Here is a 117,133-nt window from a genome sequence, read left to right on the forward strand (position 1 = left end):
AACTATCAAAGTGCACACAAAGGTTTCACTAGGCATATTTTATATAAAATACCACTAAAACTTGCTGCTCTTCTGTGTTTTATCATATGTACACTGCTCAAAAAAAAAAAAGGGGGGGGACAGTTCTATATCTCCCGTTCTACTGGGCCGATTGACAAAATTCAAATTGCGTTCTTTATGTTTCGAAAGCACGACTTAGGATATATATTATATTTATATATAGCACTATTCTAACATAGGTATTTTGACACAAAATTGGACTTTTTCTGAAATAACACACCAATATTTTTACATATTTCGATTCTACAACTCAAATTACGCCTAAATATGAAATTTTGTAAAATTTGGAGCGAAATTTATGGAGAAACTCACAAATTTATGTTGGCCCTTTTTTTTTCATTTTGCGTCAAGAATAGCGAACTTCTTAATATATGGCAACCTAGTTTCCTTTTCCGTGAGAGGAAAAAAAGTCACAATCATTCCTTTTTTCCAAATAATATTCTTTATATTATATTTTTAATTATAACTGTTATTATTTTAAGTAGTTTTTTCTTTTTCGAATTTCATTTTAATTGTCTAAGTTGCATGGCTTTTTTTCGAATGACTGTTTTAAAAATTTCTATTTACCTATTCGAACTGCATAAATAAAGATGCTGCTTTTATTTTTTTCAAATAATTTTCTTTATATATATTTTTGGTCATAGTTATTATTTTAGGTAATTTTTAAATTTTTATACTTTTATTTTAATTGTTTGTGTTGCATTGTCTCTTCAGATAATTGTTTTAAAACTTTCTATTTATTCCTTCGAACTGAGCATTTTAAATATATTTATTAATATAAATTTTCCAGAATTTGATTTCATTTATTTGAATTGCATTTCTTTCGGAAGAATACTTTGTAACCCAGACTATGATGCATTTGAAAACTGCATATATTAAAAGAGAAAATACAGTAAAGCACTGTTAATACGCCTTTCAATGTTCCGTTCAGAAAAGACATATATAAATAAGAGGGATGTATAACCGACATTTTAACTTAGGATGACTTGCGTACACTGCTTTAAACAGTTTTATCATTGTGCTCATTGCTTTACACAATTTTATCCTACATTTGGTTTGTTAAAATGTTATTCATATTTTAGTCAAATATTTTATTTTTGAAATCGCAAGTATCGGATCGAAGCAGGTCGTTTCGACGCCAACGTTTCGAAGACGGGGCAGTTCGACGCCATATATTTTTCGTATTTTTATTTATTTTTAGAATAAATATGAAGTAATATAAAGAAGTAATATGACTGATTTTTATTTAATGAATTAGCGATTGTTTGCATGCATATTTGAAATAAATATATGTGAAAGTGTTCTAGGTTTTTGTTTGTGTCCCAGATTAGTGAGAAGCCCCCTCGCCAACGTCAAGTCCCCAGGACATGAGGGAGAGTTTTTTTTATTTATTTATTTCACAAAACAGCATCAAAAAGGCAAAATACACAAATGGTAAATAAACATATGGTTACAAAGTAGTTATATTATATTGCAGACAGATATAATTACAGATAAATAAGATTACACGTAAATAAGATTAGAGATAAATAAGATTACATCACAGAACTGTTATTATACTAATCCATTGCAAAATTATGCACCACACCTTTCAGGTATTCCATTATTTCTCGATTTTCAAAATCTTCAACTATTACTTTAATTCTCATATCAGCTCGCAGATACCTATTCCGCTTGTGCGGCGGTTCATCTCCACGTACAAATTGTTCACAACATTGATCAATTGATTTTTGAACATGCCTGAGACCATCTATGAAATCCCATAATGTGGGGTGTGAAATACCAAATGATGATGACACCAAATTTATTTGAATGATGATGCAAACTTATTCTAAAAATAAATAAAAATACAAAAAGTATGCCATCAAACAAAACCAAAAAAAAGTATGGCGTCGAAACGACCTCGTGTCGAATTGACCACGCGTCGAACTGACCTGTACCGAATCAGATATCGTAAGATTAAAAGGTTTTAAATTAAAAAAAAAATACAAATACTAAATTTTATGCAAAAATTTATTTTTTCTTCTCTTTTATTACAGGCATTCTACTTTATTCTTGCTCCTTTTTTTGGCATTCTGCAAGTATATTAAAAAGCATCCAACTTTTTGAAATATCTTGGTATTTCTGACAATCATTTTAAATAAAGTTATCGCCTTCCATTTCATAAAGGCCTAACAAACGGCCAAGCGGTAAAGTCGCTGAACACTGGTAGTTCACTCCGGGGTTCGAATCCCGATAAATGGCCTGGTTGCATGGGCATTTTCGTGGATTTTCTCATGTGTACCGTGTATGCCAACTGGTTTCCCTTAGAAAGTTCTTCTTCACGAAGGCATCCTTTCAGGCAGATAGCCCTGCTTTGTCGTAACTTAATAATCCAATTCAATCCATTTCATCAGTATTTGGTCAGAGCCTTTATCAGTCTTTAGAGGCTAAACATTTTGAAGGTATGAGATGAAAGGAAAGACTGGTTTCATCAAGAGGTTTTGGTTTATTCAATTATGACAAAGCACACTAGGGCTATCTGCTTAAGGGTAGGAATGCCTTCGTGGAGGACTTTCTAAGACAAACTGGCTCGTATACACATTACACATGGGGAAAACCCCGAAAATGCCCATACAGCCAGCCCGTTCTCAGGATTCGAACCTCAGACCGAACTACCAGTGTTCAGCGACTTTACCGCTCGGCCGCTGTTTCATCAGGAGGGAAAAAAACATCTTTAGGTGACATCCACACACATCACTGGATAAACTCCTGAATCTTCAAATAATTCGTCTGAGAAAATCATGGGATTCTCCATTTATGATACGATATGATGTTTTATAACGTAATTTAAATTTATACAACCATATAGTCTAAAACCAGTCTCTTTTCACTTTAATCTGCAATGATATTGTTTTTGTCTTTTCTGTTAACACAAGCTCAATTGATGGCATTTGCTGGTGTACACATCCAATTTTTTTCTCTTTGAACACCTAAATTCTTTGAAGTATCCTGAAAGTATATTCAAATGCGTCCAACTTTTTGAAACATATTGGTATGTCTGACAGCCAAATTTCCCTGCAAATTTTTGCTTTATTTTCTACCTAATTTTCTTGTTTCCTTCTACAGTTATTTTCAGTGCTCACACAAGAAAATTAAGATTTTTAGATTGATAGACTTCCATAAATTTTGCATTCTTCTCGATTTTTTAAAATATCAATTACACGAATTGCGTTTCAGCTGAAGACAGCTTTTCATTTTCTAGTCATTTTAACTATAAATAAAGTTTAAAGCGAAGTCCAAAGGATAAATATTTTAATTAAAAGATTTGTGCTAAATGACAAAGAAATAAAACAGTCCAGCAGGTTTTATTCTGTACCACCGAGTAACCCGATTCTTATATCGGCTGAAACAATCTAAATCATATCAAAGATCATGTTTTTTTATACAATCTATAACGCGAGAGAAAAATTAGCTTCTTAAAACATTCTTTCTAAGAGGATTAATATAAAAGATTATATATATATTTTTAAAGCTGGGACTTGAAAAGTAAATTCCCATGACCTCCTTTACACGATTACCAAGTTTGATAACATTTGATCCACTACTTTTCCTTTTATGACCGTTTCAATGTGGAACTTTAATTATAACCACTCTGTATATCATTAAATTTTAATTTGAAGCTATGTGTTATATGTATATCATGTGCAAAATTTTCACTTTTATGGAAAAATAAACAATCGAAGCAAATATACTTAGGATAATGGACCAAAACTGAAAAAATTTCCCCTCCTTCCGAAAATAAAATATTGAAACTTCGACCTTGAATTTATTGGGTTTTAGAAATATTTAATTTGACTTATCTTCTAAGTCCTAGTTCCGACAAAAATTCCGAATTACTTAAGTAAAAGATTTAGTAAATATTCACTGTATGTTAATAAAGTAATCAGAGTGTAATGAAAATATATTATAGCATTTACGCTGATGCAACTTTTTTGTCTGACTTCACAACATGTAATAGAAGATAAGGCTTGTAGAGATCTGTTTTTGACATGCCTTTAAAAGTAGATGTCATACTCCTTTTGTCTCTTCAATGTCAAAAAACTTTCCTTTGAGAGGCAAATTTAGTTTTTGGAAAGAAAAAAAAAATCACAAGAATACAAATTTGAAGAACATACAGGACGATTGAGTACACATACTTATTTTCGGAACACAAGCGGTTCTCCGACTGGTTATTGAATAATGAGAAGATGCATTGTCATGCAATACAAAAGATTTGGAATACGTTTTCTGACTGAAAACGCAAGATTAAAAGTCATCTGCTTAATTCACAGCCATTTACAAGTCAACTACTCGGGCAATTGCAGAATCATTTTGATCATGAGCTTGTAAGACAAACCTAATATCACTGGATTTAAACACTTCTTTAATCTTCCGAGAATGTTCCTTCTTTAGCTTATATTCGAAGAATATTAAGTGAATACAATTATTGCAAAAGAAATTTAATATTCATTTGCACTACGGCTTGGTAGTTTACTAACGAGTTAACATAACTTAAATTCTGCTTTTTGTGTCTAAGAATACAACAATATTTTAAATATTTACAAATAAAATATTTAATTGGAGCCTCATCAGTTGCCTAGCATTTGAAGATTGTTAAATACTAATTGTTTGTTGCGAAGTCTAACCCAGGCTGCATGTTTGGTTTTCGTAGTTTTCTTTTTACAAAGGTTCTCTATGAAAGCATCTTAATCAAATAGCTCCCATGTTCTTTCTATGATTAAATAACCAACTAACCTAGTTTGAGTGCGATTTCCAAGTGAAGTTACTAGCAAAACCAGAATACTCATTAAAAATCATGCAGCTGCCAATCGGAAGTTACATGAAAGATGCGGCGCCAATAATTGAATTGCTGTTATGGTATGCTGTTTTTAAAGTTAGATGGGCATTCCTTAATTAAATATAATTTATTTGTAACTTCTGCTAGAGCTGATGGTAAGAATTGAAGTGTAAATAAATAATATAGTGTCCAATCTTGATTAATATAAAATTAAAAATATTTGCTTTCAGACAAAAAGTTTTTTGAAATATTTGCAATTACTTTATAAGAAGGATTTTTTAATAACCGTAATAATTACTTATTATATTACTGATGATTAGGATTCAGTTCTTGACAATTACATTCTAAATTAGAATTTTAAGGATATAATGAAAATACGCTATGCACAAAAATACATTTTAGGATAAAAAATGAATTGATTTTTTATGTTTTGAAACTTCTTAAATTCATTTAATAAACATCGTATCCTCGTTGTTAATTGAATCCAGAATGTTGGGTGTCATTTATATAATTATTCTTACTTGTCCACAGAACCTGCTGACTTATCCAGCCATTAAGTAGCTGCAGATCATTTCTACATAACCATTTAACTTCCTTTAATTCAGCCTCTAGAGGGTTGTATGTTTATATCATAATTTGACTTTTATAATAATGATTATTCTAAATCTTATGTTTCTATAAAAATATACTGTGCTTTAAAAATATGGATGATAGTATCAGCCGCTCTTTCAGCCACTTCAAAAGCAACAGTTTGTTTAGAAATAAATTATGCAGTTAATGTCATAAAATTCAAATAAACATCAAACGAAAATTCTCAGTTTTAGACATTTCGATTTAAACGAAGTAAAGTAGCAGACGATAAAACGCCGAAGGTCAAAATTGACTCTTATTTTTTAAAAAAAGGAAGAAAGAGAGAAATTTAAAAAAAAAAAAATAAAAATAGTTAAAAATTTGAATAATATCATCTTTAATTTAAAAAATAGCTTTTTATATAGTATTAATAAATATTTATTACGCATCACTAAGGAAAAAAATTTCATATAATTAATTTTAGGTTAAAAATAGCTGTGGCAATTCACTGTAACAAAAATCCATAAATCTAATTTGGCGTTATTATCACACAAAAAAAAGATGCCAAATTTCAAAACGCGAAAATATGTAAATTTGTGTATATCTTAGAAAATTTTGAATAAAAAAGTCTAATTTTTTGCAGATATGCTTAAAAGTACACCTACTTTAAGATGATGGTAAAAATTTTATAAGTTATAATTCAAATTTTTTTTCGAAAAATTATAAAAATTATTTAAAAATAGAAATTTAAAAAATAAAACACAAAAAATGGGTAACTTTTATTTGGAATGAACCTAAATTTCGAAATTTGAAAGGAAAAGTAATAAAAGTTTAATAAAAAAAGAGATATTAATAAATGTTTACCTAATTCAATTAACATTGAGGAGCTAATATTTAAAAAACTACTCATACGATTTTTACAAAACTTGGTATTCTGACATAATTTGAGTCATAGAATCGAAATATGGGAAAAAATTGATATGTTATTTCAGAAAAAGTCCGATTTTGTGTTAAAATACCTATGTTAGAATAGTGCTATATATAAATCTAATATATATCCTAAGTCAGGCTTTCGAGACATGAAAAACGCAGTTTGAATTTTGTCAATCGGCCCAATAGAACGGGAGATATAGCACTGCCCCCCTTTTTTTTTAAGCAGTGTGCATTTCTCTTAAAGTTACCATTTGCGCATTTTCATATACCTAGACTTTATTAAATTTGAAATAATTTTTTTCAGTCCTTCTAATTGTTCTATATAATAAATAGAAAATCATTGAATATTAAAATTAGAACGGGAGACTTAGAAACTTTCAATGATCAGCAACTAACTTTTTTTTTTTTTTTTCGAACGGCGGGCACTTTTTCAGCAACTAACATGCAGACAAACATATGTAGATTAGAATGTAAACAAAAGCAATCAGAAATCCCCCTTTGGCATCGGCCATAAGTCGTGATGTTTCATGGCTTAATTTTCATTATACAGAACATAAGGGAAAGGCTTACTCCATTAATTTTAACCTTGATTAATACTTATATTTTTAAGTAGTGGTAAGGTATTGTTTTCTTGGATTAAAACAGTTATTGATACACTGTATAAATGAGAAAGTTTTAAATCTGGCCTCTAGAAAAGGACAGTTTTTTTTAATTTGAATAATAAATTCATAGGAGAAATAAGAAATTTAACAATACGAAACACAAAAATGAAAGGTCTGAGATGTTACTATATTTCGTTGCAGTCAGGAATGCTAAAATTATATGATACGTTTTCTTTTCTTTTTTTTTTTCTTTTTTTTTTTTTTTTCTATGTCAATCTAATACTTAGTTTATATTTTAATCAGTTTTTCCAAATGCATAAAAATAAAATTTAATAATATATAAAAAATTTTGTAAATTTTATTCAATAAACTTGAAATATTTAAAATAAATTTTCTTTAGTTTTTTTTTTTTTTTTTAATTCTAAGAAGCCTTTAGTTCATATTCATATGCATCGCAAAATATTTACATATTTTGCAATGCATATGAATATAACTAATGGAAGTAATTCAAGGAATTACATTTACATTAATTTCTTTTTATGGCTAAATATTCAAGTGATGGCTTAACAAGTACACTGCAAAATAGTATCAGTTCTTTTACCTTACTGTATTTTTAGTCTAAATGCTATCAAATGATAAAAATATATTATGTGTGTATGAGATAAAAACAAATTTAGAAGTATTGATGTAGAAATACTAATGATGCAGCACATAGATAGTGTAGAACATAAGCTCAGTAATGCTGTAAAATTATTAAATGTCCAGATGAATAGTTAATCATGTTCACTGTAGGCACCATTAATAACAGTAAACATCTTTGAGCTGCAACTTTGTGCTAAATTTTCTACAGAATTTCAAGCTTTTTTTTTTTTTTTTTTTTTTTTTTTTTTTTTTTTTTTTTTTTTTTGCCTGCATGCATGAAAAATATGGATTTGTAGATTGCTAATCTTTTGAGACAGAATTATAATCTTTTAGAAGAAACGTGGGATCAGAGATTAGTATTTGCAACAAAATTTATATCATTATATTATTTTTTTTTTCCCTTTCAAAAGTTTATGTGCATTATTCTCAGTATCTCATTTTAAAAGTTAATGTTGCCAATTTTATTGTGGTACTGTAAAGGCAGTGAATTCTCTTGTTCTACATGCATGTGGGTAGTTATGCTTCCATGTGGCTTTAGAAAAAAACACACTGTGTTCCTTTCAGCCAAGTCTTAATCTCGCTAGGTCACTTATGGATATGGACATTTCAATATGTACAAACATAAATAAGAGTTTTTTTTTTTTTTTTTTTTTTTTTTTTTTTTTTGTATGTGATTATTAGCTTCATGAAAAGCAAGTTCCTGATGAACTGCATGAGACAACAGTGTGTTAAATATGTTCTTTCGTGAGTTTTGTTTTAAGTATTTTTTAATTTTTATTTTAATTCAGAAATTTCATGCCTTTACAATGCTGATTTTCATGATAATCTGTGATATTACAGATACGTGAAGACAGTGAAGGTCTCACTAACTACCTTAAGATTTATAGAGACTAAAAATTGTATGGAGACTTCTAGGCATATCAGTTCCACGGCTTTGACAGAGCTGCTTGATGAAAAATCCTGTAATTGATGACAGTACGAGTGCTTTGATGTTGAAGCTAGAAGTTTGCCTCTGATTGTGTGAGAATCTGACCACGAAAGAAGGAATTCAATATTGAAGGTATGTTAAGTTATAAGGTATTTCCCACTTTCCTAGCGTGCCTTCGTGGTGTAGTGGTTCTGCTGGGCCGGTATTCCAAAAGTCTGGTTCGATTCCCGGCGAAGACGTTTTCTATTTTTCATCTTGCCTGCTTCCGAAGTAAAACCTAATGACTCTACAAAGTACCAAATGTATTGTACTAAAATGTGATGCTTGTTTTACTGAAGAAGACAGACTATTTGAGTATCACTTAGTAATCTTTATAAGCTTTAATTAAGAGAAAGGAAAAGGTAAATTTCTCTTAAAGAAAGTGAGTTTGAAATTTGTTTTGAAATTTTATTTGAATCAAATTGCAAAATTTCCTTATTCATTATCTATGATAGAGGTTCATTGTTGGTTAAGGGGTAAGGATTTATTAACGGAAATATATGTATGTACCATTTTAGCAAGACAGAGAAAAATGTGTGTTTAAGTGATTTGAGGTCTGATTAAGGGCTAAACACCCAATTTAGAAAAATAAATTCTTTTAATGTATCCAAATACTTACATAGTAATAAAATTACAGGAATCTCAGCGATGAGTTAAATGCGTACATGAACAAGAAAAACAGGAACTCTTTTGCAATCGCGCAGAGATGGGATTCTTATCGTGCATGCACGAGGAGGGAGAACTCGAAGCACTGAAGAAATGGGGGGGAGGAAGTAGCTCCACACCATCTTCCTTCCTGAAAAAAGAAAATCTGAAAAAGGACGGGGGAAAAATTAGTCTTCCGCAAATCGTTTGGGAAAGTGTACGCGACATACTGAACGAGTTTGATAATTTGCTTTCGCAGGAGCAGTTTTTTTAGGTTCATTTACTGGATAGGTTAGTTGCTGCAATGAAGCCTTATCCACATCAGTTAAACTAGGAGGTTCAGATACATCATGTGGGACTAAATAGGGGCTTTACTCTGTCGATAGACACACTGATATCATGTCCTTGTTTAGATATGGGTAAAGTTTTATCACCACGTTGAAGTACTTTCTACGGACCCATGTAAGGTGTACCCAAGGAGGGTTTTACTGTGTTCACACGTAGAAAAACATGAGAACATTTATCTAAGTGTTTATACATAAGTGATTGGTAGTAGCAGTCAGGTAAAGATGTTCTAGATTGTCATTCAATTTTTTTAGGAAGTCACTCCTCGGAATGTTGCTGTCAGGAAGCATAAAGAATTGTCCCGGAAGATGCAAAGTTTGGCCATACACCAGTTCGGCTTGAGAGCAGTTACTTTCCTCTTTGAAAGTGGTCGGAAGTTTCAAAAGAACTGAAGACAATGCGATAGTCAAGTGTACGAATGTGTGACACATTATGGATTGTTTGAGAGATCTGTTCCACCTTTTAATGATGCCGTTGGCTTGTGGGTGATACACGGTGGTGTGAGAAAGGCGAACACTAAAGTTCTTTGCTAGTTCTCGAAAGAGTTCACTGCAAAATTGGCTACCACGAACAGTAGTGATCTGGGCAGACACACCGAATCTTGAGATCCAGCCAGCATAAAGAGCAGTGGCGACGGTCTCTGCCCGTGTATCTTTCATTGGATGCACTTCAAGCCAGCAAGTATACCTGTCGATGCATGTCAGAAAGTAAGACATTCCTTGAGATGAAGGAAGAGGTCCTATCAAATCTATATTGATATGAGAAAAACATTCATCTGGAACTATAAAAGTGGTTAAAGGAGAGTGTACATGATGAGACACTTAAGCTTTTTGACATTGTATACAAGTTTTAGAGAAGTTTGTGACTTCCTTTTTCATTCCGTGCCAGACGAATCGGTCACTAATTAACTTCAGTGTTGCTTTAGGTCCAGGATTATGCAGAGCTAAAAAGACAAGTTTTCTATGACTGTCCTAAAAACAAAAGGACGGATTTTACCATGTGAAATGTCGCAATACAGTTCTACAGAACTCTCAGGCATTTTTAACTTCTTTAATTGCAGAACTGGATTTTCTTTGTCTAAAAAGGTTTAGAGTACAGTGTCACTCTGTTGTGCTTGCAACATAGATTCATACTTAATAGGAATGACATTAGCAACATTTCAATGCGAGAAAGAGCATCGGCTGGTCCATTTTCTGCACCACTCACATGCTGAATATCAGTAGTGAACTGACCGATGAAATTAAGTTGATTAATTTGTTGAGGTGAGAGCTTGTCATACTTTTGGAAAAATGTTTTTGTGGATGTCTTATGATCTGTAAATACTGTAAAGTTCTTACCTTTAAGCAGATATCTGAAGTATTTGATAGTGACAAATATTGCTAACAGCTCTCGGTCATACGTACTGTACTTTTGTTCCGTATCGCTCAATTTTCTGGAGAAAAATCCTAATGGTTTCCATGTTTCAGCTTTGAGTTGTTGGACGCAAGCGCCCATGACTTTGTCTGATGCGTCGCATATGAGAGCAATTTTCTTTTTTGGGTCTGGGTGGACTAAATTTGTAGCCTGTTTCAGAAGCTGTTTACATGACTCAAAGCCTGTTTCAGTGTCTATTGACCAATTTGAAGATATTTTGTCATTTTTCTTACGATGTCCGAACATACCATTTAAAGGAAGTTGAACTTCAACAGCATGATTTAAAAATCTCCTATAGAAATTAAGAATTCCCATAAAACATCTGAGTTCATTAACAGTTTTGTGTTTGGGAAAATCTTGGATAACTTTAATTTTTCTGGTAAAGGAATGATTCCATTTTTGTCGATAATGTGACCTAAAAAGTTTACGCGTTCTGCAGCAAATGTGCATTTAGAAAGGTATGACTTTTATTTAATCTCTTTAAACTTCTTCGATATATGTTCATCGAGGGATGATGAAGCAATCAAAATATCATCTATATAGACGAAACAGAAATTTAAATCTGACAGAATTTGATCGAGTAATCTTTGCATGGTTTGCACAGCATTATGTAAACCAAATGTCATGTAGTTGAACTAAAATAATCCAAAAGGCGTAACTATTGCTGTTTTTGGTATGTCCTCTTTATTCATTGGTACCTGGTAATATGCCTTCTTGAGGTCTAATGTTGAAAAAACAGTTTTATTGCTCAAATTGGATGTAAAATCATGTAGATATCTAATTGGATAGTTATGTGGAACAGTGATTAAATTTAATTTACGGTTGTCCCCGCAAGGCCTCCAAGACCCATCTGGTTTTTTTACCATGTGGAGAGGACTACTCCAGCAGCTTTTAGAAGGGCTACAAATGCCTTTTTGCACTGAATAAGTGAATTCTGCTTTTGCAGCAGCCATTTTGTCAGCTGCTAGGTGCCCAGCCTTAGCTGCTACTGGAGAACCTTTAGTTTCAATTATGTGCATTATTCCAAGAGTATTCTTATCCAAAGCCTGTTTTAGAACATCTTGAAACAGAGAATCATATTTTTTAAGTAAATCATTAAACACATGTAATGGTTGTAAAACTATAATTTTCGGTACAGTATCCCGTGATATCTTGCCATCTGACTCAACGTTAGTCATCCTGTCAATTAATTTTTTGGATTTCAAATTAACAATAATGCCATAATTACTTAAAAGTCTGTGCCCGTAATTGGTCGTGAAACATTAGCAATGGTAAAAGTCCATGGAAAAATTCGGCATAAATCTATGTCTAAATTGACTAAACGTTTTCCATATACATCAATTTTGCTACCATGTGCTGCAATTAAATTGAGCAATGATGTTGGTTTACATCGGTCTTGTGAAGTAGGAGGCAAAACAAACAATTCAACTCCTGTGTCAACCAAAAACTGTGTTCTTAAAGGTTTTTCATATACAAGGAGGCGACAATTATTCTGGCCTATGGTGTTTGTCACCACACACGCTTTGCCTTTTAGTTTTCCCGATTTAAAAGTGTAAGGTTTGTTGCATTTAATGGCTTTTTCGCCAAACTTGGTGTTATACCAACACACGGATGTGTTTTTGGTTTGTTTATTCGTGGGCAAGGATCAGGATCTAGAATTAGAATGATCACGAGAGTGAGATCAAACACGAGAATACAATGTAAGAAGTTTATCTACTTTTTTATTTAAATCAGGTATTTGTTTCTGTAAATTATCTAAAGCATCATTTGTATCAGTAGAATTAGTTACTTTCGATTTCATGACCATTTCATGAAGCTGAGCAGGACCTGTGATGTCAGAGATTTTGTCAGCCATAGCTGCTAATTTTTTAAGTTTGATATCAGAAGAGGTTAATATGGCTTGCATCTGGGCTAGAAGGCATTGAAGCCAAAAAGATTCTAGTAATTCAGTTCCGACGAGCGGTCCCGCCAGTTCTTGCATTTGTCGAAGTAAAACAGATGGGCGTATGTGGCCTAAATCGATGTCTCTCAAAAGTTTTTAAAATTTTTCTTCTTCAGAGTCAGAAAATACTTCAATTAATCTTTTTCAAGAGTGTCATAAGCATCAATAACTGGAGGAGAATCAATGATATCACTTACCTGACTTAGCATGTCAGTCTCGATGTGGCCTACCACTGTATGGTATTTTGGGATTTCAGCAGTTATCCCACTGTTAAAGAATTGGCTTTCAATCTGGTGAAACTAAATACTTGGATTATCTTTCCAAAACGATGGTACATTAACTGAGATTCTGTTGATTTCAGATGCTTGCATTGAAACGATAGTATCGTCGTTAACAGACATGTTCGAACGATTAAAAATGTGTTCTTCTTAATGCCGTAGTCACCAATTTGGTTTGTGATTAAGGGTTAGACACCCAATTTAGAAAAATAAATTCTTTTAATGAATCCAAATACATACATAGTAATAAAATAACAGGAATCTCAGCGATGAGTTGAATGAGTACATGAACTTGTAAAAATAGAAGGTAAAAGTTCTCTTTTTCAGTCGTGCAGAGATACGATTCTTATAGTGTATGCACGAGGAGGAGAACTTGTGGTGATGGCGATAAGGAGCGCGCCTTGCACCCTCCGATAAGTGTGGCAACCCGAGAGGAGAAGTTTCTTACGAGTAGCGAGCAGAGCGAAACAGGCCGGCTGTCGGGGAGTGTGCGCGAAGTTCCGAAATAAAGCTTAATTTTTATTGTGCACTATGTCTTGTTAATATTTATATTAATGCAGTAAGAACATAATCTGCGATATGGAATTCGAGGATTGATGGTAAAACATATAGGAAACCACCATAATGGTAACCCGGACTGTGGCCATATGAACAGTTCTCAAGCACTTTCGGTTTTGACTACAAGCCATCACTCAAGATCTCCAAACCAGAAGTAATTGATTACATCGATTTTCATCCTCCGCATCACAGATGAGTAGTAATTATAGATCATTTTATAATTCTGTTTTCTACTTATCATTTAATTTCATTTTCTTTAGTTACATTTTTGCTTTTATTTTGGCTCAAAAACCTTGCACAATGTCTGATATTCATGCCGTCCAAATTCCGGTTTATAACCGATCAGACCCATCTTTATGGTTTATCATGTGTGAAAGTATCTTTACTCTTGCCACCCCCAAACCTATCACAGAATCCATTACTAAATATAATTATGTAGTTGCTCATCTACCTCCAGATATTGCATCACTAGTGAGGGATTTACTTATGAAACCAGACCCTATTGATCCATATACAAAGCTCAAAACTGAGTTAATAAATCGATCAGGAGAATCTTCTCAGCAAGAAATTCGCCAATTATTATCTGGAGACTAATTAGGCTCTCAAAAACCTTCCGATTTGCTTAGAAGTATGAAACGTCGAGCAGAATCTTTAAATGTTCCTGATAACTTAATGTTAGAATTATTCCTTCAACGTTTGCCTTCAACTGTTCAGTCTATTTTGGCAGGGGTTTCCAATTTAACTGTAGATAAAGCTTCAGAAATTGCCGATAGAATTTTAGAAGTAAATCCAACCCCAGGGACTTGTGCCGTTTCTCGCACAGTCGATCGGTCTCTTGAGGATAAATTATCTAAAGAAATAGAAAAATTAAACAAACGTATTGATTGCATTCCTCTTTCTCGTGGTCGCTCGCCAAATCGCGGAGATCGCAATAAGGAAAGAAGCAATTTGGAAAGGAGAGATTATTCTGTTTGCTGGTATCATAGACGTTTTGGGAAAAAGTGTAGAGAAGACAAATGTACAAAACCTTGTTCATGGCAGGGAAACGAAACCAGCAAAGAATAGAGGCGACTTATTCTTTGCCTCAAGTTTCACGTCGCCTGTTCATTCGTGACCGTAGAACAAACCTTTCATTCTTGGTCGATACCGGCTCTGACGTGTCCTTACTTCCAGCAAATAATTCTCAAAAACGGAATTCGTCCCAACAAACACTTTTCGCTGCTAATTCTTCCACTATTCATGTTTAAGGTCAAAAAATACTTTCTTTGGATTTCAAATTAAGACGACAGTTTACATGGACTTTTCTTATAGCAAATATTAGTACACCCATTCTTGGAGCAGATTTTCTCCATTTCTTTGAATTGGTGCCTGATCTCAGAAACAAATGTCTCAAAGATTTAAAAACGCAGTTTAAAACCGTCAGCTGCATGAAAAATGCAAGCATTTATTCAGTAAAAACTGTATTTAGTGATACACCATATCACAAAATTTTAAAAGAATTTCCTTCAATTACTAGATTACCAGGTCCTAACCAACCTGTTAAACACAACACTGTTCATTATATCATAACTAAAGGTCCTCCTGTGGTTGCAAAACCTCGTCGGTTAGCTCCAGATCGCTTAAAAATAGCAAAACAAGAATTTCAAACTATGATGCAATTAGGGCATTTGAGACCTTCGAGCAGCAATTATGCATCCCCACTTCACATGGTTCCAAAAAAAGGAAGTCTGGAATGGAGACCTGTAAGAGATTATCGAGCATTGAATGCTCAAACAATAAAAGACAAATACCCTATTCCATGCTTAGCCGATTTTACTGCTGCATTGCACGGTACTAAAATTTTTAGTCATGTTGACCTGATTAAGGCATACCATCAAATACCAATTAACCCAGCTGACATCCACAAAACCGCCATATGCACACCATTCGGTTTATTCGAAAGTACCCGTATGCAATTCGGCTTATGCAATGCATCCGCGACTTTTCAACGTTTTATAGATGAAGTCACGGGGGATTTAGAAGGTGTTTATGCTTTCCTCGATGACTTGCTCATAATCTCTAAAGATTCTGAGGAACACTGCAGGCATTTGAAAGATTTATTTTCCAAACTTCAGGAATATGGACTTTGCATAAATGTTTCAAAATGCACCTTTGGTCAAACGTCTATTGATGTGTTAGGTTTTCACCTTAGTGAAAACGGAATTGAACCTCTTCCTGAGAAAGTCAAATGTATTTTAGATTTTCCTCAACCTACCACTCTCACTCAGCTTCGCCGATTTTTAGGCATGTTTAACTTTTACAGATGTTTCATACCTAAAGCAGCACATATTCTTTCTCCTTTAATAAAATTGTTAGAAGGCTATATTAATAAAAAGAAATCTCGTTCTCGTGTTCAGGATTCATCCCCACAATTAAATTGGAATGAGAATGCTGAACAAGCCTTTATTGCTGCCAAAAATGCCATTGCTCAGGCTACCTTTTTGAGACACCCTATTCCCGGAGCCCAGCTAAGCATCTGGGTAGATGCCTCAGACGTCGCAATAGGCGGCACACTTATGCAGTTGTCTCAACAAACATGGGAACCTATAGCATTTTTCTCTATGAAACTCAATAAAAGTCAACAGAAATGGTCCGCATACGATAGGGATTATTTTCAATTTATTCTGCAATTAAGAAATTCCGACACATGTTAGAGGGCAGAAATTTTATAATTTATACGGATCAAAAACCGTTAATATACGCTTTTAAACAGAACCCTCATTAATGTTCAGCTCGACAATTGCGCCATTTAGATTTTATTTCTGAGTACTCTACTGATATTAGGCATGTGCAAGGTCCAAAAGCGACTTTGCAGACGCTCTTTCAAGAATCGAAATTGATTCCATAACAAAATCTCCATTTTTGGATTTTAAAAATTTTTGGAAGCTCAACAGCATGATCCGGAGGTACAAGACCTTCTCAAAAACAACACATCATCTTTAAAACTGGAATTCAAACCATGCCAATATTCTGATGGTAATATTCTTTGTGACATATCAACAGACATTCCTCGTCCATTTGTTCCGAATTCCTTTCGCAGACTCATCTTTAATCATCTGCATAATCTGTCACATCTAGGAATTGCAGCTACTACGAAGCTTATTTGTTCTTGTTATGTATGGCCCGATATGAAACGTCATATCAAAAATTGGGTGAAATCCTGTGAATCTTGCCAAAAGTCGTAAATTACTAGGCATACTAAACCACCACTAGGCTCATTCTCTCTTCCTGATGCTCGTTTTTCAGAAATCGATATGGATATCGTCGGACTGTTACCTCCATCAGAAGGCAACGTGTACCTTTTGACTCTAATAGATAGATTCTCCAGATGGCCTGAAGCCATTCCCATCCCAGATATGAAAACGGAAACCATTTGCAGAGCCATCTTCAACTGTTGGATATCTCGTTTTGGCTGCCCATCAATCATTACAACAGACCAAGGTTCTCAAATGAGATCCGCACTTTTTGCAGAATTTACGCGCATTTTGGGTACGAACAGAATCAGAACAACAGCCTATCATCCAATGTCCAACGGCATTGTTGAACGATTTCATCGACATTTAAAATCTTCTCTCAAGGCTCACAAGACCAATAACTGGACTGAAACACTACCAATTGTTATGCTTGGTATTCGGACAGCCGTAAAGGAGGATCTACAGTCATCTTGTGCTGAACTGGTGTACAGCACAACTCTCAAGCTGCCTAGTGATATGATAACGTTATCTAAGATATCTCCGTATGACACTCAATTTATAACGAATCTTCGGCATAGAATGCAACAATCAAATCCAATAGCAACATCTGCACATTGCCAAGAAAAGTGTTATGTAAGTGCTACCTTAAAGTCGTGTACGCATGTATACTTACATGTCGATCGAGTAAAGCCACCTCTGTGCCAACCATATACAGGTCCGCATAAAGTCCTTTCTAGAACGGACAAAACTTTCACAATTGATATTAACGGTCTGAAATCTACTGTGTCTATAGACCGTGTGAAACCAGCCTATTTGCTTTCGAACTCTAATTTGCCTGAACTGAAAACAAATAAAGACTTAAAGACAGTTCAGCAGAATAAATCTGCAAACGAACTCTCTAAGACACAAACCGTCACCAGATCGGGAAGACACGTTCACTTCCCTAAGAAACTTGCTTCTTACATAACAATTTAAAACTTTTTTGGAAATTCATATCGTAACATGTTTTTTCTTATTTCATGTTTGTTATATGTGTCATTACCTTATTATATATTGAATTGCATTTTGATCTTTTCTAATTTTATATTCTAATTTTGTAATTATGGAAAAAATACCCGACAGTACGGATCCTCTGAGATAATTTCATAACCTGATGTCGTTCCTTTGAATAGCCATCAAAGGAACTGGGAGGGGAATCTGTGGTGATGGCGATAAGGAGCGTGCCTTGCACCCTCCGATAAGTGTGGCAACCTGAGAGGAAAAGTATCTTACGAGTAGCGAGCAGAGCGAAACAGGCTGGCTGTCGGGGAGTGTGCGCGAAGTTCCGAAATAAAGCTTAATTTTTATTGTGCACTATGTCTTGTTAATATTTATATTAATGCAGTAAGAACATAATCTGTGATATGGAATTTGAGGATTGATGGTAAAACATATAGGAAACCACCATAAACTCGAAGTGCTGAAGAAATGTGGAGGGGAGGTAGCCCCACAGTGGCAAGAGAAGGTAGTTCATTGTGAATTATTTGAACGGCATTTCATATTAAAACTCAGTTAGATTCAGTGTCAATAATAATTTAATATTTATTTAAATATAATATTTACAACATAAATATAATCAGTAATATCTCTTATTTATACTATCAGTGCACTATATCTTATTGTGCGAGTTGTTTGAATGTAGGTATAATAGAGGGTTTTTTTTTTTTTTTTTTTGTGTGTGTGTGTGTGTGTGTGTCTGTAGAATTCTGAGTGGTTATGAAGTGTTAATGCAATTAAATGTTATACAATCCTATATTAAGACAGATTCTGTCTATTAGAAATCAATTTAGTAATTGGGATTAAATCTAGAACTTATTTGAAATATTAAAACAGCCCATATAATGAGAGCGACACACGAGGAGGTTTTCAATTAACTGAGGATTTTGGTCTTGATCTGGGGAAACCATAATTAAGTAATATAATTAAGTGATATAATTTTAAGTAGTAAAAGTTATGAAGCAGAAAAGGTTAAGGCTGCTCTTGACTGTTATTGAGAAGGAAAAAGAGGGAGAGAAGAAAGAGGTTAAGAATTACAACTGCAAATAATACTAAGATATCCAATTCCACTCTGTGGGATATTCAGTTTCCAAAAATTCCAAAATTTGATGTTAAGGTATCCGATATTAGCTTATTTTTAGCTTTTTTTAATTGCAAAGCTTATGACTTTATCAAAAACTGAATATTCGACCCCACTGTTTTGCAAATGGAAGAAGGGCAGATAATAATTCAAGAAACAAGAGGAGATAACTCTAAATTCAAATTGGTTTTGTTGGATCATTATCATTTAAGCCCAGAAGCCCTTAAACAAAAATTTGTGTAAGTGTAAAAAAAAGCCAAACTATAGGTGAAAAGATTTTATGTATGAATTGCAGACTTATTTTGATGGTTGGGTTAAAGGGTTAGAAGTTACTGTAATTTCCAGTAGATAAGCCACCCTGGTGAATACGCCGCATTCAGGATAATTTAAAAAAATTAAAAGTTCATCAGATAAATTGCATCGCCGTACATGCCACAGCAAAGCATTCTGAAACATGGCACTTAATATTCAATTATTCAGAAATTCCTTGCCATATTGATGTAATGATCATTGATAACATTTACAGCATAACTATAATCAGTAATATATACATAAATAAACATCTTACCTTTAACTTGTCGAAAGCAAACTCTAATGATTTCTAATAAATACAGCACAAAGTCTGTTGTCTGGAATGATCCAAAATCTGGACCTCAAAACCGCCAACAAAATTTTTCTCTTAGGCTTTACGCATGCACATTTGATTCCCCCTTCCGTGCATAATAAGACATCTGGAAAGTCGCGATTCTTAATTTCACTTTGACACTAAATAAAATAACTTGTTATTGAAGAAACAATCATTTTAGCATAAATTTGTACCATCACTAATTTGGCTCTGTTGCTGCGTATGTGTTTTGTCATATATCTCAAACCGAAACATTCCACATATAGATATATGGTTGACCTGATGCAATCTGGCGAATCATTATTTATTATACTTTTCTTTCATCACCGCATGTTTATCAAAACATGACAACTTGAGTAAAGACTCATGTAGCGATGCCTAAACAATTTTTTTATGTTAGTAATTGAATAATAAAGGAGTATAGTAACCTTTTATGTTGACGATCAGCGCTTTTATAGCTTGATGATGATTACAGATTTAAGTTAAACGTGCTAAAAAATGTTGATGAGGAAAAATTTACCAAAAATTTCTTTCCATATGCTAAAAATAGATTTTGTTGACTCATACATCCAAAGATTACATTTAGGGCTATTTGAATTAAAAATAACTGATTTGTTATTCACCCAGAACTAGCGCCAGGCCTCATATGGCCACACTGAGTTGCAGAATTTAGGACCCACATAGACTGCATTAGGCGGTAAGATATCTAGCGCCAAGCCTTAAGCATGTGCAAGAAATAGACATATGTATAATAAATAACTAAACTAATACAATTCAGGCTTAATTGTCTCAGTGCGCGATAGAAGCAAAATAAAGTTTAACGGAACAACTTGTCGTTAGACGCCAAGCTCATGATGCCTAGCCAAATATGCATGGCGAAGAATAGCTAAATTTGATGATGACAGCCACGAGTTTTAAAGGTTTTCGGATATTGCAAAACAAAGGTGAAATTTTCCAATTAACGGATTTTTTAAAGAAATGTGGAGAAGCGGTAATAAATGAAGATGATATAAAAGAAGTTTTTATAGCATGAATGTCAAAATCTGTGGTATAGTTCTAGATCCAGAAAATACCGCTTCCGATAATGAAGAAAGTGACAAAGAAGTTGCTGAAAACGATAAAATTTCTATTGACAAGTTAGTCAGAATTCTCGAAACAGCAGTTACAGGACTTCAGCAATATAACTAAGCAAGAGATATGTCAGTCTTTAGAATTAAAGAAAAAGTATTAGCACAAAAAAACAAAGCAACTTAAAACAACTTGCATTGAAAGAAAATGTTTAATAAGGTAAATAAATAAATATTAGGCTTTTTTTCTAAATTTTGATACCCTTTAGTTCATAAATACTTCATTTTTCATAAACCACGATTTCATATTTTTAATTTTATAATTTCTACATGCCATCTTACTAGATTTAAACTGATGATCTATTATCTGGAAAAATCCCAAACCCGGAATCGCCGAAGTCCCAATGAGTCCAGATTTCGGACTTTGTACTGTATTATTTTTATTTGTTCGATAAACTTCATTTAACACCACAAATTATCATGTTATGAAAAAGAATACTTAAATTAGATAATCAAACATAATTTTATATTTTATAAAATTATGTTTATCTAATTAAACTCCATTTATTTATATCGAACCTTTAACATCTGACTCATCAAAGTCAGTTCACCATTCTGTTTGTTCTAATTCGCTTCTATCAACATTGCTATCTTCTCTTTGATTTTCTTTTTGAATGATTTCCGATTTGATGAAAGCTGGTATGGTTGTATCAGCTTGGACTGATTTTCATGCTGTATCGATCCATAAGGCTCCGTATATGAAGCTTTTCTCGTTCGTCTCGAGTTTGTGAAGGAAGGGATTCCACTTTGCATCCATTCTTCTCACTGCTTTCATATTTTGTACTTGAAAATTCTATTGATGGTGAGATCCAGCAGCTGTAAAATTTTTGTAAACTCAGCTGTTATCACTGAGACATTGCTGCTCTAAGTTTTTTTTCACTTCAGATTTTACTTTATCTGCTAAATGGAATTGCATTAAATCCAGTACAATGAGTCAAAAATTTTAATGCCCAATTGTTGAGCAATTACTTTTGCTTGAAGGCGAATTCTAACTGTTAACACTGTTAATCCACTTTCTCTCTGCTCTGTTGTTTATTTCTCTAAACTGTCTTTCTATGACACCAGTTCGACAAGGTCTTTTATTCTGAGATATTTTCTCTCATTTGACTTTTTTGAACTTCCACTGCCGAATGCATCGCTTGTCAATTTAAAATTCTTTAGCCTCAGCACAACTTCCAATTTTATCTTTTTCTTTACCACCGAAAACTTAAAAGCAGCTGTATAAGTTTTTGTTTGAATGGGATCCATAATAATAATAAATAATTTTAAAGTTTGAATTGTAAGGTAAGAAATAAGCAAGCTGCAAAGCAGTAAAAATGTATAAGAATGTATGTATAAATACCAGGGCTTTGGAGTCGAGCAGATTTTTGGGTAAAAGGAGTTTTGATTTGGAGTCACTAAAAAACACATCGACTCCTACTCCAGTTTTTGTTGAACAGTTTGAATTTGAAATGAAATTAAAGGGAATTGAAAAAAAAAAAAAAATTAATGACAAACTAAGTTAATATTTTTATTTATGTACTATATACATTAATAAATAGTTATTTTCTATTTTATTGACATATTAGTAAATACATATAAGGGAGCAGGATGGACATGATATTTGCCATTATTGATTAAATGTTGCTCTTACCATTAAAGAAAAAAGATTTGTCATCAGAAAACTCAGGCAAAACCATGGAGTTCAGCAGGAAGTACGTGCATTACATGTCTTTACACAGAGCGCTACCTACTATAGTTAAGCAAGTTTAAACTTATTGCACTCTCTTAGTGCAGTCTGAGCACTTTTATCAGGTTAAAATATTGCAGCGGATTCTACATTAACCATTTCGCTTGTCCATAACTTATGACCTAAACTAGCGAAGTTTTGAAGACAGACAAAAAATCAAATTCCTTTAAATACGAAAATTTTCAACTTTTAAACAGATACTACCGAGCAAGCCCGCTTTTGTTGACCTTTATTCGAAAGTTGGGCTGAACTACCAGTGTTCAGTGATTTTACCGTTCAATTGCTAATGGGCCTTTTTACAAAGTGTAATCGAAAAAATTTTCGGGTATGATATTCAAACAGTAGATTCGTTATTAAAATTCCTTTCGATAAACTTCAACATAATCACACACAAATTTGCTTCATTATATATATTAATGTAATTAATAATTCATAATTATTTATAATAAGAAAACTTTGCATATACCATGTCCAAAGAACACAAATTCAATTTAAAACCCTGAACGAAAAAAAATAAATTAAGTCTGAATTTAAATTAGTATTTTAAATATTTTTATTTTTAGAATTTTTTTAAATTAAAATTTAATTTCATATTACCTTTATCTGAATAGAGAACATTTTAACAGATATAAGCTGTATAAAATATGAAAATAAAGAGATATAAGCTGTGGTTTATCTACCTGAAATTACAATAAAACTTTTGCTGAGCTTATAATAGCTGTGGATTAGATGAAAATGTGTGCAAGGTGCCAATGCAAAAAAAAAATACATAGATGAATGGGGTAAAATTAAATCACAACTAGTGTTAACAGAGAAGCTACATAGCTTGAAACTATGAGGCAGGATTTCAAGCAAAATATATTCACTCCTAAGGAGAAATTTTCAGGATGTGAGACCCAGTAAACCTAGAAAGCATGAAAAGAAAAGGGAAAACTAGTGGTCTCTTAAGACATTATCGTATAATCTGCAAAAACTAGACAACACAACAAGGCGAAAGTATTTGAGAAGTGGAAACTGCTGTGACGTTTCAAATGTGGATCATCTTCACATTTGCAGCCCTCTTGTCAACAGTGGAAAAATAAACAGGAAGAAAAATTGACCTTCTTAGCTTTGCATGTTGTTGCAGAAAACTACTCAGAGCCATGGGTAAGTAAGACGATTATTAACACTCTGAGCAGCACAGAATTTTAGATCTGTATTGAGGACCGGTATTTAAACAGCATTTATTAATTGAGTTGTATAATTACTTATTTTAGCCTGTATTTCCATAAACTTACATTCATTAATATGATATTTACATTATTAAAGAAAGTAAGCAAGCAAAATATTTTAATTAATCAGCATTATCGACGAGTTCACCACATGAATCCATTCTGACTTGCTTGTGTTGCGAACTCTGTTGAAATTTGGTAAAAACTTATGTGTGAAACTGACCAGTGGCAGTCTTGCCAGGGGGAACAAATTCATGATGAATTATTTATCCACTGTCAAGGAAAGTGAAGGACTAATTCATCCTTTGCTTGCCCTGATTTGGAACTTTTGGAATTGAAATTTTTTCGGTCTTGGTGAGCTTGGAGATCGCCATTCGGAGCTGTGTCATTTGCTTTCAGACTCATATTGGTAGCACCAAGAAATGTCTCCCATTACTGTCAAATCAAGGCACACAGAGCCAGTGTCAGCGAGTTTACCACATGAATCCATTCTGAATTACTTCTGTTTCTTTCATAAACACTGAGGAACGAATCCCGAACAAACCTTGCATTTCCTTAGGTCTTGCATGAGAATTTGCTGAACTATCTCTTTAGAAATGTGTAGTTCATTGCCGAGTAGTCGAATAGATAATTGGTGGTCCGAAGTCCCAAGTTCGTAAACTTTCTCAATTGTTTCTATGTGCAGTTGTGAATTTAGTTACATACAGAATGTGGCAGTCCAGTGTGCGTGTCATCTTTAACACTTTTAGGGCTATCCCAAAAATGGCTAAACCGTTCTTAAGTCTGTGAATGGGATAATGCTTCCTCTCTGTACACTTGTTTCAACATGTCATTGGCTTCTGTGGCAGTTTTGCCCAAGTTGAAAGCAGAGTTTAATGTTATATCAACTTTGAGAACAAAAATTTAACAGCTATGTTTTAATACGTGTTTTAAAGATAACCACTTTATTCCGAGTGGTTTCGACTTCATTAGACATGCACAGAAAAAAACCTTAAATACAAGCATTAGTCCGTTCTAAAGAGTCTTGTACACTTACGTCAGCCCTAGAAATTAATGGCTGTACTGTATATTAATTAATTTCCAAATATTTTTATTCAGGTTTCGTACAGTTCATAAAAGTCCTTAAGTTTTTTAGAATCGATTTTTGGTCCTTAAAAGTACTTAATTTTGGCCAAAATCAGTAGAAGGGCCTTAATTTTAATTATCTGAAATTTCTGTCTGTTTTTACGACTGCCATTTTGAGTGTGAATTAGCATTTTGGAGGAATATTTTTGCCGATTCACTGATATGGTTATCTTTTGAATAGGTGACTAAGTTTATGGCTTATAATTTGTCTTATTTCTAATATAAAAATGGTGGGATACTCAAGTTTTTGAACAAGAAATGAAACATAAGCATTTCAAAATTATTTAATTTCTTATTAATGGCTCTAAATTTGAAAATTTATCACCATTTTGGCTATTTTAAGATTAGTTTCTATAGAAAATTTTTAATTCCGAGATCTGGGAATTTTTCAACTTTGTCTATGATATTATGGTACATAATATATTCTTTTATGAGACTAAAATTCTAGCACCAAAAATGTATCTGCTGTATAGCTTTCAAACTTTCAGAGGTTATAAAACCTCTTTATGATCTTTTACAGCAATAATGATTACAAAATATTAATTAAGCAATTTTGTAAAATGTTTTAAAACTAGCAATGAGGTTTTTTTTTTTTTTTTTTTTTTTTTTTTTTTTAAACTTTAGCATGGTGGTTATCACTATGGACATTGCAAGCTCTAATTTTGCACATACACTTATTGTGGATGACAATAACTTGTGGTGTAGTACTTTTTTTTTAAGTTTGATGTATATTTTTTAAAATTTAATGTTGAAACGATTTTCCTCACATATCTTTATTCAATTAACAAACGAAAACTCTCAGAATTGTACTCTTTGTACCGTCAGATATAATTGGAGAAGAAATCTTCTAAATAAAGTTTAAATGAGATTTTAGCCCACCAGCGGCCGAGCGGTAAAATCGCTGAACACTGGTAGTTCGGGCCAAGGTTCGAATCCCGCGAATGGGCTGGCTGCATGGCCGTTTTCGTGGTTTTCCCCATGTGTAACGGATATACGAGCCAGTTTTGCTTAGAAAGTCCTCCACGAAGGCATCCCTCCCCTTAGGCAGATAGCCCTAGTGTGCTTCGCCGTATTCTCAATACACCAATGAATGATATTTTAACATAAATCCTTAGTTTTTGGCTAACCACTGGATCTTTTAGACCATTTGATGTATAGAATTATTGGAAGTGAAAGAATTTTGTAATTAGTTGAGTAATTTGAGTGATAATGTGTCAAGATTAAAAAGATGAAAACTTTAAAAAGTTTTTTATACTGTTGTACTGTCTGATTCAACTTCAGCAATACAGGCCATCTCCTCTTACCAAGAGTATAAGAATACAGTCAAAAGTCTTTAATCCGGACTCGTCGGGACTTCGGCGATTCCGGATTATCGATTTTTCCGGATTATAGATCATCAGTTTAAATCTGGTAAGATGGCATGCAGAAATTATAAAATTAAAAATATGAAACCGTAATTTATAAAATAATGAGCAATTATGATCTAAAGGGTATCCAAATTTACCAAAAAAGAAGCCTAATATTTATTTGTTTACTTTATTAAACATTTCTTTTAACATGCGGATGCGTAAAGCATACCTTACTCATAGCCGAAATTAGAAAATTGCAACCAGAAAACTATGTGATTTGTATTCGTGATATTTATAATGACGAGGAATTTGATTTAAATCATATTAAAGACGGAGTACATCGAAATTAAATACTACATTTAGTAAGGAATTATAAGCCGACTAAAATAAAAACATCTGCCCTGAAGATAACGATAGTGTTGACAGATCAACTTCCAGTTCATTGCGCGCCGCGACGTGCCCCCCCCCGCGCAGAGCAGCGTGAAATTGATAAACAGATTTCGGAACGGTTAGATAAACAAAGGATATGCTTTTATCCATTTTTTGTAGCAATTCGTTTTTTGTTTGATGGACATCGAAACATACTTTCGTTTTCTAGATCCTTTGGGAGCTCCAGCATCGGAAATTCTATTTGACATAATTGAAAGTTCAAGCTTACTTTTAGAAAATTGCTCTTACAGTCTGCAAAAAATAATAAGCCGGATCCACTTTGAAGATTAAGGAACAACGCAATTATCAACATTAACTGAAATAGATAATTAGATAATTTTAGCTTTTACCGTCCGTTATACATTAAACGCGCACGCGAAAACGTATTCTGCACTTGCGCAGATGCATATGCGCAGTCGTAAATGTCTTGCGCGCACGAGTAAAACGCCTATACGCATGCGTTAATGCGGCGCTTGCGCAGAAAGATTTTAGCTTTGAGGTCCGGATTATAGATCATTCCGGATTACGGGTGTCCGAATTAACGACTTTTGACTGTATATGCGTTCAATAGTGTCAGGAAGTCGTAAAAGAACTTTCCCACAAGATATCTTTTCAATGGGTACCTTCACACTGCGCTATTTATGGGAATGAGATGGTTGATATGCTTGTGAAAAAGGGGGCTACGGTTCTCCAAAAGCCAAAAACGAGTGCAAGCCTCCATTCTATTAAGCTTCTTACATCGCTAACATATCAAAAGACTCTTAGAGATTTTGCCACTCGGTTGAGGGCAAGCCTTTGAGTGTTCTCTCAACAAACCCAGCTTTTGTTCTTGGCCACCCACGAACAGTTGCAGTTGCATCTTTTAGACTATTGGCGGGACATGACTGTCTACAGAATCATTTATTTGTAGCTGATTCATCGATGTGTGTTTTATGTAATAGTGGACGGCCAATGATGGCGGAACATTTAGGCGAGTGTGAAGCACGGACAAATTATTCTTGTAGAATTGGCAAGCAATGAGCTTAATGGCCTAACGACCAATGTAACTGGCATTTGAAAAATAAAAAATAAACATATTATTTATAAATGCTATCTTAATAAATCATAAAAATGCTTTTATGTGCCTTTATAAATGCTTTTATATATCTGTTCTGCAGTTACACATTATTTAACAGGGTTCGTACGGTCCTTAAGAGTCCTTAGATTTTTTGGAATCAATTTTTGGTCCTTAAAAGTCCTTAATTTTGGCCAAAATCAGCAGAAAGTCCTTAATTTTAATCATCTGAAATTTCTGTCTCTTTTTACAATTGCCATTTTGAGTGTGAATTAGCATTTTGGAGGAATATTTTCGGCGATTCACTGGCATATATGGTTATCTTTTGAATGGGTTTATGGGTTATAATTTGTTTCTGTTTCTAATATAATTGATGGGATACTCGAGTTTCTAAGCAAGAAGTGACATACAAGCATTTCGAAATTCATTTTTTCTAATAAAGAGTTCTTAAACAACTTTTCACTTTTGGAGATGTGAATTCTTTTATTAAACGGTTGTAAATTTGGCGACTTATCAACATTTTGGTGATTTTAAGATCAGTTTCTATGGAAAATTTTTAATTCCGATTAATAATTTGATTCCGATAATGCGAATTTTGGGACGATTTTTTTTTTTTAAACATCCTAACGTTGATAAATTTCATTAAAATAATGGTAATATATTGAAATTATATTTAAAAAAAAACATTAAAATAAAACATTTTTAAATTTCGCTGTCATGTTATAAAATTTCATTTTGGCAGCGTATTATACAATATTTTGACTCTGAAAAATAAAGAAGGTATAATGCTATGAAGCACAATTTACGAAATGGCTCTTAGCAAAAGCAAAATTAGCTATGTAATTAGTTAAAAATATCTTCCTTTTAATTTTTTCATAGTAAAAGTTTTTCCCATGTAATTGTCTCGGAATATTCAAAATTCTCAGAATATGTATCAGTTTTCTCTATAAAATAAATTTTACACTTTTTCCCTCCTTTTTTCTTCCAAAATATTTCTGGCTTTTTGCTGTCACTGAATTAGTAGTGATAATTTTTCTTTAGTATTTTGGAAAGTTTAGAAGGATTTGAAGGCAAGATTTATAGACCCACAATTCTAGAAGATTCGAGAAATATGTGACAAAATTAAAAATGTCTCCATGGTATCAACACATAATGGATGTATTTTACTGAAAGTTTGCTATGAATTTCTCACTTTTTGGAGAACGTCTGGAAGAACAATGAAAACATAATACAGTCAAAAGTCGTTAATTCGGACACCCATAATCCGGAATGATCTATAATCCGGATCTCTAAGCTAAAAACTTTCTGCGCATGCGCCTCGTTGGCACATGCGCACAGGCGTTTTACGCGTGCGCGTAAGACCTTGACTACTGCGCATATGCGTGTGCGCAAGTGCAGAATGCGTTTTTGCCTGCGCGTTTAATGTATAACAGACGGTGTAAGCTAAAATTATCTAATTATCTATTTCAGTTAATGTTAATGATTGCGTTGTTCCTTAATCTTCGAATTGGATCCCGCTTATTATTTTTTGAAGACTGTAAGAGCAATTTTATAAAAGTAAACTTGAACTTTCGATTATGTCAAATAGAATTTCCGATACTGGAACTTCCAAAGGATCTACAAAACGAAAGTATGTTTCGATGTCCAACAAACAAAAAGTGGAATTGCTGCAAAAAATGGATAAAGACATGAAGAATGTGACAGAAAGGTTAGTGAAAACGAAAAAATTTCGATTGACAAGTTAGTCGGTATTCTCGGCACAGCAATTAACGGGACTTGAACAGTGGAACTTTGTAACTGAACAAAAAATTATGTCTGTTTATAGAATTAAAGAGAAAGTATTATCACATAAAACGAAGCAACTTAAACAACTTACATTGAAAGAAATGTTTAATAAAGTAAACAAATAAATATTAAGCTCCTTTTTTTTTTTTTTTTTTTTTGTAAATTTTGATACCCTTTAGATCATAATTGGTCTTTATTTCCCAAATTACGGCTTCATATTTTTAATTTTAGAATTTCTGCATGCCATCTTACGAGATTTAAACTGATGATCTATAATCCGGAAAAATCGATAATCCGGAATCGACGAAGTCCCGGCGAGTCCGGATTAACGACTTTTGACTGTATTTGAAAGTTTTACTCCTGATATTAAAATCATTTTCTTAACATGTTTATCTTCCTTTTATTTTCTCTACTTTTCACTAGACACAAGCATAGAGAGTATCAAAAATGCTCCTAATCTTGTCACATGGCAGGCATTATAGAAAGGGATTTTTTATTAATAAAGAAATTGAAAACTTACAATTTAAAAGATTCATCTAATATGTTTTAATGCATCATACACAGAGCTGGCACTAGGCATTTTCCCACCTGATGCAATCTCTGTGGAGCCTAAATTCTGCTTCTAATGCCTGCTCTAAATTCTAAAAGTTTTGCCATTTCCAGATTTTATCGTTCGGTGTGTCACTAAATTCTAAAAATTCTGCCACAGTGGCTCTGTAACCGACCTTTACCATATGTATTTCTTCTGAATGTTTATATTACTAAAGAAATAAAATTAGCCATTTTCTATGCATTCTAAATGCATTTCATGTTTTTTAGAATAACGGAAATCTTTAATTAAATCCAAAAATTCTAAAATGAAAAGGAAACGTGTTGAAGAAAGAAAATTATTCTTCAAAGAAAATGTGCAGTTATTATTATGTAAATTACCCAATTGTTTATGTTTTCAGCCTTTACTGTAATTTCCCATTTCTATTTCTTCATATGATAGAGTTACTGAGCCAGATTAAATTAAAATTAAATTTTATAATCTTTGTCCACTAGTCCGCACGTTTAGCTTGAATTTGACTGTTCTTGTTTAATTACGTCACTGTGAGCTCTAAATGATTTTGTTATCATCAGAACATGACGTTATGTTCTTTGTCTGATATTGTAGTTACTTTTCAGAGACAGTGATAATTTGCATCACGTCTATTGGGGGGGGGGGAATCTTTTTTAACTTTTACCAGATCAAGTAAACCCTCATAGGTACATTGTGGAGAGGTTGACAAGTTAGGAGATAAAGCACACAGAAACTAGCGAGAACACTGGTTTGCATATTGAGACAAATTTCTAATTCTTGTCAGAAAAGATCAATAATTAAAGAGAAGAAAATCAATATAAATTAGCCAAAATGTTTGGGAAGGTTTGAAGAGACATTAGGTATTTTTGAAAGCAGGAAAGATAAAAAATTAACAACGCCTTCGCCGGGAATCGAATCGCGGACCTCTGGAATACCGGTTATATAAGTTCTTTTTATATAAGAGGCGTATTTAAACCTTTGTCTGATATTTTAGTTATTTTCAGACATAGCGATAATTTGCTTCACATCAGTTGGGTTTTCGACTATTTAACTTTTATCAGATCAAATAAACCATCATAGTTACATTGTGGAGAGGTTGACAAAATAGGAGAAAAGCAGTTATGTTGATGCAGAAACTAGCGAGAGCATTGGTTTGCATTTTGAGACAAATCTCTAATTGTTAGAAAAGATGCTTAAAGAGAAGAAATTGATATAAACTAGACAAAATGTTTAGGAAGGCTTCAAATTAAAATGATAGATAAATATTTTGTTGAGTGTTGTTGCTACAAAACATAAATGTTTTGTAGCTTTTAATGTGTAATTATCCTAATATCGTTTAAGGATCAATGTTATAAATTATATGTATTTTAAACTGTGAAATTTGATTAGATTGATTTTAATAGGGCTTTTTTAACAAATATGGCAAAAAAAATAAAATTTAATTGTGGCCATGTAAATCCATAATGACTAAGGTTAGCTAATTACCTAATTTAATTATTTATAACTAACTGCTTACCCTTAAAAATTATCTCTACGTATTAAAGCGAGTTATTGCCTTTCATTAATACTCACTGTGGTCACAATATAAAACACAAAAACGTAAAAATTCAAGTAAAACTTATTCTTTGCATCTAGTGAGACTTAGAATAATACAAAACTACTTATCACCTCTGGTTCTTTAATGGCTTATTGGAACCTTAAAGTACATTAACTAGGTTACAACCCCTGAAACTCTACACGAAGCTACGACACTAACTACATCAAACAGAGCCCGACTAACTTTCAACACTTGCGAAACTACATTAAGACATCTGCCTACATCAGGCCGTTCAGGTTTGTTCTAATGAGCAGGTCTCTCTCTAGACAAGCAGCAGCAGTAACAACATTCAGTCTTTTGTTCTGAATCATGCTGAGTATGATCTTACTTCTCATTTTAACCTATGCCGTTTGACATAAAATCTACGTGCTATTTACTCAATCTCTAGACTGACCAAGTACGTGACAAAATGAGACATTTAAAAAGATCAGCATAAAGCTAACTGTCAGTAAAACGTAAATGTCACCTATCTTCTTTCAAATATGTCCATCTGTTGTAAGTGTAAAATATTTAATGCTACTTGATAAATTGCATAAAGTTTATTTTATTCTCAAACTTATTAATAATTATGTTAATTAATTCATGTTTAGTAATAATGCAGACTACTTAGATAACTATTTTAGGTACTTTTCCGTTTCGCCGGCACAAATCTCGCCAAGCAGACTTTATTGGCGACAACGTACAGTATACACATAAAAAATATTTAAAAAATGTCAGTTCTAAGAATTCTTTTTTTGAAGGCATAAACATTTTAATATCGCTTAAAATTTTATAAAAAGCCAATAAATTTGTAAAAAGACATTAATTTAAGAATTTACTATGTTACATGGTTCAACATCCTGATTCGCCGGTTCATATCACGTGACCCCAAGCGATCTCATCTCACGTAAACTACTCTACAAAAATCTAATGCTCTCAGTAATCATCTACATTAATTTCAAGTTAAATCTTAATGTGGAACACAAGTTTAAACGCAAGAAATATTTCAATTCGTACGAATAGCTTACTCAGAAATTATGTAAAACTGCAGTGCTTTACTTCGCTAATCTAATGCATTCTCATTAGAATCGATGAATTTAACCCTTGACTTTACCTTTTCTATATTTTCGGCTTCGGGTAAGCGCTGTGATTGCATTCTAATTGACTTAATTACCGAAAATGGCCTTAGACATAAAACTGAACTATCTGATAAAAATTCTATGTAATTATATACCGTATTGAAAGAAACAATCAATCTGATAAGAAAAAGCTGCGACTTGTTTTGAAAATGAGGCGTAAAAGGTTACCAGCGAGAATATTCCGTTTGGCATCGGTTGTACCATTATTGGCGACTTTATCGCTTGCGCCGGCAAAACGGAAAAGTACCCTATTTTATTTTTAGGATGGTATCACAAAAGGGAAATTCAGGCATAGATAATATTTTTAATTGAATTTATTCAGTTCCCATTTGCTCATAGGTCTTTAAATTGTTCATAAAGTACTTAATTTTCGTGTGCAGAAATGTGTACGAACCCTGTTTAATTAATCTGACATTATTATAGGACTTCAGATGGTCAGAAGCCATTTTTCTCTTTTGAAGTGAATAAAGGATGTCAATAATTCATGCTGTTAATGAAAAAAAAGAGGTATGTATTTGTTATGAGATATAACAAAAAATCATTAAAATGAAATTAAGTGCAGTCTGATTGCATTGTAATAATCATGTAGAAACTGAAAACTCATTCTACATGATTCATATTCAAATCATGTAATAATTATCACGATACAAAATTCATTTATTTCAAAGGGAAGAAAAAAGTAAACTTTTATGGAATGCTCATTGTGTAAAATGTTGCTTGAAAACTGGCCAAAAAATGATTTATCAATATGTAACTCCTGTAAATTAAATTTGTATTTAAATTTTAATTAATTTATTTAATTCAATTCAATTTTTTCTTATGAAACAATTATGTGTATATTTAGATGTTAATGCAAATTAATAAGCGATTTAAGCTTTGTTTGCTAAAAGTCCAAATTAGGAATTTGTTAGCAAAAATGGGTTAAGTAAAATACTTTTTATTTGATCATATAAATGTAATCTTTTATTTTTTCCTTTTGTGAAATAAATTCATTTTATGTTGTCTTCAGTAGCATCCCATTTAAGTTAATGTAAAATATTCCCTTGCATTTCTTCTACAAAGAAATTTGATGTCATTCTAGCTGCAAATGCATCTTTTATTAGTAATATGTTCATCATATATGTCTTCAGGGAAATAATCACCAACTCTTGATTTTTTGAGGATTTAAATTTTGGATTATTGTAGGATAGATTGTTAGACAGATTTTAAAATACAAGATGATTATTGTTAAAGTTTTGATTTCAAAATGCTCTAAAGCAGTGATTCTTAGCCAGTGGTATGCATAAGGAAAAAATAAGTGGTTCGCAAAGTGACAAAGTATTTTTAATTTTAAATTCAAAAATTAAATGCCCTAACAACCAGTTACAGATTTTTCTCTAACACTCGTAAATTTATGCGATGTGAGCTTTGTTCAAGGTCAATAGACGCTCATAGGCTTTACCAAAATAATCCATTCTTATTTTCACAAATGTTTTTCTAGCCATGGACATAACAAAATTTGTAATAGAAATGGATTTTATATTTAATAAAACATAAATTCCTATAAAAAGAAAATAGTATCTCATTAATTCTTTTAGAGGTGATCGATTTATTAGCATATCTACACTTCATGTTGCCACCATTTCCAGGTCACATTGCTCTATTTTCAATTACAGTCAAAAGTCGTTAATTCGGACACCCATAATCCGGAATGATCTATAATCCGGACCTCAAAGCTAAAACCTTTCTGCGCATGCGCCTCGTTGACACATGCACATAGGCGTTTATGCGTGCGCATAAGACCTCTCACGACTGCGCATTTGCGTGTGCGCAAGTGCAGAATATGTTTTCGCGTACGCGTTTTATGTATAACGAACGGTATAAGCTAAAATTATCTAATTATCTATTTCAGTTAATGTTGATGATTGCGTTGTTCCTTAATTTTCGAATTGGATCCGGCTTATTATTTTTTGCAGACTGTAAGAGCAATACTATAAATGTAAACTTGAACTTTCGATTATGTCAAATAGAATTTCTGAATCTGGAGCTCCCAAAGGATCGTACAAAACGAAAGTATGTTTCGATGTCCATCAAACAAAAAGTGGAATTGCTGCAAAAAATGGATAAAGACATGAAGAATGTGACAGAGAGGTTAGTGAAAACGAAAAAATTTCGATTGACAAGTTAGTCGGTATTCTCGCCACAGCAATTAATGGGACTTGAACAGTGGAACTTTGTAACTGAACAAAAAATTATGTCTGTTTATAGAATTAAAGAGAAAGTATTATCACATAAAATGAAGCAACTTAAACAACTTACATTGAAAGAAATGTTTAATAACGTAAACAAATAAATATTAAGCTTTTTTTTTTGTAAATTTTGATACCCTTTAGATCATAATTGTTCTTTATTTCATAAATTACGGTTTCATATTTTTAATTTTAGAATTTCTGCATGCCGTCTTATGCGATTTAAACTGATGATCTATAATTCGGAAAAATCGGTAATCCGGAATCGCCGAAGTCCCGACGAGTCCGGATTAAAGACTTTTGACTGTAGAATCTCTCTCTTTTTTTTTTTTTACGTCGATTTACTGTTTCTAACAGCAGGTATTTTTTCTTCTTGTTACTTTGTATTCTTTACTTTTGTATGTGATTTGAGAATATCGTCCATTGTTTTTGAATAACTCGGAATATATTGTGATATAAATATTTAACTTCTATCCGAAATTCAAATTTTTCTCTGTGATTCAAAACTTGAATTGCAAAAATGTTTGTTTATTTAGCAAATTATCATTATGCGTTTAGCATATTTAGCTGATATTTTTGGAAAGTTAAAGGAATTAAATTTAGGATTACAAGCACAAAGTGTTAATTTGTTTACTATCAGAGATAAAGTAAAGCAATGATAAAAAAATTCGAGCTAATAATCAAAGAATTGGATAATACTATTCTAAGCTTTTTACCACTTTTTAAAGTTTTCTAACCGAGAATAATTTGAAAATAAAAGAAGGTTTAGCATCCAACATTAAAAATTATTGTTTTTCATTAATGAATACTTTCAGTGTGTATTTTCCTGAGAATATGAAAAAGAAAATTGGATCAGAAATCCATTTTATTAAAATTTATCTGAAATTTTATCTCGTGAAGAAAAAGAACAATTGATAAAAATTTCATGTGATCGAACGAAAGCATTCTGGACGGATTTTAATGAAATTTGTTATGAATATACATTTATAACAGAGAAAGAGATGTACTATTGAAAAGTCATTTTATGTGTGCATGATTATCAGTAAAGCTCCTAGTGCAGGGATGTCCAAAATCCACGTGATATCGAACTTAAAATAACTTTAATGTGGGGTATGGATTTCCCTGACAGTCATACAGGTCACACAGCAGGACGGCATTGGAGGCAGTTGATCCCACACATGCTGCAAGGCAGTTTTCAACTCCGACATAGTTCTTGGGAGGGGGATGGCAAGATGAAATTGCCCTCCCAAGACCATTCCAGACATGCTTAATGGGATTAAGGTCAGGGAATCTAACTGGCCAATATATGCAGTGAATATCCTCATTTTCCTGGTAATCATTGACCACCTGGATGCTTTGTGGATGAGCATTGTCGTCCATTAACAGGAAACCAAGATCACCTGCACCCTCTGAAAATACTATCACTTTCATCTCAACTTCAATTAATTGGAAATTTTGCTTTTTGTTTGCAATATTTGAAAAACCTTCAAATCTGCAGTTATCATCAGAAAGCTTCACTAGTTTCCGCTATCCAGTGCTGCTGATGTATCATGTGATTGGCAACTAAGACATGTTGTTCTCCTAATTTTTGTCTTCTGTAGAAAAGAGGGAGGAACCTTTTTACCATTACAGGCCACATTTTTAACGAGGTAGTAATAAAGGAGGCTGCAAAGTTGACGTGCCTATAAAGGGGATTTCTGTGAAGTTATAAATTTTGTATAGTGTTATGAGTTTATTTCATTATGTAGAAATTACGAAAAAAAAAAATTAAGTCATTTGTTCATTATATAGCATAAAAAGTTGCAATATAATATGTTTTTGTATTCACTTAAGGGTAGTAACTTGTTATAGCATTAATTTTTAACTATTTTTTTAATTAACAGCTACATATATTTAAATACCACTTCAAATAAAAATAATGAAGTAGAAGTATTTCTAAATAGTTTATTATATTGTAAAGAAATACAGTAGAGAAATAATAATATAAAGTAGCAGCAATACATAAAATAATTTTAAAATCCGTTGGAAAATTTAATTTTTATGGGATATTTGAATTTGTTTCTTACTTGAAAGTAATTTAATATTTGGGTCAAGCTTCGAAATGCACAACCCTAATTGATCCTGTAAATGATATATGTAATTCGTATTCTTAAAGTAGTTTTAGTTCTCATCATTAGAGAAAATGTTGACTTGCAGCAGTAAGTACTTCCAAAACAGCAAAGTAAACAGCATGCATGTTCTTGTTGGCATGGAATTTCAACAACATTTTTTCTGATTTCTATAGGATCTAGATTTTTTAGAATAACATCAAAATAGGGTGTGAAGATACTATCTTCCCAACTCAAATAACTCCATTTGTAATTCTGTAGGGGCCTTCCATATATCTACTAGATGAAATTCAAGTACCATTTCATAGCAGAAGCATGCTTCTCAAAAGCTGAAAATTTTTCAGTATATTCTTACATTAAAAGTTCCAAGGTACTTTCTTATTCATCAAATATTTTATTTTAAGATTTCTACTGAAATTCAGATTCAAAATTTTTCGTAACTCAGGGAAGTGTTCTGCTTATATATTTAAGAGAGAGCAATGTTTTGAAAAATGTTTATTTATTTATTTTTCTAAAATGCTTAGATCGTTCGCCACATCTCATATAGGTGCTTTATTTTACCTTCCAGTCAAATATTTAATTTGTTTTATTTTATCATGACATCAGACAAAAATGGAATATTTCTAAAAAAGGGATAACCTGATAGATCACATAGTTTTCCTTGTTCCTTGTTCACATAGTTTTCCTTGTTAGAAATTTAAAATTTCTTATCATAAAGCTAAAACTTTTATCTGACCTTTTCTATTGATAGCCAGCAAACATTGCAATAGTACAGTAGGCTAACACTGTATGTTTCCTTGTCTAAAACCTTAACTCATAAACTGTACCACCAATACTGGAAAACCGGTAAAACTAAGAAACAAGCAAAGAACCGAATAAACTGATTAACTAAATTAAAATACTGGGCAGCTCGCCCTAAACTCGTCCTCTGGCCTTGCCAGCAAGACTCATCTAAACCTTCTTTCACCCACCTTCTGAATAAATTCAACATAATAGTTGGAATAAAATTTGATACCATTAAATAATTTCTTTTAAAAATTTGTGAATCGAGATTTTCCATCTTTCTAAAACACTGAATTACTTATTCATTTAAATTAATAAATTTTACATAACTTACATCATAAATTCACAATTATAAAACTCATTATTGCCTATTACATGCTTTTTCTAACTAAATTACATAAGTAATCACAAATATACAATTTAACATAGTTACAATTTTATAAATTTACAACATGATCAGTCTACTTCAAAATATTCATATCCAATTAGATTATTTACAATTATTATAATTTATTATTACAATTTTTATAATTTTTCCTTGTCTAAATTTAGCATATGTTGAAATTCATCATTACACGTTGCGTTTATGCGAATATACTTAACAGTGGCAATAATTCCATCCAGAGTGTCTTGCGAAATGGTGGATTTTGCTCATGCGAAATGCAGTGAAATGATATCAGTTTTTTTAAGTTTTCTTCTTAATAAAGCAATGATTCCTTCTTTTGTAACTTGCATGGAAAGTGTGCCATCAGTGCAGACGCCGACTAAAGTACTGACATTGTAACTGATGACATAATTCTCTGAATTTTTCAAAATGCCAACTCTGCGAGTTCTTTCAGTTAGTGTACCCACACAAGAATTTTTTCGTAGCAGTGGACATTTTTAGTTACAGCTCGAATAAACTATAAAGCATGCACCAAATCGATTTCGTCAGTACTTTTGTGTAAAGCAATTGAAAAATAAACATCATTTTGCTATATTTTACGAAACTGCTCTATAACATTTCGAGCTAATTTGTGCTATCAATCTGTTATTGTTCTTCTGGAAAGAAGCAATTCCTTGTATTTGTCAAATGTTTCTGGATCTAACATACCCACTGCTTCAACAATACATTCTTTAATTATTTCTGCATCTCTAAATGTTTTTGCCTTTCTCCAAGAATATGTGCTATTTTGTATAAGTAACATAAACTGGAGTGATTTTTTTGTCTTTACTAAAGCACTAAAAGACACCTGTTGATAATGCCTTTCATTTTTGAATTCTTGAATTGCTTCTTTTCAAGATTTACCTTCTGAAATGAAATATTTATGTTCTTTATGAATCAAGTATTCTTTATTTGTGTTTGCCTTTTTCAAAGTAGTTAAAACTATATTGCACAATAAACACCATGTTGATCATTTTGGCTGATGCGAGCAGTGTGTGATTGGGTGTTATCCCACTGATAAAGGGCATTGGGCACTCCATGAAAGTAGGGAAGTGCCACCGGCTGCAGCACATCCACCACATATTTTTGGACTGTCATAGTGCCCTGAATACGAACTAGAAGTGACCTGGAATCATATGCAATTGTGCCCCACACCATGATGCTACGCTGTCGCACGATGGTGAGTTCCACAGTTGCTGCCAGACTGGGCCTGTCTCCACATCGATGCCACACTCGTGCGTGGCGACTTTCACTGGAGAAACAGAAGTGTGACTCATCTGAAACACGACCCTGTGCCATTCCGTTGTCTGCATCGCTTGAGCCAGGCACCATTGCAGGCATTGGCATTTATGAGTAGGGTTAATGGCAGTCTTCTTAACGTTTGCCAAGAGTACAAGTCGCTAGCCCTCAATCAATGGCAAATGGTTCTGGTCTATGTGGGAGCATTCAGGGTGTCTTGAATATGCTGCAGAATGGAGGTAGAAGTGGCTTGTTGGTGTGCCACCGCCTGTTGTTGGATGCAGCTATCCACTTGTGCTGATATCCCTCTGGCTTCACCTGCACTCCTTGAACTTGCCACATTTGCAGGTCCAGAATTCTGGAAAGAAATTTTTACTAAATAACATTACAAAATCTGAAAATTCAGTGTTGGTCGAATTACATGTATAACAAAATTCTTAATTTGAACAGTATTATGGAATTTATGGATCTGAAGCACGACGTCATTCAGCCTGTTAAGGACTGTGTATGGACTATCCCAAGGTCTCCATCGAGTTGGAGTCCACAACCACACATTGTCTGCTTCGTTGAATGGGTGTCCAGTAGCTCTCGTATTGTATCGGGTCTTTATCTTCTCCTTTGGCTGGTTGACTGGCTCACGTGCAAAATTATGAGTCACTTCAAACCAGGTCTGGAGATCTTGGACATATTCTTCAAGTGATAAAGGTGCATTTGAAGGGTGACAAAACAAGAGATCACAAGGCAGGCGAAGGTCACATCCGAAGAGCATCTGGGATGGAGAATAGCCGGTGGTCTGGTGTTTTTCTTTAACCCTAGTATCATTTTGACAACATTCTTAGCAGTGTCTTTCTGACAAGACAGCAGAGTTTCCAGGTGAGGATCCCTTCTGATGATGGATAGCTGTGGCCTCTGATGCTGAGAGCAATTTGTTGTTTTTGAAGTCAAAGGGAAAATTGTATTTCCTTAAAAATTCCTATCCAAGTTTGTAAGGATCTGTAAAATGTGCGACATATGCCACGTGATAGTAGGCAACACTTTCAAACGTGATTTTCGCATTTAACTTCTCATCTACGTCAATTTTATCACCAGATGCAGTCTGGAGGGTAACACAGGATGGCATCCAAATGGGTTTATATTTAAATTGTTGAGCTAAGTCTTTTCGAAAGGTGGTAACATTAGCTCATGTGTCAACGATCATATTGCAATGAACTCCATTGATATGCCCATTGATGGATAGTACATTACTGTTGTCACTTGCTTCAGAAATCCTGAGCGCTCTAAAATGGGGTTTTTCACTGTCGTTCAAACTCTGTTCCACGATATGGCCATTAATTTGTTTCCTGCATTGTTACTGGGAAATGTTCTTAATTTCTGTGTCCTGAGGTGTTCTGCAGTTCCTTTGCACATGGCCTTCAGCTCCGCAGTTTCGGCACTTTGGTTTCTTGTCACTCCTTTTCCATCTCATGGCATTTAACTGTCTGTTAAAATTGACCAGCTTCCATTTCCTCTTTAAGAGATTTCTGAACAACTTCTTCTTTAACAAATTTCTGAACAGATTTTATATCTTCTTTAAGGTATACTTGACCAGCTTCCATCTTTTCTTGAAATGCTTACATCACTTCCTTGACGGATTCTTCACCAGCATTCATCTCTGCTTTAATTGAAGAAAAGGCTGCAATCAGCTGTCTTAACTGCTCCTCCATCGCTCTTGTTATTTACATTCATATCTCACTTCTGACACCAATAAGTGTTGCGTGCGTATGGGTTCATAGTAGATTGAACGCACAAGTCCGATAAAAAAAATTAATACAGTACAAAGTCCGAAATCCGGACTCGGCGATACTTCGGCTATTCCGGATTTGAGATTTTTCTGGATATTAGATCTTCAATTTAAATCTGTTAAGATGGTATGCAGAAATTATACAATTAAAAATATGCAATCGTAATTTATGAAATAAAGAGCAATTACGATCTAAAGAGTATCAAAATTTAGAAAAGAAAGCTTAGTATTTATTTGTTTGCTTTATTAAACATTTCTTTCAATATAAATTGTTTAAGTTGCTTTATTTTTTATGCTAATACTTTTTCTTTAATTCTATAAACAGACATAATTTCTTGTTCAGTTACAAAGTTCCACTGTTCAGGTCCTGTAATTGCTGTGTGGAGAAAACCGACTAACTTGTCAATCTAAATTTTATCGTTTTTAATAACTTATCTGTCACTTTCTTCACTATCGGTACTGGTATTTTCTGATCTAGAACCATACTACAGATTTCACCGTCTGTTAATTGATTGATGATTGGGGCATTGTCATCGCAATGAAAAACTTAACTGCATTATCATCTTCATTTATTACCCCATCTCCACATTTCTTTACAAATTCCGTTAATTGGAAAATTTCGTTTTTAGTTTGCGATATCGGAAAAACTTCAAATTTGCAGCTATCATCTTCATCGTCCTCACCATCAAATATGGTAGCTGGCCATAAATTATGCCAAGCGTTTTGTAATGTATCTGGAGACACATCCTCCCACGATCTTGCAGTGCGCCGCACAGCAGATTTCATGCTACAAAATTTCAAAAAGTCTTGAAAAGTCTTGTCATTGCCCAAGAAATTTAACATAGATTTTAAAAATGCTACTCTATATTTGCATTTCAGCACTTGCACTATTCCCATATTCATAGGCTGAATGATAGACGTACAGTTTGGAGGGAAGAATAATACGGATACATTATCTGTCACTAAAACTTTAAGTATGAGCCAAACAGTTGTCTACAATCAGGACTATTTTTGAGTCAGTATGTAAACCAACGAATTCAAATGTTGCCGAGCCTCGGGTATAAAATGACTTTCAAACCAGTCATTCATCAACACTTGTATCATTCATGCTGATATATTCATTGCACGATATATAACAGGGAAAATCGTTACTCCTTTAAAGGCTGAAGGTCATACATATTTTCCGATTACGTAAAGTTTGCACTTGTGCGTTTCTGCAGCATTTGCACACACTAAAATTGTTAGTCTCGCTTTGGAATCATTGACACCAGTTGCAGCCATTTCTGTAGAGGTTGCCAAGGTATTTCGCGGTACACTGCTCAAAAAAAAAAAAAAAAAAAAAAAAAAACAAAAAAAAAAAGGGACATTGCTATATCTCCCGTTCTACTGGGGCGATTCACGAAATTTAAATTGCGTTCTTCATGTCTCGAAAGCGCGACTTAGGATATATATTAGATTTATATATAGCACTATTTTAACATAGGTATTTTGACACAAAATCAGGCTTTTTCTGAAATAACATACCAATGTTTTTTACATATTTCGATTCTACTCAAATTATGCCAGAATACCAAATTTTGTAAAAATTGTACGAGTATTTTTTAAAATACAGTCAAAAGTCGTTAATTCGGACACCCATAATTCGGAATGATCTATAATCCGGACATCAAAACTAAAAACTTTCTGCGCATGCGCCGCGTTGACACATGCGCAGAGGCGTTCACGCGTGCGCGTAAGACCTTTTACGACTGCGCATATGAGTGTGCGCAAGTGCAGAATACGTTTTCGCGTGCGCATTTTATGTATAATGGACGTATAAGCTAAAATTATCTAATTATCTATTGCAGTTAATGTTGATGATTGCGTTGTTCCTTAATTTTCGAATTGCATCCGGCTTATTATTTTTTGCAGACTGTAAGAGCAATTTTATAAAAGTAAGCTTAAACTTTCGATTATATCAAATAGAATTTCCGATATATATTTGTTAATATGTAAAGGATCTAAAGCGAAAGTATGTTTTGAAATCCGAAATCTGTTTATCAATTTCACGCGGCGGATTGGAAGTTAATCTGTCAGCACTATCCTTATCTTCAGGGCAGATGTTTTTATTTTATTTAGTTTATAATTCCGTACTAAGTGTAGTATTTCATTTCGATATGCTCCGTCTTTGATATGATTTAAAACAAGTTCCTCGTCATTAATTCGCTTCCGATAGCGAAGAAAAGTGACAGAGGTTATTGAAAACAAAAAAATTTCGATTGACAAATTAGTCGGTGTTCTTGACACAGCAATTATAGGACTTGAGCGGCGGAACTTTGTAACTGAACAAGAAATTGTCTGTTTAATAGAATTAAAGAGAAAGTATTATCACATGAAACGAAGCAAAACTTAAACAACTTACATTGAAAGAAATGTTTAATAAAGTAAACAAATAAATATTAAGCTTTTTCTTTTTGCAAATTTTGATACCCTTTAGATCATAATTGTTCTTTATTTCATAAATTACGGTTTCATATTTTTAATTTTAGAATTTCTGCATGCCATCTTACGAGATTTAAACTGATGATCTATAATCCGGAAAAATCGATAATCCGGAATCGCCGAAGTCCCGACGAGTCCGGATTAACGACTTTTGACTGTATTAGCTCTCAAAATTTTAGCTCCTCAATGTTAATTGAATTTGGCAAATATTTATTAATATATCTTTTTTTATTAAACTTTTTTTATTTTTCCTTTCACATTTCGAAATTTAGGTTCATTCCAAATAAAATTTACCTATTTTTTTGTGTTCTATTTTTTAAATTTCTATTTTTAAATAATTTTTATAAATTTTTCGAAAAAAATTTTGAATTATAACCTATAAAATTTTTACCATCTTCTTAAAGTAGGTGTATTTCTAAGCATACCTGCAAAAAATTAGACGTTTTATTCAAAATTTTCTATGATATACACAAATTTACCTATTTTCGCGTTTTGAAATTTGGCATCTTTTTCTTTTGAGCGATAATAACGCCAAATGTGGTTTAACACAGTGAATTGCCACAGCTATTTTTAACCTTAAATTTCAAAATTTCACAGAGAATTAATTATATGACATTTTTTCCCTCAATGATGCGTAATAAATATTTATTAATACTATATGAAAAGCTATTTTTTTTTAAATTATAGATGATATTATTCAAATTTTTAACTATTTTTTTAAATTTCTCACTTTTTTTTTTAATAAGAGTAAATTTTTGTAAGAGTCAATTTTGACCTTCGGCGTTTTATCGTCTGCTACTTCATTACTTTGCCTAAAACTGAGAATTTTCTTTTGATGTTTATTTGAATTTTATGACATTAATTGCATAATTTATTTCTAAACAAACTGTTGCTTTTGAAGTGGCTGAAAGAGCGGCTGATTCTATCATCCATATTTTTAAAGCACAGTATATTTTTATAGAAACATAAGATTTAGAATAATCATTTTTATAAAAGTCAAATTATGATATAAACATACAACCCTCTAGAGACTGAATTAATGGAAGTTCAATGGTTATGTAGAAATGATCTGCAGCTACTTAATGGCTGAATAAGTCAGCAGATTCTGTAGACAAGTAAGAATAATTATATAAACGACACCTAACATTCTGGATTCAATTAACAACGAGGATACAATGTTTATTAAATGAATTTAAGAAGTTTTAAAACATGAAAAATCAACTCATTTTTTATCCTAAAATGTATTTTTGTGCGTAGCGTATTTTCATTATATCCTTAAAATTCTAATTCAGAACGTAATTTTCAAGAACTGAATCCTAATCATTAGTAATATAATAAGTGATTATTACGGTTATTAATAAATCCTTCTTATAAAGTAATTGCAAATATTTCAAAAAACTTTCTGCCTGAATGCAAATAGTTTTTATTTTATATTAATCAAGATTGTACACGATATTATTTATTTGCACTTCAATTCTTACCGTCAGTTCTAGTAGAAGTTACAAATCAATTATAATAAATTAAGGATTGGATGGATTGGATTATTTAAAGCACACGAGCTGGCACACGGCAAAGCATACGAGGGCTATCTGCCTAAAGGGAGGGATGCCTTCGTGGAGGACTTTCTAAGGGAAACTGGCTCTTATACATGTTACACATGGGGAAAACCACGAAAACACCCATGCGGTCACCCCGTTTGCGTTATTTCGAACCTCGGACCGAAATACCTGTGTTCAGCGTCTTTACCGGTCGGCCGTTGGTGGGCTATTTAATTAAGGAATGACCATCTAAGTTTAGAAACAGCGTACCGTAATAGCAATTTAAATATTGGTGCCTTATCTTTTATGTTACTCCCGATTGGCAAGCTACAGGATTTTTAATGAGTATTCGGGTTTTGCTAGTAACTTCCCTTGGAAATCGCGCTTAAACTAGGTTAATTAGTTATTTGAACATAGAAAGAACATGGGAGCTATTTGATTAAGATGCTTTCATAGAGAACCTTTGTAAAGAGAGCCTAGAAAACTACGAAAACCGACCATGCAAGCTTGAGTTAGACTTCGCAGCAAACAATTAGTATTTAACAATCTTCAAATGCTAGGCAACTGGTGAGGCTCCAATTAAATCTCCAATTTAATATTTTATTTGTAAATATTTAAAATATTGTTGTATTCTTAGACACAAAAAGCAGAATTTTAAGTTTTGTTAACTCGTTAGTAAACTACCAAGCCGTAGTGCAAATGAATATTAAATTTCTTTTGCAATAATTGTATTCTCTTAATGTTCTTGGAATGTGAGCTAAAGAAGGAACGTTCTCGGAAGATTAAAGAAATGTTTAAATCCAGTGATATTAGGTTTGTCTTACAAGCTCAGGATCAAAACGTTTCTGCAATTGCCCAAGTAGTTGACTTGTAAATGGCTGTGAATTAAGCAGATAACTTTTAAGCAGATGACGTTTTCAGGCAGAAAACGTATTCCAAATGTTTTGTATTGCATGACAATGCATCTTTTCATTATTCAATAACCAGTCGGAGAACTGCTTGTGTTCCGAAAATAAGTATGTGTACTCTCGTCGTGCATGTTCTTCAAATTTGTCTTCTTGTGATTTTTTTTCTTTCCCAAAAACTAAAGTTGCCTCTCAAAGGAAAGTTTTTTGACATTGAAGAGACAAAAGGAATATGACATCTACTTTTAGAGGCATGTCAAAAACAGATCTCTACAAACCTTCTCTTCCAGAACATGTTGTGCAGTCAGACAAAAAGTTGCATCAGCGTAAATTCCATAATCTATTTTTATTACACTCTGATTACTTTATTAACATACAGTGAATATATACTAAATCGTTTACTTCAGCTTAAGTAATTCGAAATTTTTGACGGAATTGTTGTCGGAACTAGGACTTAGAAGATAAGTTAAATTATATATTTCGATAACCCAATAAATTCAAAGTCGAAGTTTCAATATTTTATTTTCGGAGGGAGGGGAAATTCTTTCAGTTTTGGTCCATTATCCTAAGTATATTTGCTTCGATTCTTTATTTTTCCATGAAAGCCAAAAATTTACGCATGGTATACATATAACGTGTAGCTATAAATGAAAATTTAATAATATACAGAGTGGTTATGATTAAAGTTCCACATTGAAACAGTCATAAAAGGAAAACTACTGGATTAAATGTTATCAAACTTGGTAATCGTGTAAAAGAGGTAATGGGAATTTATTTTCCGTGAAGAAAAGGAAGTTTAAAACCTCACCACCAGGGGGGGAAATGGCACTGTATGCAATATTGTTAAACGAAATATGGGTCGGAATCTAACTTAACCTTTTGTTACACGGGTTTAATGTGTTGTATACTCTTAAGAAACTTTGAAGTAGGCAAATTACCATTTAAAAGCGTTAAATTCGATAAAAGTCGAGTGCGCCATCCGTGTAAGTGAGAAATTCGTCCGTGAAAACCATGATTTAGCGATTAGAAAATGTGAGATCGTAAATCACTCGCACAAGTGCTTGCAATCTGGAAATCGTTTTCTTACAGATCGCTAATTTGTAATTTTTGAAGCCTGAAATCCACCCTAAAACATGAAGATACTGATTCAAAATGCTTTCAATCGATTTGGGCCAAAGATATCCCTTACGTTATCTACCTTGTTCCATTGTGTTCTCCTATTGCACACAGCTTATTTCATAACTGAACCATTTTTCTCTGAAGAGCATTCGACAGCTGGACCACTGTGATTGCAGCTCACTTAGAGTCAATGTTAAAATGTTTCGTGATACATGAACTGCAGTAACGTGGCATTTTAGATACTACGATTTTTATGCAGGGCTGAGCCCCACCTCACAAGTGTCGCACAGTTACTTAGCCAACATTTCACGAATGAACGTCTTATAACCCAACACTTTCCCTCTTCCCACCAGACCTCAACCTCTGTGACTTTGGGCTATGGAGTTATCTCTAAAGCACTCTTTATGGTGAGTGATAATCTAAACAATTTGGCAGAAATGAAAAATGTGATACACCGACATGTCCATAACATTCCTCTTGATATGCTAAGAGCTGCTGTTGTGAATGCAGTAACAGGATTTAACTTGCTTTCGGAAAATGCTGGACGCTACATTGAACGTGGTTTGTAACACGTTTCGGAAACTATTAAACACATTTTAAACAGATGTTTTCATGTCTTATATCATTTAACAATATTGCATACAGCGCCATTTTCCCCCTGGTGGTGAGTTTTTGAACTCTTTCTTTTCCGCGGAAAATAAATTCCCATAACCTCCTTTACATGATTCCCAAGTTTGATAAGATTTGCTCCGGTAGTTTTCCTTTTATGGCCATTTCAAATTAAAACTTTAATTATAAACATGTAAAAAACCCATGTAAATTAAACTTTAAAAGTTTGACAGTTTGGTTCAAGTCCCAGCTTTAAAAATGTATACAAATATAATCTTTTATATTAATCCTCTTAGAAAGAATGTTTTAAGAAGATAATTTTTCTCTCGGGTTATAGATTGTATAAAAAAACATGATCTTTAATATGATTTAGATTGTTTCAGCCGAAATAAGAATCAGGTCACTCAGTGGTACAGAATAAACCCTGCTGGACTGTTTTATTTCTTTGTCATTTAGCAAAAATCTTTTAATTAAAATAGTTATCCTTTGGACTTCGCTTTAAACTTTATTTATAGTTAAAATGACTAGAAAATGAGAAGTTGTCTTCAGCTGAAACGCAATTCATGTAACTGATATATTAAAAAATTGACAAGAATGCAAAATTTATGGAAGTCTAGCAATCGAAAAATCTTAATTTTCTTGTGTGTGCACTGAAAATAACTGTAGAAGGAAAGAAGAAAATCAGGGAGAAAAGTAAGCAAAAATTTGCAGGGAAATTTGGCTGTCTGACATACCAAGATGTTTAAAAAAGTTGGACGGTTTTGAATATACTTTCAGGATACTTCAAAGAATTTAGGTGTTCAAAGAAAAACTACTTGGACGTGTACACCAGCAAATACCGTCAATTGAGCTTGTGATTAACAGAAAATACAAAAACGATATCGTTGCAGATTAAAGTGAAGAGCGACTGGTTTTAGACTATATGGTTGTATAAATTTAAATTACGTTATAAAACATCATATCGTATCATAAATGGAGAATCCCATGATTTTCTCAGTCGAGTTATTTGAAGGTTCAGGAGTTTATCCAGTGATGTATGTGGATGTCACCTAAAGATGTTCTTTTTTTCCTCCTGATGAAACAGCGGCCGAGCGGTAAAGTCGCTGAACACTGGTAGTTCGGTCTGAGGTTCGAATCCTGAGAACGGGCTGGCTGTATGGGCATTTTCGGGGTTTTCCCCATGTGTAATGTGTATACGAGCCAGTTTGTCTTAGAAAGTCCTCCACGAAGGCATTCCTACCCTTAAGCAGATAGCCCTAGTGTGCTTTGTCATAATTGAATAAACCAAAACCTCTTGATGAAACCAGTCTTTCCTTTCATCTCATACCTTCAAAATGGTTAGCCTCTAAAGACTGATAAAGGCTCTGACCAAATATTGATGAAATGGATTGAATTGGATTATTAAGTTACGTCAAAGCAGGGCTATCTGCCTAAAAGGAAGGATGCCTCTGTGAAGAACTTTCTAAGGGAAACCAGCTGGCATACACGGTACACATGAGAAAATCCACGAAAACGCCCATGCAACCAGCCCATTTACCGGGATTCGAACACTGGAGTGAACCAGTGTTCAGCGACTTTACAGCTCGGACGTTTGTGGACCTTTATGAAATGGAAGGTGATAACTTTATTTAAAATGATTGTCAGAAATATCAAGATATTTCGAAAAGTTGGATGCTTTAAAATATACTTGTGGAATGCCTAAAGAAAAAGTGCAAGAATGAAGCAGAATGCCTGAAGAAAAAGGGAAGAAAAAATAAATTTTTGGGTAAAATTTAGTATTTGTATTTTTTTAAATTTTAAACTTTTTAATCTTATGATATTTGATTCTTACTATTTCAAAAATAAAACATTTGACTAAAATATGAATAACATTTAAGAAACCAAATGTAGGATAAAATTGTGTAAAGCAATGGGCACAATGATAAAACTGTTTAAAGCAGTGTATGCAAGTCATCCTAAGTTAAAATGTCGGTTATACATCTCTCTTATTTATATATATCTTTTCTGAACGGAGCATTGAAAGCGTGTTAACTGTGCTTTACTGTATTTTCTCTTTTAATATATGCAGTTTTCAAACGCATCGTAGTCTGGGTTACAAAGTATTCCTCCGAAAGAAACGCAATTCAAATAAATAAAATTGAATTCTGGAAAATTTATATTAATAAATATATTTAAAATGCTCAGTTCGAAGGAATAAATAGAAAATTTTAAAGGAATTATCTGAAGAGACAATGCAACACAAACAATTAAAAAAAATTATAAAAATTTAAAAATTACCTAAAATAATAACTATGACAAAAAATATATATAAAGAAAACTATTTGAAAAAAAAATAAATGCTGCACCTTTATAGGTAAATAGAAATTTTTAAAACAGTTATTCGAAAAAATACCATGCAACTTAAACAATTAAAGTGAAATTCGAGAAAGAAATAATTACTTAAAATAATAAGTTATAATTAAAAATATAATATAAAGAATATTATTTGGAAAAAAGGAACGATGGTGACTTTTTTTCCTGTCATAGGAAAGGAAACTAGGTTGCCATATATTAAGAAGTTCGCCAAGTGAACTATTCTTGGCGCAAACTGACAAAAAAGTGCCAACATAAATTTGTGAATTTCTCCGTAAATTTCGCTCCAAATTTTACAAAATTTCATATTTAGGCGTAATTTGAGTCGTGGAATCGAAATATGTAAAAAAATTGGTATGTTATTTCAGAAAAAGTCCGATTTTGTGTCAAAATACCTATGTTAGAATAGTGCTATATATAAATCTAATATATATCCTAAGTCGCGCTTTCGAGACATGAAGAACGCAATTTGAATTTTGTCAATCGGCCCAGTAGATCGGGAGATATAGGACTGTCACCCCCTTTTTTTTTTTTTTTTTTTTGAGCAGTGTACATATTGCCAGAAAAGAACAATTTCATCAGCGTTGTAAATTTGTTCTGGAGATAATTATTTATTAGTAATGAGTTCAATGAATTCATCTGCAAATTGTTCAACAGCTTCAGTATCAGCTGAAGCTTCTTTACCTGTATTTTTTAATTGTCTTTTACCATGGGGATTTTTAAATTTGGTTAACCAACCTGTTGAATATGTGCACTCAGAGTTTAAGTTCACTTCTTCATGAAATATTTTGACTTGAGCCATTAGCTTTGGACCCATCAATGGGACGTCCTCACTGCAATGCTGTCTGTCCCATTCAACCATCAAATTCTCATGATCGTCACTTTTAGCGTAACGAACACTTTTTTTGTTACATTGAAACATGCTTTCGCTTTGTAGATCCTTTGCAGCTCCCGAATTGGAAACTCTTTTTACATAATCAAAAATTCAAGCTTATTTTTTATAAAATTGCGGTCATTATAACAGTCTGCAAAAAATAATAAGCTGGATCAAATTAGAAGATGAAGGAGCAGCGCAGTCTGCTACATTAACTGAAATGCCTTAGAATCAGTAAAGATAATTTTAGCTTAGCTTAATAGCGTTCGTCATACATTATTGGCTGTCAATCACAAGATTGGGGACGAAAGCCAAGTTGTTCTGCTAAATTCTGGCTTGCTCCTATTGCGTACTGAATTAAGCCTTAATTGTATTAGTTTAGTTATTTACTGTACCTACATTTACTTCTTGCACATACTTAAAACTAATCTGAGTCCTGAATACATAAACTCCCACATATACTTGAGGCTATATATAGGGCGAGAGCTTCTCTAAGTCTCTTAGGTCGTCCCCGGTGCAGTCTCTAAGGGTCCTAAATTCTGCTAGAAAGCGCCTTCCTAAGTTCTAAATTTTGGATCCCAGTGCTTTTTCTAAATTATAAAAAATTTCTCATCCCTTTATTTTACTGCTCGGTTCTTCCCCAAATTCCAAAAATTTTGTCTTCCCTAAATTCTGCCGTCCGGTGACGACATATTCTGCCGCCGCTTATGGATTTATGGTGAATAACATATCAATTATTCTTAATTAAAATAGCACTAAATGCAATCTATGATTTTCACTAGCAAAATCTATTTTTAGAGTATGAAAAGGAATTTTTGTTGAATATTTCCTCCTCAACGTTTCTTAGAGCATTTAAAAATCTGTAATCATCGCCAAGCGTAATGTTAGCATAAAAGGTTGCCATACTCTTGTTACTCAGTTTCTAATATAAAAAAAAAAGTTTAGACATCGCTGCATGAGTTATTACTGAAGTTGTCATATTGATCAACATCATGGACCATCACATCTGGAAGAGTAGGGACGACTTGCAGAAATTTAACATTGGTTGCTTATTGCAGCGTGTATAATCGTGAAGAAAAAATTGGTTGTAGCGTCTCATTTCACAAATTAGACTTTCTACATATTTTTATTTTTGAAATTGAGATTGATTTTTAAAAATTTAGCATATTTATCAAGCGTAATTAGCGTTCCAAATAATTATAAAGCTATTGCAGGCTTTCAGGATTGCATATATTTTAGCTTTTCCTATTCTGTAAAGAAATTTGTAACTACTTCTTTTAGAAAAGTCCGCCCATTGGGTTAGTCTATCTCTTATAAGGTCCATCATAAACATGCGGTGATGAAAGCAAAATGTAATAAATAATGACTCATCAGATTGACATTAGGGATATAAAATAACTGAAAGTTTCGATTTGAGACGTATGCCAAGCAGATAGTCAGCTATGGAGCCAAATTATTAATCTCACAAATTTATGCTTACATGATTGTTTTTCCATAATGAGGTATTTTATTTAGTGCCTAAGTGAAATAAAGAATCGGAATTTTTAAGGGAAAATCTCCACATGTTTTTTTTATGGAAGGAAAAATCAAATGCACAAAGCAAAAAAAAAAAAAAAAAAAAAAAAAAAAAAATTGTGTCTTTGAGGTCTGGATTTTAGATCATTCTGGATAATGGACATCTGGATTTCAGACTTTGTACTGTAAAAGTTATTCTTATCACAAGAAATGTAACAAAACGCTAGGTTTTTCCTCAAAGATATTCGTACAGTATCACAATATCACACAGTAGTTACATTTTAGACTATTCTAATGTTAAATAGAACACAATCCAAAGTACTGAGAAAGCTAATCCGATCTCACTACAAATTCGCTACAATCAATATCAGCAACATAGTAAACAACTGAACGAAGATATTTCTCTCTGACTTTTTAATCATGCACGAAAATGTTCTGGTAATTTCTGTTTTCCCGAGTTTTCTGGAAAGCGAAAGAGTAGAATTAATAGATATCTATTTATTAAATGTTAAGTGTGTATGTTCCTGTATTTTTTTTTTTTTTTTCTTCTTCTTCTTTTCTTTCCCAGCGTAGCTTTCTCTTAAAATAAGTCTCGTACTGCATGACGCAGGGATGTAAAACAATTTTAATTATCATTCTACTAAAAATAGCAAACTAAATACAAAACCCATAATGATATAGTTCCTACCACATAACACCAGAGAGTCTCAGGTAAGTAGTAAAAATGAGTAGAAATTCAATTCCTTATTACAGCAAGAAAATAATAGTGATGAAAAAGTAATTCTCCAATATGAATGCTTCAGATTGTAGATCAACCATCTCTGATGATTTTATACTTGAAATACATTAAAAAATGCCTACACATTTTTCTTTTCTTTCTTTATATAAAACAATATGGTACCTTCTCAAAAGACAGCCACCTATGTTTGACAATAGTCTTATGTAGGGTTATTCTGAGGACAACTACTGGTAAAAGCAGTTAACGATGTTTATAATAAATTTATCCGGTCGCTTGATGTCTATTAAGCAAAACACTTAAATGTGATGCTCTGGTTTATTAATAACATTACTTTATTAAAATTATAAATTATTCACAAAAATAACATACTTTAGCTTAAAAATTAGCTTAACCTCATTTTCTCAAGCACTGTGAGTAACATTTTTAAATACAGGAAATAGATTTTAAGTTTTTAAAAGAAAAATAGACACTTGAAAATTTGTTTACCACTAGAACGGCGGTAGGTGTCATTTTGACCCCTGAACACATTTGACCGTTGATTACTTTTGTTTTATTGTAAGAAATCGTTTGGAATTGTTTGACCTTTCCTAAATAGATGATAAATATTTGTAAAAAAATTTTCAGCATTCTAGGTTTGTTAGTTTTTGAAATATTGGCATATATTCCTAGAAAGGCGGACTCATTTTGACCCTTTACTTTTATCCCTGTTTCTGCTTGAGGCATTGTCAAATGACCCATGAAAAAGATTTATTCATAAGGAATTATTCCCATTCATACTATCTCTCAGAGGGATAAAAACCTGGGTGGTCTCACTACTTTGTAATGTCTACATAAGTTGTTGTTTCTTTGTTTGCAATTTTCTATTCGTTTGAAGAAAATACTGCAAGGAAGGTAGATGCAGGGATTTTCATGCTTACATTTCTTTTCAGAAATAGTTTATTTTACAGATGTATTTTCCCATTTGTTAGTTCAGCTTACTTACTGCAGGTAATAACTGTTAGGCAGGTGTTTTCTTGGTAATCCCAAATCAGTATTTCAGTACATATGAATTGTCCCGTCAAGTTCATTATCACCTTTCCTTTGTGCTGTGAGAATCATATGCTAAAATATATTCCCTATCGTTTTCTGATAGTCTGATATTTATCTAATTTTCTCAACTTTTACAAAATATGCTAATTAGCGGAAAAGAGGTCGTATGGATGAAAAAATTTTAAAATTGTTTCAGGAGCTATCTGTAAATGAGTCTGACGGAGGTGAAATTGATAATTTTGCTGTAGAAACTGAAGATGAATTCCAGACACAAACTATTAGTGAATCCGAGGACTGCGAAGTAAACGAAGAAGAACTCAGCAGAAATAAACAGGCAAAAACGGATCAGGGTACTTTCAAAACTGATTTTACAGCTCATAATAACGCCATATGGAATGAAATAAATTCCAAAAATTCAGTCTTCAGCCATGTTCCTGCTTATAATGTTTTAAAAGAAATATCAGAACCAACATCCTTTGCAAAGAGTTGTGTTTCTGAGGACAAAGTGTCTAGTGCTTTCAAGATTTTTATTGATGATATCTTGCTGCATATAAAGAAATGTACAGAATCCGAAGCTCATCGGCAACTTGGAAATAAAAACTGAAAGCTATCTCTGGCTGTGTTATATGCTTTTGTCGCTATATTGTATATTCGAGGAGGAGTAGGTGCAGTGGGCTTAAATTTATATTCCTTGTTGTCCGAAGCATGGGGAATACCATTTTGCAAGGAAACTATATCAGGAGATAGATTCAAAGAAATAAAACGATTTTTAAGGTTTGATGAAAAGACAACAAAATCTACTCGATTACAACTGATAAATTTGCTCTTGTATCAAACATATGGAACAAATTTATTGTAAACTGCAAAACTTGCTACCGGCCAGGACAAAATATTACAGTTGACGAACAATTATTCCCATCTAAAACTAGATGTAGATTTATACAGTATATGCCTAATAAACCTGACAAATTCGGAATAAAATCTTGGTTATCTGTCACCGTTGATACTAAATACCTCTTCAATAGATTTTCTTATCGAGGAAAAGATGAAACAGCAAATCCTCAATTAAGTTTTTCTAAAATATGTTGTCATAAAATTAATGGAGCCACATCTAAACAAAGGGAGAAATTATATGTTAGTGTCTCTATATGTTAATAGAGATTGTTTACCCATTTTTAGAATGACTTGTAAGCCATTTAATTAATGTTTAGAAAGTGTATTTTTTAAATGTTCGATTTGATAATCATTTTTCTAGACTACAAATCTGCAATGTAACTTCCATCATAGAAGGGCTTTTCATAAAATTTGCAGCGGCATTAATTTCCATTCTTTTTTCACTACTTTTACTATCAAAAAATTAGCAGAATACTAAAATAAAAAAATTCAACTATGGTCGGCACAATGAAAAGAACAAAAGAGAAATTCCTATATCTTTTAAAAATATGCATAGTAATCTTTATTCATCGACAATAGTGGAACATGATAATATCACACTTACCATCTATAAAGGCAAAAGAAACAAAAGTGTTTTTCTACTGAGCTCATTATATTCTACTGTAAAAACTGAAGACAGTCTCAAGAAGTTGCTCGATTCAATAGCATTTTACAATGCAACGAAGTATGGTGTGGATATTCGTGATCAGATCTGCCTAAGTACATAAATAATATTATTATATAAATTGTATTTTATTTTAGTTAACATTAGTTTTAATTTGTGAAAACATTTATTTGAAATCAAATTAATGAGTTATTTGAGTAGTTGTAGTATGATCCAATTGATCGTCATGTACTTGATACATTTACAATAATTTAAAAAGGTCAATAAATTAACATGTGATATTAAATATAAATTATGAAATACATATAAAGCACATATTTGTGCCAATGTATGGCATTTAAAATTGTTTTACCGTTGTTATTTTAGTACTTTCATCGAAGGGTTAAAATGATCCCTTACCGCCATTCTAGTGTTAATAGCTTTAGAAACACTCACTATACAATGAAATTAGCCTGTTTGATTTTATGCTGTTGTTAATCACTTCTTTCCTTACCAGTGTTTTAAGTTTCTAAATAAATTAAACATCTAATTATTTCTTAAATTGAAATTCTTAAATTATTTTATCTATTTTAATATAAATTAAAGCTTATAAAAGTTACTTCAGTCATCCAAGACTTTTTATTAGTACATTATTTAAATTTAGCTTAGAGAAACTGACTTTTTTAAACATCTCATCCTGAATTGTTAGTATTTATAGTTAAAAAGGGACTTGCAACTTCCTATATCAAGTTGGAGAACAATAAATTAAACTTAATTTTGTTATATTTCAAATTTATAAATTAAAATTGAATATAATGTGCACTACCATATACTGTAAATTTGCAGCATCAGTAATAAGAAGTGTTTTTATATTTATTGGTATTTATAAGACAAATTGATTTTTTTCTTCCTTTTCCCCCCCCTATGTAAGTGACTTTTTCTTATTTTTAGATCATAATACTATGAAGGAAAATGAAAGATTAGCATTTGGGCGGCGTACCAAAGCAAACATAAAATGTGGAAAGACTATTCGCACATTTAAAGATGGAACTGAACTTTTTGATGATTACTGGACAGATTCTGATGGATCTGATGATACTCTTACTACTCTTTCAGGATCGAAATCAAATAACATACGAGAGAAACTGCATTCTGGTCTTGCTACTGAAAGCAATTCTGATGATATTAAAAATCAAGGTAGTTCAAAAAAGAAAACTTCTTTTTCTAAGCGATCAGTAAGTGCACCAGATTCAGAAGATGTAGTTTCATCTTCCCTGACTGGATCTAAGCATCCAAAAACTTCCCGAAAATCTAAACTTCCCGAAAATGTTTCACCTCATCATAGTAAAGAATTACTAAGTAATTCAGTTTCAAATTCTGAGAAATCATCCCAGGATGTAACTTCATCTCCCCTGACTAGATCGAAGCATAAAGCATACTATCAGGAAGTTAATTCTCCAAGCACAAGGCATTTGCAGTTTAAAAAAGGCAGATTCATGCAGCCAAGTACAAAACCCAAGTACCAATCAGTTCAAAAACGCTTAGTTGATGACTTTACCAAACTTTCTGAAAATGTTTCACCTCATCATAGTGAAAAATCACTAAGTAATTCACATTCAGATTCTGAGAAATCATCCCAAGATCTTGCAACATCTGTGACTAGATCTAGACATACAGTTTATGATCAGCAATTTAACACTCCGAGCACAAGGCATAACTTGCGTAAGACTGTTGGGAAATATCCAGTTGATAACTTTAAAGAGTGTCCTGTAACAGTTTCAACTCAATGTCAAACATCCAATCATGAACAAAGTATGTTAACTTCAAATGTTGAAAAATCTGTCCAAGTGTTAAGTGGTGATGTCGATCATTGTTTATCAGATTCTGGTCATAATCTGAATGAAAATCCCGTTCAAAGTAGCAGACAGTTGAGCTACAATAAAGAAAAGAGTTTGGATTTAATTAATGCAAAAGAATTAAAAATGCATAGAAAAGTCAAATGGCTTTCTAAAAGCAACGTGAATTCTAAAAAAAGTGTCACCGTAACTCAAAGTACTGCAGTTAGTAGTAAATCCCCTGTACAGTCACCTGAAAATTTTCAATTTAGGAAGAAGAAGAATCCTGCAGTTATAAGGTCTGATACTGAAGATGAGAATTTTGATCAAAACAGCGTCAAAAAAGTTCTTAAATTTAAGTCTAAAATTCCAGTAAAGATACCAGCATCACTTTCTAAAGGCACCAACTCATACCACATCACTGGGAACGATTTCAATTCAGAGAAAATTTCTGAAATTGTTGAAAGAACAGAAGTTTTAGGAACAGTGGTAAATAATGAAATTATAAACTCACGTAAAAAAATGGAACAGAAAAATATGCAATCAAGCTTAAATAAAAATTTGAAGAGAAGAAAAGAATTGAATGCGAGTCGTGTCAGCCCCAGAATTTCTGCTCTAAGCAATAACAATAATCTGTTGATTGATGATAATGAAGCAGAAGAGTTGCCAAATAAGAAACAAATAAAAACTACCAAACGAATAAATAAAAATTTATTACATAAAAAAAAGCAGCAAAGAAAATCTTATCCAAGCAGATGTTCAGCTTTATATCCTAGTCATCCTGATGATGCATCAGTACCAGAATTACCTTCACAGAGGGAAAATCTGCATAGTTTTAAAAGTATTGATAAACATACAAATAAAAATTCTGAATCCCAGTGCTCAAAAACTGAGCATAGGTATATTAGTCGATCAGGGCGTGTCCGATATTCTCCATTAGCTTTTTGGAAAAATGAAAGAATTCAGTTTCAGTTTCAAAAAGATGGCAATATTTCCGTTTTAGGTGTAGAAAAATGTTTCCCAGTAAGTGAACAAATGAAAAATAAAGTTAAAAAAACTGTTTCAGAAACACAAAGTGTTAAAGCTTCTATTAGAACTCATGAATTTATTAACGAAATGGAAAATAAAGATTTACCAATGATAACAGTTTTTAATGCATCAACAGGTAAGGAAACAGAAGCTAATCTAATCAGACCATTTAGTTCTCTTATATGGGAATATCCTCAACATGAAAACCCTGATTATGATGATTATATTATGACCAGGAGTTTTGAATGCTCCAATGTGATTTATGGTTTTATATGCATAAAGCGACATCGTCAGAAGCCTGCACAGTTTACACCCGATGAAGATATCTATTTTAGTGTAATTAAAGGCAAAGTTGAAGTAGAACTTCACACATCGAAATTTGTGCTTAGAAAAGGTGGATCATTCATTGTGCCACGTGGAAATATTTACAGCATAACTAATGTATATAAATCGAATTCAATTCTCATATACAACGTTACCTCGTTTTCAATTGCGAACATTAGTGAAGAGTAATTTCTGTATTTATGTCTTAATTATGCTTAAAGTTCTTACATTTCTTGTTAATTCTTCTAATTATTATATATCTAATTCTATGCTTTTAAGTAAAGGTGTATCTCCCTGTCATGAAGACAGCAGATATATCTGAAGTAATGTTTTTTACATCCTTATTTTGTAAAGTGCATTTTAAACTTCATTTTCAAATAAAAAATTTAAAAAGTGATTGTTTACCATACTTTTATTTTTCATTTAAATTTATTGTTGCAAAATCTGTTTTGTACAGGTAAAATCTCTTTTGACAAGTTACTTGTAATTTGGTAATGCTAATTAAAATGTAATTTTGAATCAGACAGAAAAAATATTAACTCCTGTTCCACATCTCTGTTGGAACTTAAAACAAATCAAGTCAATATTGGAGGGAAATTAAGCAGTGTGTTTTAATATTTAAATGCTGCATTGTTTGTAATGTCTATGTGATGTAAACTTCTCTGAATTAATGTAAGTTATTGATATTTTCGTTACAAAGTTTTTTAGATGATTTCAGATAGCATGCAATCATTATTTTGTTATTCTGTAAATAAATAAACTGTCAGGTATTTTGGTGCAAATTGTATTATCATTTTTACTGGAAATGTACTTGAAATAGTTACAGGTTCCTCTGGTTAAATTTAAATAGCTATTTTGAGATGTTAGTTAACACACACACACAAAAAAAAAAAAAAAAAAAAAAAAAAAAAAAAAAAAAAAATTACAGTGGAAGATTCTCAATTGTTTTAGATTTGAATAGATAGTAACCTAAATTATTGAAAATTATTGTAAGTTTTAAAAGATTCACTGGTAAACTTGGAAACAACAAGTAGAAATGGGACTTTACAATGCAGTTGAACTTGTAAAGACACAAGAGGATTGGATAAAGTGTGAGCTCTTGTGTACCCTTCTGAATTAGAATATCTTAAGCATAACAAATTCCTAAGGAAACCTATCTTTTTCAGCTAGCCCCTTTTTAGATAAAAATGCTGCTTTGCGGGAGAGAGGTAGGCTTAAACAAAGCACTTTTTTTTTTTTTTTTTTTTTTTTTTTTTTTTTTTTTTTTTTTTAAGTAGCCATAGATAAAACATTTGCTGTATTCACACCATCACAAAGTCCGTAAAAACAGTGCCCAAACCTGCAATACAAGTCCCTAGTATCAACTGAATTTTCTACTTAGTGTGTTACCTGAAAAATTAGTTTTCAGACTTCAACTTCAGGAATCTGAATCAGCATCTGTACTCTGAAAATAACGATAAATTTTTCTGTAAATATTTTATAATATTCTTCGAGAAATCAATCGAATAAATACTGAATTTCAAGAGGAAGATATTATTCTTGCGCGTTCCGTCGCATTAATGGAAAGTCTGACCAAAACTTTACAAAAAATGAGAGAAATTCCTACGGAAATTTGGATAGAGCAATCTAAAGCAGCGGCTGAAAAAATTGAAGTTAAACCTATTCTGACAAATAAACGAATTCTAAAGCGCAAAAAGCAATTTGATGAATTGTGCGATGACGAATCAGGAACACTTCATCCTGTTCAGCTACTTCCTAATGCAATAAAAATTGTATTTGATCGAATCTTATTAGAAATTAAAACGAGGGTAAACAGGGCTATTACACTAAATTCAAGTTTCCATTTCTCAATGGTCATGAAATATTGAATAAATGTATCAACTGAAGAACTGCAAAAGAATGGAGCAGATCTTGCACGAAAATATGAGCGAGATCTCTAAACGCATTTGAGTTCTGTCAGGAACTTGCTGTTTTTAAAAAACAAGCTCAGTGTTATCTGTCGACATAAAAAGGCTAGAGCTTTTTGTCTCTTGCAACAGATCTACACCTATGATTTTCAGGATGCCTTTTACAATATTTGTATTGTAAAAGGCGAATTTACTCTATGCTTCCAACGACATCCGCAAGCTGTGAGCGAAGTTTTACAAATTAAAACTTATTAAAAACTATCTGCGATCATCGGTAAGCCAGGAGCGTTTATCAAATCTCGCAATTCTGGCAATCGAAAATCAAACAGTACATCAAGTTCAAGTTAATTATGACGCTGCCATATTTGCAGAACAAAAGGCTTGCAGAGTAAAATTTTAATCCTGTAATATTTTAAGAGCGTTAGGTAAGAACTTAAAATTATTAATGAAATGAGAATTATGAAAAGAAGTAATATTGTATAGCTAATGAAAGTTAGTTACGTAATTAAACAGCTCATCTATTGTTCCAACTTACGTAATCTAATGTTTGTAACTAAAGATTATTTTTATTACGAGTTCATATTTAATTGAAAGTTAGGACTTACTTATTTAAGTATGTTAATGAAAAACAGGAATTTAATTACTCATTGCATTAGTGATTTGTAACTTGTATATATTCGTTTAAGCTATTATTAGTAATGTGCCATTTCTATTTTTCCTACTATGCTGAACTGCTTTAGTATTTAGAACTGAATTACTTCTCATTAGTATGGCTCGTTACTGTTGCAAATATTGCAAAACTGCATATTTCAGAGAAAACATAAATTTGATTATTACAGTGAAAAAATAGTCTTTTGTGTGAATATGTAAATATTTATTACGTTATCGGGCTGTGTGAGGACGGTAGTAGAGTTCTTGGGTAGCCTACATAAAGGCGTTACAGTGAAATGGAATTTTAAAGTGCCAGGTTAAAGTTGCTGTTGATTTAGAGAAATTGGTGTATTAATTATTGAATGCACTTCATTCCTGATTTGTAGCTTGTATATATTTGTTTAAGATATTAATTAGTAATGTATCATTTCTATTTTTTGTACTATGCTGAACTGCTTTAGTATTTAGGACTGAATCATTTTCCATTGGTCTGGCTCATGGAGATAGGAAGTAAGAAGGACATTAACTGTTTTGAAGTACTAGCGATCCCTTTTTTGTGACCAAAACATTCAATGACTTACCATTAAGATCAGTGGGTGTTGACACGATCGGATGTAAATATTTTGTAATTATTTCGTAAATATACATATCGATGTATATATTTTGTTTTTCTACAATATTTCAGAGTCCTAAGTATGTAAAAATAATACATTTCATTCAGAACGGAATTAAATGCTATACTTTCACAGAACAGTTTGCCCAGAATGGTTTAATTTGAATGAAATATTTTCACAAATTTTCGTTAATTACATTAAAAAAAATTAAGGTAATTCGATTTTATTCGGTTAAGGATTACAAAAATTAAGATCAAAGTTTATTTTATTATTAATATTAAAATTATGCATTATTTCTTTTCTATTTATAGAGCTTCGTTCTAAAATACTTTTTCAAATATGACATGATGTTTTAGCTTCATAAGCATCTTTTAAATCGAAAAATTTAAGTCAATTTATAATTAATGCTCTATTCTGTCCATTTCAAGTTCGAGCACCTCTTATTTTAATAGTGAAATAAGTTAAATATTGGTGTTTATTTCCATGTACTTACCTTTCTCTGAATATTTCTGAAAAAGAATAAAAAATAAGGATTTTATTTTAAAATATTATTTAGAACTGCGTTATTATAAAATGTAAGGAAATTAATTATTCTTTTAATTATACTTATCACATTTTTTTTCACTTAATTCCAACAATAGATATTCTAAAATTCTTCTTTATTACTTCCTTAAGTACTCCTTAAGTACATCTCATAGAATTTGCTTTTCAATAGCTTTTAACAGATAGCTTTCCAGTACGAACAATTCTTGCTTAAATAGTTTTATAAATGTATTTGTCAACAGGATTTCAATTTATGTTTACAATTCAATGTTAAAGTTCTTATATATTTAGATAATATTTATAATCATTATAAATTTAGTTACATTTAATAATTAGATTTCTTTACAGTAACTTTCACAGGAGTTTATGAATGAATAAATTCTTCATTTCAAACACATTTGAATAAATAAATAAGTATCCAAATAAGTAAAAAGTGTAAACCCAAAGTGATTATTTTTCAGTTATATAAAAATAAAATGATGAGTTTAAAATGAGCAACTATAAAGCCTCTCCTCTAAAAAAATTTTTAAAAAGTACATGTTACAATAATATGTGGATGACAATAAAAAATATTTTACTGAAAACATTTTGGCGTTTGGAACATAAAATAAAAGTAGTGAATACTCTATCAACGGTATCGAAAGACATATATACACAGCTCGACATTGAAAATGCAGCACCAAGAAGGAGTGGCCAGAAAGTGATGAAATTTGGAAAAAAAGACAGAGACAACGAGCAACAATAAATAATCTTTATTTCAAAATGATTAGTCAGAATACAGAGTAAGAACAGTGTCGGCTCAGTAGGATGTAGGACCACCGTGGACAGCGATGCACGAAGAAACACGTCTAGGCATAGAGTCACTAAGAGTATGGATGGTATCCTGAGGGATGGCTATCCATTCCCTTTCAACCATTTGCCACAGTTCGTCTTCTGAACGAGGCAGAGGCAGAGTCTGCAAACGGCGTGCAATCACATCCCACACATATTCGATTGGTGACAGGTCAGGAGAGTACAGTGGCCAGGGAAGCATCTGTATACCTTGCAGAGCATGTTGGCAAATGCGAGCACAATTTGGTCGGGCGTTATCCTGCTGAAAACGTGCATTAGGCAGCCCTTGAATGTAGGGGATTGCCACCGGCCCCAGTATATTATCCAGGTATCATTGGGCCGTCTTAGTGCCTTGAATACGAACTAGAGGTGACCTGGAATCGTAGGCAGTAGCGCCCCAAACCATTATGCCACGTTGTCGCGCAATGGGGCGTTCCACAGTTACTACCGGATTAGATCTGTCGACGCCAGACACGTATGCGGCGACTGTCACTGGATAAACAGAAGCGTGACTCATCTGAGAACACTATGTTTCGCTATTCTGTTATCCACATCGCTCCAGTCCGGCACCATTCTAAACGTTGGCGTCCATGCTGTGCGGTCAATGGCAGTCTTCTTAACGGACGCCGTGAGTGCAAGCCACGTTCAGCCAATCGATAGGAAATGGTTCTGGTCGACGAGGGAACATCCAGGGTATCTTGCACATGCTGCAAAATCGCGTTACAAGTGACTTGGAGGAAGTACAAAAACCGCCACAGCTTGTCGGCGGATGCGTCGATCCATGCGTGCTGACGGCACTCTGGCTGCCAGGGTTCGTACGGTCCTTAAGAGTCCTTACATTTTTTGAAATCGATTTTTGGTCCTTAAAAGTCCTTAATTTTGGCCAAAATCAGCAGAAAGTCCTTAATTTTAATCATCTGAAATTTCTGTCTCTTGAGTGTGAATTAGCATTTTGGAGGAATATTTTCGGCGATTCACTGGCATATATGGTTATCTTTTGAATGGGTTTATGGGTTATAATTTGTTTCTATTTCTAATATAATTGATGGGATACTCGAGTTTCTAAGCAAGAAGTGAAACATAAGCATTTCAAAATTTATTTTTTCTAATAAAGAGCTCTTAAACAACTTTTCGCTTTTGGGGTTTGTGAATTCTTTTATTAAATGGTTCTAAATTTTTCAACATATTGGCGATTTAAAATCAGTTTCTATAGAAAAATTTTAATTCGTAGATCTGAGAATTTTTCGGCGGTTTTTTTAAAACATCATAAGATTGATAAATTTCATTAAAATAATGGTAATATATTCGAATTACATTTAAAAAATGACATTAAAATAAAACATTTTTATTTTTCACGGTCATATTATAAAGTTTCATTTTGGCAACTTATTATGCAATATTTTAAATCTGAAAAAATAAACAAGGTATATACAGTGGTTGCCAAAATTGTGAACCCTTTTGGAAATTTTTATGCTTTTGAACTTTGTATGCTTATAGAAAACGTTACGTTTCACAAAATGCAAATTTTTATATATCATTTTAAAGAGAATTTATTACTGAATTCAATACAAAACACAAAATTCAATTATTTGCAATACAAAAAAAAGTTAAACGATAATAGTTATCGATATACATTAGATAGTGGTGCTTGCATTGAGTTATCAGTACTTAGTAGGGTACCCTTTATTTTTTATTACAGCTTCACATCGACGTTTCATTGAGCTGACAAGAGTTTTAAGCTCTTCTTTCGTTATTACATGATGCTAGGAAACAATTATAGTCTCAATTAGTTCCCTTTTATTTGATGGGCGCCTCATTCGGACAAGAGTTTTCAAACGGTGTCACAAATTTTCTTTAGGATTGAGGCCAGGACTGTTTCCTGGCCATGACAACAATTTAATGCTCTTTGTACGAAAACACTCCTTCTATATTTTGGCCGTGTGGCAAGGAGCAGAATCCTGCTGAAAAATAAACAAAGCATTGTTGGGAAAGAGATCTCTGATGGAAGGTAGAAGTGTTGGTTCTAGAATAGTGTCAGTGTATATTCTGACATTCAGTGTCCCATCGATGACATGAAGGCGACCAATACCATCTGCTGACATGCATTACCTAACTGGTTTCTTCACAGTTGCTTGAATGCAGTCAGGATGTAGCTCTTCTTCTATTCTACGTCTTACATATTTTCGCCATGGACCTTATAAGAAATAGACTAACCCAGTGGGCGGGGCGTGCGTCACCGACATGTCGGCAAGAAAGAGTAGGGACGATCTGGTTTACTTTAACATTGAAACCTATGGTGTTTGCATCACATAGCTCTTTTTAATTATTAAATGTGATACGTTGTATAGTGTATAGTGAGGAGATTATGAAAGCCACAGTTTTTTCCAAATAGGATTTAATATATCTCATTAAAGCACTTTTTACTGCATTTCGCGCATTTTTTTCACATTTAATTCTTGTACAATTATCTTTACTTTGGTAAAAACTCTAAGCACAAAATTTATGAACTTAATTTTGCGTAAAATTAAATAAGATTGATAGTACGTGATGCGTTGAAATAAATAAGGTAAAATTAAACAAGATCAGATATATATATATATATATATATATAGTATATAATTTTTTTTTTTTTTTTTTTTTTTTTTTTTTTCAATTTAAAGAAAATTTTCAGGCAGTGATTTTCCAAACTATAATAACATTCAAAACGATCATATTTATTTGATTATATGATCATTAAATTATTTATTAACATTAAAGTGGATTAGTTATTTTAATAATTCATAAAATTCGGAGCATAAAATTTTCTGAGCGTAATGAAGGGAAAAAAAGAAGATAAAATAAAATCTAGAAGCACTCAGATTTTATATTATGCCCAAAGGGAACCTTTTTTTAAAGTTTTGTGTGTTACCTATATTTATTGAATATCATGTTCTTCACCCGTAAACCACATACATTTGAAAGCAGCATATCTTTAGAATTTTCGCACTGGAGATAAAACTGTTATTTTCCGTACAGTGCTCGCTCTGAACTCGTTGAGTTTGTTAATCAAAAATTCGTTAAAGTTTTACGAAATATGAAATAGATTAAAACAAATTCGAAATTCGGCCGTCCAGATGCCCAAGTTCGGGTGCAGGATTACATTATTCAAAATTTGATGGCTCTAGATACTGTCGTTTTCGTGACAGTGCGAGAAGCATACATGTATTCATGCAGATTCTTCATTATATAATTTCTTTACATATAATACAGGGCCATAATATTTGGTAACAACAATTTGCAAGGAGACACGGACATTTATAGTAAAACAGCGCAAAATGCCGCTTCGAAACTAACAGCCTTTCTAGGCTACAGCCCCTTTAGGCTAATAAATTAAATTAACTGTAAATAAAAAAAATAAAAAAAAAAACTTATGCAGAACTAAAAATAAATTTTAAAAAATAATCACTATAAAATACAAGCAAAATTAATTATTATGGTTAAATACAATTTTAATATTAGAATTAAACGTATAAACATTTTTAAGGAGTCAAACGTGTTTATCACTCTGATGTATTATGAAATATAATTGAAATAAAGTTCCTGTTGTTACAAATTTCCTTACGGCATGGGAAAAGCTAAAAAAATATCCAGCCCTGAAAGCATGCAATAGCTTCATACTTATTTGGAACATTAATTATGCTTGACAACTATGCTACATTTTTAAAAATCAATCTCAATTTCAAAAATAAAAATATGTAGAAATTCTAATTTGTGAAATGAGGCGCTACAACCAGATTTTTCTTGACAATTATACGCACTTCAATAGGCAACCAATGTTAAATTTCTACAAGTCGTCCCTACTCCTCCGAATGTGATCAAGGTGACAGCCGGCAACGCCTCAGACGAGGGAGAAAATCCGTTTGGGTTAGTCTATTTCTTATAAGGTCCATGATTTTCGCCCATCACTTCCGAATAACGATATCTTAGTTTCATCACTCCATATAACTTGTGACCACTGATCATCTGTCCAATTAATGTGTTCCTTTGCCCACTGTAGTCTTTTTTTTCGTTGCTGAAAATTAAGATAAGGCTTTTTTCGTGGAATTCTACCTCTCATCCAACATCTGTTAACCTTCTCCTGATTGTTCTTGAACTGACAGAAACACCAGCATCATTCAAATCACTTCTGATGGTCGATGATGACATTTTTCTATCTTCGAGAAATAGTCTTTTTATTCTTCTGTCATCAATAGATGTGGTGCACCTTTTTCGGCCTTTTCCTTCTTTGTTTTTTTATTGAATTTGTCTCCTGATATCTTAAACAAAACTTTTGGACTCCAGATGTAGTCATTGAACCACCCACCTGTCTTGCAATTTCAGCATAGGAAAGAACACAATAATATTACATCTCTTTCTAGGTGTCCAATCTACTCTTTTATTTGATGTCATTGCTTCTTGACTAAATATTACAAATTTTTACAAAAATTCCTACTTGTAATTGCAGTGTATAAGAAACAGGTCCTCCTTCTACAGAACAGCGCAAAATAATGAATTGTTTCAAGTGTAAACATGATGTCAGCGTCTGCTGGCAGTTACTAACGTTTGATTGGTTCTCAGAACAAGAACAGTGATTGGCCAGGAAAGCTAGACATTACAAACCATTTAAAGTACATATACCTTTTTTCTGTATTGCAAATAATTGAATTTTGTGTTTTGTATTGAATTCAGTAATAAATTCTCTTTAAAATGATATATACAAGTTTGCATTTTGCGAAACGTAACATTTTCTATAAGTATACAAAGTTCAAAAACATAAAAATTTCCAAAAGTGTCCACAATTTTGGTCACCACTGTAGCTATAAAGCATAATTTACGAAACAGCTCTTGGTAAAAGGAAAATTAGCTATGTAACTAATTAAAATGTCTTCTTTTAAATTTTTTCATATTAAGCATTTTCCCATGTCTCAGATTATTCAAAATTCTCAGAATATGCATCAGTTTTCTCTATAAAATTAATTTTACACTTTTTCCTTCCTTTTTTTCCCAAAATATTTCTGTCTTTTTGCTGTTACAGAATTGGTTGGGATAATTTTTCTTTAGTATTTTTGATATTGCAGCATGGAAAGTTTAGAAGGATTTGCAGGCAAGATTTATAGACCCACGATTCTAGAAGATTCGAGAAATATGTGACAAAATTAAAAATGTCTCCATGGTATCAACACATAATGGATGTATTTTACTGAAAGTTTGCTATGAATTTCTCACTTTTTGGAGAACGTCTGGAAGAACAATGAAAACATAATATTTGAATGTTTTACTCCTGATACTAGAATATTTTCATAACATGTTTATCTTCCTTTTATTTTCTCTACTTTTCACTAGACACAAGCATAGAAAGTATCAAAAATTCTTCTAATCTTATCACATGGGCAGGCATTATAGAAAGGGATTTTTTTATTAATAAAGAAATTGAAAACTTACAATTTAAAAGATTCATCTAATATGTTTTAATGCATCATACACAGAGCTGGCACTAGTCATTTTCCCACCTGATGCAATCTCTGTGCAGCCTAAATTCTGCTTCTAATGCCTGCTCTAAATTCTAAAAGTTTTGCCATTTCCAGATTTTATCGTTCGGTGTGTCACTAAATTCTAAAAATTCTGCCACAGTGGCTCTGTAACCGGCCTTTATTTACCATATGTATTTCTTCTGAATGTTTATATTACTAAAGAAATAAAATTAGCCATTTTCTATGCATTTCATGTTTTTTAGAATAACGGAAATCTTTAATTAAATCCAAAAATTCTAAAATGAAAAGGAAACGTGTTGAAGAAAGAAAATAATAAGACAAAGAAAATTATTCTTCAAGGAAAATGTGCAGTTATTATTATGTAAATTACCCAATTGTTTATGATTTCAGCCTTTACTGTAATTTCCCATTTCTATTTCCTCATATGATAGAGTTACTGAGCCAGATTGACCACTAATCCGCACGTTTAGCTTGAATTTGACTGTTCTTGTTTAATTACGTCACCGTGAGCTCTAAATGATTTTGTTAGCATCAGAACATGCCTTTGTATTCTAAGTTCTTTTTATATAAGAAGCTTATTTAAACCTTTGTCTGATATTTTAGTTATTTTCAGACATAGCGATAGTTTGCTTCACATCAGTTGGGTTTTCTACTATTTAACTTTTATCAGATCAAGTAAACCCTCATAGGTACATTGTGGAGAGGTTGACAAAATAGGAGAAAAGCAGTTAGGTTGATGCAGAAACTAGCGAGAGCATTGGTTTGCATTTTGAGACAAATCTCTAATTGTTAGAAAATATGCTTAAAGAGAAGGAAATTGATATAAATTAGCCAAAATGTTTCGGAAGACTTCAAATTAAAATGACGGATAAATATTTTGTTGAGTGTTGTTGCTACAAAACATAAATGTTTTGTAGTTTTTAATGTGTAATTATCCTAATATCGTTTAAGGAATCTACGTGCTATTTACTCAACCTCTAGACTGACCAAGTACGTGACAAAATGAGACATTTAAAAAAATCAACATAAAACGTAAATGTCACCTATCTTCTTTCAAATATGTCCATCTGTTGTAAGTGTAAAATATTTAATGCTACTTGATAAATTGCATAAAGTTTATTTTATTCTCAAACTTATTAATAATTATGTTAATTAATTCATGTTTAGTAATAATGCAGACTACTTAGATATCTATTTTATTTTTAGGATGGTATCACAAAAGTGAAATTCAGGCATAGATAATATTTTTAATTGAATTTATTCAGTTCCCATTTGCTCATAGGTCCTTAAATTTTTCATAAAGTATTTAATTTTCACGTGCAGAAATGTGTACGAACCCTGTTTAATTAATCTGACATTATTCTAGGACTTCAGATGGTCAGAACTTCAGATGGTCAGATTTTTCTCTTTTGAAGTGACACTGCAATAAAGGATGTCAGTAATTCATGCTGTTAATGAAAAAAACGAGGTATGTATTTGTTATGAGATATAACAAAAAATCATTAAAATGAAATTATGTGCAGTCTGCTTGCATTGTAATAATCATGTAGAAACTGAAAACTGTTTCTACATGATTCATATTCCAAATCATGTAATAATTATCACGATACAAAATTCATTTATTTCAAAGGAAAAAAAAAAAAAAAGTAAACTTTTATGGAATGCTCATTGTGTAAAATGTTGCTTGAAAACTGGCCAAAAAATGATTTATCAATATGTAACTCCTGTAAATTAAATTTGTATTTAAATTTATTAATTTATTTAATTCAATTCAATTTTTTCTTATGAAACAATTATCTGTATATTTAGATGTTAATGCAAATTAATAAGCGATTTAAGCTTTGTTTGCTAAAAGTCCAAATTAGGAATTTGTTAGCAAAAATGGGTTAAGTAAAATACTTTTTATTTGATCATATAAATGTAATCTTTTATTTTTTCCTTTTGTGAAATAAATTCATTTTATGTTGTCTTCAGTAGCATCCCATTTAAGTTAATGTAAAATATTCCCTTGCATTTCTTCTACAAAGAAATTTGATGTCATTCTAGCTGCAAATGCATCTTTTATTAGTAATATGTTCATCATATATGTCTTCAGGGAAATAATCACCAACTCTTGATTTTTTGAGGATTTAAATTTTGGATTATTGTAGGATAGATTGTTAGACAGATTTTAAAATACAAGATGATTATCGTTAAAGTTTTGATTTCAAAATGCTCTAAAGCAGTGATTCTTAGCCAGTGGTATGCATAAGGAAAAAATAAGTGGTTCGCAAAGTGACAAAGTATTTTTAATTTTAAATTCAAAAATTAAATGCCCTAACAACCAGTTACAGATTTTTCTCTAACACTCGTAAATTTATGCGATGTGAGCTTTGTTCAAGGTCAATAGACGCTCATAGGCTTTACCAAAATAATCCATTCTTATTTTCACAAATGTTTTTCTAGCCATGGACATACCAAAATTTGTAATAGAAATGGATTTTATATTTAATAAAAAATAAATTCCTATAAAAAGAAAATAGTATCTCATTAATTCTTTTAGAGTCATCGATTTATTAGCATATCTACACTTCATGTTGACACCATTTCCAGGGTCACATTGCTCTATTTTCAATTAGAATCTTTTTTTTTTTTTTTTTTTTTTTTTTTTTTTTTACGTCGATTTACTGTTTCTAACAGCAGGTATTTTTTCTTCTTGTTACTTTGTATTCTTTACTTTTCTACGTGATTTGAGAATATTTGTCCATTGTTTTTGAATAACTCGGAATATATTGTGATATAAATATTTAACTTCTATCCGAAATTCAAATTTTTCTCTGTGATTCAAAATTTGAATTGCAAAAATGTTTGTTTATTTAGTAAATTATGATTATACGTTTAGCATATTTAGTTGATATTTTTGGAAAGTTAAAGGAATTAAATTTAGGATTACAAGCACAAAGTGTTAATTTGTTTACTATCAGAGATAAAGTAAAGCAATGATAAAAAAATTCGAGCTAATAATCAAAGAATTGGATAATACTATTCTAAGCTTTTTACCACTTTTTAAAGTTTTCTAACCGAGAATAATTTGAAAATAAAAGAAGGTTTAGCATCCAACATTAAAAATTATTGTTTTTCATTAATCAATACTTTCAGTGTGTATTTTCCTGAGAATATGAAAAAGAAAATTGGATCAGAAATCCATTTTATTAAAATTTATCTGAAATTTTATCTCGTGAAGAAAAAGAACAATTGATAAAAATTTCATGTGATCGAACGAAAGCATTCTGGACGGATTTTAATGAAATTTGTTATGAATATACATTTATAACAGAGAAAGAGATGTACTATTGAAAAGTCATTTTATGTGTGCATGATTATCAGTAAAGCTCCTAGTGCAGGGATGTCCAAAATCCACGTTGTGATATCGAACTTAAAATAACTTTAATGTGGGGTATGGATTTCCCTGACAGTCATACAGGTCACACAGCAGGACGGCATTGGAGGCAGTTGATCCCACACATGCTGCAAGGCAGTTTTCAACTCCGACATAGTTCTTGGGAGGGGGATGGCAAGATGAAATTGCCCTCCCAAGACCATTCCAGACATGCTTAATGGGATTAAGGTCAGGGAATCTAACTGGCCAATATATGCAGTGAATATCCTCATTTTCCTGGTAATCATTGACCACCTGGATGCTTTGTGGATGAGCATTGTCGTCCATTAACAGGAAACCAAGATCACCTGCACCCTCTGAAAATACTATCACTTTCATCTCAACTTCAATTAATTGGAAATTTTGCTTTTTGTTTGCAATATTTGAAAAACCTTCAAATCTGCAGTTATCATCAGAAAGCTTCACTAGTTTCCGCTATCCAGTGCTGCTGATGTATCATGTGATTGGCAACTAAGACATGTTGTTCTCCTAATTTTTGTCTTCTGTAGAAAAGAGGGAGGAACCTTTTTACCATTACAGGCCACATTTTTAACGAGGTAGTAATAAAGGAGGCTGCAAAGTTGACGTGCCTATAAAGGGGATTTCTGTGAAGTTATAAATTTTGTATAGTGTTATGAGTTTATTTCATTATGTAGAAATTACGAAAAAAAAAATTAAGTCATTTGTTCATTATATAGCATAAAAAGTTGCAATATAATATGTTTTTGTATTCATTTAAGGGTAGTAACTTGTTATAGCATTAATTTTTAACTATTTTTTTAATTAACAGCTACATATATTTAAATACCACTTCAAATAAAAATAATGAAGTAGAAGTATTTCTAAATAGTTTATTATATTGTAAAGAAATACAGTAGAGAAATAATAATATAAAGTAGCAGCAATACATAAAATAATTTTAAAATCCTTTGGAAAATTTAGTTTTATGGGATATTTGCATTTGTTTCTTACTTGAAAGTAATTTAATATTTGGTTCAAGCTTCGTAATGTGCAACCTTAATTGATCCTGTAAATGAGCATATGAAATTCGTATTCTTCTTAAAGTAGTTTTAGTTCTCATCATTAGAGAAAATGTTGACTTGCAGCAGTAAGTACTTCCAAAACAGCAAAGTAAACAGCATGCATGTTCTTGTTGGCATGGAATTTCAACAACATTTTTCTTGATTTCTATAGGATCTAGATTTTTTAGATTAACATCAAAATAGGGTGTGAAGATACTATCTTCCCAACTCAAATAACTCCATTTGTAATTCTGTAGGGGCCTTCGATATATCTACTAGATGAAATTCAAGTACCATTTCATAGCAAAAACATGCTTCTCAAAAGCTGAAAATTTTTCAGTATATTCTTACATTAAAAATTCCAGTGTACCTTCTTATTCATCAAATATTTTATTTTAAGATTTCTACTGAAATTCAGATTCAAAATTTTTCGTAACTCAGGGAAGTGTTCTGCTTATATATTTAAGAGAGAGCAATGTTTTGAAAAATGTTTATTTATTTATTTTTCTAAAATGCTTAGATCGTTCGCCACATCTCATATAGGTGCTTTATTTTACCTTCCAGTCAAATATTTAATTTGTTTTATTTTATCATGACATCAGACAAAAATGGAATATTTCTAAAAAAGGGATAACCTGATAGATCACATAGTTTTCCTTGTTCCTTGTTCACATAGTTTTCCTTGTTAGAAATTTAAAATTTCTTATCATAAAGCTAAAACTTTTATCTGACCTTTTCTATTGATAGCCAGCAAACATTGCAATAGTACAGTAGGCTAACACTGTATGTTTCCTTGTCTAAAACCTTAACTCATAAACTGTACCACCAATACTGGAAAACCGGTAAAACTAAGAAACAAGCAAAGAACCGAATAAACTGATTAACTAAATTAAAATACTGGGCAGCTCGCCCTAAACTCGTCCTCTGGCCTTGCCAGCAAGACTCATCTAAACCTTCTTTCACCCACCTTCTGAATAAATTCAACATAATAGTTGGAATAAAATTTGATACCATTAAATAATTTCTTTTAAAAATTTGTGAATCGAGATTTTCCATCTTTCTAAAACACTGAATTACTTATTCATTTAAATTAATAAATTTTACATAACTTACATCATAAATTCACAATTATAAAACTCATTATTGCCTATTACATGCTTTTTCTAACTAAATTACATAAGTAATCACAAATATACAATTTAACATAGTTACAATTTTATAAATTTACAACATGATCAGTCTACTTCAAAATATTCATATCCAATTAGATTATTTACAATTATTATAATTTATTATTACAATTTTTATAATTTTTCCTTGTCTAAATTTAGCATATGTTGAAATTCATCATTACACGTTGCGTTTATGCGAATATACTTAACAGTGGCAATAATTCCATCCAGAGTGTCTTGCGAAATGGTGGATTTTGCTCATGCGAAATGCAGTGAAATGATATCAGTTTTTTTAAGTTTTCTTCTTAATAAAGCAATGATTCCTTCTTTTGTAACTTGCATGGAAAGTGTGCCATCAGTGCAGACGCCGACTAAAGTACTGACATTGTAACTGATGACATAATTCTCTGAATTTTTCAAAATGCCAACTCTGCGAGTTCTTTCAGTTAGTGTACCCACACAAGAATTTTTTCGTAGCAGTGGACATTTTTAGTTACAGCTCGAATAAACTATAAAGCATGCACCAAATCGATTTCGTCAGTACTTTTGTGTAAAGCAATTGAAAAATAAACATCATTTTGCTATATTTTACGAAACTGCTCTATAACATTTCGAGCTAATTTGTGCTATCAATCTGTTATTGTTCTTCTGGAAAGAAGCAATTCCTTGTATTTGTCAAATGTTTCTGGATCTAACATACCCACTGCTTCAACAATACATTCTTTAATTATTTCTGCATCTCTAAATGTTTTTGCCTTTCTCCAAGAATATGTGCTATTTTGTATAAGTAACATAAACTGGAGTGATTTTTTTGTCTTTACTAAAGCACTAAAAGACACCTGTTGATAATGCCTTTCATTTTTGAATTCTTGAATTGCTTCTTTTCAAGATTTACCTTCTGAAATGAAATATTTATGTTCTTTATGAATCAAGTATTCTTTATTTGTGTTTGCTTTTTCAAAGTAGTTAAAACTATATTGCACAATAAACACCATGTTGATCATTTTGGCTGATGCGAGCAGTGTGTGATTGGGTGTTATCCCACTGATAAAGGGCATTGGGCACTCCATGAAAGTAGGGAAGTGCCACCGGCTGCAGCACATCCACCACATATTTTTGGACTGTCATAGTGCCCTGAATACGAACTAGAAGTGACCTGGAATCATATGCAATTGTGCCCCACACCGTGATGCCACGCTGTCGCACGATGGTGAGTTCCACAGTTGCTGCCAGACTGGGCCTGTCTCCACATCGATGCCACACTCGTGCGTGGCGACTTTCACTGGAGAAACAGAAGTGTGACTCATCTGAGAACACGACCCTGTGCCATTCCGTTGTCTGCATCGCTTGAGCCAGGCACCATTGCAGGTATTGGCATTTATGATGTAGGGTTAATGGCAGTCTTCTTAACAGATGCCAAGAGTACAAGTCGCTAGCCCTCAATCAATGGCAAATGGTTCTGGTCGATATGGGAGCATCCAGGGTGTCTTGAATATGCTGCAGAATGTAGGTAGAAGTGGCTTGTTGGTGTGCCACCGCCTGTTGTCGGATGCATCGATCCACTTGTGCTGATGTCCCTCTAGCTTCACCTGCACTCCTTGAACTTGCCACATTTGCAGGTCCAGAATTCTGGAAAGAAATTTTTACTAAATAACATTACAAAATCTGAAAATTCAGTGTTGGTCGAATTACATTTATAACAAAATTCTTAATTTTCATTTTGGCTGATGCAAGCAGTGTGTGATTGGGTGGTATACCGCTGATAAAGGGCATTGGGCAGTCCATGAAATTAGGAAAGTGCCATCCACCACATATCGTTAGACCATCATAGTGCCCTGAATAGAAACTAGAGGTGACCTAGAATCGTATGCAATTGTGCTCCAAACCATGATGTCATGTTGTCGCGTTCCACATTTCCTGCCAGATAGGACCTGTCTTCACATCAATGCTGCACTCGTATATGACGACTATCACTGAAGAAACAGAAGTGTGACTCATTTGAGAACACAACCCATTGCCATTCCGTCATTCACATCACTCAAGCCTGGCACGATTGCAGACATTATCATCTATAATGTGGGGTTAATAGCAGTCTTTTTTAATGCAGGCCACTAGACACCAATTGATAAGAAATTGTTCTGATCATATGGGAGCATTCAGGGTATATTGAACATGCTACTGAATAGACGCAGAATTGGCTTGTGGGTATGCCAGTACTTTTTGGCAGACGCTTTGATCCATGCGGGCTGACATCACTCTGGCTGCACCAGCACCCCTCGAGTTTTGCATTTCCTTATCCCAACCATCACTGTCACACCTGGTGCACTGTGGCTGTGTCTAGGTGTGTATCAGCGGAGAATTGCCATATGGACCAACCTGCCCTTCTTAGTCTGATCACCATGCCCCTCATAAAATTGTCTTTTGGTGGAACTGTTTCTATTGATAGCAGCCTAGTATTCTCTGCTATTACACGGGTCTTTTGAGACAGGAACAAATATTGTATGATGGTTTCCCTAGCAGAAATAGTGGCATAAAAATTGAACTGTTGTTCCTTTCCTTATGTCTTCTTCAACGTGCGCTGGAGAGCTGCACATTTCACATCATTCACATAACTTGGTGACGTGCGTCTACCCTGAAATTTGCATACTTTTAGGGCCACTCCTAGGTGTTGTATTTTTAATGCCGGGGGTAGTGTATGATTTCAGAAATTTTTACTAAATAACATTACAAAATCTGAAAATTCAGTGTTGGTCGAATTACATTTATAACAAAATTCTTAATTTGAACAGCATTATGGAATTTACGGATCTGAAGCACGACATCATTCAGCCTGTTAAGGACTGTGTATGGACCATCCCAGGGTGACTGTAGATTATGGCCGAGTCTTCTCCATCGAGTTGGACTCCACAACCACACCTTGTCTGCTTCGTTGAATCGGTGTCCAGTAGGTCTCGTATTGTATCGGGTCTTTATCTTCTCCTTTGGCTGGTTGACTGGCTCACGTGCAAAATTATGAGTCACTTCAAACCAGGTCTGGAGATCTTGGACGTATTCTTCAAGTTATAAAGGTGCATTCGAAGGGTGACAAAACAAGAGATCACAAGGCAGACGAAGGTCACAACCGAAGAGCATCTGGGATGGAGAATAGCCGGTGGTCTGGTGTTTCTCTTCAACCCTAGTATCATTTTGACAACTTTCTTAGCAGTGTCTTTCTGACAAGACATCGGAGTTTCCAGGTGAGGATCCCTTCTGATGATGGATAGCTGTGGCCTCTGATGCTGAGAGCAATTTGTTGTTTTTGAAGTCAAAGGGAAAATTGTATTTCCTTAAAAAATTCAATCCGAGTATGTAAGGATCTGTAAAATGTGCCACATATGCCACGTGATAGTAGGCGACACTTTCAAACATGATTTTCGCATTTAACTTCTCATCTGTGTCGATTTTATCACCAGTTGCAGTCTGGAGGGTAACATAGGATGGCATCCAAATGGGTTTATATTTAAATTGTTGAGCTAAGTCTTTTCGAAAGGTGGTAACATTAGCTCATGTGTCAACGATCATATTGCAATGAACTCCATTGATATGCCCATTGATGGATAGTACATTACTGTTGTCACTTGCTTCAGAAATCCTGAGCGCTCTAAAATGGGGTTTTTCACTGTCGTTCAAACTCTGTTCCACGATATGGCCATTAATTTGTTTCCTGCATTGTTACTGGGAAATGTTCTTAATTTCTGTGTCCTGAGGTGTTCTGCAGTTCCTTTGCACATGGCCTTCAGCTCCGCAGTTTCGGCACTTTGGTTTCTTGTCACTCCTTTTCCATCTCATGGCATTTAACTGTCTGTTAAAATTGACCAGCTTCCATTTCCTCTTTAACAGATTTCTGAACAGCTTCTTCTTTAACAAATTTCTGAACAGATTTCATATCTTCTTTAAGGTATACTTGACCAGCTTCCATCTTTTCTTGAAATGCTTACATCTCTTCCTTGATGGATTCTTCACCAGCATTCATCTCTGCTTTAATTGAAGAAAAGGCTGCAATCAGCTGTCTTAACTGCTCCTCCATTGCTCTTGTTATTTACATTCATATCTCACTTCTGACACCAATAATTGTTGCGTGCGTATGGGTTCATAGTAGATTGAACGCACAAGTCCGATAAAAAAAATTAATACAGTACAAAGTCCGAAATTCGGACTAGGCGATACTTCGGCTATTCCGGATTTGAGATTTTTCTGGATATTAGATCTTCAGTTTAAATCTGGTAAGATGTTATGCAGAAATTATACAACTAAAAATATGAAATCGTAATTTATGAAATAAAGAGCAATTACGATCTAAAGAGTATCAAAATTTGCAAAAAAAAAAAAAAAAAAAAAAAAAAAAGCTTAGTATTTATTTGTTTGCTTTATTAAACATTTCTTTCAATATAAATTGTTTAAGTTGCTTTGTTTTTTATGCTAATACTTTCTCTTTAATTCTATAAACAGACATAATTTCTTGTTCAGTTACAAAGTTCCACTGTTCAAGTCCTATAATTGCTGTGTCGAGAAAACCGACTAACTTGTCAATCTAAATTTTATCGTTTTTAATAACTTATCTGTCACTTTCTTCACTATCGGTACTGGTATTTTCTGATCTAGAACCATACTACAGATTTCACCGTCTGTTAATTGATTGATGATTGGGGCATTGTCATCGCAATGAAAAACTTAACTGCAATATCATCTTCATTTATTACCCCATCTCCACATTTCTTCACAAAATCCGTTAATTGGAAAATTTCATTTTTAGTTTGCGATATCGGAAAACCTTCAAATTTGCAGCTATCATCTTCATCGTCCTCACCATGAAATATGGTAGTTGGCCATAAATTATGCCAAGCGTTTTGTAACGTATCTGGAGACACATCCTCCCACGATCTTGCGATGCACCGCACAGCAGATTTCATGCTACAAAATTTCAAAATGTCTTGAATAGTCTTGTTATTGTTCAAGAAATTTAACGTAGATTTTAAAAATGCTACTCTATATTTGCATTTCAGCACGTGCACTATTCCCATATCCATAGGCTGAATGATAGACGTACAATTTGGAGGGAAGAATAATACGGATACATTATCTGTCACTAAAACTTTAAGTATGAGCCGAACAGTTGTCTACAATCAGTACTATTTTTGAGTCATTATGTAAACCAACGAATTCAAATGTTGCCGAGCCTCGGGTATAAAAGAACTTTCAAACCAGTCATTCATCAACGCTTGTATCATTCATGCTCTTTTGTTTGCACGATATATAACAGGGAAAATCATTACTCCTTTAAAGGCTCAAGGTGATACATCTTTTCCGATTACGTAACGTTTGCACTTGTGCGTTCCTGCAACATTTGCACACACTAAAATTGTTAGTCTCGCTTTGGAATCATTGACACCAGTTGCAGCCTTTTCTGTAGAGGTTGCCAAGGTATTTCGCGGTACATATTGCCAGAAAAGAACAGTTTCATCAGCGTTGTAAATTTGTTCTAGATATAATTATTCATTAGTAATAAGTTCAATGAATTCATTTGCAAATTGTTCAACAGCTTCAGTATCAGCTGAAGCTTTTTTACCTGTATTTTTTAATTGTCTTTTACCATGGGAATTTTTAAATTTGGTTAACCAACCTGTTGAATATGTGCACTCAGAGTTTAAGTTCACTTCTTCATGAAATATTTTGGCTTGAGCCATTAGCTTTGGACCCGTCAATGGGACGTCCTCACTGCAATGCTGTCTGTCCCATTCAACCATCAAATTCTCATGATCGTCACTTTTAGCGTAACGAACACTTTTTATGTTACATCGAAATATGCTTTCGCTTTGTAGATACTTTGCAGCTCCCGAATTGGAAACTCTTTTCCACATAATCGAAAATTCAAGCTTATTTTTTATAACATTGCGGTCATAATAACAGTCTGCAAAAAATAATAAGCTGGATCAAATTAGAAGATGAAGGCTCAGCGCAGTCTGCTACATTAACTGAAATGCCTTAAAATCAGTAAAGGTAATTTTAGCTTAGCTTAATAGCGTTCGTTATACATTATTGGCTGTGAATCACAAGATTGGCGACAAAAGCCAAGTTGTTCTGCTAAATTCTGACTTGCTCCTATTGCGTACTGAAATTAAGCCTTAATTGTATTAGTTTAGTTATTTACTGTACCTACATTTACTTCTTGCATATACTTAAAACTAATCTTAGTCCTGAATAGATAAACTCCCACATATGCTTGAGGCTTTATCTAGGGCGAGCGCTAATTACCGCCCGGTGCAGTCTCTAAGGTTCTTAAATTCTGCTAGAAAGCGCCTTCTTAAGTTCTAAATTTTCACCACTCCTAAATTTTGGATCCCAGTGCTTTTTCTGAATTATAAAAAATTTCTCATCCCTTAATTTTACTGCTCAGTTCTTCTCCAAATTCCAAAAATTTTAAATTCTGCCGTCCGGTGCCGGCATATTCTGCCGCCGCTTATGGATTTATGGTGAATAACATATCAATTATTCTTAATTAAAATAGCACTAAATGCAATCTATGATTTTCATTCACAAAATCTATTTTTAGTATATGAAAAGGCATTTTTGTTGAATATTTCCTCCTCAACGTTTCTTAGAGCATTTAAAAATCTATAATCATCGCCAAACGTAATGTTAGCATAAAAAGTTGCCATACTCTTGTTACTCAGTTCCTAATATAAAAAAAGTTTAGACATCGCTGCATGAGTTATTACTGAAGTTGTCATATTGATAAATATCATGGACCTCATAAGAAATAGACTAACCCAAACGGGTTTTCTCCCTCGTCTGAGGCGTTGCCGGCTGTCATCTTGATCACATCCGGAAGAGTAGGGACGACTTGCAGAAATTTAACATTGGTTGCCTATTGCAGCGTGTATAATTGTCAAGAAAAAATTGGTTGTAGCTTCTCATTTCACAAATTAGAATTTCTACATATTTTTATTTTTGAAATTGAGATTGATTTTTAAAAATTTAGCATATTTATCAAGCATAATTAGCGTTCTAAATAATTATAAAGCTATTGCAGGCTTTCAGGACTGGATATTTTTTTAGCTTTTCCTATGCTGTAAGGAAATTTGTAACTACTTCTATTAGAAAATAATATTTTAAATATGAATTAATAGATAATTTCAAACAAGCAATTTTCTTTTGCAATTTTTATGCTTTTTATTGGTGTAAATAAGTAAAAAATACTAAAATATTTAAAAACGAATTTTTGAAAGTTTTGTTTAAAATTCTAAATTGTGCTGCTTTTTTAAAATTATAGATGAGTATTATAGCACAATTTCTAAAAAGGAATTATATTTCATAATACATCATAGTGATAAACACTTTTGACCAGGGCTTAATTTCTAAAAGTAGAAGTGCCGGAGCCCTATGAAAGACCATCACGAAAGAGGAACAAGTGTAAATAAATAAACAAAATGACTATTAAAATCATTAATAATTTAAAAATTAAATAGTTAATGAGTATCAAATTAATTAATAATTATTTAATTGATATTAATAATTAATATTTATTAATTATTATTTAACTTTTAATTATTGTTGAATTAATTCACGATTTATTATTATTTATTAAAATAATTAAGGATTAAAGTAATTAAATAATTAAAATTAAATAAAATGTAAAGAGATAAATTAAAATTTAATAAGCGATTTATTATATAATTTTATTTTTAAAAATAAAATTTTCGAGATCAGATTTCTACTAAAATAAGTGTTCCGTTACATAAAAAAGTGCCGGAGCTTTCTTATTTAGGGCTCTGGTGAGCTCCGGCTAGAATTAGAATATATCCCAAAAACTAAGAAGTACCGGAGCCCGACTCCGACTCCGGTGGGCTCCGCCGCAATTTAAGCTCTGCTTTTGACTCCTTAAAAATTTTTATACATTTAATTCTAATATTAAAATTGTATTTAACCGTAATAATTAATTTTGCTTGTATTTTATAGTGATTACTTTTTTTATTTATTGTTAGTTCTGCATAAGATTTTTTTTTATTTGCTATTAATTTAATTTATTAGCCCAAAGGGGCGGTAGCCTAGAAAGGCTGTTAGTTTCGAAGCGGCATCTTGCGCTGTTTTACTATAAATGTCCGTGTCTCCTTGCAAATTGTTGTTACCAAATATTATCGACCTGTATTATATGAAAAGAAATTAAATAATGAAGAATCTGCATGAATACATGTATGTTTCTCGCACTATGACAAAAACGACAATATCTAGAGCCATCAAATTTTGAATAATGTAATCCTCCACCCGAACATGGACATCTGAACGGCCGAATTTCGAATTTGTTTAAATCTATTTCATATGTTGTAAAACTTTAACGAATTTTGTATTAACAAACTCGACGAGTTCAGGGCGAGCACTGTACGGTAAATAACAGTTTTATCTCCGGTGCAGAAATTCTAAAGATATGTTGTTTTCAAATGTATGTGATTTACGGGCGAAGAACATGATATTCGATAAATATAGGTAATACACAAAACTTTAAAAAAAAGTTTCCATTTGGGCGTAATATAAAATCTGAGTGCTTCTAGATTTTATTTTATCTTCCCCCCCCCACACTTCATTACCCTCAGAAAATTTTATGCTCCGAATTTTATGAATTATTAAAATAACTAATCCACGTTAATGTTAATAATTTAATGATCATATAATCAAATAAATATGATCGTTTTGAAATGTTATTATAGTTTGGAAAATCACTGCCTGAAAATGTTCATTAAATTTTTAAAAAATTATCAGATCTTGTTTAATTTTATCTTAATTTATTTCAAAGCATCGCGTACTATCAATCTTATTTAATTTTACTTTATTTTTACGCAAAATTAAGCTCATAAATTTTGTGCTTAGAATTTTTACCGTTTTACCAAAGTAAAGATGTTTGTACAAGAATTACGCGTAAAAACAATGGGGGAAATGCAGTAAAAAGTGCTTTAATGAAATATATTAAATCCTATTTGGAAACAACTGTGGCTTTTATAATCTCATCACTATACAACGTATCACATTTAATAATTAAAAAGAGTTGTGTGATACAAACGCCATAGGTTTCAGTGTTAAAGTAAATCATATCGTCCCTACTCTTTCTTGCCGACATGTCGGTGACGCGCGCCCCGCCCACTGGGTTAGTTTATCTCTTATAAGGTCCATGATAAACATGCGGTGATGAAAGCAAAATGTAAAAAATAATGACTCGTCAGATTGACGTTAGGGATATAAAATAACTGAAAGTTTCGGTTTGGCACGTATGCCAAGCAGATAGTCAGCTATGGAGCCAAATTATTAATCTCACAAATTTATGCTTACATGATTGTTTTTCCATAATGAGGTATTTTATTTAGTGCCTAAGTGAAATAAAGAATCGGAATTTTTAAGGGAAAATCTCCACATGTTTTATTATGGAAGGAAAAATCAAATGCGCAAAGAAAGAAAAAAAAAAAAAAAAAAAATGTGGCTTTGAGGTCTGGATTTTAGATCATTCTAGATAATGGACATCTGTATTTCGGACTTTGTACTATAAAATTTATTCTTATCACAAGAAATTTAACAAAACGCTAGGTTTTTCCTCAAAGATATTCGTACAGTATCACAATATCACACAGTAGTTACATTTTAGACTATTCAAACGTTAAATAGAACACAATCCAAAGTACTGAGAAAGCTAATCCGATCTCAACGCAAATTCGCTACAATCAATATCAGCAACTTAGTAAACAACTGAACGAAGATATTTCTGTCTGACTTTTTAATCATGCACGAAAATGTTCTGGTAATTTGCGTTTTCCCGAGTTTTCTGGAAAGCGAAAGTGTAGAATTGTAGAATTAATAGATATCTATTTATTAAATGTTAAGTTTGTATGTTCCTGTATATTTTTTTTCTTCTTTTCTTTTCCAGCGTAGCTTTCTCTTAAAATAAGTCTCGTGCTGCATGACGCAGGGATGTAAAACAATTTTACTCGTAATTATAATTCTACTAAAAATAGCAAACTAAATACAAAACCCATAATGATATAGTTCCTACCACATAACACCAGAGAGTCTCAGGTAAGTAGTAAAAATGAGTAGAAATTCAATTCCTTATTACAGCAAGAAAATAATAGTGATGAAAAAGTAATTCTCCAATATGAATGCTTCAGATTGTAGATCAACCATCTCTGATGATTTTATACTTGAAATACATTAAAAAATGGACAAAGTTTCCTTTCTTACTTAAATAAATAAAATTAATATCTGCTCTTGTCAACTGATTAAACTATATCTTTTATACTGAATAAAATTAAAGCTTGAAAAGAATTTTAATTTAAAAAGTCCGAATGCTTATTTCTACCTACACATTTTTCTTTTCTTTTTTTATATAAAACAATATGCTACCTTCTCAAAAGACAGCCACCTATGTTTGACAATAGTCTTATGTAGGGTTATTCTGAGGACAACTGCTGGTAAAAGCAGTTATCGATGTTTATAATAGATTTATTCGGTCGCTTGATGTCTATTAAGCAAAACACTTAAATGTGATGCCCTGGCATTACTTTATTAAAATTATAAATTATTCACAAAAATAACATACTTTAGCTTAAAAATTAGCTTAACCTCATTTTCTCAAGCACTGTGAGTAACATTTTTAAATACAAGAAATAGATTTTTAAGTTTTTAAAAGAAAAATAGACACTTGAAAATTTGTTTACCACTAGAACGGCGGTAGGGGTCATTTTGACCCCTGAACACATTTGACCGTTGATTACTTTTGTTTTATTGTAAGAAATCGTTTGGAATTGTTTGACTTTTCCTAAATAGATGACAAATATTTGTAAAAAAATTTTCAGCATTCTAGGTTTGTTAGTTTTTGAAATATTGGCATATATTCCTAGAAAGGCGGACGGGGTTATGTTGACCCCTTTACTTTTATCCCTGTTTCTGCTCGAGGTATTGTCAAATAACCCTTGAAAAACATTTATTGATAAGGAATTGTATGGTATCTCTCTTCATGAGTCATAATTTCGAAGATCGTTTCGTTTCAGGAGTCAAGGTTGGGAGAGCATTAGAATTTCAAATCAAAACTTCAAGACTTCACAGAACATAGAAATAACATTTACTAACGATAAACTTATATTACTTCCGCTTATAGCGGCCATGAAACATAAATCAAGCATCAAATAAATATGACATGCGTCTTTCTTCATGTTCAAGCGTCAAGTGGAATATTTTTCATCGGCGCGCATCAAGAGCGCCACCTATCTACCGAAAAGACGGAACATACTCCGCCCCGATAAACATTGGTTCATTGCAACATTAATATAAAGATCTTCAATTTTAGATTTAAACAAGTTTCCCAAAAGTTCAACAGTATATCATATAAAATAAAAATGCAATGACAAATTTAAATTGAATAACAACATTAAATTTAGCACAAAATTTTACAAATAAAACATACTTACAATCTCTAGAAGGAAAACAAAATAATGAAACTGCTAAATTACCATAATCCACAATTGTGGTCCATTCTCTGAATCTGAAAAATAATTGAATTAATAACAGTAAAGACACAAATTATGAATATGCAATTAATTTTTTTTTTTTTTTTTTTTTTTTTTTAAGAGTCTTATTCACTCAATGGTAAGCGGGAAAGTTTATGTATAGGACGCTCGTCCAAGTCGTCACTTTAATGGAGGCAAATTTTCGTCCTTTATCAAGACTAAGTCATTGAGGGCTAAATTTGGTTTATCCCTCAACCATTTGGTACGCCCTTGTAATTGTGAACGATAATCTCTGTACCAACGTTTCCAAAAGCTCTGGAAAATTTGCTGTGTCAATTTCCATCTTTCAGCAGGGGTTAGCTTATTATTTGTAAGATCAGGTTCAGGAATTGCTGTTAATGTAGTCCCAATTAGGAAATGTCCAGGTGTTAAAGGATTAAAATCTTCAGGGTCAGATGAGATGGAAACAATTGGCCTGGAATTCAAACACGCCCCGATCTGTGTAATTAAGGTGTGAAATTCTTCATATGTCAGAATCTGGGTCCCAATAGTCCGTTTTAAGTGAAAGTTGGTTCCTCTATCGGAAAAGATTTTCTTGGGTTTTCCTCTGCGTGACACAAATCTTTTCAGAGATGCTAGGAATGCTTCAGTTGTTAGATCACTGACCACTTCTAGGTGAATGGCCTTTGTGGTGAAGCATATGTAAAGGGAAACATAACATTTATATCTCGTTCCCCCTCTTCCTTTCCTAGCTTTAATTAAAAAGGGGCCTGCAAAATCCAGTCCTGTATTCGAGAATGTTCTATCCGGCAATACACGAGAAGTAGGTAGGTTGCCCATTATCTGACTGGATGTGCTTGTTCGATTTTTAAAACATTTTATACATTTCCAAATTATTTTTCTTACAATTTCTCGGCCATTAACGATCCAATATTTCTGTCGCAGAGCAGATAATGTTAATGTGGCTCCTCCGTGAAGGTTCACTTCGTGAAAGTGTTTGACTATCAATTCAGTAACTTGGTGACTTTTGGGAAGAATGATTGGATACTTTGTGTTTTCTGAAAGATTCGAGTTACAGAGTCTACCACCGACTCTAAGGATTCCTTCTCTATCAAGAAAAGGATTTATTTTCTGGATTTTACTGCTGAGATTCAATTTCTTCCCTGCTTTCAAAAGTCTAATTTCTTCTCTAAATTCGGAATTTTGCATGATTTTAAAAATCAAATTGCTTGCCTCATCCAATTCTGTCTTCCTCATCCAAACTGTTAAAAAACCCTTGAGTTTTAAAGATGTAGGTTTAATATTGTGGCAGAATCTTAAACACCATGCAGTTACGCGTTTCAATTTTTTCCAGGATGAAAACCTGGATGTCAATTAAAATTCAGCCTCTTGGCTAATAACAGATCATACAGTAGTTTGACGCTGTTCTACCTGTACCTCTTCCACCATAGGCTCGATCAAAGGATCAAAAGATGATGAAGGTAAATTTTTCTCTTTTAACCACACTGGTCCATTGAACCAAAGTTTATTTCCCACTAGATCAGAAGCTCTTAATCCACGTAAAACTATGTCAGCCGGATTGTCATTTTCCTTATAGTATTTCCATTGCGAAGGTGATACATCTTGTATTTCACGTACACGATTAGCAACAAAGGGTTTCCATGTATCAGCGGTACCCCTGATCCAGTGAAGAACAATTTTAGAGTCACTAAAACAAAATACATTATCTTCTTGGATATTAAATAATTTCCTTAAATATTTAACTATTCTTGCGGCAATAATGGCTCCCATAAGTTCTAAACGAGGCAAGGTTAATTTTTTAAGTGGGGATACACGGCTCTTTGAAAGAACAAAAGACGTACAGCAAGAATCAGGATCACGAAAATATGCAACAGCTCCATATCCCTTGAGGAAAAAAAGACACAAAAGACAAAAAAGCTCTATTTTATCGAAATTTACACATTCATCATGTAATATGTATTTTCTAGGAATACACAAGTTGAGAATAACTTCAATTTCAAAGTACCAAGTTTTAAATTTTTCACTCAAATAGCTGGGCAAAATTGTGTTCCAATCAATACCCAGTTCCCATAACTCTTGTAATAAGAATTTTATTCTGATAACAAAAGGTGCAATGAAGCCAACTGGGTCATAAATTTTTGCCACAATCTGTAATACATTTCGCTTCGTAACGTGTTTCCAGTCAACTGGTTGTAAAAGTTCTTGTACATCTAATTTCAATGTGACCTCATCCAAATCCCAAATTATTCCCAGCACCTTTAACGTTTTCTTATCCAAATTATCTTCCTTATTAATTAAACCAATATCTTGCCAATGATTTTTTAAAGATACGGAATTTGATTAAAATTTTCTTAAGTTCATACCAGAGTCTTGAAGAATTTTAACTGCATCAGTTGATAATGAGAAAACTTCTTCAACGGAGTCTGCTCCATGGATAAGGTCATCAACATATAAGGACTTATTTAACATGTCAATAGCTTTTCTATATTTCTTTTCATAACCCTTAATATGATGTTTGATGGTGGCGGACAAAATAAAAAGACTTGTTGTCATTCCAAACGGCACTCGGCACATTCGGAAAACCTTAAAGCCTAAACTATTGTCACTATCGTCGTAAAAATGATCAAACCACAAGAACCTTAAAAAATTTCTATCTTCACTATCAATTTGAATTTGGTGAAAAGCCTTCTCTATGTCTGCACAAAATGCAACTTTATGTATGCGAAATTTTAAAATTATATCCAACAAGTTAGGATTTAAATTAGGGCCTGATATCAAACATTCATTTAACGATTTAGCTCCTTCAGACTTAGAGGAGGCATCATAAACTATTCTTATTCTTGTCGTTAGTTTTCCTTCACGTATAACGGGCCTATGAGGCATATAATAACAGTTAGGTTCATTTTCAACAAACTTACATTGTTCAACAATCCCCCTTTCAACTTGTTCTTTAATTATATTATCATATTCATTATATAGGAAATCATTTCCCTTTAATCTATGTTTTAGTCCTAGAAATCGTTGTTTAGCAACGAAAAAATTATCAGCGAGTTGTGATTTATTGTCCTTCCAAAAGAGTTTTGTTTCGTACCTGCCGTTATTAAATTTCAAATTGTCGTTAAAACGCGTAATAGTATCCAAATCAGTTTCCGAAAATGTTTTGTTTTCATTTTCAATTCCTATCGAATCCAATTTCCAAAATGACTGCAAATCAAATGTGTTTCCTTCAACGGCAGATAAAAACAACGCATTAATTCGAGTATTATTATTTTTTACTTTACCCATCACTGTGTATCCAAATATCGTCGGTACTATTATCAGGTTCAATGTTCCTTCTAACCTTCTTCGGCAACATGCAAGGACCTGACTCCGAACAGAGAGCTTACTAAAGCTATGTTCAAAACTGTGGGAAGTAAACAGGATGCACAAGAAGGGTATACAAAACCCTTTATTTTTCTCTATTTACAATGACTTCCGTACTTCGGAATACACCGACCCGCTACTTGGGGTCAAAACGTAAAAGTATAAAAATAAAACTAAACTCTAATTTAACTTTAGAATAATAAACGTGGAAGATTGGCCTTATAATAACAGGAAGCGTATGTAGTACAGAGAACTGTGAACACAACAATACGTTTACAATTTATCAAGAGGATTAAAACCTCTGGCCTGGACGGCAACCAGCAACTGAGTAAACTTCTAAGATAAGCGGCCTGCTTCGACTCACTGCTTCCTCTCTCTCGCTTGGCTAAAAGCCACAACTTAAATACTTGGCGTTCGCCAGACAAACTTTGCATAAAAACCTTAACGCTTATAATTCTGGCCGGAAGTAGAAAATAAGAAGTGATAGTAAAGATTTAAAATAAAATAAACATTAGTAAAACTTAAGATCCTTACATACTTCCCGCCAGAGTTAATTAGTTTGAAACTGAGGTCTAAAACGACCTTGTTGAAAACTTTTAGCTCTAGAATCTAACGCGAGGCCAATCTTTTACAAATATTTTTCGCTAGAAACTAGAAATTTAAAAGAAAGAAATTTGTTTTTACAATAGCAGCTCCCAGGATACACAATTTTTTTTTCATCTGTACTGCATCCAAACAGGAGCTCTTATTCAAATCTGGTTCCTTCCAGAGATCTGGAAGGAAAACTAGTTTAATGAAATGTTACACAATGAAATGGCAAGTAACATGTATAATTATACTTCTCTTAACATTCTTATTTCATTCATGACTATTTTAATTATCTTTCCCCGTGCTCTCTGACATGTATTGTAAAAGAACACCAAACACGAATGTGTTTCTGTCTACGTGTTCCACACTTCCTCCTACAATCAAAACACTAACGTGTTAAAATTCAACATAACAAGACCTCGTAACACACTCTAATTTCAACTCTAAACCCTGAGGTACTATTCGGAAAGTGTCTAACTCTGAAGTGTAGCGTCAGAGAGCCTAACTACATCATTCAACCTTTAACACATATTCATTAAATAGATAAATGTGGACTTTCCAAGAACAGGTCTTAACACAATGTTCATGCATCGCTGAAATGTTGCCGGGGCCCCTGAAAGGCCAAACGGCATACGCAAAAATGCATAAGTGCCAGACTTGGTTATAAAAGCAGTCTTAGGCACGTCCTCAGGCCTAACCCCTATTTGAAAATAACCAGTCGTTAAGTCTAAAGTCGTCATAAATTTGGTTGATTTTATGTTCCTTAGAATTTCTTCAATGATCGGTAACGGATATACCGGATATTTAGTTATGGAGTTTAATTTACGATAATCAATAGCGAATCTCCACCTTTTTGGATGCGTCAAAGGATAGTCATTATTTTTCTTACATAACACCACCGGGCTAGCATAACTACTTGAGATGGGCGTTATGATCTTTTTACGTAGCATATCGGTAATATGCCATTCTATAATTTTTTCCTTATTCTTATCATACCGGTATGGTTTTTGACGAACTGGCATTGAATCTCCGGTGTCAATACTATGGTTAGTAACCTGAGTAAATCCTGGAATATCACTAAATAAAGAAGCAAATTCACTTACCACTTGTCGGATTCTTCCTTGCTCGTCCTTAGGTAGGTGGTCAAGATTTACCATCGGCGGTTCAGCCTTTTCTGCACGAACTGGTTTCATTGTCAGCTTAAGGGACGCTTCATTAAAATCCAGTGTTGCTTGTGCGTCTGAAAGAAAATCTATTCCTAAGATTATATGTGCTTGCAGATTCTTTACTATAAAAAACATCACCTTTACTTGTTCGTCCTTGATAGGGATATACAACGGTACTTTACCTATGCACTTACATTTTTCTCCTTGCGCCGCTAACACTGTCGTATTATCCGAATTATATATGCGGTATTTGCGAAAATACTTCCTAAAAAAATCTTCTGCCACACAGGAACACTGCGCGCCTGTATCCAGGAGTGCGGTGGCTGGGATATTATTCACCAACACTTCAATCTTCGGAAGAGTCAAATTTTTCACCATTACTGTATTTAACTTGAAGGAAGAGGGGTTTTTGTGGCCTTCGGATTTCCGCACCCTCCCGTCAGCAGAAATCCGTTTTAGTTTAAATCCTTTTTTGTTTCCATGCTTTCCTTCTTTTTCCATTGGCCTTGAGACTTTATTCCTGGGTTGCTATTGAACTGTCGACGTTCGCCGGCTGTTTTTGAATGCTCGGGTTTCCTTGCACACTGATTCGCTTTGCCTCCGTAGCCGTGTGCTTGAGTTTGCTGTAGTCTTGGCGTACCAAATTGGTTTCGCTGTTGATATTGGCGTCTTCTTTCGACGTCCGCCGTTCTTCTACTTTCAAACTGGATTGCTAGCTCAAACAACTTTTCCAGTGTAGTCGGATTTCTTAATTCAATAAAGTCTTGCACTTGGGGCAGTAACCTCGGCAAAATCACTTGAATTATTTCAGGATCCGGACGGTTTCCATACAAGAGTTTGAAGACGTGAATTTTTCTTAAAATAAAGCTTGAGAGGTTTTCGATTCTTTGTTGATATATACTGAAAAATTCCGTTTCTAATTTCGCACGATCCCTTACAACAGGGAAGGCTTTTAGTAGGGCAGTCTTGAAATTTTCGTAAGTATAGGTGGGACTTCCTGCTTGACCCAAGAGACTTCTGCCTATACATTTGAACCAGTTAAGCCCTTGGCCCCTCAAAGCGCTGGTAGCTAAGGTAACTTTTTGAAACTCGTGCACGGGGTAGAGCATGAAGTGGTCATCCAATTTTTCCAAAAAACTGGTTACCGGTGAGTTTCCATTAAATGTTGCTTCTGGTTTCATCGAAGCGCGCATGGTCTGGACGATGTAACCAAATCCTTCCAGGGCGGCAGCTGGCATTTCTGGATTCTGAGCCGTTTCTGCAGGCAGCACAGGTTCTTCTTGAACCTCGGCCATTGTTATTCTTCTTCGTTGGGCGCCACTATCAGGGTCAATATTCCTTCTAATCTCCGGGAACATGCAAGGACCTGACTCGGAACAGAGAGCTTACTAAAGCTATGTTCAAAACTGTGGGATGTAAACAGGATACACAAGAAGGGTATACAAAACCCTTTATTTTTCTCTATTTACAATGACTTCCGTACTTCGGAATACACCGACCCGCTACTTGGGGTCAAAACGTAAAAGTATAAAAATAAAACTAAACTCTAATTTAACTTTAGAATAATAAACGTGGAAGATTGGCCTTATAATAACAGGAAGCGTATGTAGTACAGAGAACTGTGAACACAACAATACGTTTACAATTTATCAAGAGGATTAAAACCTCTGGCCTGGACGGCAACCAGCAACTGAGTAAACTTCTAAGATAAGCGGCCTGCTTCGACTCACTGCTTCCTCTCTCTCGCTTGGCAAAAAGCCACAACTTAAATACTTGGCGTTCGCCAGACAAACTTTGCATAAAAACCTTAACGCTTATAATTCTGGCCGGAAGTAGAAAATAAGAAGTGATAGTAAAGATTTAAAAAAAATAAACGTTAGTAAAACTTAAGATCCTTACACTATAAACAAACCATCATTTATCATTGAATTACTTCCTGTTTGTATATACCAGAAATGCTCCGCGCCAAGCAGAATATTTATGTTCTCATTAACGTGACTTGTATCCGAAAGTTCCAAACCCTTTTTAGTCATAAATTCTTTAATGTTTTGACATATTGATGGTGCCTGGAATTCTATTGATGATATTACTTCTATCCCGATAGCTTCTACAACAAGGCAGCGATCATCGTTTTTATTTTTTATTTTTAGGCTATATACATCAAATTCTTGCGAGTTACCGCGCTGATTTCCCAAACGAATAGATTGTTAGAGATTCTTTTCTAATGACTTGCAATTCTAAATCGCGCGCTAACTTGTGGGTGATGAAGTTTCGTTCACTACCTGAATCAATTAATAATCTTACGATTCTCGATTTATTTTTGCTTTGAGCAATAACGGAACATGTCTGTAAAAGCACACTATTTTCAGGTTTTAGAGTGTTACAGTGGGAAGTAGATACTAAAGTTTTATTTTGCGTATCTGCGGAGTTAACATCTTCCATTTCTTTCGATTTCAAACGGCAGAAAAGTTTATTATGATTTTTCTCGTTACAATTTTCGCATGGTTGTATTTTTGACCGACAATTCGATGACAAATGTGATTTAAGAAAGCACTTGTGACAGCGACCTTCAAGTTTTAATTTGTTTCGTTTTTGTTCGTCGGAAAATTTCAAACATCCGGCAGATGTATGTTCGTTTAATTTGCAGAATATGCAAAACATTTTTACCGATGTGTTAAAAGCAGAAGCTTGTGATTTGACTTTATAATTTTTGAACCCTTGTTTAGGATTAACCCTTGTGTATTTATTACCTTTTGAGCTATTAATCAAAATACTTGCTTCTCGGCATTCAGTTTCTAATTTAATGACTTCTATTAATTCACTTACTTCTATATTTTGGTTAGATTTTCTTTTTCTATGGAATTCAAGAGCTAAATCTTCAGGTAACAATTTAAGAATTATTGGGTTCAATAATTGTCCGTATGAACCGCTAGTAACATCTAAACTACTTAAATTTCTAAAGCAGATTTGTAACTGATCATAGAGCTTTCTTAATTCTAAAACATTTGAAGAACTTTTAACTGGTTCTAACTGTAACAACATCTGCATGAATTTTGATATAATAACATCTTTACGACCAAACCTCTCTTCTAAACTTTTAATGCATAGATCATAATTTTCTTCAGATAAAGCATAACCAGAAACACAATTATATGCTGAACCAGATAATAAACTTTTCAAATATGTAAACTTATCTATTTTAGATAAACTTGGATTAGAATGAATAGCATTATCATACGAATTAAAGAATTCGAGTCATTTACTGGGATCACCAGCAAATTTTTCAATATTTAATTTAGGTAACTTTACTGAAGCACTACTTGTAACAACATTATTACCATTCAGAGTACTACTAATACCATTACTAGTTGTAATTATACTTCTTTCAGAAACTTCATTACTGTTAATTTTCTTTACTTTACTAACAATCTTAGCTTTAAACGTTACAAACTTATTGTAAACTGCAAAACATGCTACCGGCCAGGACAAAATATTACAGTTGATGAACAATTATTCCCATCTAAAACTAGATGTAGTTTTACACAATATATGCCTAATAAACCTGACAAATTCGGAATAAAATCTTCGTTATCTGTCAACGTTGATACTAAATACCTCTTGAATAGATTTCCTGATCTAGGAAAAGATGAAACAGCAAATCCTCAATTATGTTTGTCTAAAAATGTTGTCATAAAATTAAGGGAGCCGCATCTAAACAAAGGGAGAAATATTACCACAGATATTCCTCCCTTTGTTTAAATGGGAGGAATGGGTAAACAGTCTCTATTAACATATATATATATGTTAATGTCTCTATGTGTTAATAGAGATTGTTTACCCATTTTTAGAACGACTTGGGGGCAGTTTAATTAATGTTTAGAAAGGGTATTTTTTAAATGTTCGATTTGATAATCATTTTTCTAGACTACAAATCTGCAATGTAACTTCCATCATAGAAGGGCTTTTCGTAAAACTTACAACGGAGTTAATTTCCATTCTTTTTTCACTACTTTTACTATCAAAAAATTAGCAGAAATACTAAAATCAAAAAATTCAACTATGGTCGGCACAATGAAAAAGAACAAAAGAGAAATTCCTATATCTTTGAAAAATATTCTTAGTAATCTTTATTCATCGACAATAGTGGAACATGATAATATCACACTTACCATCTGTTAGCTTTAATCTCCGTTATTAATCTCAGGACGGCTAGGGGTAAGTCAGGCTTTCACGTTTCATTCAATCGGGATAATTCTTGCATTTTATAAATGCTTTATTATTACAATAATTATATACATATATACATATCATTAGGGAACATTCTTAACATCAATCCTATTCTCGATTGCTATCGTGCGCCCCCTCTCGGCGGCTTTTCTACAATGCCATCTATCGGCTGATAACATTCGGTCATTCTGACCTGACAATCGTCCCGATTGTTCGGAGTACAAATTTATAATTAATACAATTTTCTACTTCGATTCTTATACACAATACTAAACATACATATTACTAATACACCAAGAAGAATACACATTATTCTAAAATTTTATATGATAATAAACTTACTAAAATATTTTCACATACATAAATTCACATATTTTTTGATACATTAGCATAATAATCGAAAATTTTCTGTAAATCATTACTAAATATGTGATATATATGAAATAACTCAATTTTTTTCAGTCCTAAAATGATTCAAAATGCACTAAAGTCTTTCAGCTAATGTTCAAAAGTTCAAAGTCAATTAATGTTCAAAAGTTCAAAGTTTCTAAAGTTTTCTATCAGCAAACATACGTAGATAATCACACACACACACACAAAGGAAAGATCTCACCTTAATCACAGGGTAGAGCACTTCCATCAGTTCTTACGAACAGATCTGATTGGATTAAGCTTGATAACTGGTCAGTATCTTCATCGTCGCCGTCGTCATCATCATCGTCAGAGCTGGGATCGCACCTCCATGGCTTCAGCTGGCTCACATGAGCAGTGGTAGTGAAGTAGCGACCTCGATTCTTCGCTTCTAGTTGAATTATTCTGTAGGTATCGCTAGGTAATATTTCCGTTATTATAAATGGCCCTCGATATTTCGGCTGTGTTTTGGTAGGTTGACCTGTAGCCTTAGGAGCACATCTCATCACAACTATTTCTCCTTGCTCGAATATTAGTGTACGACACCTCTTCCCATCGAATCTCTTTTTCATTTTCACTTGCTATTCCTCAATTCTTCCTCGCGCTTGCTCTTGGATTTCTCGCGGGTCTTTACATGCATCTGAATCTTCATCTGCTAACTTCCTAAGTATTCCATCATTAAATCTGGGAGAATACCCATGTAGCATTTCAAATGGAGTCTTATTCGTAGTTTTGTTTACCATGTTGTTAAGATTTCTTTCTGTCTCTTTTATTTTTGAATCCCAATCTCTGTGTTGTTTATCCATCAAACTTGTCATTATCGTTCCTAAAAGTGTTCTGTTGACGCGCTCTACCATACCATTGGCTTGGGGGTGTTTGGTATCTTTCTATCTTTTCTGTCTTATCTATCTTTTCTGCTCAAAGTATGATGTATTCCGTTATCTGTACAATACTGCTTAAATTGGTGAGAAGAAAAACAAGATCCTCTATCACTTATTATTCTTTCTGGTAGTCCAAAATCATTAACAAAATTCTTCAAAGACTGTAAAACATTTTTAACATTAGTATTCTTAACTGCAAAAATTCTCACCAACCTAGTCATGTTATCAATTATCACTAATAGTTCTTGATTACCTCTCGAACTCTTTACGAAATGACCCAAGTGATCCATGTGAACAATAGCAAACGGTCTTTTACCAGGTTTTATGGGATGTACGAGTAACAGTCCTTGTTGCTTGCCACCTGTCGCTTTATTCATAAGGCACTCAATACATGCCGATATGTGTCTTCGTACGTATCGTTTCATGCTTGGGAACTAATATAATTCCTTAATTTTGCTAACTGTTCTATCCACAGAAAAGTGACCAAATAAATCATGGAATGTCACCACTACACTCTTCCTCATGCTTTTTGGAATCACATAGAGTAGTTTCTCCTTTCCATCTACTACGGTTTTCCAAAACAGTCTATTCTTCTTAAACACGTAATTCATAATTACTTTTTTCTCCTCAGCAGTTCGTTCCTCTTGTTTCTTCTTGAAAATTTCGATAATTCTTTTCAGGTCTTGGTCAGCATGTTGTATCATTAGTATTTGCTCTTCTTCGGTTGGGGACTGGCAAACTTCAAAATTTTCAGCTATTCTCGTCATCGTGTCATCAGCTTCTGATACAGGACCTCTGCTCAAAGCATCAATATGTGACAGTCTTTTTCATGACCTATGCTTTATCTCAAAATCGTATTCTTGAATCAAACTATACCCAACGGGCTATTTGAGGATTTGTAGTCTTCTTCGCATTTATATATATTAGAGCAGTAATAATTGTAAGTAATAATCAGTCAGTAATAATTGTAAATCTTATGCCGATTAAGAACTGTCTTAACCTGTCCAACGTCCATACGATGGCCATTAACTCCAATTTGCTGGAATGATACTTTCTCTCTGCTTCTGTTGTTTTCTTACTGACGCGATAAACAAGATGCCATTTTCGATCTTCATCACGTTGCATTAGCATTCCACTCAAACCTTCTGCACTTGCATCACAATGGACTTCAGTATCTGCATGCGGTTGATAGTGAGCTAATATGGGCTTATCAGTCAGTTGTTTCTTCAATAGTTCGAACGACTTCTTTTGTTCTTGCTTCCACTCGAAGTTTCGATTCTTCTTTGTCAATCTGGTCAATGGTTCGCTCTTTAACGCATACTTCGGCACAAATCGTCTGAAAAATCCAGTCAGGCCCAAAAAGCTTCGCACTTCGTGCACATTCTTTGGTATGGCTTTTATTTTTCTAGATCCCGGTTTAATACCGTCTTCGTTTATAATAAAACCTAAGAAATCTACTTCTCTTTTCCCAAATTCACATTTAGATAATTTCAAGGTTAAATTTGCTTTTCGTAGGCATTCTAATACTTCCTTTAATTTGAAAATCATCTCTTCCCAAGATTTTGCAGGAATAAGTATATCATCCATATAACACAACACCTTAGTATTCAACAAGGGGCTTAGGACATATAATATTAGGCGTTGAAACTCAGCAGGAGCATTTACTAACCCAAATGTCATCCTTTCGAACTGTCCTGTTTCATCTGGAGTAATGAACGCCGTCTTCAATTTAGCTTCTTCACTTAGGGGTATTTGCAAATAGCCATGGGCTAAATCCAGAGTAGTGAAAATTTTGCATCCTCCTAAACATTCTAAAAGATCATCTATTCGAGGCAAAGGGAACTTATCCTTTATCGTCTGACTGTTAAGTCTGCGGTAATCAATTACTAGTCTGTATTCCCCTGTTTTTTTTTTTTTTTCTTTACTAGTAACACTGGACTAGCGTAAGGCGATCTACTTTCGGAAACTGTCCCAATATCTTTTCATTCGTTAACAATTTCTTTTATTGCATTACGTTCAGCTGCATTCGTTTTGTATGGGCGAGAAGACATAGGCCTACTCCCGTCAATTTCTTTGATGTCCATTTTTATTACGTTCGTGCAACCTAATTCATTTAAATTAAGAGCAAAGCAATCCCTAAATTCATTTACTAATTTTAAGATATCAGTTCTTTCACTATCTGTAGTTACCTCATCAAATTTTATATCATCTATCTTTATTTAGTGAATATTTTGAGAAATGGAAAATATATGGTTTTGTTTTTCATCTTTGTTTATATTGGGCTTGTCTACTTCCTCTAATTCCCAATCTTCTGTTATATCTATTACCCTGCTGATACACTGATTTTCTTTTAATCTGATGTTATTGTGTCCTATGTTCATAACTGGGACTGTTACCTTACCATTTGTAACCTCCATTACTGAATCCGGAATTCCATGCTTGCTTTGAAATAAAATCAGTTCATTATTTATATCTGGGGCTACAGAATGCACAAAGTTTATCGTGTTACTTTTTATTTCTATTGGTTTCTCAGAATATAACTTAATGTGTTTACGCTCCGTTTATCAGTTGCGCGAATAGAATTTTATTAGCATACCATATATTATCCCATAAGCCAACATCTGATCGTTCAAAATATCTCTCCCAATAATTAGGCCATACGACTGTACTTCATCATTTACGATAAACAAATTCGCGGTTGTTTGGATTTCGCCGATTCGAAGTGAAACATTAACTTTTCCCAAGGTCATTGTAGATGCGTGATTTACGCTCCCGATTCCAAACAATTTTTTTGTTTCCGGTTGCACTGGTAAACGTAATTTCGAAAAGACCGAAAATCTTAATAGACTGACAGCGCTTCCAGTATCAATCAAACATTCGATCTGTTCACTTTCGTTAATTATTGCTTTCTTCAAATACTTTGAAACGTCAGATAATCCATCATGATTCATCGCGACACTATTTTGATCTTTCATTTTGTCATTCTTTATTTCTTCCCGACTCTCTGTCTGACGCGGGAGGCATTTGGCGTCAGAAATCAAGCTAGAATGTTTACGCTTACATGTCGTGCAGCGCTCTTTTGATTTACATAAGCGGACCACGTGAAATTTCTGGAAACATAGAAAACATCTCGCGTTCCGTTTTAAACTTTCTAATTTCTGTTCGCGTTCCTTATCACAGTTTTCAGAACTGTGCTCAGAATTATTGCAAAAAATGCAAATTTTCTGAAATGTGCTCAGTGCGGTTGCGTTAGGAATTGAATTTTGCTGCTTCCCTTTAAACTTCTGAAATCTATTCCCCTTTTCCGAAAATTTATTAACTGACAGTTTATAGTCTATGCTTTTAACTGATTCATTATTTTCCCGCGTTTGTCGAAACAAAAATGTTTGTTCTCGCGTTTCTATTTCTCTTCTAAGAAATTTTAATAATTCTGTTACATTCCAAGAATCGTCTTTTTCATGCTGTCTTTAAAAATCTAGCACAATGGTATCGGGAATAAGTTTGGTTAGTAGTGGAAACAACAAACTGCCATATGAATTCAGTTCGACAGCAAGAGTTTGTAAACCCCGTAGTTGGATTTCTATCGTATCGTATAACTGTTTCAAATACGAAGCTGATTTTACTGCACTTAAATTTAACAAATGGTTAATATGAGATCTGACAATAATTTCTTTTTTCCCGAATCTTTCTTTAAGCAATTCAACTGCTAAATCATAATTATTTTCCGATACCAATAGTCCTTGAATACTAATTAAGTCTGGTCCTTTCAAGAAAGCTTTAAGATAATTATATTTATCTACTTTAGATAAGCGTTCGTTACTGTGAATCGCATTATCAAACTGTGACCGAAATTCCTGAAACTTCTCTAAATTACCCTCAAACGGTTCTACATGAAGTTTCGGCAAATTTATTCTTGGTTTGTCTGGTTCACTATTCGAAATAAGTGAAGAAAACGAAAAATCTCCCTTATTTCTATCTGAATTCTGAAAATAATTCTTAACTTTCGATTTCGCGTAGATTATACGTTCTCTGTATTCTTGATTATTCTCGACTTCTGTTTCCAGATCAGATACTTCAGGAATTAAATTCTCAATTTCTAGATCTAATTTAAATATCTGATCTGCTTTTTCTTGTAGATTCATATCACATTCTTCTAATGATTTTGTATCTACAATATCCTGTTCCAATAGTTCACATATTTTGTTAATTACTTGTGTTGTTAACCTTCTTAAAGTTTTACGTTTCGTTTTTGCTTTATCTAAAGCTTTCTTTGTATTCTCATTCGTAATAATACCTAATAATATAATTCTCTACTTCTAAATTCTGTCAGAATTATTCTACAGTTCGCATGCATTCAAATTTTTAAAAACGAAACTTACCCCTTCTTCGACGTTCTTGGTACGCGAGTCATTCAATGCGTACTTACATCAATCATCCCACTTCTGAAATGTTAGCTTTAATCTCCGTTATTAATCTCAGGACGGCTAGGGATAAGTCGGGCTTTCACTTTTCATTCAATCGGGATAACTCTTGCATTTTAAAAAAGCTTTATTATTACAATAATTATATACATATATACAGATGATTAGGGAACATTCTTAACATCAATCCTATTCTCTCGCTTCCCGATTCTCGATTGCTATCGTGCACCCCCTATCGGCGGCTTTTCTACAATGCCATCTATCGGCTGATAACACATCTATGAAGGCAAAAGAAACAAAAGCGGTTTTCTACTGAGCTCATTATATTCTACTGTAAAAACTGAAGACAGTCTCAAGAAGTTGCTCGATTCAATAGCATTTTACAATGCAACGAAGTATGGTGTGGATATTCGTGATCAGATCTGCCTAAGTACATAAAAAATATTATTATAAATTGTGTTTTATTTTAGTTAACATTAGTTTTAATTTGTGGAAACATTTATTTGAAATCAAATTAATGAGTTATTTGAGTAGTTGTAGTATGATCCAATTGATCGTCATGTACTCAATACATTTACAGTATTTTAAAAAGGTCAATAAATTATCGTGCGATATTAAATATAAATTATGAAATACATATAAAGCAAATACATATAAAAGCCATACATTGTGCCATACATATAATATACATATAAAAGCCATACATTGTGCCAATGTATGGCATTTAAAATTGTTTTACCGTTGTTATTTTAGTACTTTCATCGAAGGGTTAAAATGATCCCTTACCGCCATTCTAGTGTTAATAGCTTTAGAAACACTCACTATACAATGAAATTAGCCTGTTTGGTTTTATGCTGTTGTTAATCATTTCTTTCCTTACCAGTGTTTTAAGTTTCTAAATAAATTAAACATCTAATTATTTCTTAAATTGAAATTCTTAAATTGTTTTATCTATTTTAATATAACTTAGAGCTTATAAAAGTTACTTCAGTCATCCAAGACTTTTTATTAGTACATTATTTAAATTTAGCTTAGAGAAACTGACTTTTTTAAACATCTCATCCTGAATTGTTAGTATTTATAGTTAAAAAGGGACTTGCAACTTCCTACATCAACTTGGAGAAAAATAAATTAAACTTAATTTTGTTATATTTCAAATTTATAAATTTATAAATTCATAAAAGTGGACATAATGTGCACTACCATATACTGTAAATTTGCAACATCAGTAATAAGAAGTGTTTTTATATTTATTGGTATTCCCCTATGTAAGTGACTTTTTCTTATTTTTAGATCATAATACTATGAAGGAAGATGAAAGGTTAGCATTTGGGCGGCGTACCAAAGCAAACATAAAACGTGGAAAGACTATTCGCATATTTAAAGATGGAACTGAACATTTTGATGATTACTGGACAGATTCTGATGGATCTGATGATACTATTACTACTCTTTCAGGATCGAAATCAAGTAACATACGAGAGAAACTGGATTCTGGTCTTGCTACTGAAAGCAATTCTGGTGATATTAAAAATCAAGGTAGTTCAAAAAAGAAAACTTCTCTTTCTAAGCAATCAGTAAGTGCACCAGATTCAGAAGATGTAGTTTCATCTTCCCTGACTGGATCTAAGCATAGAGCATACTATCAGAAAACTAATTCTCCAACCTCAAAATATTTTCAGTCCAGAAAGGGCAGTGTCATGCAGTCAAGTACAAAAACCAAAAACCATTCTGTTAAGAAATGCTTAGTTGATGACTTTACCAAATTTCCTGAAAATGTTTCACCTCATCATGGTGAAAAATCACTAAGTAACTCACATTCAAATTCTGATAAATTATCCCAAGATGTAGTTTCATCTTCCCTGACTAGATCCAAGCATAGGGCATACTTTCAAAAAATTAATTCTCCAAGCACAAGGCATTTGCAGTTAAAAAAAGACAGTGTCATGCAGCCAGGTACAAAACCCAAGTACCAATCAGTTCAAAAACGCTTAGTTGATGACTTTACCAAACTTTCTGAAAATGTTTCACCTCATCATAGTGAAAAATCACTAAGTAATTCACATTCAGATTCTGAGAAATCATCCCAAGATCTTGCAACATCTGTGACTAGATCTAGACATACAGTTTATGATCAGCAATTTAACACTCCGAGCACAAGGCATAACTTGCGTAAGACTGTTGGGAAATATCCAGTTGATAACTTTAAAGAGTGTCCTGTAACAGTTTCAACTCAATGTCAAACATCCAATCATGAACAAAGTATGTTAACTTCAAATGTTGAAAAATCTGTCCAAGTGTTAAGTGTTGATGTCGATCATTGTTTATCAGATTCTGGTCATAATCTGAATGAAAATCCCGTTCAAAGTAGCAGACAGTTGAGCTACAATAAAGAAAAGAGTTTGGATTTAATTAATGCAAAAGAATTAAAAATGCATAGAAAAGTCAAATGGCTTTCTAAAAGCAACGTGAATTCTAAAAAAAGTGTCACCGTAACTCAAAGTACTGCAGTTAGTAGTAAATCCCCTGTACAGTCACCTGAAAATTTTCAATTTAGGAAGAAGAAGAATCCTGCAGTTATAAGGTCTGATACTGAAGATGAGAATTTTGATCAAAACAGCGTCAGAAAAGTTCATAAATTTAAGTCTAAAATTCCAGTAAAGATACCAGCATCACTTTCTAAAGGCACCAACTCATACCACATCACTGGAAACGATTTCAATTCAAATAAAATTTCTGAAATTGTTGAAAGAACAGAAATTTTAGAAACAGTGGTAAATAATGAAATTATAAACTCACGTAAAAAAATGGAACAGAAAAATATCCAATCAAGCTTAAATAAAAATTTGAAGAGAAGAAAGAAATTGAATGCGAGTCGTGTCAGCCCCAGAATTTCTGCTCTAAGCAATAACAATAATCTGTTGATTGATGATAATGAAGCAGAAGAGTTGCCAAATAAGAAACAAATAAAAACTACCAAACGAATAAATAAAAATTTATTACATAGAAAAAAGCAGCAAAGAAAATCTTATCCAAGCAGATGTTCAGCTTTATATCCTAGTCATCCTGATGATGCATCAGTACCAGAATTACCTTCACAGAGGGAAAATCTGCATAGTTTTAAAAGTATTGATAAACATACAAATAAAAATTCTGAATCCCAGTGCTCAAAAACTGAACATAGGTATATTAGTCGATCAGGGCGTGTCCGATATTCTCCATTAGCTTTTTGGAAAAATGAAAGAATTCAGTTTCAGTTTCAGAAAGATGGCAATATTTCCGTTTTAGGTGTAGAAAAAATGTTTCCCAGTAAGTGAACAAATGAAAAATAAAGTTAAAAAAACTGTTTCAGAAACACAAAGTGTTAAAGCTTCCATTAGAACTCATGAATTTATTAAAGAAATGGAAAATAAAGATTTACCAATGATAACAGTTTTTAATGCATCAACAGGTAAGGAAACAGAAGCTAATCTAATCAGACCATTTAGTTCTCTTATATGGGAATATCCTCAACATGAAAACCCTGATTATGATGATTATATTATGACCAGGAGTTTTGAATGCTCCAATGTGATTTATGGTTTTATATGCATAAAGCGACATCGTCAGAAGCCTGCACAGTTTACACCCGATGAAGATATCTATTTTAGTGTAATTAAAGGCAAAGTTGAAGTAGAACTTCACACATCGAAATTTGTGCTTAGAAAAGGTGGATCATTCATTGTGCCACGTGGAAATATTTACAGCATAACTAATGTATATAAATCGAATTCAATTCTCATATACTCATATTCTCATATACAACGTTACCTCGCTTTCAATTCCGAACATTTATAGTGAAGAGTAGTTTCTGTATTTATGTCTTAATTATGCTTAAAGTTCTTACATTTCTTGTTAATTCTTCTAATTATTATATATCTCATTCTATGCTTTTAAGTAAAGGTGTATCTGCTTGTCATGAAAATAGCAGATATATCTGAAGTAATATTTTTTACATCCTTATTTTGTAAAGTGCATTTTAAACTTCATTTTTAAATAAAAAATTTAAAAAGTTATTGTTTACAATACTTTTATTTTTCATTTTAAATTTATTGTTGCAAAATCTGTTTTGACAAGTTACTTGTAGTTTGGTAATGCTAATTAAAATGTAATTTTTAATCAGACAAAAGATATTAACCCCTCTTCCACATCTCTGTTGGAACTTGAAAACAAATCAAGTCAATATTGGAGGGAAATTAAGCAGTGTGTTTTAATATTTAAATGCTGCATTGTTTGTAATGTCTATATGATGTAAACTTCTCTGAATTAATGTAAATTATTGATATTTTCGTTACAAAGTTTTTTAGATGATTTCAGATAGCATGAAATCATTATTTTGTTATTCAGTAAATAAATAAATTGTTAGGTATTTTGGTGCAAATTGTATTATCATTTTTACTGGAAATGTACTTAAAATAGTTACAGGTTCCTCTGGTTAAATTTAAATAGCTATTTTGAGATGTTAGTTAACACAAAAAAAAAAAAAAAAAAAAAAAAAATGTACAGTGGAAGATTCTCAATTGTTTTAGATTTGAATAGCTAGTAACCTAAGGTATTGAAAATTATCGTAAGTTTTAAAAGATTCACTGGTAAACTTGGAAACAAGTAGAAATGGGACTTTACAATGCAGTTGAACTTGTAAAGACACAAGAGGATTGGATAAAGTATGAGCTCTTGTGTACCCTTCTGAATTAGAATATCTTAAAGGTAAGAAATTTCTAAGGAAACCTATCTTTTTCAGCTAGCCCCCATTTTTAGATGAAAATGCTGCTTTGCGTGAGAGAGGTAGGCTAACATTTGCTGTATTCCACCATCACAAAGACCGTAAAAACAGTGCCCGAACCTGAAATACAAGTCCCTAATATCAACTGAATTTTCTACTGAGTGTGTTACCTGAAAAATTAGTTTTCAGACTTCAACTTCAGGAAACTGAATCAGCATCTGTACTCTGAAAATAACGATAAATTTTTCTGTAAATATTAAAAAAACAAATACTATCTGGATACAGTCACTGGTGACGCTTGAGCTCACAATCTTTGTCTCTGCAAGCCAGCATTTGAACCGTTGGGCAACAGGAGCAACCTTAACTTGATGTAGATAGGTTTTAAGAAAAATTCAAAATCAGTGTGCATTCTGCCTCGTCTTGCCCCGAAGCAGTTAACTTCTTTGGAATTATCCAGAAGATATTTAGCTTCTTTGCCGGATTTACTATTCGACGGGATATTACGAAAAGATGTACAATAACAAACTTAAAAGGAAGCAGCCAGACGAGATGGTTGGCAAAATAAATGGCCCTTCTAACGAATTTACCAGAAGTAGTAAAATCTTTGAAAGAAATTAATTATTTTTCTCTTAGTGCAAAATCAAAGTATGACTCAGGACATCTGCTATATGGTGTAAAAAAGTTTGAATTTATTATCAGTACAGTGGCCAGGGAAGCATCTGTATACCTTGCAGAGCATGTTGGCAGATGCGAGCACTATTTGGTCGGGCGTTATCCTGCTGAAAACGTGCATTAGGCAGCCCCTGAATGTAGGGGATTGCCACCGGCCCCAGTACATTATCCAGGTATCATTGAGACGTCATATGCCTTGAATACGAACTAGAGGTGACCTGGAATCGTAGGCAATAGCGCCTCAAACCATTATGCCGCGATGGGGCGTTCCACAGTTACTACCGGATTAGATCTGTCTCCACGTCGACGCCACACACGTATGCGGGGACTGTCACTGGATTAACAGAAGCGTGACTCATCTGAGAACACGATGTTTCGCTATTCTGTCATCCACATCGCTCCAGTCCGGCACCATTCTAAACGTTGGCGTCCATGCTGTGCGGTCAAAGGCAGTCTTCTTAACGGACGCCGTGAGTGCAAGCCACGTTCAGCCAATCGACGGGAAATGGTTCTGGTCGACGAGGGAACATCCAGGGTATCTTGCACATGCTGCAAAATCGCGTTACAAGTGACTTGGAGGAAGTACAAGAACCGCCACAGCTTGTCGCGGATGCGTCGATCCATGCGTGCTGACGGCACTCTGGCTGCCAGGGTTCGTACGGTCCTTAAGAGTCCTTACATTTTTTTAAATCGATTTTTGGTCCTTAAAAGTCCTTAATTTTGGACAAAATCAATAGAAGGTCTTTAATTTTAATCATCTGAAATTTCTGTTTGTACGACTGACATTTTGAGTGTGGATTAGCATTTTGGAGGAATATTTTTGGCGATTCACCGATGTATATGGCTATCTTTTGAATAGGTTCATGGGTTATAATTTGTTTTTATTTCTAATGTAAATGATGGGATACTCGAGTTTCTAAGCAAGAAGTGAAACATAAGCATTTCAAAATTCATTTTTTCTAATAAAGAGCTCTTAAACAACTTTTTGCTTTGGGGGTTTGTGAATTCTTTTATTAAATGGTTCTAAATTTGACAACTTGTCAACATATTGGCGATTTAAAATCAGTTTCTATAGAAAAATTTTAGTTTCGAGATCTGAGAATTTTTCGGCGGTTTTTTTAAAACATCATAACATTGATAAATTTCATTAAAATAATGGTAATATATTCGAATTATATTTAAAAAATAACATTAAAATAAAACATTTTTATTTTTCACGGTCATATTATAAAGTTTCATTTTGGCAGCATATTATGCAATATTTTAAATCTGTAGCTATAAAGCATAATTTACGAAACAGCTACTTAGTAAAAGGAAAATTAGCTATGTAATTAATTAAAATGTCTTCTTTTTAATTTTTTCATATTAAGCGTTTTTCCCATGTCTCAGATTATTCAAAATTCTCAGAATATGTATCAGTTTTTCTCTATAAAATTAATTTTACACTTTTTCCTTCCTTTTTTTCCCCAAAATATATTGTCTTTTTGCTGTTACAAAATTGGTTGGGATAATTTTTCTTTAGTATTTTTGACATTGCAGCATGGAAAGTTTAGAAGTATTTGCAGGCAAGATTTATAGACCCACGATTCTAGAAGATTCGAGAAATATGTGACAAAATGTCTCCATGGTATCAACATGTAATGGATGCATTTTACAGAAAGTTTACGATGAATTTCTTACTTTTTGGAGAACGTCTGGAAGAACAATGGAAACATAATATTTCAATGTTTTACTCCTGATACTAGAATATTTTTCCTTAACATGTTTATCTTCCCTTTATTTTCTCTACTTTTCACTAGACAAAAGCATGGAAAATATCAAAAACGCTTCTAATCTTATCACTTGGGCAGGCATTATAGAAAGAGATTTTTTTATTAGTAAAGAAATTGAGATTCATCTAATATGTCTAAATGCATCGTACACAGGACTGTTGCTATGCATTTTCCCACCTGATGCAATCTCTGTGTATCCTAATTTCTGCTGCCTAGTGGATATCTAAATTCTGCTTCCAATGCCTGCTCTAAATTTTAAAAGTTTTGCCATTTCTAGATTTTATTGTTCTATGTGTCACTAAATTCTAAAATTTCTACCACAACAGCTCTGTAACCGGCCTTTACCATATATATTTCCTATTTCTTCTGAATGTTCATATTACTAAAGAAATAAAAGTAGCCGCTTTTTCTGTACATTCTAAATGCATTAGAATAACAGAAATCATTCATCAAATCCAAAAATTCTAAAATTAAAAGGAAACACGTTGAAGAAAGAAATCGAATACATAAAGAAAATTATTCTTCATAGATATGTGCAGTTATTATTATGTAAATTACCCAATTGTTTATGATTTCAGCCTTTACTATAACTTCCCATTTCTGTGCCGTTATGTTCTTTGTCTGATATTGTAGTTGCTTTCAGACACAGTGACAATTTGCTTCACGTCTATCGGGAGGGTTGGGACTTTTTTAACTTTTACCAGATCAAGTAAACCCTCATAGGTACATTGTGGAGAGGTTGACAAGTTAGGAGATAAAGCACACAGAAACTAGCGAGAACATTGGTTTGCATATTGAGACAAATTTCTAATTATTGTCAGAAAAGATCGATAATTAAAGAGAAGAAAATCAATATAAATTAGCCAAAATATTTGAGAAGGTATGTAGAGACATTAGGTATTTTTGAAAGCAGGAAAGATAAAAAATTAACAACGCCTTCGCCGGGAATCGAATCGCGGACCCCTGGAATACCGGCCCAGTGTGCAAATCACTACACCACGAAGGGTTGCCAAGAAGGTGGGAGAAATACCTTATATACTCTCCCTTTTAAAGGGCGACTGGGATTTTTAGTTGATACAATTGCCAAATCCTGGGTGTGGAGAACCATCATCCAACACCCTTTCAGTTCGAGCGCCATTGTAGAGACATTAGGTGTTTTTGAAAGCAGGAAAGATGGAAAATAATAACACCTTCGCCGGGAATCGAACTGCGGACCTCTGGAATACCGGCTCAATGTGCAAACCACTACAAGAAGGTGGGAGAAATACCTTATATGCTTCAAATTAAAATGATGGATAAATATTTTGTTGAGTGTTGTTGTATGTGTAATTATCCAAATATCGTTTAAGAATCAATGTCATAAATTACATGTATTTTAAACTGCGAAATTTTATTAGATTTTGATTTTAATAGGGCTTTTTTTAACAAATATTGTTAATATTGTTAAAAAAATAAAATTTAGTAGTGGCCATGTAAATCCATAATGACTAAGGTTATCTAATTACTTAATTTAATTATTTATAACTAATTACTTACCCTTAAAAATTATCTCTGCATATTAAAGCGAGTTATTGCCTTTCATTAATACTCACTGTGGTCACATGATAAAACACAAAAATGTAAAAATTCAAATAAAACTTATTCTTTGCATCTACTGAGACTTATAACATACTAGGTGTATCCGCCCGGCGTTGCCCGTGCATTTAGAAAATGCAGATAAGTGAATAGCGCAGGAATAGTAGTGTAGGACATGTAGACTGTCTCTCTCTCTCCCCCCCCCACAAGCTACAAAAAAGAAATGAATTGTAATTAATCGATTTAATGTATCGTCAAAACAGCAAACTAACGCTAGAATAAAGAAATCAATTGTTACAATCGAACGTTATTTGAAAACAAATAATAATATCAGTGAGTCAAAAAAACCGTGATTAATTAATTATAAATAATTTTTTTAAAATTTTTCTAATTCAAAAATCGAAAATCGGGCTTCGAGGTCTCGTGGTCCAGCCCCTTTGTGCTTCCGTATAAAAAATTCCAGGTCCCTGCGTGCGATAGATTTGGCTGGAGAGCTCGGTCAGACAGACACATTACACTTGCTTTTATTATTATATAGATGTAAAACAACTTATCACCTCTGGTGCTTTAATGGCTTATTGGAACCTTAAAGTATATTAACTGGGTTACAACCCCTGGAACTCTACACAAAGTTTATGACATTAACTGCATTAAGCAGAGCCTGACTAACTTTCAACACTTGCCAGCCGTAACATACTTATATACAAGTAGCTTATACATGCTTATATACAAGTAGTTCATAATACATAGATCTTTCATAATACGTGCTTACGTAGATCATACATATACACTGACTACCAATAAGTATTTGGACACCTATGCAAATGACTGCGGTCCTAAGGTACGTCACGGGCTCCACAGTTATATATCGTGTAGGAGACAGTATCGGCTTTAGTCACCTGTCATTGCTTCTCTTGGTGTTTCTAAAGAAGACCCTCCTATTACCAGAAATAATACTGACTGGATTACTTTTCACAATATCTTAATCAAACATCCTCCTATTTTCACTTCACTTTCTACCAAACAGGATATCGATCTTGCCATTAAAATCTTCACTGACAGTATACTGAAAGCTTTCAGAGATGCTACAGTTACCATTCAATTAACTAACAATAATATTCGACTTCCTCGCAGTATCAGAGACATTATCAAAGAAAGAAACCGATTGCTGAAGCTTTGGCACGGTAACTGGGACCCTGCCCTTAAAAGAGAAATCAATATTGTTAATAGAAGAATCAAGAAGCTTATCACTGATTTTAAAAAGGAAGCAAGATTTTATATCTAAACTTAATATTAATGATGGTTCTTTGTGGAAGTATCTTCAAAATCTTAAAAGAAGTAGTATTAACAATAGACCTATTCATACGGATACTAAAATTGCCTATTCAACTTAATGGTTTATGCCTATTCAATTTAATGATATATGGTTTGGACAATTACTCTCTGTTAGCATGTTATGCCGACGATACGGAGATTGCAATTAAATCCATCCAAGCTAATCATGCAATAGACAAAATGCAAAATTACCTCTATGCCGTAGAAGACTGATGCACAAATTGGCGCGTAAAAATCAATGCTAGCAAGTCACAACTTTTAATTCTTAGCAAAACTAAGAAAAACATTGCTTTTAAAGATTTCTACCTTTTTCAGGAAGCTGTTCCTCTGGTCACAATGGCCAAATACTTAGGAATTATTTTGAACCAAAGGCTCACATGGTCTAATCACATTAATAGTGTCAAGAGCAAAGCCATGGGCATAATATGCAGATTTCTCCCGGTCATTGGAAAATATTCAAATCTTAGCTTGCGTACCAAAAAACATATATATACCACTTCCATTCTACCGATACTTTGTTATTTGCTCCTGCTTGGAACACGGTCACTCAAACTCAACTGCATCAATTACAAGTAGTGCAAAACAAATTTCTGCGCATTATTACTGATTCACGCTATCTTATCCGCAATAAACTTTTACACAGAGACTTAAAACTTGAGACGATTCCAGATTACATTAGAAGATCTAATGAAAAATTCTTCAACAAAGCTGTGCAATGTGACTTTGTTAATTACTCCCAAGTCTTTAATTATGAAATTCTCTTCGAAGATAGAAGTGTCAGACCACTTGCAGCTCACACCTAATGGGAGGAGACGACAACTTTTTCACTTAGATCCTCAATTGGTAGCTATTTATACTTCCAATGCATTTGATTTTGATTGAAGTTCTTCTGTAGCTTCGTTGAATAGTTGTATTTAAATTGTGTGTCATAGTTGTTTTGTATTGTGTTGTATTTAGCACTACTGATTGAGGTTGTTTAATTGTATTTAAATTTGTCATTGAAACTGTTGCTGTAGTGTATCTTCTCATACTGTTGTCATTGATTTACATTGTCTTGGGTCCTCCTTGAAAGCTATGATCGCTCGTCACGTATTGCGAACTTGTCCGATTGGATTGTCTTGCTCCGTTTGGTACTTCTCTTCTTCCCCTTATCTCCTTTTTCTCATCTGAGATTTTCTCCACGTCCGGATTTCTTTATGTCAAGTGCCCTTGGGCTTTAATTCTGGAACCGGCTACATTGCTCTTCGCAATAGCTCGGTCAATTATAGAGTCTAAGTCTATCGGCTTTAGTCGCATGCAAGATGCCTCGCAGTTCGGAGCTCTCTGATTTCTAGAAAGGTGTAATTATCGGGTATCACAAATGTGGCCGATCCTTAAGGAACATATCTAGCGATCTGAAGTACCCAAAATTGACAGTGGCCTATGTGAGTAAGAGATGGAAGGTGAGAGGTGATTGTCGGAATGTGCCCCGAGTCGGCAGACCAACGAAACTATGAAATAGAGACTGACGAGTGCTGTCCAGAGAAATTCGGAAGAACCGCACCCAACCGATGGCCCTCATCCGCGAGGAGTTTCAACAGGCATCCGGGAGTATTGTTTCAATGAATACCATCCGTAAGGAAGCACATCTGCTTGGTCGTGCTGCTGCCCATAAGCCTTTGATCACAAAGTCCAACGGCGCTGCTCGGTTAATGTGGTGCAAAGCACATCGAAATTGGACCGTAGATCAGTGGAAACGGGTTCTTTGGAGTGACGAATCAAGGTTCACCCTTTACCGTTCGGATGGCAGGGTCTGGGTCTAGTAGGTAAGTCCACGACGAATAGAGTGAGAGTCGACAGATAACCAATGTGCTACGACTATAGCCGATCAACGAATTAGGCGAAGGGAAGTGCAAGTACGGATGTACGAGTCAGTGCAAAGTTTAAAAAAGAATGTCAGTAATTGCAAGAAAGTTTATATGTGGTACAAATAAGGTTACTACATCTAAGTGACACGCAAACATACTCAGAAAAGAATATTGAGAAAATACATTAAATGACAAATGAGATGACATAAATGCATACATAAGTGGATAAACATAGTACAATAAACGTGGGAAATAACACATTCTTGAGAAAAGGCATAATGATACATGAGAGATAAGCATATAGATAATCATATTTTTTCCTAAGTTAATTAGATTCAAATACATAGTTATTTAGGAAAGATGTCTCGGCACCGCAAGCGGTCTTTTTCGATACTCCCTCACATTGTAATTGTAATTTAACACATGAATTCTGGAGTTTTGTACTTGTAGGATTTTATTAAAAAATCTGTGAGCTAGGGTAACTTTGAATATCAGGGATATTGAATTCTCTGTGGATTGCTGAGTTCCTCGTGAAGCACGGACAATCCACTGCTTGCTTTAGTACAACATTTTGCAATATTTGAAGCTTATTAATATACATATCCCCAGACAGGGCAGGCATAGATAAGAATGGAACGTAGCATGGCTTTATAAATGAGTAATTTATTGTCAATAGGAAAAACGCTGTTCAGAGCAATCAAAGGGGCGAGTGTACGTTTACGCACACGGAACTTCGCAATGAGCTGTGTGATATGTGGGGTCCATGTGAAACATTGATCAAGAGTAATATCAAGATATCGGGCCTGCTTGGTCCATGGGATTGGGGTATTGAACATATTGACATGGATGCTATAGTCAATATTCTTTTTCCTAGTGAAGAGTATCGCATCCGACTTTTCCACATTAATCTTTATTTTCTAAGCCAGTAGCCAGAACTCCAGTGCGTGTATGTGATTTTGTAATGTTTGGATGACTGAGCCGTGAAATGCATTTTGTGATAGAATTGCTGTGTCATCAACATACATAGCTAGGGTGGTATGTAGTGTTTGTGGCATGTCGTTCGTGTAAAGATTAAAGTAAAGGAGGTCCAAAAGGGACCCTTGTGGGACCCCAGCCCTAATGGGCCTGGGGGGGGGAGATTGTGTTGTTGACACGAACGACAAAGTGTCGATCCATAAAATGAGAGTAAGTGATACGTGTGATGTAGTCTGGGAAACCCAGGTTTATAATTTTGTGCACGAGTCCCTCCAGCCAGACACAATCAAAGGCCTTGGCCACATCCAAAAAGATGGCACCAGTAATTGATCTGTCCTGCAGACCTTGCGAAATGAGCTCTGTCACACGATACAACTGATGGACTGTCGAGTGTTTTTTTTTTTCTGAACCCATGTTGTTCAGCTATCAGCAGGTTGTTTGCATTGACATGGCTGAGTAGTCGTTGCTGCATTATAATTTCAGCTACCTTGCTGGTCGAAGATAACAGACTTATTGGTCTATACGAAACTGGATCAGATGGTGGTTTACTGGGTTTTAAAATTGGCAATATGACAGCTGTCTTCCAGGGCTTTGGGAAGTGACCAAGGTAGATCATGCCGTTAATGATTCTGGTTAGCTTGAGTATCATAATTTTCATGTTTTTCAACATCTTGTTGCTGACGAGATCCAGTTCTGGGCTTTTCTTTATTTTTAACTTTGAAACGTACTCATAGACCTCTGACGGCCTGACAGGAGGAATGTTGTTTATGTGTGGTTTTGAGAAGAAGTTTGTGAGTGACTGTATAACTAGGTATTCCGTCTGTGAGTGGGATATGTTGTTTGCGCAAAACTGAGTAGCGTAGTGATCAGCAAGTAACTCAGCTTTCTGAACTGAAACGAGGAATTTGTAGCCTGAGAAGATGAGGCTAGACTTCCATTCCCACAGACTAGTAGAAAGTGTGGAAGATTCATCACCAGAGAACCTAAAAGGAAAGATCCTCGCTGCAAGTTGAAGGTCTATCTCGAAGGAAAGTAAGAGTCCAAAGCTTACGTTGCTTCCCTAAGTGGGAAGAAGTTTTGGAAAAAAAAAAATTCAAAAACCAGTGGGATAATAGAATTTTTCCTTTCTTCTTAGCTCGAAATTTAGCTCATTTTATATCATATGAGCAAAGTTGCTACATAAATATTAGTTTTTATCTCGCCGCCCAGCATTATAGTGGGTAGTGACCCTGAGTGCCGTAGTGCTGGGCCCTGGATCGAATCCCGAAGGTCTGGATGTAACTGTTCATCCCTTCGTAGCAGGCAATGGTGGCCACCAGGTGCTTTCATAATGAAACGGACACCATTTTCGGCCCTTGTAGTGGCGCAAGGATAATGGCTGTTAAATAAACCACTCTGCTATTTTTTAAAAAAGAGCTTCTACCTCAAGCGAGGTCAATTTTTTTAAATACTTAAAGACAAGAAACTTGAATTTGTTTTCGCAAGTTCACCATAGTTTACTGTATTCATGATTTTAGTCGAAAAGGACTTCGAATTGTGAGGAATAAAATCAGAATTGTTGGAGAAATTTTTGTAAGCAATGTAAAGCAACTATGTGCTACTGATGAAACTGAATCTGAACATTGAAAAGTTCTTATTATTTTGTGTGTAAATATCCTTTAACGCCTTAAGGACCAGCGCCAGGAGATAGAAGACAGTGACGGGGCCCGACCCGATAAAATGGATCGTCGCCGCCGACCCACGCATTTTCAACAATTTAGCCTAATTTTACCAAAAAAAAAAAAAAATTGTATAAAATCAGCATTTTGATATTATGACTTCAATTTCTGAAGTTGCGTATTTAATGCACTTGTTTTAAATGTGTATTAATATAAAGAATATCACATTAATAGAAAGAATATCACATTAATAGAAAGAAATTAAACAGGCAAAATACTAAAATCATTACTATACAGACAGAAATAAATACTATAAACATATAAAAAATTACAAATACGAAATTTAAAAAAAAAAAAGAAAAAAAAACTTAACAAGAATTACCTGTAGGTAATTAGCATTCAATTTAAAAATTCTGCTGTGTGTGAAATAATTCAAAATAAAAATCGACACACAGTCCTACATTGCATATTTCGCACTCAAAATACGTCATTTGCTTTCGCTTTTCCTTGGTTTTAGCGCACATAACGCATCTTCTCCTACCTTTATTACCTTTTCTGTCAACGCAAATTTTCGGAAACTGTCTTCCAGTTAGACGGAAAGGTGGAGTGTCCATTGATTTTGGACAAATTTTTAAGTTTTTAAGTAAGGTCTCTTAGCCATGGCTAACAGAATTAAACTGAATATAACCCCAACACATGTCCCAAAACTTCTTCAAAAGACACTCAAATACTTCATCCTCAAAGCCTATGTGATATCAGGTTCGTATTAGAAAACTTCCTGTTTTTCTAAATCGAAAACAGAGTCCACGATGACCGGAAAGTGATCGAGGAAAGACCACTCACTGGCGGAGTATCCGTTACTGATCACGTCAGTATATACATTATATATAATTACATTATATGTAAATACATTATATAGCAAAATATAATGCCTGTGTCATTATATATAATGACCATTCAAGGCATTATATATAATGACATATT

At 33.2% G+C, this 117,133-nt stretch overlaps 1 protein-coding gene across 1 annotated transcript; it reads left to right on the forward strand.

Annotated features, from left to right (window-relative positions):
- Nucleotides 1–8,351: 8,351 nt before the first annotated feature.
- Nucleotides 8,352–59,679, forward strand: LOC146994172 (uncharacterized). The gene is made up of 4 exons (XM_085826930.1): nt 8,352–8,370; nt 8,467–8,686; nt 33,258–33,341; nt 57,046–59,679. Exon 4 carries the CDS (start codon nt 57,057–57,059, stop codon nt 59,469–59,471), a length of 2,415 nt encoding a protein of 804 aa, XP_085683056.1. The 5' UTR covers nt 8,352–8,370; nt 8,467–8,686; nt 33,258–33,341; nt 57,046–57,056; the 3' UTR covers nt 59,472–59,679.
- The last annotated feature ends 57,454 nt before the right edge of the window (nt 59,680–117,133 follow it).

Source organism: Stegodyphus dumicola, chromosome 11 (assembly GCF_044657685.1).
Source record: "Stegodyphus dumicola isolate Sdum_Otavi_A_Nest chromosome 11, ASM4465768v1".
NCBI classification, from domain to species: Eukaryota; Metazoa; Arthropoda; class Arachnida; order Araneae; family Eresidae; genus Stegodyphus; species Stegodyphus dumicola.

Coding starts and splice junctions, on each gene's coding strand:
- LOC146994172 (XM_085826930.1), top strand. CDS start 57,057: ATGAAGGAAAATGAAAGATTAGCATTTGGGCGGCGTACCAAAGCAAAC.